Here is a 115,109-nt window from a genome sequence, read left to right as displayed (position 1 = left end):
GCCTGTACCCCAGCTCTTGTATGCATAAATAAATAAATCATTTTTAAAAAGTATAACAATTGTAGAGACTGATCTAACAGGACATAGAAGAGTGAGGTCATTAAACAGATCGATTATAGAATTCACTCCCTCTATTCTGTGTGCGTGTGTGCACAAAAACGATACATTTATTGAAAGATTTTTTTTTTTTTGTACAAAAGAACACTCTGGGGTAAGTAGAAATCATTGACATATACACCCCATATTCACACACACCACATACACACACCCCAGAGCCTCTGAGAAGTGAAACACTAAAGGTCACTCCACATACAAATGCCACCCTATCCCTGACGCACACATGTTCCCCAAGGCAACAGTCACACAATCCACATTATAAGCACTTGGCCTGGCTCACTCACAGTTTGAGAAGAGGGGGTTTCCTTCAGGGTCTCCTGCCCAGATGGGGGAGTAGGAGGGAGTGAGTAAAGGTAGAGGAAGCAAGAGCAGAGCCCAGGGGCTGGGCAGGTACAGACCTGTCACTCCCTCCTGTCTGTGTTTCCCAGGCAACCTTCTGATGATGGGGAGACAGGACAGCACGAGGGCCAGGTTGGTGCAGGTGTCCTGTCCACCCCTGGAAATTATTAAGCAGCTAGTTCTGCTTCTCCACCAGTGTCTGAGAGTCACAGGCTTTCCGCCTCCCTGATTCTCAGACTGGAGCTCGGGAAGGAGTTTTAGATCAATTTTCCAGCCTGCAAGGGAGGCAGCGCTGGGTGCCAGCTTGCAGTCTTGGGGGCTGGGGAGATAGTGAGGCACCGTGATTTAGAATGTGGGATGGCAAGCGAGACCACCCAGGGCCCCAGCCACTCCCTAGATGTGGACCTCAGGCAAGTCATGAACTTCTCAGCATTCGTGTGTCTTGTGGTTATTGCAGAATAATAGTGGTGTACATGTCGAGTTACTGAGTGGATTAAGTGTGTTCGTTTAAGGGCTTAGAACCACGTTGATCACAGGTGAGGGGGCTCAGAAATGCTCACGATCATTTTTATTCTTTGCATCCTGGCTCCTTCACACACTAAGTGCTGTGGCTTAGGCGCACTTGGCTTGAGGCCTGCCCACCCAGATGACCAATGCCACCTCCTTGGGTGTTGATAGGATAAAATAAGTTGTGTGTATACAGCACTGCGGAGCTGAAGTTCTGGCGGCCGGTGAGCACTGATTACAGGTAACTTCTTGTGCTGGTTTGGCCTCGCAAGGTCCAAGCCTTGAATCACTTGAAACACAACACCAAGATAAAGGTCACTTTATTGTGTTTCTTGGAAGCCACCCATGTGTCCTTCCCCAGTGAAACACAGATGTTGACACACACCTTGAAGTCAAATTTTAGGTGAGGTTCACAATGGTCCCCACTGATGGGGAAGGTACTAGAGGAATCAAAAAAATTATTCTCAGTCCTGCATCCCATCAGCTCGCCATGTACAGACCATGAGCCCGAGGGCAGAGCTGAAAGTGATCCTGGGCATCATCTCCCCACACCACCATTTTTAAAAGACAGGAAAAAGTACTCTTTGAACCACGAAATATATATATATATTATATTTAAAATAGTGCTTTAAAGTATCCACCTTATCCTTTAGCTTCTCCACTGTGTGTCTGATTTAAGCATAAACATTAACATATACACCCACGAAGATGCATGCCCAGATTTTACTCAAGAAAGTTTCCACACCACAGTTTTAATCCACTTTCTGTTCCGCTCCCCTGCCGACGCTGCGAGCCTCTGGGAGAGCTGGCAGCAGCCACGTCTCCCGAGTTCCTTCTCGGGGTGAATACCCCCCGGGAGCGCCTCCTGCCTGGCTTGCAGGTCAGTGAGAAGCCCCCCACCGTGCGGGCTAGGTACTGCTGGCTGTCAGAGTCCCTGGTGCTCTCCCCTCCCCTTCAGGAATTGCAGTCCGGACGGAGTCATCCTGCTCCCTGACCTCGGTGATTTGAAGGGTGCGCCCCTGAAGCCAGCCAGCCCCACCATAGCCCCGCGGCACCCCAGCCCCACTAGCAGGTGGGGCTCTCTAACAGGAGCTGAGGTTGAGTTCCTCTCTGGTCTTCCCTCACTATATTTTGGAATAAGTTGGTTTGAAAGAATGATACCTGGTGGCGTAAGGGGTTAAGACGCAGCCTGTGAAGCTGTGGGCAGCCGCTGCAGCACGAGTTCCATCCCTGGCCAGGGAGTTACCCACACCACACGGCACAGCAGACCTCTCCTGTCTCCCTGCTGCTCCCCTCAGCAGGGTATTTCAGTCAGTCTGCCTGTTCTGCTCCCCACTCTGTCTCTGGTGAGTCCTCACCAGAGGATTCACCACACCTCTGGCCTGTACCCCAGTTCTTGTACGCATACATAAATTAAAATCTTAAAAAAAACAAAAACAAAAAACGATCCTAATGCAGAGAAAGGCACAAAGATGAGAGACATTTTTATCTCTCCCCAGGATTGGTTGGTCCGCTGTTCTTTTGAACGATTCCAGGGTCCTTCCAGAAACTTCTTTCTCCAGGGCAGCCAGTTTCCTGAAGGTAAGGGAACTGGTTGGCAAGATTCTCTCCTCATCATCCTTTCACCCATTTTGAATTTTGAATGTATTCATGTAAAATCTACTAAAAAATTCATTGGTTAAAATTTCTGTGGGGAAAAGAAGAGTGTTTAGTTTCGCAAGGGTTTTACAGTCCACCTCAAATGTAGAAAAATAGCCCCGGGGCATGGTTTGGAAGGCAGAAGGGAGCAAAGGTAAAACTAATTGCTCTCCATAGTAGATTAGGATTTGCAGACTTCCCTGGGTATCCTGGGATGGAGGAGGAAAGGGGCCTCAGAAATTGGGGGGGTGAGTTACCCCCTAGAATAGGGAAGATACAAGACAGAGAAAGGAAGAGGGTGAATTCTGAGAAACCCCTAAAGGCGAGAAGGCTTCAAGGTCTTTTAAGATGAGTTGGTGACTATTTTAGGTCTAAGCTGGGTGAGTTGCTGCACCATGCTGAAATGAGACCCTCTCTGTACCCTCCCAAATACGAAAGTCCACTTCACATAAGCCTCTTATCTAGGAAGTCAAACAAAGAGGAGGCAGGGAGCGCTGCAGTCTGGGTTAGGGCTGCACAAAGGCAGCAATCAGCGCATGACCCAGAAAGCCTGAGTCAACTAGGAAAACGAGCCTGAACTCACCCCAAATCCTTGTGAGGTGGGGCAGGGGCCGCTGGCTTGGATCCTAGATACAGCCCCCATGGGAATGGAGGCATGGCAGTAATGAGGTAACCAGCATTTGCCTCCAAAACTGGACGCAGGATGTCCCCTGCTTCTCGAAGGTAAGCCTTTACAGCAGGAAAAAGGAAACCCGTAGCAATGACTGTGCTGAGGGATAATAAGGACTTAAAATGTCTAGAGAGGTTTGGGGCCTCCCTGGTGGCACAGGGGTTCTCAGCATTATCAAGCTATCACCACCCCTCTGGCCTGAGTTCGATCCCCTGCCAGGGAGCTGACCCACATGGCACAGCAGACCTCTCCTGTCTCCCCGCTGCTCCCTTAGCAGTGTATTTCAGTAGGTCTCCCCACTCTGTCTCTGGTGATTCTTCTCACCCCCGCACCTCTAGCCTACACCACATAAATAAAATCTTTAAAAAAAAATGTCAGAGGTTTGTCCAGGTTCTTAACCTTCAGGGCACAGTGTAGCATCTCAGACTCTGGAGGGGACCCATGGGAACCTGGAAGGGGTGGGAGACATACACGGGACTCTCTACTGGTTAGAGAACCTCCAGGACGACTCCCTCGGGAGCCAGTGGCAGGTGGCAAGTCCACCCTGGCCTCCCCAAACCACCCCAGCGCCCCGGCCCCGCTGCTCTGTTACGTGTTTTCCCAACAATAGCCATCGAATGGAAGACACCACAAGAGACACAGGCTGCTTCATCTTGGCGTGAAGTCTCCCTTTCCCCTCCTCCCAACACCTTATATTCTGGTCTCAGATCTGAGGCATTTATGGCGCCCAAATCCTCACCGGTAAAACTTCACCTGCGCTTCTACTTTCAGTGGCTCCAATGTGCTTTCTCAAGATGTCGTCTTTCTCCTCACTGCCCTCCGTCGGAGCTGTGCGCTCTCTGCTTCCGCGCGCTCTCTGCTCCCACAAGGCCCCGGGCACCCTGGGCTGGCTGACAGCCTGTCTCTGGAACAGTCATGGCCTCACAGCCGGCCTGGCTGGGATGCCCCTTGCCTCCGTGCCCTCTGCCTCTGGCCAGACCAGAGCCTCCCTGCCAGGTCTCATCCCCACCCTACAGGGTTCCTGCCCCCTCCTCTGACCCGGCCCACTCACTGACACTTGACACCGTGACCCCCACTCCTCTTAGGTCACCAGCACCTGGGACAGCAGGTCCCTCTTCCGGCAGGTCTGTCCCCCAGGCCTACCCCCTGCACCGCCATCCTAGACACGCATTGACCACAGAAAAGGCAATTTATTGACCAAAAAGACCTCTCTGGAATGTTCTGATATCCTTGTGACGAACCTTAGGGGAGAACAGGTGTGTACTTCCAAGTCTGCCAGCTCACTCGGCCCGGGGTCTCAGTGGTTTTGCCTCACACCTGCCCGTTCCATTTCAGGCTCGCAGAGGGCAGGCTCCAGGCCTTGCCATCCCCTAACGGGGAGTGCTCACTAACCACGGGGTGAGGTCTGGGCCCATCACCCTCAGCCTCGTGCCTGTCCCCCCAACCACCTGCCTCTCCTGTACAGACACACACGCTGGCAAAAGGAAGGGACCAGGCCTGAGCGGGCGCGGGTGGTGGAGCCCCAGGATCTCAGCTCTGCACAACAGCGGGCTCTGCAGAACCCTGCCTGCAGCTGACGGGACAGAAAGCCCCAGAAGCCCGCGCTCTGGGATTGGGATGAGGAAGAAACCAACCGCCAGGGAGGGGAGGGCACCCCAGGCTGGGAAGGAGGCTCTTCAGCGGTGGATGCTTCTCAACAGGGAGTCTGGACTTTTTTTTCCTATTTGTCTTTTTTTTTCACTATTTGAATTTTTACTGCATGCATTCATTTTAATTTAATGATTTCATTTTAATTAACACATTCTCAGAAGGGAAATAAAAATCTACCCCCAAACGCAGGACCCCGTTCGGCTCTGGTGAGGGGACCGCAGGCCCCACAGGGCCCAGGCTGCTGGGACGGGCCACCCTTGCCCAGCCCTGGAGTAGCCTTTACGCTCGGGCTCTCTGGGGTGCTGGAGGCTGGGCTGACTGGGTGTGGCTGAGGAGCACGTGGGGAGCAGAGCAGTCCAGGACGCAGGAGCCCGACTCACGGTCACTGACCCTCTTTGGGACTCAGCACACGGGGTGATGCACCTGGCCCGTGTCTCCACTCCAAGGCTCAGCGGTGATCTCTCCTCCTTCCCCATCCTCTTAACAGCCCCACATCCAACTGATTCCCCATGATTTAGATGATCAAACCAGCGCTCTCTGGACACTTTGGGAAGCACGATTCCCCCTCCCTGCCAACCAAGACACCGGAGTCGGTCCCTTTCTGCCTGAACAAGCCTCTACTGAGCTTGTCTACGCTTATCTCAGCGCGTCAAGATCCGCCTCCTTCCACACGCAGCCCGGGGAACTCCCGCCGGCGGGCCCCAGCTGGCCGAGGCCTTACTGCAGGAAGCCGTGCTGGAGTCCTCGGCCTTGTGAACATGCAGACTGCAATCTGGTCAGCTTTTATTTAATTTCAAGAATTCCCTTTGCATGGCAGAAAGGGGTCTGAGGAAAGCAGAGCGGCGCAGATGAGGGGAGGGCAAAGCAGGACGCTCACCGACGGGAGGCCGGGCGCTGGCTGCCCCGCGCTCCCCAGCTGGGAGAGAAGCAGATCGACGGGAGGAGCAGGAAAAGTCAATTCTTGACACCAACAAGGGTCCTGGGGCCTGCACCCCACCCGGGCCTGGCCATGCAAGACGCAGAAATGGAGAAGGCCCCTCAGGGCCACGGAGCAGATGCACCAACACAAGGGGTCCTCGGAGCGCCGCCCCGGAGGCCTGTGGGGTCCGGAGCACGTAGGGTCTGTGTCCATGCGTGAGCACAGTCACTGCGCAGATAGCACCAGTTGGGAGGCTCAGGGAGGAGGGGGCCTGAGCGCTCCGACTCTAGCACCCACTTGCCCTGCCCGGGAAGAGACTGGCTTCCTGGGTGGCTGTGCCTGCAGGACGGGCCTCACCCGCGCCCCTCCGGCCTGGGGAAAGGAGACATCCTGGGTGAGGCTTGACCTGGGCACCAGCTGCCTCGGGGGGCCGGCCACCACTGTGCAGTGAAAAGGCTGCTGCACCAGCTTGAGGGACTGGAGGTGGGGGGACAGGCCAGGGCCCTGGGGGGCCCTCCCGCCAGGGGTGCCACACAGGAAGGGCCTTGCAAAAGCACAAGCCCGACTCGTGGCCCATCTGCTCCTCCCCAGGAACCCGTTGCTTCTGATTGCATCTGGTGGGCCCTGGGGGGGAGGAGCTCGCCCAGGAGGCCGTCCTGAGGTCTCTCTGCAAAGGAGGTAGGCAGTGTGTGTGGTGGGGGACACTGCGCTGTGGGGGGGCTGGTCCCGGTCTGCCACTCTCTTCCGGCTGGTCTAGGGTTCACCATCGCACCTGCACCTCACTTTCCTCAGCTTACCAAGTCAGGGGAAAGCTACCCCACCTCCCTCAGAGGGACAGGCTAAGGGAGCAAATAGATAACGGATAGAAAACACGTTTAAAAAAGTATAAAGCGCTACTGAAACGCGAGGCCGTGTGGTGGCCACGGCGATGCCGCCCCTTGGCGCACCCCTCAGCTCCCGCACACCTGCGCCTCCGTCTTCAGCGTCTCTTAACCTTCGGACCTCATTTCCTCGTCTCGGCACGGTCCCGGGGCCCCCTGGGGGCTCCCCTGCCGCCACCTGTGACTTCAGCGGCCAGCGGCGCTGGGCACCCGGGGGGGCCACCACCTGGGGGCTCGCCTCGCGCTGCCCGCTCCGGCACCCCCTGCGGGAGGGAAGGCGCCCGGCCCGGGCCCTGGGTCCGCCCGAGGCGAGGCGAGGCGAGGGGCGGCGCCGGCCGGGCAGGTCTAGGGGTCCCCTGCCCCGCTTTCAGGGGGCCCGGGCGGGCGCGCCGGTCCGGGGCCCCGTCTCCAGCAGGTCGCGGCGGGCAGGCGCCGGGCGGGGGGAGCCCGGGGGCGGGGCGCGGGGTCCCCGAGCCGCCCGGCCCGCCCCGCCCCCGGCCCAGCCCTAGTCCCGCTCGGGGGGCGGCGGCAGCGGCCTTGGGGCGCCCGGGCCCAGGCCCCCGCCGTGCACGCGCAGGTGGTCCTTGAGCGACTCCTTGTAGCGGAAGCTCTTGCCGCACTCGCCGCAGGTGTAGGGGCGCTCGCCCGTGTGGATGCGCTGGTGCTTGAGCAGGTTCTGCTTGCGGATGAAGCTCTTGCCGCACAGCGCGCACTGGAAGGGCCGCTCGCCCGTGTGCAGGCGCTGGTGGTTCTGCAGGTGCTCCTTGCGGCTGTAGGTCTTCTCGCACTCCGAGCACTTGTAGGGGCGCTCGCCGCGGTGCGTCATCTGGTGGCGGATGAGCCCCGAGTGGCAGTTGAAGCTCTTCTCGCACTCGGCGCACTCGTAGGGCCGCTCCTTGGTGTGGCTGCGGTGGTGGATGATGAGGCTCTTGCGCACCCCGAAGCTCTTGCCGCACTCGGGGCACGCGTAGGGCTTGCTGCGCGCCCCGTGCAGGAGGAGGCTCCGCCGCAGGCCGCCCGGGCAGCAGCTCCCGCAGCCCCCGCCGCCGCCGCCCCCGGGGCCCGCGCCCCCCGCCGCGCCCCCGCCGCCTCCGCGCCCGGGGGAGCCCCGTCCGCGCCCGCGCCCCGCTCCCCGGCCAGCGCCGCCGCGAAGCCGTCGTCCAGCAGCGCGCCCGCGCCCCGGCCCGCGCCCTCGGGCTCCGCCGCCGCGGAGGGGGGCGCGGGCAGCCCCGGCGGGGCGGGGGGCGGCGGCGGCGGGGCGGGGGCCGGGTTCTTCACCAGCAGCAGGCCGTCACCTGGGGAGGAGGACTCGGGTGAGAGGCTGTCCGCGCCCCCGCGCCTCCCCGAGCTCGCCTCCCTGACCCCCGGCTTCTCCAGGCCCCCCTGCTTTATGCCAACGAGGTGGCTCGCGGCGGGCCCCAGTGCCTGCTGACCAGGAGGGGCACTGACCCTGCCAGAAGAACCGCCTCGCAGCCTTCCAGAAGGCCGGGCTCCAGGGCCAGCACGGGGTGGAGGCCGCCGACTCCCTGGCCCATGATCTGACCGTCATGCAATGACACCCCAATAAAGCTGGGTACAGAGGCTGGGGGTGTTCTCTAGCCACAGCACCCTCCTACCACCACACACCACCGTGCTGGGGGGCAGGTCCTGACTCCAGGGACAAGGGTAAGGGGAGCTGCAGGTTAGAACTCCCAGCGCGGGGCCCCAGGGGTCTGGAGGCCTGCCCTGAATTGACGTGGCTGCACTGGAACCCGAGACAGTAGATGTGGGTCCTGAACAGCAGGGGTTTGAACCCCGTGGGGCCACTTATTATTCGTGGATTGTCTTGTGAACAGGTGACCTAATTTAGAGTATCAATAAATACGGCCCAGCACCTAATGTGTCTTGTCTTCCTGATGGTTTTCTTAACATTTTCTTTTCTCTGGGTTATGCAGGGCACAGCACACCTATCACGTGAAGCATGTGCCCATATGTCTGCCGTCGGTGAGGCTGCGGGTGACAGCAGGCTATTAGCCCCCCTGTGCCGGGAGCCACAAGTCAGCCGTGGATTTCTGACTACGTGGGGCGGTTGGCACCTCCAACCCCGGGGCTGGTCAAGGATCAAGTGTGCTGTGAGTCATTTCAGCAAACCACCGAACCCGAGGGGTAAGAGGGACCCTAGATTTGTAGCCAGAAAGTCAAAAGTGACGGCAGTCTCACGCGAGCCTGTGCTTTTCACAGGGGAGACCTGGGCCGCCTCCGGTAGCTGGTGCCGGGTGTGACCGCAACCTCCACCTCCCGTGTCCGTCTGACGGGCTACCCCGCGGACACCCTCTACTCAGCCGTGGACTCGATGTTGCCACTTGGATGTCATCTCGCATTGAACAGAGTCCAGGAACTCCTGATTTCCACAGCTAACCTGGCTCTTTTCTGGACTTCCCGTTTCAGCAAACAGCACCACCAGTCACCCAGTTCTTCAGGACCCAAACCCAGGAGTCACTCCTGACTCCTCAGGCAGCGTGGTCAGCCCACCGGCGACACGTCCAGGCACACCCATCCACGCTGCCACGGCCACGTCATCTCTACTCCGAGTCCGAGCCAACCACACCAGTTTTGGAAATGGCTTTCCTGCCTCTGCTCCTGCTCCTATCCCGCTCCTATCCATTCCCCAACTCTTTAAAATGTAGTGACCCTGTCACCACCCTGCGTAAGCCCCCCACGAGCCTCCTTTCACAGCAGAACACTCCAGACCCTAACTTGGCCCACAGACCACAGGCGCTCAAGCGCTTGCTGTCGCTCCACCCCACCCCAGAAGCCGTGGCCGTGGCCCGCTCTTCCCGCTCTGCTCTTCTCTCCCCTGAGGCCAGCTCAGGTATCTCAAGTATCTCTTCCCCTACCTGAGCCTCCTGCCCCCAGCCCCACTCCCACCCTCTGTATCTTATCTTGTTTGCCTGCTGGTTCCCCACGAGGGAGCCCCTGGCCCTTCCTCACTGTTTACTCTGGACCCCGCAGCGCTGTGCAGCGCAGGCATCAGGCAAACACTTACTCAGTCAAAGAAACTTTAAAAGGCTGGCACTGCCCTTCTGCCCACATCAGTAAGTAATGCGGGAAATTCAGGCGGGTGCTTTCCAAGCACACCCTCGGGCCTCAGCACCTATGGGTGGCCCAGCTCCAGGCCGCCATTCACCCCAGAAGCCTCTCACTAAATCACAACTCCCAGTCAGGCTGAGTCAGACTCTCAAACAGGCCGCCAGGTCTTTCTTGCACAGCTGGGGAGGGGGCAGGAGGCTGGCAGGGACAAGGACCAGCAGCTCTGCGTCTGTACCCACCCCTGCCCATGCTCTCCAAAGACTCTGCCACCTGCTATCACACCTCACCAAAGGCCCCTGGGTTCTGCCTGGAACCACAATCTGGGTGGACTTGAAACTACAAAGAAATCACAGGGGAGGCGCTCCCTTCACATCCCGGCACTAACCAGTAGGGGGCAGGCTCGCTGCGGGAAACCAGCCAGAGGCAGGGGGAGGGCTTCCAAGCACCCATACCCCAAAATCCTGGGCTGTTTCCTCCCAATACTCAGGTTCAAAGGCCTCTGGAGGTCAAGGACAGGAGGCAGACTGTCCCAGGGCAGGGTCTACCCAAGCTGAGGCAGAGAGGGGGTGGGAGCCTGCAGGACCCTGCTGATTCTGCATTTTCCAGGACCCACTCCCACGGCCGCCGGGAAGGTTCGGCCAGGCCACATGCGCCTGGTGACTTGGAGAAGTTGGGAGGCAGCACCGAGGGACAAAGTTTTGGGTGGAACTTGCAAGCACCATGTTTCAGAAACTGGTACTATACCCCCAGGGCCCTATTTGGAAACAGGCTTTTTCCGGATATAAATGGCTAAGGTGAGGTGGCCCTGATCCGAGATGGCTGTCCTGACAGCAGGTGAGGGCAGTCACAAAGAGGCCAGCACGTGCAGGTGGAGACTGGGGGTCTTGTCAAGGCCAGCAAAGCCAGCAGACACCAGGAGCCCGGGTGCCCTAAAGCTTCGGAGGGCGCACAGCCCCGCCCACCTGTGCTTTCAGACTTGGGGCCTGCAGCCAAGAGACAGTCGGCTTCTGCTGCGGTGAGCCCCCACTTTGTGGCCACTTGTAAGACAGCCAGAGGACACTATCACACTCGCCACAGCCCGAAAGGAAAGGGGACAGTGCTTTGGGACAGCTGTGAGAGGCTGCCTGGACAGGAATTCACCCCGTTAGGAGGCAAATTCCAGGCCTCAGTCCTGGAGCTCCTGACGGAGCACCTAAGGTTCCCACTGGTGCGTGACTCACTGGGGCCAGAGTCCAAGCCGAGCTCTCCCTCCATCGAGTCCCGTGGGCCCCACGGATACGGCTGCTCCTCCTGCTTGATCCAGGATAAGATGTCGTGTGCCGAGATCAGAGACTCTGCAGCAGAGAGAAGGTTGCTCAGTCACTTGCACTTCTGCTGAGCGTCCCCCCAAGGTTCCCAGCCACCTCAAGCAAAGGCCACAGCTTGGTCGTGGCATTTGCATCTCACTACTGGGCCTTCTCCCCTCGTCTCTCAAGTGCCTCCTGGCACACACAGGGACACTGGCACCCCATTTCCAGTTGGCCTGTTTCAAAGTCTGTACCGTGGCCAGGCAGGTTGGAGCCCAGGCTGGTTGGAGCAGCTGGACAAAGTCCTCTCAGCCCTGCTGAGGTCCAGGTCAGGTGGGGGAGAGCCTGGGCTCTGATGCCCCGGGGACCCAGGGGCCACTGTCATGACGGCAGTAGAGACTGTGGCTTTGTCAGGAAGCACAGAAGCTTCTGGAGCCCTCAGCAACTCCAGACCCCACCTCAGACTGCCCTTTCCTGTATGGGGATGAGATGGGACTCTGGGGTGGTAACCACAAGGTGAGGTGATGTGGGACTTCTCCAGTCTTGCAAGCGTGTGTGAAAACACATGCACCACTCACATGAGTGAGTGCACACAGCCCCCCATTGTTCCTTTATGCTCCCCTTTATACCTGGACCCTCCCCAGAAGTTTTCTGAGCAACATCTAACTAGCATTCCCTCAAGAAAAACTCCAGAAGCTGCAAAGTTCTTTCTTTCTCACAGAAGAACGTACACCGTTTCAGAAGTCTTTTTTGGTTATAGTTATTGTTCAGATATCAGTGAAGTAATTTTCATCAGTCAGATGGACTCAATAAATGATCAATATAATAATTTCTCCACCTTATTAATGGTTTTATTCCAAAATCCAAAGAGGCCCGTGCTGTATTTTATTCCCCTTTCACTGGCCTTTGACCAAAAGCGACTCGGCTGACTGATTTCCCAGTAATACGAAGCCCGCTGCGTGCTCACCTGAATTGGGGTCCGTTGGAATATCCCTCTCCGCCAAGTCCTGCTGATCCCACACACACGGGGGCTCCTCCTGTTTGATCCGGGACAAGAGGTCCTGGGCCGAGGCTGGCGAGTCTGCTTGAGGGGACGGGGCAGCAAAGGCATCGCGTCAAGGACACAAAAGTGCCTGCCAGTCTGTGCTCCAAGTCAGTCTCTCCATGCAAATTATTTTTCTCTTAAAGTTCAGCTGGGTCCCAGATTTACTTTTTTTTTTTTTTGCATAGAAGAACTGGGCCTGGGCCTCCCTGGTGGCACAAGGGGTTAGGACACAACCTATGAGGCTGACCACAGCCACCACAGCATGAGTTCGATCCCCAGCCAGGGAGCTACCCACATGGCGCAGCAGACCTCTCCTGTCTGCCCGCTGCTCCCCTCAGCAGTGTACTTCAGCCAGTGTGCCTGTTCTGTTCCCCACTCTGTCTCTGGTGAACCCTCTCACCCTGCCCACCTCTGTCCTACATCCCACTTCCTGTATGTATATATAAATCTTTAAAAAAAAAAAAATCAGTCAACTAGTCACGTGTTCTCTCGAAACACACAAATAGGTACACACACGTGCACACTGTGTTCTCTGGAGAACGCTATGTGTGTGCGCTGAGTTCTCACAGAGTCCAGCCAGATGCCCCAGGGGACTGCAGGCGTGTGAGTGCCCAGCACAGGGGCAGCGGCCAGGAGACACGAGAGCGCTTCCCGGTCAGGGAGCAGACCCCACCCATGAGGCCCCACTGTCAGCCTAGTACAGTGCCTCTCCCTGGCACTTCTACCCCATGTAGCTCTTAAAGGAAGGGAGGAGGAGGTGACAGCTGACATCACAAGGGAGAGGAGGCAGGACAAGCCGAGCCCAGACGTGCAGGGCACAGGTCCACACAGCACTGGGTTTGTGTCCCATGGGGAATCCCGCCTCCAGCCCCGTCCTGGAGCCACGATTCGTCCAGTCCTAGCCTGACCACATGACAGATGGCACATGCTGAACCTGCGCCCCTCCAGGCACAGTCCGGGGCCCACTCACCGCTGATGGACTCGGTGGGGATGGCCCGTTCCTCCAGGCCCCGCTGACCCCGGGCACATAGGGCATCCTCGCGCTTCACCTGAGAGGGCGTCTCCTGCGCAGGCACCAGGGGCTCAGCTCCTGGGGACAGAGGGCACGTCACTTGTGTCTTTGTCCTGAGTGGGGTCCCGGGACACTCTTGGGGTCAGAAGCGTGAACAATAGCACTTGCCAGGGAGAAGCACGGGAGGCAGGGGTTGTGGTGGACAACTAGGGGGTCCCAGGGGCTGAGGGTGATCAATGTTCAGGACAAAGGGAGGTGGCATAAGTCCGGGAAACAGTTCTGGAAACAGTCCCACCTCGGGGTGGGTGCTAGTCAGGACAAGGGTTTAAGTTTGACCTCAGTGTAGGGGTCATTCACCCTTGCTTGTTACCCCAGTCAGAAAGACTGGCCAAGGGGTGGTCAGACAGACACACACACACAAGATGGGTGAGAAGCTGGACTGGGCGGAGATGCAGTGCAGGTGGAGAATGCACAGTGACCCAAGATGGGCAAACGGGGTGCTCTCCTGTGACACCCCCCAGGTCATGGCACCAGCCCTAGCAGGACACAGCCCAGGCGGTAGGAAAGGCACTGGGTGAGGGAGCGGAAGGCCTGGATCCCTGGATCAACTCTGCCCCCAACCCAGAGGGCATCAGGAATTCCCTGGCTCTCAGTCTGCCTGGTCACCCATAAAGTGGGCACGGCGATCCCTGTTCTCCCTCGCCCAGTGCTGGACAACGTGTGACGCTCGTGGTTTTGTGCCGTACACGGGCAAGGCTGCCTCAGATATAGGACCCGTGGCCACAGCTGCAGACCATGTGTGTCTGCAGTGCCTCAGGACCTAGACGGAGCCAAACAAGCTGCCTGGCGGTGGCTCGGGGCCCGCGGGGGAGGGCAGGGAGGAACTGCTCATGGGTAAGGGCGGCTCCGGATGGACATCGCTGGAATCAGACAGTGGTGACGGTGGCACAACTCTGTGAACCACTGAATTATACACTTTATAGGAGTGAATTCCGAGTCTATGGAGGATGTCTCAATCAGAAGAACAGGTCGGGAAGGGGGGCTGCCTTGAGAGCTTCTCTGTGGGGGACTCGAGTGGACTTTGAGTGCCCACTTAGAAAGAAGGACACATGCAGGGCGCAGAGTATGGCAGCTCTCACGGGAAGGCAGAGGACAGAGTCCGAGCACCAGGATTCACTCAGGGTTGCCGAGGCCTGGGAAACATCCATTGGGCGGGGGACTAGAACTCTGGAACCTTCTGGCCCCGCCCCCCCAGTGGGGGTGACGGTCTTGGGCCTGGACTGCCCAGGCCCAGATTCCTTCTGGGTGAGGAGAAAGTGCTGAAGCATGAGCTGCCTGGGCTGGGGTGTCAGTGAAGGTGGGTGACAATGACGGGGGCACAGCCAGGCAAGAAGCAACGGGCTATGAGCACTACATCAGGTCCCCTGGCACGCCCCCTCCGCCTCCCCACCCAGGGCAGCTCCCCAAACAGCACCCGCCTCTGCAGGTCACCCTCAGTCCCAGAGGCTGCTCTTCTCTCGGCCCAGCTCAGCGGCATCGAGAGCTGCATAGTGCTAACCCCAAAGGCAACACCCCCAGTGAGCTCTCAGGGCCTGAATCTCCTCCTGTCAGTGACCAACCACCTCATTGCCCCACGAGGGACCCCGCAGACCGGGACTTCTCGCCGGCCCACTGGCCCCATCCTGCTGCCATCACCTGCGTCTGGATCCATCAGGATCTCTCGCCCTTTTGGCTCACGCTGCTCCCACACACAGGGCTCTTCTCGGGGCTCCGCCTGGGCGGGAGCATCTGGCTTGGGCACGGGGCCGTCCCCATCTGGGAGGAGGAAGGAAGGTGAAGCTGAGTGAAACACCGAGGGGCCCAATACAGGGTGATGGCCGAGCCCCCCCAGCCCTCCCCTCCAGGTGGGAGCTGTCAGGTGAGCATGTCAGGCAACCTCAGTGAGGAACTTGCAGCACAGGTCAGAATGGCCAAGATAGCTGGTCCCACACGGGCTGCAGCAAGCGGCAGATGCCCGTGAGGACGCCGCCCGTGTCCCAGCATGGTGGCTGGTGGGTTCAGTTCCATTGCCAGAGGCCCTGTTTCTGTCTCTCTACTTCGCACCCCACCAGAAGTCATCCTCTCCTCCCAGCAGCGCAGGCCGAGGTCTCCGGGGTTTCCGTCAGGTGTGCGTGGGGGCACCTGCCCGCTGCCGGGCGCTTACCCAGGGACACGAGCGTCTTGTAGTTCTCCTTCACGAGGTTGTTGTACAGCTCCTTCTGCCACTCGTCCAGGTTCTTCCACTCGTCCTCCGAGAAGTAAACAGCTATGTCGACGAAAGTCACCGGGACCTGGGCCAGCGAGAGCTTCAGTCCACGTCGCCTGCCGGCTCCTCCCCACCAGCTCCCCACCTGCCAGCTGCCCGTCCCCGAGCCCCCTCTGCTCCCCTGGCTCCCTCCCCCAAATCCAGCAGCGTCCTCTTCCTTGGCACGTCCTCTCTGTTTCTGACCTTCTGCTCTAGCAATGGCGAGGGCACGCGCTGCCTGTGTGACCCCACCTCTGTCATTTCACTTTTAGTAAACTGGGCACCCGAAGTCACGTGTCACTCCTGGCACTCGGGGGGCCAGAGGCGCGGCAGGTTCTCAGTGTGGGGACTGGGAGCCAAGTCCAGCAAAACCCTGTTATCAAACCTGTCTTTCCGGTCAGGTCACTACTCGTGCACAGTTACATTTTTGTCACTAAAATATGTAAAACAGGAAAGTCCAGGGCCCAGGTCTGTCCCGCTCATGACAGTCCCGGGCATCCCGGAGCACAGAGCCCGAGACGTCTGCGGTCACCGCCCACCACGTGAGGGTCAAGGTCATCTGACTGGCTGCCCGGCTGTCAGTTTGACCAGGATCCTCGCCTGAGTCCAGCTGGGCCTTCCCTGGGGCTCCATGGTTGAGTGCGGCTCCACCTCCATGACTCGATGGTCCGGCCGCCTTCCCTGACCCAAGCCACCTCTGCGACGTCCACATCGCTCACCCCTCTTTCGCTCGCATCTGAACCCCAGCCCCTCTGCCCCCACCACGCCCTAATTCTAGTCCACACAGACTTCGTTCTTTCCTATACAACACCTTTGGGCCAGTCAGAAAGCCAGTCCTCCGGGGGTCAGGCCCGTGGGGCTCACCACCGTCAGCCCTGCAGCCAGGAGCGCAAGGCCCCGGGCGTCTGTCCTGCGCAGGTGTGGGGGGCACGCCGGGAGCCCCTCCTGACAGCTAGCTTCCCACCCATCTTCAGATAAGAACTAACCGCCTGGACCTTCCACCAGACTCGGGCAAGTTCCCAACCTGGGAAAACCGAGGCAGCTCAGTTTCTGCGTTTTAGTTCCCTGCTGCAGGTGAGCTAGGCCGGAGCGCACCCCTCTGCCTTGGCTGCCTCTCGCTGACTGCTGCCATGGCCCCGCTCCTTGCAGGAAGGCCCTTTCCACCTTCCCGCTGCCCATGCCTCCGTGGGGCGCCCCCTCCCCCCCATATCTTCTGATACAGATAGATCAGACAAGCTCCCCACCCTTCGTCTCTCCCCACCTCCTGGCCCTGAACATCCCTGAACCTTAGCAGCGCTTTCTCTTACAGCTTCCATCTCCTCCTTGCCGTCTGCTCCTTCCCTTCAGGGTCATCAGCCCAAAAGAACCTGTATTCAACTCTGCCTCAGGCAACCTCTTCATGTGAGACACCCCAGGGATACACAGTCACACCCTGTGACCCCTTAAATTCTGTCTGTGACCCTGAACCCTGACACCTCACCCCAGGTGTTAACTTTCACCATTTCAGACCCTCTTTCTGGAAGTTTCCCTGCTTTGTCTCCACAACCAGGCTGCCTTCTGTCCACATGACTCCCGTCTTTTTTTTTGCATAGAATTGGGGTGCAGGCCAGAGGTGCAGGGGGTGAGGATTCCCCAGAGACAGAGTGGGGAGCAGAACAGGCAGATCTACTGAAAAACACTGCTGAGGGGAGCAGCGGGGAGACAGGAGAGGTCTGCTGCGCCATGTGGGTAGCTCCCTGGCTGGGACTGAACTCAGGTGGCAGTGGCTGGCGACAGCTTGACAGCCTGAGACTAACCCCCTGTGCCCCCAGGGAGGCCCGGCTCCCGTCTTCCTTTCTGCTTTCTCTTCCTCCCTGGGCCCCCTCCCAATTTCTTCACTTTCCCTTGGAAATTTAGTTCTTTTCACTGCCCACCTGTTCCCTCTCTGCAGATGCGTCTTCAGCCTTCCCTGTTCCCCTTCAGGTTCACATTTCCACAGCCCCAAGAGGACTCTTTAATCACCTTTCAAGTACTCAAACCAAATGTATCCAAAACCGAGTTTATTATCTTTCCCAACACACCAACTCCTCTCCCTCACATCACCACTCTGTGAAGGCACAAAACTCCAGGACCATATCCTGGGGCTGGAAATAGACATCACCCATGGGATGTCGCTGCCCCAGGACACAGCGGAAGCCTGAGACCAGGTTGGAGACCACAGGGTGGCTGAAGGCTAGAAAAGACTATCTGAGAATGATCTGCAAGCCAATTAACAAACAACTGAATCCAAGTGGCACAGGATCTGAGAGACAAGCGGGATCTGAGAGACAACAGCCTTCCTTGAATCTGACAGAGAGAGAGCCCAAGCGTGACCAAGAGGACACCTGAGTTACAGCTGGGAATGTCAGGTAAGATTCTCACAGTGGGCCTCCCTGGTGGCCTAGGGGTTAAGAAGTCTCAGCCCTATCACTGCTGCAGCCTGACTTGGATCCCTGGACAAGAAGCTGACCCACAGGATGCAGCAGACCTCTCCTGTCTCCCCGCTGCTCCCTCCACAGTGTATTTCAGTAGATCCACCTGTTCTGTTCCCCCCTCTGTCTCTGGTGAATCCTCTCACCCTTGCACCTCTGGCCTATACCCTAGTTCTTGTATATATAAATAAATCTTTTTTAAAAATTAAAATAATAAACAAAAATGTGTCCACAAGTTCTCAGTTCTTTTTTTCAAAAGTGGAGCCTAATTCTCTTCCCCTTGAGTGTGGGCAGGATTGAGAGACTTGGGTGAACAAATAAATACGGAAGTGACTGCACAGCCTCTGAGACGGGGTCATAAGCGGCAGGAAGAGTCACCGCAGCTCGCTCCTGCTCTCTCGCCTGGACCGCTCCTGCCGGCGAAGCCAGCGCCATGCCATGAGGGTGCTCAGGCAGCCGCGGGGCGCCCACACCGCGAGGAGCAGGGCTTCCTGCCAGCAGCCCAGGGAGTGAGCCAGACCGGACCCTCCGCCCCGTCAGCAACTTCACCGTAACCTCATGAGACACTGAGCCAGAACCTCCAAGGAAAATGTTCGCAAATTCCTGACCCACCAAAACTGCCAGATGATAAATTATATTTTTAGACTGCTAAATTTTAGAGTAATTTATTACCCAGAAATAAATAATACAATGAGCTACACAGTGTCTCGTAAACAAAAGCAATTAATCCTCACAATTCCACAAAGGAAGCACGTTATCATCTTCATTTACAGATGAGAATACTGAAACTAGGAGGGAATGTGCTTACTAGACTGTTTATTTATTTATACTTCATTTCTCTCACAGGAGGAATAGAAGAGGATCAGGCCACAAAAGCCTCCTTGACCAGAGGCAGGACAGCCAGTGTGTGGCCAAGACTCAGACCCCACCCTGACTCCAGCCCCCACCACCGGGTCACCCGTGAGGGCAGGCGACACCTGCACACGCCAGAGGCACACGCCAGAGCCACACGAGGACGTGGCTCCTGTCACCACAGCAGCAACAGACGGGAGGGAGGGCCTGAAAGGAGGAGCAGACTGAACTGGACAGTGACAGCCAGACGGACGCCACCTGCCCGTGAGTGGGTGGGCTGCAGAGGCAGAGAATGTTCCAGAGGAACCTGCGCCACTGTCACAACACAGCCCTGTGCACCTGCGCAAGCTGCCAGGCACTGTCCAGCAGCCTGCCAGTCTGGAGACCCCATCCTGACGCCCCGCAGCTCCGAGCCCCAGGCACCCCGATGGTAAACCAGACGCCGTCATAGGCACGCCGCGGGGTGGTGAGCCCGGCAGAAGGGATGTTCCGGTCGCAGAAACCCAACCAGGATGGCAGGAAAGGAGCCAGCGCTCCAGATGCCTGACGGCCCGAGTGCTTTGGAGAAAGCGAGAGCAGGGACAGAAACCACAGTGGGGGCCGGGGATGTGTCTGCTCAGACCGGGACGCCTGGTCCAGTGAGTGCTCAGCCCGAGGGAAGGACAGGACAGGCCTGAGGGGAAGGGGCTTTCACAGGAGGAAAAGCCCCGAGGTGGCAGGACAGCAAGCGGGGCAGGAACGGGCAGGAGGAAGTGAGAGACGCGGGGGGAGGGCGTGCGAGGAGACCGCAGCTTTCCCCCAGAGGAAATGGGAAACGCTCTGGGGATTTAAGCAGAGGCCTGATGTGACCGGTTTATATTTTCCGAGGGTGACTCCAGGTGCTCCCCTAAGGATGAGTTGGATGGGGGGGCAAGGATGGAGACCAGAGAACAGGGGTGCTGGAGCAGGTGGGGTGGACAGACGGTGAGACTAAAGGAAGAAACCAGGCGGTATTTCCTAATATATTGGAAGTTGGATGTGAGAAAGGGGAGACAGGTGTGACCCCAAAGTTTCCACTTGAGCACTGGAAGGACGGTGTCTCCGGTGGGGATGAAGTGACCTGGGGCCGGCAGGCCTCTGGCCATGTGAAACTGGAGCTGTGACTGACACCAGATGGGGGCGCCGAAGGAACAGGCCAGAATGTGACTGTGTCCTGCAGAACGGGCCCGGGCAGGACAGAGAGGGAGGAAAAGATGGTGTGGACAGCCGGGAGGCTGGAGGCCATCAGAAGGGATGGGCACAACCAGCAAAAGGCCAAGGCCCAGCCCAGGCTGCTCCCAACTCAGGAAGTCAGGAGAGGAGGAAAAACCTGTGAGGACGATGGAACAGTCAGTGCGCTGGGAGCAGAGTCCAGAGGGCCCCAGGCCCACGTGGAACAGCATCTCAGGGACGTGGCCTCTGCAGGAAATGCCTGCCCAACAGGGGGGAAGGACGGCCGGCGACTGAGAACTGACCACGGCCTTCCAGGGGGCTTCAGCAAGGCCGATGGGATCGAGAGGAGGTGGCCAAAGCCTGACGGGAGAGGCTTCAGGGAGGGCCGCTGGCGTACCGAGACAGGGGAGCACGCGGAAGGGGGCCACAGAGACGAGCTTCGGCAGAATCTAGAATCACCGAGATGTGGCACCAGGACAGATGGCCTAGCCTCTCCCCCCAATAAGTTATAAGGAAAATGAATGAGGGGGAACCTATAGAATGGGGCCTCCCTGGGGGCACAAGGGGTTAAGATGCAACCTATGAAGCTGTCCGCAGCCACTGCAGCACGAGTTTGATCCCCAGCCAGGGAGATACCCACATGGCACAGCAGACCTCTCCTGTCTCCCCACTGCTCCCCTCAGCAATAGGTTTCAGTGGATCCACCCGTTCTGCTCCCCACTCTGTCTATGGTGAATCCTCTCACACACACACCCTCCTCTGGCCTGCACCCCAGCTCTTGTATGCATAAAAATTTAAAATAAATCTTAAAAAAAAAAAAAGTCGGGCCTCCCCAGTGGCGCAGCGGTTGAGCGCTGGGTTGCAAGGCTGCCCGCAGCCTCTGCAGCGCCGGTTCGATCCCCGGCCACCTGCGAGGGTCCCACACGGCACGCAGACCTCTCCTGCCGCCCGCTGCTCCCCTCAGCAGTGTTCTTTGGTCCTTCAGCCTGTTCTGCTCCCCACTCTGGCTCTGGTGAATTCTCTCACCCTCCCGAGCTTCTGACTGTACCCAGTGTAAGCATAAATAAATAAATCTTTAAAAAAAAAAAAAAAAAAGTCCTTCCATACTGAAATATTTACAAATGAAATGACTGATGTCTGGAACTTACTTCAAAATAAAATAGGAGGGGGTGTGGGTAGGGGTTAATATGAGACGAGACTGGCCAAGAGCTGATGGTTGTTGGTGTTGGATGTGGGTTCGTGAGGATCCTCATGCTATTCTAACAACTTTTATATATTGAATCTTCTAATAAAAGGCTAAAAAAGTGGCCTCTCCGCTGGTGCAAGGGGTTAAGTCTCAATACTTTGAAGCTATCAGCACCCACTGCAGTACGAGTTTGATCCCCAGCCAGGGAGCTGACCCACATGGCGCAGCAGACCTCTCCTGTCTCACCCGCTGCTCCCCTCAGCAGTGTATTTCAGTCAATCTGCCTATTCTGCTCCCCACTCTGTCTCTGGTGAGTCCTCTCACCCCACCCCACCCCAGCTCTTGTACGCATAAATAAATCTTTAAAAAAAAATTAAAAAAATAAAAGACTAAAAAAGGAAGCGAGATGAGAGGGAAGGAAGGTAAACCACTCCTTTAAGGGATTCTGGTCTGAAGAGGAGCAGGGGCACGGCCCTAACTGGGGGCTGGGGGGCCTGGGTCTGGAGGTTATCACAGAGACAGGCAACGCACGCTTCCAGGCTGACGATGTCCAGCAGGGAGGGGAGGGTTGATGTGGACATACTGGGAGTCGGAGTGGGGGAAAACCCAGATAACTTGAGGGGGAGGAAGGCTGGGGTGGCGAGGATGGAGACAGGTTTTGAGAAAACACTGGAAGTGGACGGCAGGGAGCCAGGGAGGTGTGTGAGGGCCTGACCACACGAGTGGTCTTGCTTATCAGTGCTGGTGCTCATCGCCATCCCCGCCCCAGGGACTGCCACGTACCTTTGGGACCTCCCCCTTGCTGCCGGGGGGCAGCCGCAGGACCCAGAAGTTCCTGTTCCTCAGCAGATTCTCCATGTTCTCCAGCCGGCGCTGCAGCAGCCCGTACTCCTGCAGCAGCGTCCCCAGCACGGCCCACTTGCTCTCCATGTGGTTCCCGAACTCCACGGCCGTCTTCTCGCAGTCGGCCAGCTTCTTCTCGGCCGTGCCCGTCCGCCCCTCCAGATTGAGCAGCTGGCTGGCCTGGGCATCCACCTTCCTCTCCACAGCCTGAATGGCGGCCACCACGGTCCAGAGGGAGATCTCGGCCGTGGGCAGCTGGGGCTCTCTCATCATGCGGTCCGGGAAGACGGGGGCCCTATCTGGGAAGGGCGGGAACTGGAAAGGCATCGGTCGCCGGGCGTCCATGTCCCACTCTTGAGCCTGCGTGCAGAGGGAGGAAGTGACTATCCTGTGTGGGGGGAGGGTGGCCCCAGAGCAGTGGGTGACACGTCAGGTGGCACCAGTTCTCACCGTCTGCCCAGTCCCTGCCCACAGACAGCGGGGTCCGCTCTTGTCCCCAGCAGTAGCTGAGCGGCCTGCACCCGCCCCGCCCACCGCCTGACTGCGGGGGTCAGGCAGCCCATGCATGTGCACCTTGGCCCTCTGCACTGGAAACCCTGGCCTAAGGTGTCACACCCCATGCTCCTTGACCAGAACTGCTGCTTTCAAGGGGGAGACAACAAGGAACGCTTTACAGCTTCTGCTGCTGCTGTGTTTCAGTCACAATTTTCACGTAACTCATCAGGCCCTAATCTTCCCGGCAATCTCGAGGCCAGTTAGGGCAAGATGATTATCTTGGAGGGGAAGATGTTGAAATCGGGGCTCAGAGAAGTGGGGGTCACTCTATAGCACCTGGCTCCCCTGCCAACCGGAGGGAACACACAGCTCAGGCCAGAGCCGTAGCAGCGGGAGAGCAGGCCACCGCCATCTCCCACCACGATGATTTATTCCTATTTTCCAAAATAGGTTTGCCCAAAAATGTCACTCGCTGTGGAGCGGCTATCCTAAGAGGACGAGGACATCTCGGGTCCCCTCGCCAGCCCCAGTGCCCCAAGACCCGGGGGTTTCCCCTGACCTCCCAGCACTGAGCCCTCACCCTGGAAGCCAGCTCCCATGGGTGCTCACTGGGAGCTGAGTTCTATGACCAAAGAGGGGGGTACAATCCAGCGGGGACCTGGGAACTGGCCCCATGCTGCACCGGCACGGAGGCTTATGGAGGACAGCCGGGCCATGTGGCAAGGGAGGAGGGTCATTTTCTGCTCTCCCCGTGGCCACCCTCAGGCTGGGCATCGGGGAGGCCTGCTGCTCAGAGGTGACCTGGGCAGCCAGGAAGAGACCTGCCAACTGCCCTAACTCGGAGCAGCTGTGACAGTCCCGGAGGAACACCCCACGCTCCCAGGGAATCATTTGGCGACACAGGCCAGGGAGGAGCAGGCCCTGGGCCCCGGGCCTGCTGAGGAAGAGGCCTGGGTGTTCCTACCAAATCCAGGCGCCTGGGCTCACTCAGGCTTCACTGGGCCTGGCCCAGGGAGGGGGACAGGGCTGCCGGGGGAAGTTTAGAAAGTCCCCGGGCCCGGTTCGTGCAGGTTTGGGGACCCAGCATGCACCTCCCGGCTGACAGGTCAGAGCCCCGCTGAGAACCAGGCCCCAGCAGGGAGGCCTCTGTGGGTGCGGCGGGTGGGCTCCCCAGGCCCTGCCGGGAAGGATCCCCAGGCCTCCAGGCGGGAGCTCCCCATTTTAGACACGACCCGGGCGCAGGGGTTCTCAGGCCGGCGGGCGCGCTGCGCCCCCGGGGCTTCCAGAGCCCCCGCGGCGGTGCCTCCTCGCGGCGGCGCTGCTCTCACCCGGGATGCTGACGGCGCCGGTCGGGGCCCGGCCGGGGCGCCGGCGCCTGCCTGGCCGCCCAGGTGGGGGAACGTGCGGCCAAGTTTGCCGGCGCCGGGCAGGAGGCAAAGTCACCTCTCGGGCGCGTCCCTCCGTCGCCCCGGGCCCGCGAGGCGCGCGCGCGGGGAGGGCCGGCCGGGCGGCGCGTCCACCTCCTCGTCCCCCCGGCGGCCGCGGGGGCCCCGGCCAGGCCCGCGCGCCCCGCGCCGCAGCCCCGCGCCCCGGGGCCCGCGGCCCGGCCGGGGGACGCGCTGGCGGCCGCGCCGGGTCCCGGCCCCGCGGGGCCTCCTCGGCCGCCGCCCGGCCCGGCCCGCACGCGGCTCGGCGGGGGCCTGCGGCGCGCGGCCGGGGCCGGGGCCGGGCCGGGCCGGGGCCTGCGCGGGGGTCGGGGCGCGGGGGCGGCCGGGCCCGCCGCGCCCCGCCCCGCCCCCACGGCCCGGCGGCGCGGCCATGGCGCCGGGCGGGGGCGGCACCCACCTGCATGGGCGGCATCCCCTCGGCCATCTCCCCGCGCAGCGCCGGCTCCTGGTGGCAGACCTCCTCGGGGGCAGCGCCTGCGCCCAGCTCCAGCCGCCGCCGTCCAGCCCCAGGCCCTGGATGCCCAGCTGCTGCGGCTGCGGCCGTGTGGACACAAACTGCATCCTGGGAGCGCTGGTGCCCGCGCGGGCCGGCCAGGCAGAGCAGGAACGTTCGCCAGGCGCGCTCCCCCTCGCCGGGGCCGGACAGCTCCATCTACAGCCCGTAGGAGCAAACAGGCCCCTTCGGCGCCGCGCCCGCCCCTCGCGGCCCGCGCGCAGCCAATGGCCGCCCGGCGCCTGCCCGCCGGGGCCCGCCCGGCCGCGCCGCCCCCGGCCCGCGCGCCCCGGCCCGGCCCGCCCGGCCCGGCCTCGCCGCGCGCCCCGGCCCGACCCCCGCGCCTCTCGGGGGCGTCTGCGAGCGGGGTTGGGGGGGCCGGGCGAGGGAAACCGAGGCCTGGCCCCGCTGGGAAATTTGCAGGAGTGATTCTGCCTCCGGCCACTTTCCTCCGGCCTCTCCCCCTCGCCCCGGGCCCGGCCCTGCGTCCACCCGCGGCCTTGGGCGGCGCGGAGTGAGCTGGGCCGCCGTGTCCAGTCCCCCTGCCCGGGTCAGCGCGCTGCGCTCCTGAGCTGCCTCGTCCCAGGCCTTGGCATGTGGGTCAGTGTCAGAGGAGAACCTCGAGAGGCCAGGACGGGTGATGGACAGGGCAGGAGGGGGGAATTTCATTCATTCATTACGCAGATATTTACTGAGCACCTACTAGAAGCCAGGGGCTGTTTTGGCTGATGTGGGCTTTGCTGTTGGATCGACCTGGGTTTAAATTGCGACCTCACCCGGGAGCTGTGACTGTGACCCATTCATTTAACTTCTCTGGGCTTCCTCCTGGCTCTCCCTATGTTAATGAAGATAACAGTGATTCTCCACAGTTACCAAGTCAAGTGAGACAAGAACAGTGCTTGGCACATGATAGACACGCAGCAAGGGTAGTTACTCCAAAAGGTAAGTCCTTGTAATTATCCTCTAAAGAGTGTCTGGTTTGTCTTTCTAAATGACTAGTCCCCATCTTGTGCCCGCTCTGTGGAGGCTGACCTGCTGCACTGTCCCCCTGCACTTCCTAAGCTAAAGGGCAGGGCCCCCCTAGTAGCCTAGGGGTTAAGTCTCAGCACTATCACCATGAGGCCTGGGTTCGATCTCCGGCCAGGGAGCTACCCACACGGCGCAGCAGACCTCTCCTGTCTCCCTGCTGCTCCCCTCAGCAGGGGATTTCAGTAGATCCACCTGTTCTGCTCCCCACTCTGTCTCTGCTGAATCCTCTCACCCCCTGCACCTCCTGTACCTTTGGCCTATACCCCAGTCCTTCTACACACACAAAAAGAAGCTGAAGGGCAGCTTGGAGGGCCATTTTCAGAAGATCCTCAGGAGTTTCCAGGCCAGTTGACATCACACTCCCAGAAGCGATGCTTTCCGGCCCTCTGTTCCCTGGCCATAGGCTGCCCCGGGTTGTAAATACCACGTCCACTGTCACCTGGGGGACCAGGCAGGTAGCGTCCAGGCAAGTTCATGTCCACCAGTGAGACACACTTCAGAGCACACATGGGCTTGAGCGTGACTTATCTTCCCTTTTTCTAGGGGAGGGAAGGAGAGGACCAGCTTCTCCCCAAGCATTAACACTGCATTTTCAGCATGAAGCAGCTGCAGTGCCTTCCCTCTTCAAGCACTGTGACACCACCGTAGTCACCCACCTTGTTTCTCCCTTGCAGACGAGGTGTTTAGACAGCCATCCACGGAGATGACTGCCCAGGGTTAGAAGTTCAGCTGGCTGTAAGGAGACAGGAACCAAGCTACTCAACTCAGAAATTAAGCACACAGGCTTTGTCGTACCAACCTTACTAAGCACTAAGACCAAGGGCCACAAAGACCAGCAGTGGATACAGCAGGTGGGTAGTGAATGGAGGACCTAGGCACTTCCCAGAGGAAAACAAAAAGGGCACAGGGAGGGAGCAGCTGCAGCAGCACAGGCTGGACCTTCCCGTGGGTCCTCCAGGGACCCCAGGGCTTCTGGGGCAGAGAAATGCCAGGTGGGAGAGATCCAGGAACAGGTGGGAGAGATCCAGGAACAAGAGCAGTTCTGTCTAGTGATGTGTCCATGCTTCATGGGTACCTGTGAGTTCTCTTGTGTACTGAGGGGCAGGGTGAGCAGTGGGGTGAGGTGCCTGAGAAATGTCAAGTATCACTGTTAACAAGCATTTCTTGTAGGGGCTGATCCCACAGCCCCCTTCTGTCTCCTCACTAGCAATTCTATAGCCACTGCTCTGGATGGGGTGTTTGAAGTGATAGATGCTGAACTAAAGGGTAGAGAAGAGGCCAGAGAAGAGGGAATCTGTAAATGCAGGAACATTTATTTAAGTGGCATGATGGTTAATTTCATGCATCAGCTTACCTGGGCCAAGGGATGCCCAGATAGCTGGTAAGACTATGCCTGGGTGTGTCCAAGTCAGTATTCGAATCAGTGACACAGGGATTCAAGTCTCAGTCAGTGCTACCAAGCTATCCTCAGCCACTGCAGCACGAGCTTGATCCCCCACAAGGTTGCTGACCCACATGGCGCAGCAGACCTGTCTCCTGTCTCCCTGCTGCTCCCCTCAGCAGGGGATTTCAGTAGATCTGCCTGTTCTGCTCCCCACTCTGTCTCTGGTGAATGCTCTCGCCCTACCCCACCCCCGCACCTCTGCCTACACCCCAGTTCTTGTATGCATAAATAAAAAAAAAAGAAAAAGTCTTTATTTACTCTTAGTGAAGAAGACCACCAGATTTGCATGTGTGCCTTGGAGTCTCCCCGTGCCAAAATTAACACGTAGACTTAGGGACTAAAATGGAATCACTGGACCAGGAAAAGGGGCAGCCTAAGACCTCACGCTGCCCCTCCTACTGCCTGTCTGTGGTCACAACCCCCTACCTTCACTTTAGAGCACTGTCCCTAGTTACGCCAACCTTGGAGAAGGGCAGCTCTGCAGGTTTCAAAGTCATTGACCTCCTAAGTGATTAAAAATCAGGGAGAACTTCCTGGAGGGGAGGTGTTCTGTGGATACAGCATTAAAGCTCCAACACTACTTAGAAGAGGCAAAAAGTGTTAATGTGAAAAAAAGTGTTAATGTGGGGATCAGATATTTCCTCCTACGTGAGTTTTATTTGGTTCAACTTGACCTCACTAATGAGTTTTTAACATCCTTGCCTCTTTTATTTATTTAAGGTTTATTTATTTATGCATATAAGAACTGGGGTGCAGGCCAGAGGTGCGGGGGTGGGGTTGAGAGGCTTCAGCAGAGACAGAGTGGGGAGCAGAACAGGCACATCTACTGAAATCCACTGAGGAGGGAGCGGCGGGGAGACAGGAGAGGTCTGCTGCGCCATGTGGGTAGCTCCCTGGCTGGGGATTGAACTCGTGCTGCAGTGGCTGGCGATAGATTGACAGCGCCGTGTCTTTAACCCCTGCGCCACCAGGGGTGGCCTCTTTTAGATCCACCTATTGCTAACATTTTTATTCAAACTTAAATGAACAGACACAGACACACACGTTCTCTCCCTCTTGTTCTCACTAACTTCTGACAGTTTCTGCTTTATACCTATCTAAAGTTGGAGAGAATGCTCCCTTTTCTCTCTGGAGTTTATTCTTAGTTTCCTTCAAACAGGCATCTCATCACCTCCTTTACAAGTTTTGACACAGCAGGTGAGTGAAGTTCTCTGGCTTCTCTCTGTTCTTAATGACTCCATAGCCTTTCCTCAGTCCAAACGCGTAATGAGTAGATGATGCAATTGGGTGGCCGCGTTAGCTGCTCCACGGGTCTAATGCAGCTCACACCAATGGCTTTGAAACTGTGCAGAAGATGGTGCATGTTGGTGATAATTACCGTGTTTTTCTTGAATCTTCCCAGTGGGCAACCTTTCAACTTTCAAGTGTGAATTTGATCACTAAAAACGACCAAAATTCATTCAAAAGAAAGTCTAGAATAACATGGAATTTTCTAGATGCAACAAGTTAGGTGTTGAGACCATGAGTTACTGTTAAACCCCAAGCCCACAAGATGTCACTGAGATTCTTTGTTGTTTCTCAGCAAACTGCCTCTGCCGGGGGCCAGCCCCACCACCACAGAGGCCAGGGGGGTCCTCGGCCAGGCGCAGGTGCTGTTCCCACCTGTGCCATCCAGCATCCTGACAGTGTGCACAGACAGGCCTCAGGCCGGAGCTGGCAGTGGGCACAGCAGAAGCTGCTGCCAGTTCCTGCAGTGCCTCTGGAACACCTGACCTCACTATTGAGATCAGGTAAAACTTTTCAAGCATTCCCATATCCTCATTCCTTCTGCGTCCTGCCTCTAGAATCAAATTATGGCTTCCCATGTGGATCCAAGGGCCCTTTATTAGTCTCCAGTCCACAGCGCCTTCCTCCAGTAAAGCAGGCTAACTGGTCATTTCCAGTCCAATAATTCACTTTCACTTTCTGTGATCTTCTAGACTTGCAGGCACATGAGAATCACTTGGGGGAACTTCAAAAAACAAAATGTCCAGGCGCCATCTCAGAAGAATTAAATCATGCCAGGTGTGCCCAACATAAATTTTTTTAAGCTCCCCAGGATATTCTGATTTTCGGTTAAGAACAAACCAGTCTAACAAAGTCTCCTTGCTATTCCTGATGTCTGTGTCCCAGCCCTGCAAGATCACCCTGGGGAAATTAAGATCCTGTTATTACTTATTAATACAATATAAGATTGATTTAATTATTCCTGTTCATTGTTCCTGCTAGTTACTCATTATTCACAGAATTTATTTTTCTTGATTTAAAAAAAAAAAAAAACTATACATTCAAAGGTCATGGACTTCCTGTATATAGCTTTAGGTCTAGCCTTAATTTTGAATTCTGCTGGTTTAACCCAATCTTTCCAGTGTGCGATGTGTCTGCCTTCATAAAATTGGGAGTGAAGAAATTGACCAGTACCCAGTCTTGGGTGACATACCGGCAACACCCAGGAAATGGGTTGAATGTCAACACGTAGCCCCCATGCTACGTAGGTTCACGTAGTCCGGAACCCACACTTTCTTCTTAGCCTTGAAATGTTTGGAAGTGCTTTTTAGGATGTTTCTTCATTTGAGCTTTACGACCTCCATTTAAACTTGGTAACAGGGGCCTCCCTGGTGGCGCAAGGGGTTAAGATGCAACCTATGAAGCTGTCCACAGCCTCTGCAGCACGAGTTCCATCCCCGACCAGCCAGGGAACAACCCACATGGCGCAGCAAACCTCTCCTGACTCGCCCACTGCTCCCCTCAGCAGTGTATTTCAGTCAATCTGCCTGTTCTGTTCCCCACTCTGTCTCTGGTGGATCTTCTCACTTTCCCACATCTTTGGCCTGTACCCCAGCTCTTGTATGCATAAATAAATAAAAATTAAAAATAATTAAAAATAAACTTGGTAACAGGTATCCTCATACTGTGAATGAGAAAACCAAAGAAGGAATAAAATTCTGGCCTCCTGATTTTCTGTCCAGGATTCTTTGTGAAAAAATCCTTATAAAAGCATCTAAAATGCTATACACAAAGTATGTGGCAGGTGGGGGTGTGGCTCAGTGCCCAAGTGCAACGTGCAGGAGGCCCTGGGTTCAGTCCCCAGTATCTCCATGTGTCTTCCTTGCAGACATGTTTTTAACCCCGTGAGCTTGATTCCTCCCAACCTGCCAGCTTCAGCACAAATGAACTCAACGTGCAACTTGAGCAAAAAAACAAATTCAGGGCCTCCCTGGTGGCACAAGGGGTTAAGTGTCAGCACTATGAAGCTATCAGCAGCCACTGCAGCATGAGTTGTAACCCTGGCCAGGAAGCTGACCCACATGGTGCAGCAGACCTTTCCTGACTCACCCGCTGCCCCCCTCAACAGTGGATTTCAGTGGATTCATCTGTTCTGCTCCCCACTCTGTCTCTGGTTAGTCCTCACCCCCTGCAACTCTGGCCTAAACCTCAGTTCTTATATGCATAAACAAATAAATCTTTAAAAAAATAAATAAAGGAGGCAAGCATGTTAAAAACTCATTAGTGAGATCAAGTTGACCCAAAGAAAAACTCACATAGGAGGAAATATCTGATCCCACATTAACACTTTTTGCCTCTTCTAAGTAGTCTTGGAGTCTTTTTTTTTTTTTTTTAAAAAAAAGATTTATTTATGCATACAAGAACTGAGGTACAGGCCAGAGGTGTGGGAGGTGAGAGCATTCACCAGAGACAGAGTGGGGAGCAGAACATTGAATTGACTGAAACACACTGCTGAGGGGAGCAGCGGGCGAGACAGGAGAGGTCTGCTGCACCATGTGGGTAGCTTCCTGGCCAGGGATCAAAGATCGTGCTGCAGAGGCTGCGGATAGCTAAGTAGTGCTGTGTCTTAACCCCTTGCGCCACGAGGGAGGCCCCAGTTTTGGGGCTTTAATGCTTTATCCACAGAGCCTCTCCCCTCTAGGAAGCTCTCCCTGATTTTTAATCACTTAGGAGGTAAGTGACTTTGAAACCTACAGAGCTGCCCTTCTCCAAGTTTGGCGTAACTAGGGACAGTGCTCTAAAGTGAAGGTAGGGGGTTGTGACCACAGACAGGCACTGGGAGGGGCAGCTTGAGGACTGAGGCTTTTCCTGGTCCAGTGATTCCATTTTAACCCCTAAGTCTACTTGTTAATTTCAGCACAGGGGAGACTCCAAGGCAGACATGCAAATCTGGAGACCTCTCCTGTCTCCCTGCTGCTGCCCTCAGCAATGCGTTTCAGTGGATCCATCCGTTCTGTTCCCCACTCTGTCTCTGGTGAGTCCTCTCACCCCCCACACCTCTGACCTACACCCCAGCTCTTGTATGCATAAATAAAAAAGATTTCACAATACATACTGGCTTTGCTGTCACACACACACACACACACACACACACACACACACACAGAGCCACATAGCCCAGTGAAGTTTTATCAAATTTTATTTGAAATGTGACCTGGGAACTTTTGAGAGCATCACAGCACAAGCTTTTGAGGTTTCTCTGAGTGGACTGTATCTATCTGCATCTTTAATACGTGGTTGGTCTTCGGGGGTAAAATGTTTTGAAGAGGCAATCTAACAGATCAAAGTCACTGTGGGTGTGTATGTGTGTGTGTGTGTGTATATATATATATTGTGGCCAGAGTTTCTGGAGCAGGACCAGAAAAGAAGCAATAACACCCTAGAAAGTGACAAATTAATCCTTTGCGAGAACATAAACAGCATGTTCCAAGTCCTTTATGCAAGGGACAGTAAGCTCTGGTCTCTGACAGTGTTGATGGAGAAGTCCTTTAAGGACCCTCGTCCGGGGTGAGATTCTCTCTGATCCTGTAAGAGCTGTGCCGTCCTGTGCTGCCACCTGCCCGCCCCAAGTGAGCCCGCGGCCCACAGCGCCTGAGCAGGGCGCGGAACCAAGATGCGCACTGACCCGAGGGGAGCTAGTCCAGGGGCTGACTGGAAACGCCTGTGGTCTGGTACAGAAAGAGTTGCTGGGCCAGACCCCACACCTTAGAATCTGAAACCAAGAGAACCAAGCCATGTGCCGCCGTGACACACAGCAGGTGAGGAAGAGAGCAGAGGAGCAGGCTCCATGCCAGCAGAGACCGCGAGCCAGATGCCAACATCACGCAACGCGGGCTTCCGCACGGCAGCCTGTTTGTCCACTTCAAGTCCAGCCCACTTTAGCACTGCCCTGTCTGGCCCTGTGAGCTCTCCTGACAGCTACCACGTGGGGCACCTTCTGTGCACCCCGCTAAGCACCTTCCACATTTCCCTCCTCATCTCCTTCCTTTGCAGATAAGGAAACTAGGTTGTGATGGTCACACAATACAGCAGATGTGACGTCTGCTGCAGGACGTGCATGGAGGTCTGGCTCTGTGCTTGCTCCAAACCACTAATCCACACGGTGTCTTTATGTGAAGGCCTGGAGTGCTCCCCCTTCCCCACGGGCTCCCCCACAACCTGACCCAATGGGAGTATCTTCTGCTTGTAGGAGCCTGACACTTCCCTAGTCAATGTCCTCCGCGTGCAAACCCTGTGGCGAGGGACTGCAGATAAGGCAGAGACAAGAGAACAGGGCCAAAGGTACCCACTGGGCACAGAGAAAACATAAACCTGACAAACTGAGCTCCTCATCAGCAAGAGCCTTGGAGGGGAAAGACCTGCTTCTACCCATTGCCACTGAGCGGCCCTCACAGCATTTTGTTGTCCAAGAAGTTCCTGAGGGGGGTGAACAGGGCGTCCTGCCCCCCTCCAGAGGAAATCTGAGCAGAAGCGTGGGTTCTCCGTCGCACTGGAATGGTACGGGAGCTCGGGTCCTTGGCTTTTGCTCAGACAGCGGACATCAGTGATCCCCCGCGAGCCGCAGGGCCCAGCCCGGTGGGCAGGCATGGACACACAAGCCGCCCAAGGATGCTCCAGGAGGCAGCCCAGCAGAGTCGCCCAGCAGGAGCTCCAGGGACTCTCCCAACGACAGCGGGTTTCCTAACACGCCGCTCCCGCCAGAGCCCCGCGAAGGCAGGCCCAGTACCCACAGGAAAGACTGGCCACTTTCACTTTCTCGACGAGCAATCAACTTCACTTTCTCCTCTGCGGCTGAGCCAGAGGTTCCTCTAACGGTGACAGCGGCCCTCGCAGCCCAGATGGCGGCCGACGGAGAGCCGGGGCTGCTGCTCCTGCCCTGTCCAGTGGTGCCGACCAGTCCTCGGGCACTGCAGCAGCAGGCATGTGTCTCAGGCGCCCTTGGGGGTCAAGTCTCCCCCCCCACACTGAAACCTCTGCTGGACTTTTTTTTCCACAAACCCACTTTACTCATCCACTCTTAGATTTCAAGCCCAGACTTCTTAGAGCTCTCCATGGCAGGGCTGGGGAGAGGACAGGAATGCACAGCAGCAGAGTTTCGCTGGCCCCCGCAGGGTGGGGGGCTGGACGACACCCACTCCCATTGTGGGCGAGGCCCTGTTCCTTCCCTGTCGGTGTTTCAAGGCTCTCGCCTCATTGGCTCTGAACTGGGTTCTCTTCTGGCCGAAGCCTGGGCCCCTGGCAGCTCTGGTTACCTGCACAAGGGACTGTGTCGCCTCTCCGCAGCGCTCTCATCCACGGGTCTCTCATTAATAAGCTCTGGTTCTCAATCTCTTTAGAATTTTCTGTGACGTCTAGTCCAACACACGCCTGGCGCAGGAACCCTTTTCCAGCGTGCCCCGGCCAGTGCTTAATGTCTACCCACAGAGGGGAGCTCACTACCTAAACACACTACTTGGGCCCTTCTCCTGTCTTGTTAGGGATCGGGGTGCCAACCACAGCTGGAGCGCACACTCAAGTTCCTAGTGGGTCACTGAAGATGTCGGAGCCCTGGCTTTGGAATTCCCAGAACCCTCGAATTTCCCCCTGGCATGGGTCCAAGTTCTAGCCAGCATGTTCCCAGTCCTCACAGGCCAGGATTTTTTGCTCATCATGTCTTGGTTATTCTGGACCCTTCGGTTTTCCTCATTGCCTTCGGAGCGCAGGCAGGACAGCAGGCTAGGCCTCACACACACATCTTCAGCCCCCCAAGATTCCCGGTATTGTGACTGCTGCAGACCAGGTACTTTATAGATGTGATTATCCTGAAGAGCAGCAAGTTCAGACAGAGCCTTCCCAGGAGCAAAGCTAGCCGGGGAAATACTTTTTCCTAGTGTGGGGCAGGAGGAAGGTTGGGCGAGGTGATAAGGGGGAAAATGAGTCTTTCCCTTGCCACTTCATCAACAGTGTCCTATCTCTACACCCGCAGACCTTGTTCCAGGCACCGACAGCTGCTCTGCCCGAGACGCAGGACTTCCGTATTCTCTATCTCCTACCTCGGGCTCCCAGCGAGAGTAAAATAACAAATCAAACTGATTTCAGTCAAGTTTCAGCAAGAATGTTTCTACTTTGATTTTTCCATTTTATTTGGCTTTGCCTGGATAGAAGCCAGAGAAAGATAGGATTTTGGCAAGAGAAGAAACGTATCACAAGATTTCTTTCAGTTTTTTTCTGGAGGCCCACTTTATGCCTTTCACCAGCCTCACTTCGGACATGGAGACATGAGGTGTGCAGAGAAAAGGGACTTATACCCAGCCGCAAGCCACTCGGTGGGACTGGGCTTGGATGTGGCCAGGTGACTGACTGGCCTCAACAAGATCTGGCGGCCACAGGCTGTCCTTGTCTGCGCTTGGCCTTAGCTCTCAGCCATGCCGGAAGCCCCTCCCTCTGCACGCTGCCTGCTCGTGGAGCCGGGTGGGTGGACACCCTCATCACACTCACTGCTGAGGAAATGAAAGCCTAGTGTCCACTCACACTTTTGGAAACTGAATTGCTCCTGGCAAGTGCTGGGATCTTTTCTGCCGACCGTGGTCAAGAATACCAGCCACCAGGCTGGTATCAGCTTACTGGCTGGCACAGATTAGGAAGAATGTGATGCAAATGACTAAGAATCAAGGCTCAGACTCAGATTTTAGGCCATCATCTGTCATCTGCAGCTTTTCAAGCCGGGGCTAACACTCCTAGCAAATTTCTTAACTGGGACCTCAGCAAAGGTTTGTAGCAATTTCAATGCCAGTAAGAGTCTGAATGTTTCCAATCAAACTAAGCCAAGAACTGTTCTCTTTGAGGAGCTTTTAAAGTCAGATTTCTCCTTCACCCAACATACAACAAAACGTGTGAGAACTGATCTGGGAGGCCTGGGCAGGCGGCCTGGAGTCAGGGCTTCCGGAGAGACAGCGACACCAGCAGGTGGCAGACGCAGCTGGACCGGGCGAAGGGAAGCAGGGTTTCGGCCTGGCCCTTTTGAACGGCCAGCTTAGCCGCAAGAATAAAGGACCCAGTTCAACTCTCTGCAGCCTGCAGATGGACAGGCAGCTCCAGGCTCTCCCCCTGCAACCCTGCACTAGAGCTGGGATCCTGACACACCTACTGCCCTGGGACAGGCTGCCAGAGGCCAGAGCTTGCTTTCCAGCCTCTGTACCATTCTCATAACTTCTGCTTAGGTGATATTTTTTAAAACATGGGGATACTGGACTCCTTTCCCAGGCCTTCCTGGGCCTCAAAATATGGTGTTTTGTAATATGAAGTCCCTAAACCGCACACCTCTAGCCACGTGCAGAAGACCCCAAGTCATCAAGCTGCGGAGTAACTGCTGGGGGGAGTGGGGTGGAGGGGCTGCCCGGCTTTCTCTTGCCGGGTGGCCAGTAAGTACCAGCAACCACAAAAAACAGGAGTTACAAAACTCCCCCCACACTTCCTTCCCCATACCACGGAGTGGCCTCTAGGCCGTCGGGGTTAACGCCTAGGCCAGAGGTTTCGAGCCCAGGGAGGAGGGGACCTGGTGGGTCTGGCGGTGGTGCCGGGGGGTCAGGGTCACCCCCACAGCCGCCGCCGTGACCCGAGCGCAGGTGGTCCTTGAGCGTCTGTTTGTAGCGGAAGCTCCGGCCGCAGAAGGAGCAGGGGTAGGGCCGCTCGCCCGTGTGGATGCGCTGGTGCTTCATGAGGTGGTGCTTGCGGATGAAGCTCTTGCCGCAGTGCGCGCAGCTGAAGGGCCGCTCGCCCGTGTGCAGGCGCCGGTGGTTCAGCAGGTGCTCCTTGCGGATGAAGCTCTTGCTGCAGTCCGTGCAGGGGTAGGGGCGCTCGCCGGTGTGGATCATCTGGTGGCGAATCAGGGCCGAGTGGCCGTTGAAGTCGATGCCACACTGCGGGCAGGAGAAGGGCCGCTCCTGCGCGTGGCCCCGCTGGTGGAGCAAGAGGCTGATTTTCAGGCTGAAGCTGCGGCCGCACTGCGCGCAGCGGAAGGGCCTCTCGCTGGCGTGCGCGCGCCGGTGGCTGGTGAGCCGCGCCTGGTCCGCAAAGCGCTTGGGGCAGTCGGGGCAGGGGAAAGGGCGCTCGGTGCTGCTGTGGACGCGCAGGTGGTAGGTGAGCCGGGACGGGTGCGTGAAAGTCCTGGCGCAGTGCGGGCAGGTGGGCGGCGTCTGGCCGGCGTGGGCCGTGCTGCCGAGCTCCGCCGGCTGGGGAACGTGCTTGGGGCACTGGGCGCAGGGCGCGGCGTGCTCGGCGGGGTGGCCGCACTGGTGGGTCAGCAGCATGTCTTGGCTGAGGCTCTTGCCGCAGTGGTGGCACGCGAACAGCTGCTCCCCGGCCGGGGGCGGGAGCGGGTAGCTGCCCAGCTGCGTGAAAGTCACTTGGCCCTCGGAGGCGTCGGCCAGGTCAGGGGCCGGGTGTCCAAACGGGGTCACCGAGGCAGCCTGCTGGCTTTTGAACGCCACGTCTGAAAAAGTATCCTTGGCGGCCGGTGCTGGTGGAGAAGAGAAGGTGACTGGAACCTCGGGGCACAAGGAGGCTCTGGCAAGGCCTTCAGCTTTGACGACAAGCTCTTCATCTGCAGAGAGCACCACCCCGTCAGCAGCGCTCACCAACCCTGATCTTCCCAGACCCCCAAACAGTGCTCCCAGCCCCCCTTAACAGAACTCCTGGCTCTGACAGCCAGAGGGAGAGGCTGTGTGGGGCTGAGACAGCAATCAAGTTCCCTGGGAAATCCTGAGGGATGCGCTGGTCCTCCAGGGCCCGGTGTGAAAGAGGAAGAACCTCCTTCCCTAGCTTGCATGAGGCTTCCCCGTTCCTGTTCACTCCTAGGGTGCTGTGGCCCCTGTGCCGGCCTGCTCACCTAACCCCGTCCCTCTGCCTGCCAAACCCCTCACTAGATTGCCGTCTTTCCTTTCCCTGAAAATAAAGAAAGGCATTTCTGCTTCTCCGCCCTTGCTCATTCTGTCCTTCCTTTTGCAAAAGTCACCCCTTCTGCCTGCCCACATTGCTTCACAGCAATGTTCTAAGGCCCCATTCTGACTTCTGATTTTTTAAAGTCATCCATCCTGCTCACCTTGGCACTTAGCTATTCTATTGATATGTGCCTCCCAGATATAAATTTTGTAGGAGCAGAAACTGTTACTTTTTATTTTTATTTCCTGGAGTCTGAAAGAACACAGGGCACAGAAGGTATTAAAACCAAACTTCAGGGCCTCCCTGGAATAGGGGTTAGTCTCAGTGCTATCAAGCCAGCCCCTGTGGCATGAGTTCTATCCCCAGCCAGGGACCTGAACCACAGGGCGCAGCAGACCTCTCCTGTCTCGCTGCTGCTCCCCTCAGCAGTGGATTTCAGTGGATCTGCCTGTTCTGCTCCCCACTCTGTCTCTGGTGAATCCTTTCATCCTCCCGCACCTCTGGCCTACACCCCAGTTCTTATATGCACAAGTAAATCTTTAAAACAAACAAATAAACTTCACTAAGGTTGGGATGCCCTAACCTTAACCCTCTACCCAGATGGCAGCAACAGAATATCTTTCTTCTCCCGTCATTGTCCTCCCTGAGGGAGAGCTCTTCATTCAACTCCGTTCACACCGCTAGTGACAGCTTGGTCCCCGGTGCATGTCACTCCCCCCCTCCCCGCGCTGCTCTGTCCTTCTTCCATGATCACACATGTTCTGTCCCTGCCCTCACAGTGGTCCACCTGCACACATTTATTCTTCTTCTGGCAACTGTAATTTGTCTTTACATGTAAGAGTTGTCTCACAATTTATCTTAGCTTCACTTCACACTCAGTTTTGACTTATTTGAGCATGTCTCTCCCGCAACCCATTCCCCACTGACACCCCACTTCCTTGTCCCTACGGCCCCATTCCATCAGCTGCTTCTCAGTGCTGGCCCAGGATGGATCGCCTCCGGGGCATCACTTACCAGCATAGGTGCCTTTGTATATGTCACTCTCCTTGGACTCCTGTGGGGCCCCAACCTGAGGCTCTTCCTCTTGTTTAATCCAAGACAGAATATCTGACGTTGAGATGCCAGGCTCTGTTGGAGGGTGGGAAGGAAGGTGCGGGAATAGAATGACCTTCAAGGACTTGCATCAGAAAGTGAAAAATCATCACGATGGTTTTCTGAACATTGTTTTGCCAAAATATTTTTTTTTGTTTCAGTATTTCTCTACTTGTAACAATAAAATGGGACAGGCTTTTTAAAAACACATGCAGGGCCTCCCCGGTGGCGCAGCGGTTGAGCGCTGGGTTGCGAAGCTGCCCGCGGCCTCTGCGGCGCCGGTTCGATCCCCGGCTGCTCCCCGGCCACCGGAGGAGGGTCCCACATGGCGCGCAGACCCCTCCTGCCGCCCGCTGCTCCCCTCAGCAGTGTACTTCGGTTCTTCTGCCTGCTCTGCTCCCCGCTCTGGCTCTGGTGAATTCTCTCGCCCTCCCGTGCTTCTGACTGTACCCAGTGCATGTATAAACAAAAACAAACAAAGAAACCAGCAAACAAATAAATAAAGCATGCCTCTATAAAAAAAAAAAAAAAAAATAAAAACACATGCACCTAGAGAACCAGTTCAAAATGAAACCAAATTTGGGGACTCCCTGGTGCCTCCAGGTCTCAGTGCTATTACAGCTAAGGCCTCAGTTCAGTCCTGGCCAGGGCCTAACCCACAAGGCATAGCAGACCACTCCTGTCTCCCCGCTGCTCCCCTCAGCAGTGGATTTCAGTAGATCTGCCTGTTCTGCTCCCCACTCTGTCTCTGGTGAATCCTCTCGCCACCCCCACATCGGCCTACACCCCAGTTCCTCTACTCAAAATAAAATGTTCAAAAAAAAAAAAGCCACCAAATTTTTGTATTTTTATATGAGAGATTAAACTTGACTCATTATTTTTAGGAAACCTATGTCAAATGACAAATATATTTTGGAGAGGATAGTCAGAAATTACCTATTTTCAATAGTATCTTTCATTTCATTAGCATTCTTACTTTCAAACTGTTTTCACTACTTTCTCCCACAGCTTTTTTATGAAATCATGAAGCAGAGGATATTTTCTCCAGTTAAGTAGAGGGTGTCCACAGAAGTTTCAGTGAGCCTCTGTCAACAAGGAAGTATTTACAGTGAAATGCCATATTACCAGTTTGCTTTAAAATATTCCATAAAAAAAGCAAAAGAAAACAAAGTGACCAAAAAAGTCTCTTTTAAATGTTCATTTAAAAAAAAATTTTCCAAAAAAAAAAAAAGATTTCTGGAATTACAAAGTTAGACCAGAATATAGAGCTGACTCCTGGGACATAGACTTTTCAGGCCCCCAATTCTGGGTTCCTTCCAAGAAATCATGTCACCTTTGCCTATTAAATGATACAGATCATTGTCTCCTCGGCGGTTGGAGCTAGTATTTGCAAGTCCCACAGGCTCTGCACATAGCACGCCTCATTTGGTCAGCCCAGCAACAGCTGTGCTTGCCAGTCAAGCCGAGTCTACATCGCCTTTTTTTGGCCTCAAAAACTGGCAAGCTGACAAAGTCCAGAGAGTAAATTCAAGCTCTGTTTTATTAATAAAAACAAAAACCCTGTGGGCAGGTTATGGTTTCATTCCAGACAAATGAGAAGAACTCATCTGTTTTGCCCAATGCCTTTTAAATCAATTAGAACACCTGAGATCTAAAGCCATGCCCAGAGCAGAAATGCAGGCCACAAGGACCAGGGCCTGCAGACCGGGGAACACAGGTTGCCTTTTAGCTCACATGCAGGTTGCCTTTCCAACTCCCCACTTAGCGATGAGGCTGACGTGGAGCAAACAGTCCAACTTGGCCTTGTTTTTCTTTCAGATTTTATATACACACATATGAAGGGAGCACGCAGAAGAGGAGAGACTGGGTAGAAGGAAAAGCCTCTTTCAGTAGCTCTCTAGAGGATGAACTTTCTGTTCACCAAAAATGTGAGATATTTATGATGTTTATTTTTTATTTATTTTTTATTTATTTATTTTTTTTATAGAGGCATGTTTTATTTATTTATTTGTTTGTTTGTTTGTTTATACAAGCACTGGGTACAGTCAGAAGCGCGGGAGGGTGAGAGAATTCACCAGAGCCAGAGCGGGGAGCAGAGCAGGCAGAAGGACCGAAGTACACTGCTGAGGGGAGCAGCGGGCGGCAGGAGAGGTCTGCGCGCCATGTGGGACCCTCCTCTGGTGGCCGGGGAGCAGCTGGGGATTGAACCGGCGTCCCAGAGGCTGCGGGCAGCTTCGCAACCCAGCGCTCAACCGCTGCGCCACCAGGGAGGCCCTATTTATGATGTTTAATTGCTTCTCCTCATCAATTTTCTGAATGATGAATTAGTGCTTCAGAAAACTAGTGAGTTAAGTGACATTTTTTAGATCATTCTGAACTCACATGTTACACATATTTTTAATCCATTTTAGTCACTATTCTTTTTTTTTTTAATTCTTTTTTTTTTTTTAATAGAGGCATGTTTATTTATTTATTTATTTATTTTATTTGTTTGTTTGTTTGTTTTGTCTATACATGCACTGGGTACAGTCAGAAGCGCGGGAGGGTGAGAGAATTCACCAGAGTCAGAGCGGGGAGCAGAGCAGGCAGAAGGACCGAAGGACACTGCTGAGGGGAGCAGCGGGCGGCAGGAGAGGTCTGCGCGCCATGTGGGACCCTCCTCTGGTGGCCGGGGAGCAGCCGGGGATCGAACCGGCACCGCAGAGGACGCGGGCAGCTTCGCAACCCAGCGCTCAACCGCTGCGCCACCGGGGAGGCCCTTAGTCACTATTCTTAATGCTCAAATCGTCCCTTCTTTGGCCAGCGGGCGCCCCTTTTGATCAGATCTCTCTCTTCATACCAAACATCTAGTTTCCTTCACTTCGAGAAAGACAAAATATCCTGCACATTCCCTGCTCCAGGCACACAGTGACCTCTGGGAACGGCGTTTTGGGCCCCCAATCTGGCTGGCAAAGCTGGGAGTTACTAACAGGCTGTCACAGGTTCTAGGGCTGCCAATGACAGAGCCACAAAATACACACCTTTTGGGAAAAAGTAGTGTCATGAGTTCATATTAACAGTTGTGAATCCTATTTCAGAGCACATGGTTTTAATTAAATCCTTTGAATTTATTCTTATATCTTTTTTCTTACTCTGAAAATCTTGGTTCCTAGTGATATTAATATAAACTCTGCTTTATCAAATATGCTTGAAAATCATTATTAAAAATACAAATTTGGGAGCCTCCCTGGTGGCGCAAGGGGTTAAGCACCACACTATAAAGCAATTCGCAGCCTCTGCAGTACAAGTGCAATCCCTGGCCGGCCAGGGAGCAACCCTCATGGCGAAGCAGACCTCTCCTGTCTCCCCGCTGCTCCCCTCAGCAGTGTATTTCAGTCAGTCTGCCCGTTCTGCTCCCCACTCTGTCTCTGGTGACCCCCAATATGTCTGGCCTGTACCCCTGCTCTTGTATGCATAAATAAATAAATCTTAAAAAAAATACAAATTTGGTTTGTTGTTTTAATCTTTAGGAGATATCCTGCTAGAGATATAGTTCAAATGGTGTGTACACGAGCTCTCTTGTCCCTGTGACTTTGCAGGTGCCTCTTTTTGCCTTTTCCTAACAAGCCTGTCCTTTTAAAATGTGAAAAAAAAAATGTACATGGACAAGTACTATATGACAAGGGAGCCAAGAAAATACAATGGAGAAAGGACAGTCTCTTCAATAAATGGTGTTGGGAAGACAGGATAGCCACATTATGAAAGAATGAAATTAGACCACTAACAGCATACACAAAAATTAATTCAAAATATATTAAAGACTTGAATGTCAAGACTGAAACCATAAAATACCTTGAACATTTGTTTTAATTTTGCTTTTTGAAATTATGTAAGATATTTATAAGACCCCAAAATCAAAAATTTAAACAAGGTACATTTGGAAAAGTCCATCCTCTCTAATTTCTTTCACCCTGTATAGGTGGCTATTCTTTCTTTTTTTTTTTTTAAAGATTTATTTATACAAGCACTGGGTACAGTCAGAAGCAAGGGAGGGTGAGAGAACTGACGAAACACACTGCTGAAGGGAGCAGCGGGCGCGGCAGGAGAGGTCTGTAGCACCATGTGGGACCCTCATCGGGGATGGAACTGGCGCTGCAGAGGCTGCGGGCAGCTTTGCAGCCCAGTGCTCAACCGCTGCACCACCAGGGGAGGCCCTAGGTGGCTATCTTTATTGGTTCTTGGTTTTTTTTTTTTTAGATTTATTTATTTATTTATACAAGCACTGGGTACAGTCAGAAGCACAGGAGGGTGAGAGAATTCACCTGAGCCAGAGCGGGGAACAGAACAGGCAGACTGACAAAGCACACTGCTGAGGGGAGCAGCGGGCGGCAGGAGAGGTCTGCATGCCATGTGGGACCCTCGCCCAGCGGCCGGGAAATGAACTGGTGCTGCAGAGGCCGTGGGTAGCTTCACAATCCAGCGCTAAACCGCTGAGCCACCAGGGAGGCCCTGGTTCTTGTTTTTATTGGCCATTGTTTCTTTGTGAAAATAAGCAAGTATGTATACATTTTTGCATTTTCCCTCTTTATGTGGCATACTACACGAACTGTTCTATACCTTGATGTTTCCATGACCACATATTCTGAACAGTCTGCAGCAGTGTGCAGAGGTCTTGCACGTTGCTTTTTATAGCTGTCCCATCGTTTATTCAGGAGTCCAACACTGGCGGGAATTAGGACTTTCCAATCTTCTGTTCCAGCAATAGTCGGCAGCCAGCCATAAACACCATGGAGGCCACCAGCCAAGCAAACCTACCAGTTCTCCCAAGATGTGACTGGCAGCTGCTGTTAGCGCCGAGAGCTGAGTGTGTCTCCACTAAGCTTGGCAAACCCCAGGGAGCTGACCCTTCTTACTGAATGACTATGGTAAATGCTCCTCCGGTGGTTAAACTAGTTAGGTCAGCACAACAGAGGGAATGTGTCATTGGTTCTTGGTGCTGCAGTCACAGAACACTGCAGTGTCTAATACCAACTGGCAGAAGCCTGGGAGTGGAGGAGCGGAGGGCCTTTAGGAAGTGCCATGAAAGGAGTCAAGAACGGGACACCACGGCGACCTAACACAGACAACTGTGTGGTTACCGTGGGCACGTGCTAGTCAGGTCACCACATTGGCACTCCAAGCACATTCCTCATAGGTCTGAGGAATCTACAGTGCAGACATAAGGAGGCACAGAATGAAAATAGGATCATTGCTTCACACAAGCAACAGGCTTTGCAGGAAACCAGAGAACAGCGTAAAGCTGAACACTGATTAGATAAGAGGAAATCAATGAACATTGAGGTTGTTACAGGTGGTTAAAAACAGGCTGGTGACAAGAAAATAGAAGATTTTAATGTCTATACTAGCTGAGTGTTACCTGAACTATGAGGAGGTCTGACTGTGTGTTCTGACAGACAAGGGCCTGTGCTGTCCACAAGGGACTGGGACGTGCATGCAGGCGTCAATGAGGGGAACAGGCTGAACTACAACTACTCAAACAGGCAACAAAAATCACTCAACACACAAAACTACCATTAGGAGAAACAAACACTTATCTTTTGAGACTTTTTGTGAAACAGGTGTGAGGTTGTAACAAAGCCAAGAGAATGTGGTATTTGCGTAATAAGCTGAAATTTTATCATCTGGAATGAAGGTTCATAAGAAGGTTGAACTGAAAGGGTCTCATGTTGGGATTAGCTTTAGTCACTGACTGTTTCAGAAAAGAGGGACTCCCCAGGCCAGAGAGAACAGGGATAAACATCGATACACCTGAAACTACAATGATCAAAATCTCCCCAAGTCTACAAGTCATAGGAATGAATTATTTTACTTTTGGGTCATTTGAGAGTCTTGGAGTACAAAGTTTGGGACCTAGGAGAAGGGCTAGCCAGTGCACCTCTCGTGACTATTCCATCTGAACTTCTTGGGTAAAGTTTTTTCCCAAAGAATTCTAAAAAAGGGCCTCTCCTGGAGGCGCAGGCGGTTAAGGGCCTCTCCTGGAGGCGCAGGCGGTTGAACGGCGTGCTGTGAAGCTGCCCTCAGCCTCTACAGCGCCAGTTTAATCCCAGCCGGCGAGGGTCCCACATGGCGCGGCAGACCTCTCCTCACGCGCCCACTACTCCCCTCAGCAGTGTATTTTGTCAGTCTGCCTTTTCTGTTCCCTGCTCTGTCTCTGGTGAATCCTCTCACCCTCCCGCACATATGGTCTGTACCAGTTTCTTGTGTAAGTGAATAAATAAATCTTTAAAAAAAAAATTCAAAAAAACTGGGGTAAAACTTTAAAACCACTAAGGACCAAATAATGGCCATTTGGCTGTAGATCAGCCCTAGTAATGGAGTTAAAGAAGAATTTCAGAAAGCCTCAAGTCTGTTTTTCTGTAGTTTCTACTAATTTCTACATATGAAATTGTATGCAATTTTATCTAAGAGACTAGGCATCAATAGATAATGTTTAGGAGGATATAAAGAGTTTTATCTTTCTTTTCATTGGATTCAGATGATGGTGACTGATTATAAAATTAATTGCAAGGTATTTGGACATAAGAAGAAAAGTCAGAGAAAAAAGGGAGCCAGATGATACTATCACCTGCCCCAAGTCACTTCTAGCTATGAATTTTCATCTCATTATAATGTACTTTCATCCTAAAGTTCTAAAATGGAATGCAATAAATTACAGGCTTTATTATCTAAGATATAGGGATGAAACTCAGGTGTATTTTAGAAAATTAAGATTTCTAAAAGTATGTCAATATTCGAATATAAACACAGTGGTCTAGCAACAGATTTCATGGTCTATTAATTTTTTTAATTAAAAATTTTTTAAATACTAAAATTGATTTTAAAAAGATGATGTTAGAGAAAAAACTATTTGCTCAAAAATTAAAGCAGTTTTTTTTTTTTTCCTATTAGAACAAGACGAAAAAATTATTTTATCATGTAGAGCTAGGTGAGAAGAATTTACCAAAGGGCTATTTTATTACTGTCGTCACCAAAGCGGCCTCGTCGGAGTGTCCTGTGCCTGGCCTTGGTGTGGACAATCTGTGAAGCACCTTCATGACCAGGCAATTTAATAGTATTAAAAGGAACCAGGATTTTTTTGACATGTAAGAGGAAGAAATTCTAAAATAGGTCTGTGCTAATACACCTCGCCTGAGGCTGCGATCCTTAGAAAGACCTGCTGGCAGAGTTGGCCCTGAGCTGGCAAACCTCTCTACTCCAATTAAAAAACCCCTCCCTTAAGGGTGCCTCCTAAGCCTGTTTGTACAGTGCAGTATGGTTTCCATTCAACATTCGCTTTCTTCTGGGAGCCTGCAATTTTGTTATGAGCCAGGACAGGGGAACAGCTGGGTACTGAGTTTCTAATGAGCATCTCTGAAACTCCCCACACATGGTCACAACTCCCTGCTGGGGGAGTCACATGTGTCCCACGACTCTGCTGAAAGGGCCAGGGGAAGTCAGTCCCTACGTTCCCCCACTGACTGAGTCCTGTGTATGTTTTATTTTGGCTGCTTTTGCTTTGCATCCTTTTGCCTTAGTAAGTCTTATCCCTGGGCTTGACTCTGTGCAGAGTCCTGTGTGCTCTCCTAGAAAGTCTTCGAACATGGGGCTAGTCTTGGGGACCCCCAAAATAGCCTGGAAAATATTTTTTAAAAAACCAAGTACTGAGGCAGTACTGAAAGGACACTTTAGACAGGTGAAAAGCCTTTTCAGGCTGCCAATTTCAGCAACCAAATTAATCAAATTAAGTGAGTAAAAGGTCTCATGACTTTTATAGGTAAAACTATAATGAAAAAATAAAAAGGGTTCTAAACAGACACATGAGGGTTTTTTTTAAATGATATATATTGATCAGTCCAAGTCATATGCATCCTGTCTTTAAGTACTGCTAAATTTCTAGGTTCCAGGTTGATAATCATCAACACAAGCCAAAACTGTAAAGAATAAAGTGAGAGTACTATGCCAATGCAATGTTTACAATGTCTGTTAATTATAATTAAAAATATATGAAAGTCTATAAGTTGATTACCTACAAGGGGAACTTTGAAAACAAAGGTAAAAATAAACTGACAAGATAGCAACTAAATTAAACTTTCATCTATCACTGCAAAACTAATTTGCTTATATCCTTTCCATTTGTCACCAAATACAAAATGACACACTAATGTAGACTCACTGAGAGCTGTGTGAAGTAACTAATAAGTTATTTTTAATAATGAATCTTTCTGTAATCAATCAAGTCTCCCAACTGTATTTGTTATGATTTGAGATTCATTACTTGTATCTACAATATACAGACTTGTCCAAATTCAACCTATTACATTGCCTAAGTATGATCACTCACATCCTCTTAAAAACAGTGTGTGGCAAACATATACATTACTTAAAACTCTACAGAATATTCACTAATGATTTGAGCTTCTCATTGTATATACATTTTACGTCAAGGGGCCTCCTTGGTGGTACAGGGATTAAAGTCTCAGCGCTATCAGGCTACAGCCAGCCACTGTGGCCTGAGTTCAATCCCCAGTTAGGGAGATGACCCACATGGCACAGCAGACCTCTGCTGTCTCGCAGGCTGTTCCCCTCAGCAGTATATTTCAGTGGATCTACCTGTTCTGCTCCCCACTCTGGTGAGTCCTTTCACCCCAGCCCTGTACCTCTGGCCTGTACATCAGTTCTTGTATGCATAAATAAACAAAGCTATAAAATAAAATAAAATTTTACCTAAAAAGAAAAAGTGAAGATTAAATTCCAGGTTAGTGATAGTCACACAGAATTATTTAGGGGGAAATGTATTGATATCTGCTTTAATTTTATAGTCCATTGAAAGTCAGGTGGACAGGTGGAAGGACAGAGGGATGCAGAAATGATTAGATATGTGATAAACTAGTGGAGTAAAATGTTAGTGGCAGAATCTAGGTGACAGGTATCCAGGTATTCACTATAAAATTACTTCAATTTTTTGGTTTGAAAATTTTCATAATAAAGTGTTAGACAAAAGGAACTGGATGGGACAGGTTATAAGAGAAGCTCATCTATAGAGATGTCTGGAGGATGAACCTCCCGTGAGCTTGCAATCCAGCAAAGAACAAAACTCATATGACTTTTGTCATGACTTTCCTGACAGCAGAGGTGGGACTTGGGAGAAGCAACGCCCCTGGACTTCGGCTAGCAGTCTTGCCACACAACATCAAGCAGTTGCCAACCAACAATTAGGGCGTCAGTGACAACTGGCTCCCAAGCCAGGTAAGATCCACTTTGCCCAGGTAGATGTCATTGGCTCGCTAGATAAGTGCCTCTGTGAGGGACCATGCAGATTCCCCGGCACTCCCACACTTGTGAGCTGAACAGCGGCCTCCACTCCCTGAAGCCACGTCCCTCCCTGGGAATAGGACTGCTTCCTCCGCTCTCAGGACAGGCTTACCTTACTAAGTATTTAGGGTTCAGAACCTCTGTCACGGAATGCAATTAAGGGTCCCCAGATGTTTGGTGCTGATGTGTTGAATAAGTTGAACCCATGTCTTTTTTAAATGTCCGGCAATCCATTCAGGCCACCCGCTTTAGCACTGAGAGGTATAGAAGCCCCAAGCCCTGCTCACTCACTCCCGAGCCAGCTCTGACCTGAAAGGAAGACGAGGACCAGGCCACCTCTTTCCCCACTCACCGTCACTGGGGTCTGCAGGAATCTCACTTTCCTCAGGCGCTGCCTGCTCCTCTGCGTTATGTTCTCCTTCAGGCTGAATCTGGGATAAGACATCAGGTTGATTCATGGCATAATCTAGGAGAAAAAGGGGGTAAGACAAAGATAAATGAGAGTAATAACAGCCCTCACGGTTGACCTGAGGGCCCGAAGGCCCAAAGTTCTGGAGAGCTTCTTAAATTCTAGGTGCCTTCTCCCATCCATTCACCGACAACCATGGGTGTTACCCACTAGGAAAGCAGGCCAGAGGAGAGGAAAGGCACACACGCTCCTCCAGCACTGCCGGCCTGCTGCTTTCACTGAGGAGAGCGACAGCGTGCCCCAAGGGGGAGGCATCAAGCCCCTTTCAAGGTGAAAACCCACAGAAAACACTGCAGTTGGCACACATGTAACCAAAATTTAGTTCTCTATCCCACGATTTGACAAAGGAGGTTATGATTTTCTATTTTTCTAAGGTGAATCATAAATCTTTGGTTCGAACCAGAATCTGAAGTGTGAAAGGACAGAATGAAAACGAGAACAGGGTCTCCTTGGTGGTGCAAGGGGTTAAGCACCGCACTATGAAGTGATCCAAAGCCTCTGCTGCACAAGTTCAATCCCCAGCCGGCCAGGGAGAAACCACATAGCGCAGCAGATCTCTCCTGTCTTGCCCACTGCTCCCCTCAGCAGTGTATTTCAGTAGATCTGCCTGTTTTGCTCCCCACTCTGTCTCTGGTGAATCCTCTCAGCCCCTCCCTTCCCCCAGCATCTCTGGCCTGTATGTACCCCAGCTCTTGCATGCACAGATGAATAAATCTTAAAAAAAAAAAAAAAAGAAAGAAAGAAATGAGGACACTGAGGAAGAGGGGTATTCTGAGCATTCCTGGAACTACTGTCACCTCATCCAAAATGTGCCAATTCAGCCTCACCCATGGAGATGAGAGACTCGTAGTTGCCCTTCATGATATTCTTGTAAAGCTCCTTTTGCCATTCTTCTAATTTTTCCCACTCTGGTGTGGAAAAGTAGATGGAAATATCATCAAATGTCACAGGCACCTGAAATGGCAATCACAAGGGGGTTAGTTAGTCCCTCCCACTGAAGCCACTCAATCAGTGCTCACTAGATTAAAAAAAAAACAAAAAAACAAGAGCAGGGTTTAAGCCTCAGAGCTATCAAGGTATTGCCAGCCACTGCGGCACAAGTTCGATCCCCAGAGAGGGCACAGCAGACCTCTCCTGTCTCCCTGCTGCTCCACTCACCAGTGTATTTCAGTCAATCTGCCTGTTGTTTCCTACTCTGTCTCTGGCGAATTCTCTTATACCCCACACCTCTGGCCTACACCCCAGTTCTTGTATGCATAAATAAATAAATCTTAAAAAAAATTTTAAAAAATAGTACACTCATAAAATAAAAACAGGATGCTATGAAAGAAAGAGTATACAAAAATCCTGGTAACTAGTATACATATACTTTTGCTCTCAAAATTAAAAAATGCAATGAAAACATACATATTCATCTATTAGATTCAAAGATCTACATGATACCATAAGGGAGTTGGGTTTATTTTCTAATTGTTTCATTTGTGTCATCTTTTCCTCCTCAACTAGAAATGTTGTCCCTTAGGGGCTGGAAACATAAATCATTCAACTTTACCTTCTGCTCTGCACCTAAAATCAAGCCGAGGGCCAGTGCAGACACTCAACAGCTCAGCTTCTTCTCACCCAACGTCACCACACAAAGGACTGTGACAGCTCACAGCAAACACCCGTGACAAAATGACGCGGACAGGAAAGGATCAGGACGTGCTTCCGTTCAGGACTGAACTGATACCCAGGTGCTTCCCGACCCTCTGGGCAGCGCTGAAATGCTGGGAAAGCAGGGGTGCTGGCCGGCACCGGCCACTAGTGGGAAGGAGAGGCCAGCAGAGGCCGGGTTTTGGCTGGGCTGCCCAAGAACTCAGGGGGTGGAGGCGGGGGGCAGGCGTGGTGCTGGGGTCACAGGTGCGTGAGGAACTCTCTGCCTGTGCAGAGGAATGTAGAGAATTCCAAGCTCAAAGCAGGCAGATACTTGAGTGGGAGTAAAAGTGGTTATAAACGGTAGTTTCTAGATCTATCTTTAGAATAGCGGGGGCCCTTTGACGTCGCCATGAGCTGGAGGCAGCCGCATTTACCCCAAGGCTGATGCCACAGACCTCATCTCTAAATACATTTTATACCTGGGTGGTGACGACTGAGGGCCCACCTTACTCCTCCTGGGTGGTCCCTGCTGTGTTTATTTGTTCCTTGCCCCAGCACCTTAAAGTCGGGCCCAGTCACCTCCATCACCTGTGGAGACAGCCTCTCCTGCCAGGGGAAGATCTTTTTGTTAACCAGACTTCACGCAGGCAGAGAAAACACGCCAGCCTCCTATCACTGCCCTCTTAATCAACTGAATCCTTCACTTGTAAATCTAAATCAACCCCTCAGGATTACATTATGTATATGGAAAACAAAAAATTAAAAACAACAACAACAAATCAGCTCCAGGATGAATGATTCTAAAGCAGGAAAAACAAACTAGAAAGTAAATAAATTTCTAGTACAGGGCCTCCCTGGTGGCACAAGGAGTTAAGCATAGCACCATGAAGCTATCTGCAGCCACTGCAGCACAAGTTTGATCTCTGGCCAGGGAGATACCCACATGGCGCAACAAACCTCTTCTGACTCCCCTACTGCTGCCTTCAGGAGTGTATCTCAGGAGATCTACCTGTATAGCTCCCCGGCTCTGTCTCTGGTGAATCCTCTCATCCCCCCACACCTCTGGCCTGTACCCCAATTCTTGTTTGCATAAATAAATCTTTTAAAAATATATAATAAAATAAACAAAATCACCAGGTAGCATATTTAATTCTAAAACATTTGAGTGTATTTTTGTTTGCATTATCTTCCTTTCCCATTAAAATTTAAGCTCCAGGGCCTCCTCGGTGGCACAACAGGTTGAGTGCAGTGCTGTGAAACTTTCTGCAGCCTCTGCAGTGCGGGTTCGATTTCAGGCCGGTGAGGGAGATTTCCACACGGTGCAGAAGACCTCTACTGCCTCGCCGGCTGCTCCCCTCAGCAGTGCTTTTGGTCTGCCTGCCTGTTCTGCTCCCTGCTCTGTCTCTGGTGAATCCTCTCACCCTCCTGTGCCTCTGACCTATACCCCAGCTCTTGTATAAAAATAAAATAAATCTTAAATAAATAATTTAAAAAATTTAAGCTCCAGAGGCCCTTACATAGATTGCTCACTGCTATGCCCTCAGCAAAAAGTGCTGAAGAAACATTTGTTGAAAGAATGGATGGATAAACAGGTACATTTGGAAGCTGGCTGCCTCTGGGTGATCGTCCACATACTTAAGAGCAATGTTTATTCCCTTCCACTTGACAGACTCCTTGCTCCAGAAAGGTGGGCCCCAGCACTGGGGCAAGGTTCTTCTGAAAAGGATGCCAGAGGACAGGCTCTGTCTGTAGTCCCAGAAATGCAGAGAGCCCCACACCCTTCCAGAAGCTGCGGGCACTGCATCCCACCCCTCACCATCCCTCTAACACTTGCTCCAGAATAGCCAACAAATGCATGTTGACTGATTTAGTTAGTGTGGAACCAAGCTTAGCTGAGGTTTCGCCATTTTGTATATCCTCCACCTTGATGTTAGTCCTTGTCCAGCCGCATTCCGGAGATAGTTTCAGCAGTCACAACCCTCACTCCACTTGGTGACGAAAAAGCAGACCACCCCAGCCGCCAATGAGGGCAGTCCTATCCATAAATGGGACAGCATCTCTAACCGCCCAATCAGTTTGAAACTGTAACCGCGCGCGCCAAAATGCCTTTGTAGTAGCCAATGAGTAATTGCCAGCTTCTTTCAAAATTTGCGCCACTTGCGACCCTATAAGATATCCCAGCTTCCTCTGTTCGGGGCTCTCGACCTCTGCCGTTGCATTGGTGCGTGTCGAGGGCCCGGTCTCGAGCCCGTAATAAACTCCTTTGTGCCCTTGCATCGGTTGTCTGTGTCCTTGGGGGCTGCACTGGTCGACGTGGGCACAACAGTTAGTTTCATTTCCACACCAAGATTCACACAGAAAGGGAAAGGAAAAAGCACCTCAGGAGTAGTGGGTAGGAGAAAGCATAAGAGAAAATTTAAAAATCTTTGCAAAGTTTTCTATTCTGTACTTTGATTTTTCAAATGAGCATTAAGTAGAACACGGTAATGGTTGCTGAGAAGCACAACTTCAGGGGTCCTCCAGGCTGAGCAACTGATTTAAGACTATCTCTTACCAGTCTAAGTGATGGAGGCTGAGAGGAGAAAATTTAGGATGGAACCATCACAAGAGTAGAACTGGAGGTGGGGGTAGGAAGGATTAACATAGTCATCAGAGCAGCTATAGAAATGAAAATCCTTAGGCACCAAGTACTGTAGAGAAAAGGGAGGCGCAGACCACAGGTGGGGAATGGAGATGGAGACTATTCTAGAGAATCACCAGTCTTTACAAATCTACCCAGTCACCCCTAGAAGCAATTAACTTAACAACAGGTAACAATTCCGCAGAGGAATGACCCCTCCCAGAGACAAGAACCCGGAATCTGCACAGCTCTCCCGCAGGCCTCTTAACAAGCCTGTCCCTTTCAAGGGGCCGCTCTTTCTGCCCGCTAGTGTCTGCACAAGCATCCCTTCCTTTCCCTTTTTAAAAAATAATAAAGCTACTTTTTAGGACATAACTTGATGATTCTCTGCCTCGTGGGGAAACTCGCCATGTGCTGCTGAAAGGGGAGATCTGGTGAGATTTTCTCAGGTCACCCAAGGACCCAGTTCTCTGAACCCAACACCTGTCCAAACCAACATCCCTGGGACTGGGGGTCCCACTTTTCATCTGGTGGGGACATTACCTTCGGGATATCGCCTTTAATCCCGGGGGGCAGCCGCAGGATCCAGAAGTTCCTGTTCCTCAGCAGGTTCTCCATGTTCTCCAGCCGGCGCTGCAGCAGCCCGTACTCCTGCAGGAGCGTCCCCAGCACGGCCCACTTGCCCTCCAGCTGGTTCCCGAGATCGGCCACTGTCTTTTCGCAGCTGGCCAGCTTCTTCTCGGCAGTGCCCGTCCGTCCTTCCAGGTGTAGCAGCCGCCGGCTGTGGACCTCCACCTTCCTCTCTATAGCCTGCACGGCGGCCACCACAGTCCACAAGGAGATGGCCGCTGTCTGCAGATGTGCCTCATTTGCCGCCGGGGGTGTAGGAAGAGGAAGGGGCGGCAGGGATGTAAGGCACTCGGCGTCCCATTCAGAAGTCTGCATGCAGTAAAGAAATGGGACAAAGCACTGAATATTAGGAGACTTAATCCAGAGTAAAACAGATAAGGACCGCCTCAGAGGCCATCTGAGATTAATCTAAATGCAGTTTTAGTATCACCTGCATAAGCCTCATCTTTGGGGCACTCCTGGGCATCAAAACCCAAAAGAACTGCTTTGGTGGTTAAAGACAGTGAAGGAGCAGAAGAGGCAGCTGGTCTTTACAAACCTACCCAGCACCCTGGCACTAAGACCCTAGAGCACACCGTCTGGGGCTTGGTGGCTGCCACCTCCTCTACAAAAAAAGGCCTAAGTGCACCAGACCCTTCCCAGTGCCCTCTGACAAGGACTTCCAGCCTTATGCTCTGGCTAGTCCACCCGCTGCTTACATCACAACCATGCCATAGGGGAGTGCGCAGAGAATGTTGAATTTGGAGAAAATATGATGGCTATTGTCAAGTATGTGAGGGTTAAAAAACAGAAGGGAGAGGGCCTCCCCTGGTAGCACAGCGGTTGAGCGCTGGGCTGCAAAGCTGCCCACAGCCTCTGCAGCGTCAGTTGATCGCCGGGCGAGGGTCCCACATGGTGCGCAGACCTCTCCTTCCCCACCCGCTGCTCCCCTCAGCAGTGTACTTCGTCAGTCTGCCTGCTCTGTTCCCCGCTCTGGCTCTGGTGAATTCTCTCACCCTCCCATGCTTCTGACTGTACCCAGTGCTTTTAAAAATAAATAAATAAATCTTTAAAAAAAAAAAGACGGGAGAACAGACACATTTAACTTTAGACCTGTGTTACTCCAGAGGGAAGAACAAGAACCAGCATGGGATTTCCAGGCAGGCAAACTATGGCCTACATACTTTTTGAACTGGATCTTTCCAAGAAAATAAAAGGTCGTCCCATCAACATACATTCTGAAACAAAGAGTGGTATAAATGGAAGACAGTCCCACAGCAAGTAGGAGGTTGGAGAATGGCCTCTACCAAGCCTCCTATGAAACTGATAATCCCCTCTGTCTCAATCTCCCATTGCTTCAGCTCAACCCTTTCACCTGCTCACGGTCCCCCAGGTCATTTGTCCTGGGCTCATCAGCCTCCAGGCTTTGCCTTCTTCTGTGGTTGATCATTTCAGCCACTTTCAGCCCCTTCACTCACCTGTCTTTCCCTCTCACCTGTTCACCTAAACTCCAGCTTCGAATCAGTTCTCTGATCCCATAAGCAGGTGAGGGAGCACTGCTGGAGGAAGTCACATGACCTGTGATTACTGCACCAATGGTCTCCTCGCTTGGGGAGACCTCAACACTGCCAGGTGCCCGTGGACACATGGGCTGGCCCTCCAAGCCTCTAGTCCGGCACTTCTTAACTCACAGGCATCGTTTAAGTGCAGAATTTGATTCAATGAGGCTAGAAGGAAATTGGAGGTTCTGCATTTCTTTAACAAGCCCCCAGGAGATGCTGACACTGCTGGTTCAGGGAGGAGCTCCTGCTGAGCAGTCCAGACTGTCCACCACTGCCCTCCATCTCAGAGATGACAGAGCCTCCCACTTTGAAAGAAATCGGTCAGTAAACTGAAATGCCTTCCACTATCGCTTCTTTTTCTGCACATGTCTTCCTATTTCCAACTCATCAGGAAGTTACTACATACTTTCTTCTCTCCTTCCCACAGGAAAAGTCACCCTATTTAAAACATCTCTCCAGTGATGCTCTCAATACCAATTCCTTCTACCTTTTTCAGGCATATTGTTCTTTTCTCACAGGGTTGATATTGCAAATCTCTCCTGTTTCTTCTCCATAAGACAGTCCTGGACTGTTCGCTCTGGCAGCCACCTGCAACTGGTAGCCACTAGCACGGAAAATGTGGTTATTCCCAGGGAGCTGGGCTGAACACAAAATACATACAAACACGGAAGACTTTGTAGGGGGTAAAAACGTAAAACATTAATAAGCTCTTGATACTGATTATATGCTGAAATGTTTTGTACGCACTGGATTAAATAACACTAAAATTAACTTCACTTTTTTTTTCCACTTTTTAAATGTGACAAAGAGACAACTTCAAGTTATACAAAGGGCTTCCATTATATTTCTATTGGACCGGTCTGTATAGACACATGATCATCTCTAACAGATTAAAATTTAAAAAAGCGCTGGAAGAGTCAAAATAGGTCCCAGGGTAGGCGGGCTGTTGCCCTGCTCCCAATTTCCCTGGCTCAGCTGCTACTGCTCCCCCGTGGTCCTCTTCCCCCTCCAGTGAACATCACTGACTGAATATGATGGAAGCTTGAGTAGAAAATGTAAGCTGGGGGCCTCCCAGGTGGCGCAGCGGTTGAGCGCTGGGTTGCGAAGCTGCCCGCGGCTGCAGCGCCGGTTCGATCCCCGGCTGCTCCCCGGCCACCGGAGGAGGGTCCCACATGGCGCGCAGACCTCTCCTGCCGCCCGCTGCTCCCCTCAGCAGTGTCCTTCGGTCCTTCTGCCTGCTCTGCTCCCCGCTCTGGCTCTGGTGAATTCTCTCACCCTCCCGCGCTTCTGACTGTACCCAGTGCATGTATAAACAAAACAAACAAACAAAATAAATAAATAAATGAAAAACATGCCTCTATAAAAAAAAAAAAAAAAGAAAATGTAAGCTGGAATAATCGGAAGGCCAGGAACAGGAGGTGGGGGCTGAGAGGATGAAGGGCTAGTTCAACCAACCCTGGCAGCTTCCTAGTCCAGGAACAGGAGTTAGGGGGTTTGGGGTGACGAGCCAGTCCTCACAGAAAAGCAGCCCATCCTCAAAGTGAGAAACTGCGCCAAGAACATTACCCAAAGGCCAGTCCCCGCGCTGGATCAAACGCAGCTCTCGCCCTAAAGGCTCCCCGTGGACGCCCAGGGAACCGCCTTTTCCTTAACTTGCCACTTGCCGCTGAAGGGGGGCCCTGCCGGAGCTCGGAGGGCTCCCCAAGGGCCAGGGGCTCCCTACCCTGGCCCCTAACTCACACACGCACACACGCACTCGGTCCCCCCGGACCCGCACAGCGGCTCCGCAGGCCCCCACGGTGCGGGCCCCCCGCGTCCGCCTGTCACGCCCCGGCCCGGGGACCCCCCGGCTGCTGTCGTGAGATGGGCTCCCGGGGCGGCCGACGAACACCCCGACCCACCGCCCCCCGGGGGGCACCAGCGAGGGAGCCCGCCCCTGGCCTCTCCCCTCGCCCCGCATTCGGGGCCGGAGAAACCCCGCACCCCGACGGGGACCCCGGGCCTCACGCCGGCGGCGGGGGGTCCACCCGCAAGGGGCCCCTCCCAGGCCCGCCGCGCCCCTCAGCCCGGCCCGGGCAGGCGGGCCCCGGGGCGCCGCGCTCGCCGCCTGACAGGCCGAGCCCCGCCCGCCCGGCCGCCCCGCCCGCCCGGCCCCGGCGCGTCGCCCCGGGCGCGGCCGCCTCACCGGAGCCGGGGCCGCCTCGGCCATGGTCCCGCTGGGTCGGGCCCGCCCGGGAGTCGCCGCCGCCGCCGCGCGGCCCACGCAGGCTGGCCGGCCTCTCCGCCGCGGCGCCGCCTCCCGGCCTGCCCGCTGGGCTCTCGCGGCTGCTCGCGGCGCGGGGACGCTTGGGGGCGCGGGCGGCCGGCCGGTGAGCTCGAGGGGCACGGGCAGCTCGGCGGCGCGCGGCCCGCAGCGGCCCCTCAGCTGGCGCTTTGTGGGCACCGAGCGCACCCGGGAGCCGCGCGGCCTAGACGCGCCGCGGCCCGCGCCGCCCCCCGCCGCGCAGCGCGCCCCCTGCCGGCGCCAGCGCGCACTGCGCCCCCGGGCTCGGCCGAGGCGCGCGCGGGCTCCGCCGCCCGGGCGGGGCTCCTCCCGCACCCCGAGCGCAACCCGCGGCGGCTGGGGGCGCAGCCACAAACTGGGGTTCCTTCCCGGAGCACAGCCGGGGGAAAGCTCGGGGTGGAAAAGTGGAAACGCGAGCACAGGGCCCGGGGCCAGGCGCCCAGTGTCCTGCAGGCACCGACCTGCAGCGCTGCAGAAATTGCAACAGCAGCTGCCATGGGGCGACGTTCACACCCCAGGGCGGCTGTGGCACCCCGACTCTCTCCACCCCGGCGGCCGAGGCTCTGCTTGGCCGGGTGCGCGCTCACTTGCAGGGCCCGGCTCCCGGGAGGGTGTGTGTTTCAGGTGGCACCGGTGTGTGATGGAGACCAACGCCAACCCCTGACTCGGCAGCACGGATTTGAAGTCCTCCCAAACCTGTATTTCAACAAGTGCATCAAGTGTCTTAACAGAGTACCTCTAAATCACCCAGGCATGAGAGCTGCCCTGCTGGGCACCTGCTTTTGAGCTTGTTATGAAGTTATTTTTAGGCCTCAGCTACGCCATCAGAGTGTAATTTGATTTCTATCTGCATGTATATGTTCGTTAAATGGTGACTGTTTGATAGTTAAAAATGGCTATTTTCTAAATCAGAATATCACCGTTAACAGAAGGAACTTTTAAAAAAATTCTGAATTTTCTTGGCAATTCGTTTTTGTGAATCTATTACTTAATAGGTAGAAAGTTGAACTGTTAAACAAGAACTGATTTCTCAGCCCTGTTAACTGCTAGATGCCCCTCCGGTCATCACGGGGGTATTTACATCATTAAATAAGATCAAGAGACCCTGTACAGCACTCCTGCCCCCAGGACCTTGCAGGGGCCTCTCTTTTCCCTGTCCTAATAAACCTGGCCTTTTAATATATTTTAAAAAAACAAAACACCAAACTGATCCTTTCAACTGGCTCCATGAAGCAGCAATTCTAACTCACCCAGTATAATGTGGTAAGATTGCTGCCAATTTATTTAATGTTCCTTCCCCCCAAGAACTTACTAAAGATTGTCCTCCTTTTTAATTCTTGGCCTTGAAAGTTTTTTGGATGGTATGTCACTGAAGCCAAAAGGTCAACAGGAACTGCCCTGTTTAAGAAGATGCACAATATTTTCAGAAGCAGATTTAAGATTGTTGCCCTCACATTTTTTATTTCAATTTTTTCCCTCTGTTCTTGCCTGTCCACAGGATCAATAGGGAAAAAATTGTTGTTTGAGTTTGGATGTAGAAATGTGGCCATGGAGTAATTTAATTTGTTTTCAGGTTAAGAAAATCATCAACATTTCCATCCACATCTTACCTTTTCTTGCATCCATACCAGTTTCAGCATCTCCCCTACAGTCAAGTCAATGGAAGAACTTTTTACCTGGAATCCTGAAATACTTGTACTCTGAAGGTATGTCAAGTTAACCAGCAAGTTCCAAACAAATGTTTGTCTTTCTGTGTTTTTTTTTTTTTTTTTTTTTCAATTCAAACACAGGCCTCATATAATGAAGAGTCTGTCTCCCCAAAAGGGTGCAATAGACATTTCTCAATGTGCCCAGGGCAGGTCTCTGGCCACCTTGATATCAGAACTAGAGGGCCTCAGGGTCTGTGAAGCTCCTGAAATCTATTTCTGTTACTTAAGAATGCAGATTGTTTTGCTTTGAGAGCAGTTGAGGGCCCTGGAGGCTGGGGAGAAGCTCTATCCTTGCCTGAATGAATCCTTTGTCCCTTTGCTAACCCTTTGCTCCTCCCCCCACTTTTTAAAAAGATTTTTATTTATTTATACATACAAGAACTGGGGTGTAAGCCAGAGGTGTGGGTGGTGAGACAATTCACCAGAGACAGAGTGGGGAGCAGAACAGGCAAATGTACTGCTGAGGGGAGCAGCGGGGAGACAGGAGAGGTCGTGCCTCCTCCCCCCCTCTTTTTGTGTGTAGAAGAACTAGGGTGCAGGACAGAAGTGGGGTAGGGGGATTGTGTGAGAGGATTCACCAGAGACAGAGTGGGGAACAGAACAGGCAGATCTACTCCACTGCTGAGGGGAGCAGCAGGGAGACAGGAGAGGTCTGTTAAACCCTGTGGTCAGCTCCCTGGCTGGGGATGGAACTACAGCAGTGGTGGGCCATAGTGTTGATAATGTTGAGACTCAAACCCTAAGCCAACAGGGAGGCCCCTTCACCCTAGTTTTGATGCATTTTGTTATCATCTCTGGGATAATTTTGTTCATTGACATTTTTGCAGTGCAGAGCACTTACTAAACACTTGGTGAGGCATCCTTGTCAGTCAGGTAAGCATGGCTAAGGTGGCTAAGCAGTATGACAGGGACTTGTTAATATGGAACCAGGTATCATACTACCACTTTCTCCCCTAATTCCTAGATTCAACACAGACTCCCCTTTTCATTGCTGTTTGGAAAACAAAATTTTCCCTCCTGCTTATTAATGAGAAAATATCAGTGTTTGCCTATAAATATAATTTAAATCTGAGTTCAAACTCAATAAATGGAACATTATAATCTTAATGATAGTTAGAATGTGTTTTGCTTTAGGATTGATACACCTACTACCTCACTTCTACCCTAACTGAAATAAGAGTAGTGAACAGTGAATACTAGTAACTAAAATGGGTCCTGGTTTAGTAAGCCCCTGGGAAGAAAAAGTAAAAAAACATAATAAAAAGTAATAAAACATTACTTATATTATGAAAAATATCATAGAATATATAGAATACAGAATATTACAGGTAAAGTTCTTCCTTCTCGTGTCTGTGCATGCATGTGTGTGAGAGATATTTGAGAATCTTGGGTTTCTCCTAACCAGATTTTTAAAAAGACTAGTCATGTTTTCATTGAAGTGTACATGATGCTTCTTAGTGAAAAATGAAAAGTATTTTTCCATCTGGGATTTTAGATCCTTTATCACTAACTTTCAAGAAGATAAAACAGGGGCCTCCCTGGTGGCGCAAGGGGTTAAGTGTCAGCGCTGTGAAGCAATCTGCAACTACTGCAGTATGAGTTCAATGCCCAGCCAGGGAGCTGACCCACATGGCACAGCAGACCTCTCCTGTCTCCCCACTGCTCCCCTCAGCAGTGTATTTCCGTAGATCTGCCTGTTCTGCTTCCCACTCTGTCTCTGGTGAATCCTCTCATCCCACCCCAACCTCTGGCCTGCACCCCAGCTCTTATATGCATAAATAAATAAATCTTTAAAAAAAGCAAAAACAAAATAAAACAAGAAAAAAATAAAAAGACAATAGAAAAGCAGGAAAAAAGACAGTGCTCCCTCTGCCAAGCACTGCCTGATTAAGCCCATTCTAGTTCTTCCAGCGCCCCCATGTGGTAGCCTCTCAATTTACATCCTTCTTGCTCTAGTGAGGGGCCTAATCGTCTCAACCAGCCTCCTTGAAAGTTGTAAAGGCAGGGTCTCCCAAGTGGCACAGCGGTTGAACGCTGGATTGCAAAGCTTCCCGTAACTTCTGCAGCGCCGATTCGACCCCCCCATTGCTCCCCGGCCACCAGAGGAGGGTCCCACATGGCGCGCAGACCTCTCCTGCCGCCCGCTGCTCCCCTCAGCAGTGTACTTCGGTCCTTCAGCCTGCTCTGCTCCCAGCTCTGGCTCTGGTGAATTTTCTCACCCTCCCACGCTTCTGACTGTACCCAGTGCTTGTATAAATAAATAAATAAATCTTTAAAAAAAAAAGTTGTAAAGGCAAAAAATAAAATAAAATAAAAATAAAGTTGTAAAAGCTTCAGCTGATGTGCAATTGGGTAGCCTAGTAGGCAAGCGCCCTTTTAATTTCTGCATCATTGCTTCACTACCTCCAGAGAGTCAGTGATCATGTTAGAGGCAGAATGGCTTGGAAGTGCAAACATTTATAAGTGAACTTCTATTTTCTTCTCTTGGTCTGAAGTTGGTGGTTTCCAAATGGTCTGTGCAGTGGAACCTTGAACAGCAGGAGTTTGGATACACAGGTCAACCTACAAACAGATTTTTTTCAACCCTTCCTCTCTCTCCTCCTCCTCAGCCTACTCAACGTGAAGACGATGAGGATGACATAATGAAATGATCCAGTGGTGATTTTCATAGTGCGATTTTCTCCTGTGTAGCATTTTCGGAATACAATATACTATATGTAGCATACAAAATGTGTGCTAATGAGCCATCTATGCTATTGGTGAGGTTTCCTGTCAATAACAGACTAGTCATAGTCTCAGGCATAAAATAAATCACCCCACTCGGGGATTCTTCTCAATCTGGGTGATTAAGTAAAACAACATCAGATGGGTTAGCAAAGGTAAAGCAATGAATTTAGTAACACAGATATGGAGAAATCACACAGTTGTAAATTCTAAAATATAAGGGAGATCAGGAATATTAATCCTGAGTTTGAGGGCCTGAGTATCAAGGTCAGAGAAAGGACGAATTCATGACAGACAAGGAGGGGGTCACTTCATCCTTACTCTCAAAGACGAGATTTTTAAAAAAGATTTATGTATTTATGCACACAAGAACTGGGGTACAGGCCAGAGGTGGGTGGGGTGAGAGGATTCACCAGAGACAGAGTGGGGAACAGAGCAGAGGAATTCACTGAAATCCACTGCTAAGGGGAGCAACAGGGAGACAGGAGAGGTCTGCTGTGCTAAGTGGGTCAGCTCCCTGGCTGGGGATGGAACTCAGGGGATGGACCTCAGGCTGCAGTGGCTGGCAATAGCTCCATAACCCCTGCGCCACCATGGAGGCCCCAAAGATGAGATTCTTAAATAGACATGATAAACCTCAGGAGCAGATGAGACCCCTTCCCACCCCTATAATCTTTTGGGTCATAAAAGGGGGAATAGCGATTGTTTCCTTCACTTCCCGTTGTGTAATCCCAGCACCTGCCCACAGCCTTGGGGACCATCTCTAGCATACTCCTCTATGAAAAGATATTCTCATTGGAGGCTGAGAGTAGAAACTTTCAGGTAGAAGCATCACAAAACCAGAAACTGGGGCCTCCCTGGTGGTGCAAGGGGTTGAGTCCTAGCCATAGGAAGCTGTCTGCAGCCACTGCAACACGAGTTTGATCCCCGGCCAACCAGGGAGCAACCCGCATGGCACAGCAGAACCTCTCCTGTCTGGCCCGCTGCTCCCCTCAGCAGTGTATTTCAGTAGATCTGCCTGTTCTGTTCCCCACTGTCTCTGGTGAATTCTCTCACCCGAAGCACCTCTGGGCTGTACCCCTATTCTTGTGTGCATAACTAAATCTTTAAAAAAACAAAAACAAGACCAGAAACAGAGGTGGGGGTGAAACGATGAACATAGCTGTTAAAACCAGCTTTAGAAATGAAAATTCTTAGGCGCTGACTACTATGGAGAATATCTGAGGTGGGACCACAGGTCGGATATGGAGATGAGGCCATTAGGGAGAATCACCCGTCTTTGCAAATCTACCCAGACACACTTAGAAGCAATTAACTTAACAATAGGTAACAATTCTACAGAGGAATAACCCCTCCCAAGGAAAAGACCCTAAATCAGTGCAACCTCTGCCCTAAGGATGCAGCTCTCCTGCAGCCTGTGACTAGGCAGGCATCTCTCTCTCTCTCTCTCTCTCTATCTATCCATCCATCCATTCAAGAACTGGGGTACAGGCCAGAGGTGCCGGGGTTGAGAGGATTCACCAGAGACAGAGTGGGGAGCAGAACAGGTAGATCTACTGAAATACACTGCTGAGGGGAGCAGCAGAGAGACAGGAGATCTGCTGCTCCATGATCCAGTCCACCTGGTCACACAGGACTTGGGGCAATGCCTTTTACCAGCTTGCAATTTCTTTTACCCAAGCTGTCTCCTCTGGGCTGAAGAAAAGACACAGCCAACATGACTACCCAAAGGACAAGAAATTTGTTTCTTTGGGACAAGAAAAAAAGCAAAACTAGCATTTCCAAGAAAGTGCCTCCCAGAGGAGACAGTGAGGAGGTGAAACAGTGCTGTTTAGTGTGGAGGGGCCTTTAGGAATGTCTTCGGCCCTGGTGTTAGCATCTTCAGGACCTTGTCATCCTGGACAGTCTGTGAGAAATGTATCTTCAGGAAAACATGAGGGTTAGTCATATATATGATTCTTATCTCATCTGGGTTTTATTTATGGTCCAGAAACATGGGTACAAGGTGACCTGTGCCTGGTGCCCTGGGCCAGCTAGGAAGGTTTCTTAAGTCTTACAACCACGTGTTCATAATGTCATTCTGTTACATAAGGGCAGGGAGAGGTGCACCCCAGATCCCCCAAAACCTGCCTGCTCTAAATGGGTTCTGCCATCCACCGCATCAACACAAAACATAGGAGACTTTAATGGGAAGGAACTTTAATACAATTAGGAAACAAGACAGGAAAGGCAAAGAATCTAGTTTCTAAATCAAGCACCCAAAGTGACCCGTCCCCTCGTGGGTAAAACTCCATCCAAATGGGATTGGCCCAGAGCAAGGCCCCAAGGCCTGCCACAAGTCCAAAGCATCTTCCAGTGGGGACCCACAGATAAGGGTCAGAAACAACCAGACAAGCCCAGAAGGAAAAGAGCAAAATCAAAATTAAGATAAAAGCTGCCATTGTCACCTCCCCACGGGTCTCACCCACATCTGTGTCACCCAGTCCATGACCAAAAGACAAGCACAGTTTCTTCACGTGTCTCTAGGTTGCATGTGCCTCCTCCACGTCTCCTTCTGGCTCCATCCTGCTTCCTTCCTTCCTCAGTCTCCTCTGCAGCTTCTTCTCTCCCTGCTCAGCTCCGCCCTCCCTTGGGCGGGGCAGGAAACCTGGAACCTCCCCCTTTCCTGGGGACCACCCTGTTACAATCCCCCCTTTTAATTTTTATTCCACCATATCTATGGTGGCACAGATCTCAGGGTGTAGTGAGCAAGGGAAGCATTGTCACTTTGGAAAACGGGTAACACCTTGACCTGATATGAATGTAAATTGTCAATGGTGATTGTCACCTTGTAATATTGTATACTTCAATTGTTTAATATCTACAGAAATTGTTTCTGGAAATATAGGGAGAAAAGGTCTCAACAGATGCCTATTGATGGAACTGTTGAGAGTAAAACTTTCCTACTAAGGACTGAATAGATCTGAAAATACACCTGATATTTACTAAGTTTTCTTTGACATAATACTGATAATTTTTTTGCATTTTGTTCTGAATCCACAAAGTTTTCTTGTTTTGGTGACCAGGATCTGCAGCAAGGTTGCAATTTTTTTTAAAGATTTATTTATATAAGCACTGGGTACAGTCAGAAGCACGGGAGGGTAAGAGAATTCACCAGAGCCAGAGCGGGGAGTAGAGCAGGCAGAAGGACCGAAGTACACTGCTGAGGGGAGCAGCGGGCGGCAGGAGAGGTCTGCGCACCATGTGGGACCCTCCTCCAGTGGCCTGGGAGCAGCCGGGGATCGAACTGGCGCTGCAGAGGCTGTGGGCAGCCTCGCAACCCAGTGCTCAACCGCTGCACCACCGGGGAGGCCCAAGGTTGCAATTTTTTTTTCAGCAAAGCTAACTTGTGTTTGCATTTTCTCTCCCCTTGATACCAACACAGCATAAAAATATTGGTAATAATCTTTTACTACTTATCTCAGAGTCTGTTTTTGCATAACATCCACAGGGATTTTGTTTGCTTAAACTAAAAAAATTGGACATAAGTTCATTGTGTGGCTTTGAGTGGAGTTCTTCCAGAAAGTTGAAACAGAGCTGAACCAAGAAGAGGAGACTGAGGAAGGAAGGAAGCAGGATGGAGAGCAAGAGGGAGACCTGGAGGAGGCACATGGAGCCTAGAGACACGTGAAGAAATTGTGCTTGTCTTTTGGTCGTACACTGGGTGACACAGATGTGGGTGAGACCCATGGGGAGGTGACCATGGAAGCTTTTATCTTGATTTTGATTTTGCTCTTTTCCTTCCGGGCTTGTCTGGTTGTTTCTGACCATTTTCTGTGGGTCCCCACTGGAAGATGCTTTGGACTTGTGGCAGGCCTTGGGGCCTTGCTCTGGGCCAATCCCATTTGGATGGAGTTTTACCCACTAGGGGACGGGTCACTTTGGGTGCTTGATTTAGAAACTAGATTCTTTGCCTTTCCTGTCTTGTTTCCTAATTTATTTATTTATTTATTTATTTATTTATTTATACAAGCACTGGGTACAGTCAGAAGCGCGGGAGGGTGAGAGAATTCACCAGAGCCAGAGCGGGGAGCAGAGCAGGCAGAAGGACCGAAGTGCACTGCTGAGGGGAGCAGCGGGCGGCAGGAGAGGTCTGCGCGCCATGCGGGACCCTCCTCCGGTGGCCGGGGAGCAGCTGGGGATTGAACCGGCACCGCAGAGGCTGCGGGCAGCTTCGCAACCCAGCGCTCAACTGCTGCGCCACCGGGGAGGCCCTTGTTTCCTAATTGTATTAAAGTTCCTTCCCATTAAAGTCTCCTATGTTTTGTGTTGATGCGGTGGATGGGAGAACCCATTTAGAATAGGCAGGTTTGCAGGGTTTGGGCTGCCCCTCTCCCTGCCCTGTAACAATTCCAGTGAGGGGGAGAAGGGAGGGATGGTTGAACAACAAAGCTTGTGCTCCCTATGACCCATGACCATGTGTTTTTAACACGATCATCAAACAAAACCACAGCAGCTAATTTATTAGCTTGCAAGATGGGTAAAATTTTCAGATGTCACCCGGTCCTGTGAAGTCTATGGCAGGATGCAAGGTGGGTCAATAACCCAATAACCCAGAAATCAACCCATCTTATCTGCCATATTAATTATTTCTCTGTTGGATTGAGTATCTGCATACAGGCAGATACATTGAGTGTACACACACACACACACACACACACACACACACACACACACACACACACACACACACACACACACACACACACACTTTTGTTCAGCTAGCAGGCCCCTTGCGGGTCGTCCCTCCCAGCTGACTGCATTTCCGATCTCCGTCTAGTCTCTCTCCAGATACCGTCCCTTTCATCTCCTCTCCCTGCCTGGGAAACCCCTGGGCAGTGCGAGGAACCGTGCCCCAGCGGCAGGTGTGGCAAACCGGGTTCGGGGATTTGGGGGGCTCCGGGACCCCCTCCCAACCCACCCAACGCCCAGGACAGACTGGTCTGGGTCGCAGGCGCGCTCGCCCTCCCAGCCGCAGGGGGCGCTGTGGGCGGAAGGCGCCGCGCTCCGCCGGCGACTCCCAGCGTGCACCGCGCCCGGCCGGCCGCGTCCCGGCATGCCCCGCGCGTGCCGGACCTGCGGGCGGGTGAGCGGAGCCCGCCGGGCCGGGACGCGGCCCGATGGCGCCGGACCCCTCTGTGGCGCCGGGCCGGGCGAGTCCGCGAAGGGCCGCGGCCCGGCGGGCTCCGGTGAGACGGCGGGGGCGGGGCCCTGTGGTGTCCGAGGCGCGGGGCCCTGTGGTGTCCGAGGCGCGGGGCGGCGCTCTGCGCCGGGGGGAGGCCCTCGGGGACGGCCGGGCGCCCGGGCGCTGGGGACCCCTGTTCCTCCGGACTCGGTTCTGAGGCTGCGAGCTCTGCTGTGGGGGGAACCACGGACGCCCCCCTCAGTTTCTAAGAGATGAGGAGGGGAAGGGGGCTAGAAGCGGCAGCGGCCCAGGACGTGGGAGCCCTGGGTCACTGTTCCCGAACACGCCCCCGCGCTCGCGGGTGACCTGGGCGTTGGGTTTCGCCGAGAACAACAGGCCAGGAAACCCTTGCTTCAGTTCAGTGTGGCCTGCTTAGCTGTGCCGGGTCTCCGAGTACTCCCCCTGGGATTTAATGCTTTATTAGTCTTATTAATAGAATGCACGTCCTTCCCCCTCCACAGGAGAGGTTGGGAACCCTCTGGAATATTCCTCTCCGTTCTGTGAAAGTTCGTGGATTCTGGTAATTTTATAAGTTTGAGTCCCTGAAATAACTTCAGTGATGCCAGTTCACTGACTGTAGTGTTACTTGGGAAACGCAGGAGAAATTAGTGTTTTCAGGTTCATTTTCCTTTTCACAGGAGCAGCTCCGTGCTAATTGTGAACAGGGTCACATGTCTTGTAGCTGGAAAGCACGGAGTAAGGCTCAAGAAATGGTAGACGGAATGTCTTTGAGCATCTCACCTTATAAAAACATCACTTTTAAGCTTGTTACAGTAACTGGTCAGTTTTGGGCCTATGATAGATTTGGTGATGGAATTACACCTCTGCAACATTTCCTCCCCAAATCCTGGGAAATATGAGAAACAGATCTCTCATCCACAGTTGTAGGAATTTAGAGGGTTGTGCCACTCTGGAAAATGGTTTCTTAAAAAATCCCACTTGTAAGGCCTCCCTGGTGGTGCAAGGGGTTAAGACTAACCTAGAAATGAAGCTTTCTGCAGCCATTGCAGCAAGAGTTGGATCCGAGGCCAGGGAGCTGACCCACATGGTGCAGCAGACCTGTCTCCCCCCTGCACCCCTCCGCAGTGTGTTTCAGTCAGTCTGCCTGTTCTGTCCCCCACTCTGTGGTGAATCCTCTCCCCCACCCACCTCTGGCCTGTACCCCAGTTCTTGTATGCATAAATAATTAACTTTAAAAAACATCCCACTTGTAGATCTGGACATGTCCAGAAAACTGCATATGTGTGCCTACCCAAATCTGTACGTGATTGTTCAGAGAAGCTTTTTGGTAATAGCCTCAAAGCAAGAAGCTACCAAAATGTTCCTCAGTAGATGAATGATTAACCAGCGGTCCATCTGTACCACTGGGTACTACACAGCAATAATAGAAATTTAAAAAATATAAAAAATAATGTGACTGGATCTTGAACATATTGTGTAGAGGAGAAAGGGTCAATCTCTAAAAGGTATATGAATTTTAACATTCTTGAAATGACAAAATTAGCTATGGATTTTAGCTCAGTGGTGTGATTATAAAGGGGAGCACATGGGTGCCCTGGTGGAACTGCTTTTTGACTGTACTGGGGTTACACGAATCAACACAGTTGAAAATCAGAGTTACTCATTGTAGCAAGGTCAGTTCCATAGCTTTGATAGTGTATTGATGAAGCATGTGACCTTCAGGGAATTAGATCAAGAGGTGCAGGTAACCTTTCTTACTCTTTGCAACTTCTGTAACTCTGAATAGTTAAACATTAAAGGATTTTTAATAAGTTGGTATACCCAACAACTTTGACCCACTCTATATTAGCAATAATGGTCAATGCCAAGAATCCCCACTCTGGATGCTGCGTATTCTCAAAGATCTGCTACTCACTCGTTCACCCTACTTGGTTGTGGTGACATGTGCCACCCTTTTCTTAGGTTCATGACACCAGAGGTTAGTAGTGTAGATAGTTTCTCTCTCTGTCTTAAAAAATGTGGATATTGACAGCAGCCTGAAAGTGAAAACATACATGTGTCCTATACTTTTTGTGATTCCAGGTAACCATGACGTTTGATGATGTAGCCTTGTACTTTTCGAAGCAAGAGTGGGAGATCCTGGAGAAGTGGCAGAAGGAAATGTACCAACAAATGATGATGGCCAATTATGAGACTCTTGCTTCTCTAGGTGAGGTAGACTTTATTATTATTTTTTTATTAACTTATTTTTTAAAAAGATTTATTTATGCATACAAGAACTGGAGTACAGGCCAGAGGTACGGGGTGTGAGAAGATTCACCAGAGACAGAATGGGGAGCAGAACAGGCAGATCTGCTGAAATACACTGTTGAAGGGAGCCGCGGGCGAGGCAGGAGAGGTCTGCTGCGCCATGTGGGTCAGCTCCTTGGGCAGGGATCAAACTCGTATCTCAATGGCTGCCGATAGCTTGACACGGCTGTGACTTTAAGTCAGGGCACCTGTGCCACCAGGGAGGCCCATAGGTGAGATGGACTTTTAAGGAGCCACTTTTCAGAACCAACCAGTGTTTATAGGCTTCCTTATCCCAGCTATTGGCTGGTGAATAGGGTGTGAGGCCCAGTTTTTCTGTTTTGTTTTGTTTTGTTTTGTTTTGTTTTTGTGTGTGTGTAAAATAACTGGGGTTTAGACCAGAGGTGCAGGAAGTGAGAGGATTCAGAGTGAGGAGCAGAGCAGGCAGATTTTCTGAAATACACTGCTAAGGGGATCAGCGGGTGAGACAGGAGAGTTTTGCTGTGCTGCATGTGGGTCAGCTCTCTGGCTGGGGATCGAACTCAAACTATAGCAGTGATAGCGCAGAGACTTAACCCCTAGGCCACCGAGGAGGCCCCTATAGTGCCCAGTTTGCATTCAGAATGCCCTCTTCACCTTTTGTGATGTCCTGGAATCTCTCGTTATGCCTGGCATCTGTTTCCCTCAGTTGTATTTATTCTCTGAATTCTTTATCTCCCACAGTTAGAAGTAATACATAACCCTTTTATTGAACCGTGGTTCTCAAAAAAGGAACATAGTAACTTAGAATAAGCTCAGGAAACAGCACAGTGCAGAAACAGCAGGGAAGAAGACCCTCTTTACAGGAGGAGATAGGATGCTTAGGTATCTCTAGGGATATACTCAAGAGTACATTTAAAGAGAAATTTGTGGAGATCAGATCTTGCTGTTTATCCAACTTTTTTTGACTTTTTTTAAAAATAGACTTTATTTATGCATACAAGAACCGGGGTGTAGGCCAGGGGTGTTGGGGGAAAGGTGAGAGGATTCACCAGAGACAGAGTGGGGAGCAGAACAGATAGATTTTACTGAAATTCAGTGCTGAGAGGAGCAGTGGGCAAGATAGGAGAGGTATGCTGTGCCATGTGGGTCAGCTCCCTGGCTGGGGATTTAATTCTTGCTGCAGTGACTGCCAGTAACTTCATAGCGCTAAGACTTAACCTCTTGTGCCGCCAGGGAGGCCCTGACTTATTCTTGTATCATTAAAACTTTTTACTGTGATGAATTTTATGGGTGGTCTCAGTATAGCCTGAAGGATTCTCTCTCTTTTTGAGGTTATTCTTATTCTCGTGTAACTTATTCTATTCTTACTCTTTTTCTTTATATTCTATTCACGTTGTTCTCATTGGGTTACTTTAGTATATGTTCTCAGTCTGCTTTTTCAAAGCCTGCACCTTTTTCCTCTTCTCTTTATTCATCATCCTTAGCTTCCCTCTTTCCTCTTATTTAGTAAAATATTTCAGAGAACATTTTGGTAGACCATCTTGGTTAGACTGTATTTGATTGTCATTCCTGTCATTTCAAAGGATTCCTTTTTTTTTTTTTTTTTTTAGCCTAACTGGTATCATGTCTCCTAGATCAAAGTGAACTGTGAACATTTCTTTTTATTGTTGAGGTAACGCTGGGTTACTTTGTTGTTTGAATTTGGAATATAGCCCCCCTGTTTCAGGTGTAGTGAGTGTCACACCCATGGTCCTCCACCTCGTCCACTGTGCTCCTTGCCCTCTTTGTTCTCCTGCCTCCCAGTTTGGGTGCCTCAGTTCTGTAGTCAGCTTTCAAGGGTTATTTACCCCCTTATCAGCCTCCCCTCCTCCTGCCGCAGGCTCCCCATTTTTATTTTATTTTTATTTTTATTTTTTAAAGATTTATTTATTTATTTATACAAGCACTGGGTACAGCCAGAAGCGCGGGAGGGTGAGAGAATTCACCAGAGCCAGAGCGGGGAGCAGAGCAGGCAGAAGGACCGAAGTACACTGCTGAGGGGAGCAGCGGGCGGCAGGAGAGGTCTGTGCGCCATGTGGGACCCTCCTCCGGTGGCCGGGGAGCAGCCGGGGATCGAACCGGTGCTGCAGAGGCTGTGGGCAGCTTCACAACCCAGCGCTCAACCGCTGTGCCACCGAGGCTCCCCATTTTTAAAAAGGGCCTTTATCTGACCCTTTGTTTGTTGCTCTATAGCCCACATGCAAGTGACACCTTGGGTATTTGTGTTTCTCCAAGTAGTTGGGAAACCCAGACTGACTCCGTGTGGGCTCAACTTGCAGGCTGCGTGTTTTCCAAGCCAGATTTGATCACTTGCATGGAAGAAGGAAAAATTCTGTTCATCAGGCACCAGGGACATTCAAAGGAAACAGGAAGGACACTCGGCCCCACTATGTATGAGCAGTTGGACTTGAGGAACACGCGAAAGTCACCTTGTTCAGGTGAGTGTCACCTTGTCCTGGTGGGTTGAGGTCCATAACTCATTTATGGGCGGTGAGGTGTGGGCGGTGAGAGGATTCACCACAGTGGGGAACAGAACAGGCAGATTGACCGAAATACACTGCTGAGGGGAGCAGCGGGCAAGTCAGGAGAGGTCTGCTGCGCCATGTGGGTTAGCTCCCTGGCCAGAGATTGAACTCGTGCTGCAGTGGCTGCGGTTAGCTTCATAGGCTGCGTCTCAACCCCTTGCGCCACCAGGGAGGCCCTTTCCTGGAAGTACTGAAACCTTTGGTAGGAGGGAACAAGACTATGACATGCAGCCTTCCTAAAAATTGTGCCCTTTATTCCCAGATTGGGAATAAAGCAACATTCCTTAAGGAATATTATAATGATGGTAGCTTATTTTTATTTCCTTCCAACTTCTACCTGCCCTCTGAGGAGCACCATAGTTTCAAGAGATGTATTTCCTGCATGTTTACTCTTGCTGAGCTGTCTCTGAATGTGATGAAGGACTTTGCATATCGAAGATAACTTTGTCATCTGTGGGAGGCAGATCACATTCAGGGTGACTGCGGGAGCCCCTTCCCCGCTGCATGTGTCTCGGCGACTCTAGTTGAAACTGCCCCCAGCAGTGAAGCTTCACTGAAGAGGTGTTCTTGTTTTTCTCTCCAGGTGGCCTGGGAACTCTCAGGACAAAGGAAGAGGAACACCATCTAAATGGCCTCCAAGAGCAGGGCTCGTGTGCGACCTTATCAGAGGAGGAGGGAAAGACTTTGTCCGACCAAATAGCCGCGGGACCACAGGAGGACCTCGAGGCGGAGCAGGCACCCCTCTGCCAGAAGCAGCGGTACCAGTGCGGCATGTGCGAGAAGAGCTTCTCCCGGAGGTCCACCATGATCGAGCACCAGGTGGTCCACACAGGGCAGCGGCCCTTCCGGTGCCCTGAGTGCGAGAGGACGTTCCGGTATAAAGGCACGTGGAGGAGGCATGTGCGTTTGCACAACAGAGAGACACCGTTTTCCTGCCAGGAGTGTGGCAAGGCCTTCCTCCATGAGCACAGGCTCACTGAGCACCTCAGGGTGCACACAGGGGAGAGGCCTTTCCAGTGTCTAGAGTGTGGGCGGTGCTTTACCAGGATGTCTTTCTTGAAGCTCCATCAGAGGACGACACGGCACAAAAAGCCATTGCCCTCTGGGGAGTGTGGCAAGGCCTCAACCTCGCCCTCTAAGGTGACTTGCCGTGGTCGGCAGAAGGAGCTGTCCTGTGAGCAGTGCAAGAAGACCTTCACAAAGAGATCCTCCCTGGTGCAGCACCACAGGGTCCACACCAAGGAGAAGCCCTTCTCCTGCCCTGTGTGCGGCAGGAACTTCAGCCGGCGCACGCACGTCAACGTACACATGAAGGTCCACAGCGGGGAGCAGCCCTTCCAGTGTCCTGAGTGTGACCGGCGCTTCCTGTGGGAGTCCTGCCTGAAGCTCCACCTGCGCATGCACCGGGGCGAGCGGCCCTTTGCCTGCAGCGTGTGTGGCAAGACTTACACTCAGCGATCTCAGGTCGCCGTGCACGCGCGAGTCCACAGTGCGGAGAAGCCCTTCCAGTGCCCCAAGTGTGATAAAAGTTTCCGTTTCAGGAAAAATCTGAGCATCCACCTGCACCAGCACGAAAAGCCCTTCTCGTGCGTCAAGTGTGGCAAAGGCTTCAATCAGCAGCACCGGCTCACAAAGCACATCTGTTCTCACACTGGTGCGAAGCCATTCCCGTGTCCTGAGTGTAACATGGGCTTTTGCTCACGGGAAAGTTTGAAGGTCCACTTGTACACACACAGCGGAGAGAAGCCCCTCAGCAGCGCTAAGTACAGCAAAGTCTTGCCCCAGAAAAGAAGTTTGAAGACCCATCTGTACCGCCCCAGCGTGGAGAGGCCTTTTTCCTGTGATGAGTGTGGCAGGAGCTTCACATACATGGGCGCGCTCACCATTCACACTGCAGCAGTGCACGCCCCAGGACGCAGCCCTCAGGCTATAGCTCAGGCCACTCAGAGAGGAGGTGGGGACGGCTTTTAGGGGCTGCTGCACTCTGTTGGTTCCGGCTGAGGTGGGGGAGGGATTCACACAACACTGACTGCAAGCACGGTGGCCAGAGGGCTAGCTGGCGGGGCCTGGTGGCTCCTTGACAGGTTCCAGAAATGGCAAAAAGTAGCCAAGGAGGCATCTCTCCCCTGCAAGCCTCATGGGCAAGGCCTGCCAGTCATGCTGTTCTGCTATTTCATCAGTTTTTTCAGTCACCCAAGAGTGTGGGCATTGCTATTAAGTCGTGACATCGCCGAAGAGACACCCTATATGAAGTGCTTCTTCCCACAGTGCACCTCGTCAGCTTTCCATTCCTAGCCCTCTTTGTGGGAAATATATCTTGATTTTCAGTTTTCTCTAAGTGAATTTTCATTTTTTCTCAATGATGAGAGTTCCTACAGTCTTCCAGGACTTTATATTGCTAAAAATAAATGTCTAATGCCTCTTTTGTTAAAAAGATGGCCCACATAATTGTCATTGCCTTCTAAATTAAATTACCTAAAAATCCAGAATTGTAACAACTGATGTTATTTATCTCAGTCTGCATTTTCTCTAAGAAACATACTCGCCCTAATATAAGGTCTCTATGGTAAGTACCAAAGGAAAAGATACCGTGAGTCTGTGGCATTCTTCCACTTACTACTCTATGGCCTTGTCCTTAACTTTAAGGCAATTTTTCAGGCTGTTCTAACAGACCTTTGAGATCAAGCCTAAATGATTAAATTGATCTCAGACCCTGAAGTACAAGAATGAAAAAATATTTAGGGCCTCCCCGGGGGCGCAGTGGGTTGAGCTCCGTGCTGTGAAGTTGTCTGCAGCATGGGTTCGATTCCTGGCTGGCCAGGGGGATTCCCACATGGCCCGGCAGACCTCTCCTGTCTCGTCCGCTGCTCCCCTCATTAGTGTCTTTGGTTCTTCTCCCTATTCTGCTCCCTACTGTGTCTCTGGCGAATTCTCACCCACGCCTCTGGCCTGTACCTCAGTTCTTGTATAAATAAATAAATCTTTAATAAAAGAAGTAAACTTTTTCCTGAGATTTTCTTTTTTTTTTTTTTTTAAAGATTTATTTATTTATACAAGCACTGGGTACAGTCAGAAGCGCGGGAGGGTGAGAGAATTCACCAGAGCCAGAGCAGGGAGCAGAACAGGCAGAAGGACCGAAGTACACTGCTGAGGGGAGCAGTGGGCAGCAGGAGAGGTCTGCGTGCCATGTGGGACCCTCGCCTGGTGGCCAGGGATCTGACCGGCGCTGCAGAGGCTGCGGGCAGCCTCGCAACCCAGTGCTCAACTGCTGCGCCACCAGGGAGGCCCTTTTTTTTTTTTTGATAGCAGTGCTGAGACTTAATCCCTTGTGCCACCAGGGAGTTCCTGGAAATAGGGTCTTTTTTTACAGAGTAATTAAGGTAAAATGAGGTCAAGCTTGTGGGCTCTAATCCATTAGGACTGGTGTCCTTATCAGAAGAGGCAGGCGATTAGGAAATGGTGCCCAGAACGCACGATAACCGCGGGAAGATGCAGAGAGAAAGGTGTCCATCACCTGCAAGTCTAGAAGAGGGACCTCATGGGAAACCACACTGCTGCCACCTTCACCTGGGACTTGCATCCTCCAGAACTGCGAGGAAATCAGTTTATTAAGTCACTGCCTGTGGCTTTTTGTTATGGCAGCACTAGCAGATGAATCGCTACCTTAACAGCCATTTGGGAGTATGTAGGGTAAATAAAAAGTATCAGGGTTTTCTGCCCTCCCGCCATTAGGATTGATCCCTGCGGTCCTGAATGCATGCCTGATAGTGGGCACCTGGAATAGGGTGTGGGCATGTAAGTGGACACACCTGGGCTTATAAGGGCTGTGTCACAGGGACACCAGCATAAGCAGAGAAGCATAACCACAAGAGCAGAGAACAAGGCCTCCAGAGAGCCCAGAGTGAAGACTTGCTGGGGGCTGGGAGGCCTGTCAGCCTCCCGGCCCCCCAGCACCCTTGCCGGCCGTGTACCTGGTAAACAAAAAAAGCCTGAAAAGCCACTGAGGGCTCCAGGACTCCTCCTCTACCCCGTCTGCTGGAATCATAGAAAACCTGCTCCGTGTCCTTCCTGCCCCTACAGAGTACAACTATGAGATTGGGAGGTCCATGATAACCTTGATATAGCCAAAGAAAGCAAAAGAATAAACACAAAATGACATGTTCTTGGAGCAATAGAAAAAGACATCTGTGAGCAGAGGTATGGGAAAATAATAGGTACAGAATAATATATATGAAATAAAATATATGGGAAAACAGCAATTACAGTACCAGACTTACGGACCACCTTTTAAAATTTGCTTAGTGTTACGTGTTTTATATAAACATTGATTTAGGAAAGTGTTACAGATAGGGACAGCAATTGCATATCTAAGCAGTTCAACCAGTTCAACCACAGACTGCTTAGGAGTTACAAACTAAAATCCATTTATTTTATAAAACCATTAATTGGATGTTATAGACTGAGTCATGTTCCTAATTGAAGTCCATGGAGGGCCTCCCTGCTGGCGCAAGGGGTTAAGACGCAGCCTATGAAGCTGTCTGCAGCCACTGCTGCACGAGTTCGATCCCCAGCCAGAGAGATACCCACATGGCACAGCAGACCTCTCCTGTCTGCTGCTGCTCCCCTCAGCAGTGTATTTCAGTCAGTCCGCCTGCTCTCTTCCCCACTCTGGTGAATCCTCTCACCCCTCACACCTCTAGTCTGTACCCCAGTTCTTGTATGCATAAGTACATAAATATTTTTTAAAAATTCTATGGAATCAGCGATGCCATGTGTCTACCTGACTTTCAGGATTGGACCTTCCAGGCTGATGTGGGAACTCGCTCCGGAACACCTGCAGACCCTCAGCGGGCAGGGAGCTCGGGCGGCGCTCGCCCTCCCGGCAGCAGGGGGCGCTGTGGGCTGTCGGTCCCGCCGCCGAGCCCCGGCGTGCACCGCGCCCGGCGAGCCGAGTCCCGGCGTGCACCGCGCCCGGCGAGCCGAGTCCCGGCGTGCACCGCGCCCGGCGGGCTCGCGGGCTGACAGGGCGGTGGCCGCGGGCGGGGCCGGCGCTGGGGGCCGGGCGGCCGCTGGGAGTCGCCGGCCGGGCGGGTCCGCGGAGGGCCATGGCCGAGGCCCCCTCGGTAAGCGGGTCCCCCGCGCGGACGCCTGGACGCGCTCGGCCGGGCGGGTCGGGATCCCGAGGCCGGGCGCGGCGGCGGGCGGCGTCTGGGGCGGCGGCGCCGGGCCTGCCCCTGGGGACCGCCGTCTGGGCCGGGTCAGGCCGGGCCGGGCCGAGGCTGGGCGGGGCGGACTAGGGTGAAAGGATCGGGGTCCGGGCGGGCGAGGGGTGCGTGGACTTGAGCCGGGGCCGCGGCGGGTCGCTGAGCTCAGAGCCGGGGTCCCTGCAGGTGTCAGTGACGTTTCAGCCCGAGACATGGCAGGTTCCACCGCTGATGTGTTCAACTCTGTCGAGTGTAAGGAAAGAAGAGACCGTGGGAGGCGTGGGAGAGGATGTAAAAACCGGAGGGCGCCGCGGGGAGCAGGGGAAGGCACCTCCAGGCCCGGGGCGGCGAGGACTGGCCGCCGCCAGGGGCCGGGACACTCAAGAGGAAAGCAGATCGGCCATCTCTGTGCCCCCACGGCAGATCTCAGGACTCTGAAATCAAGTGGCAGTATAATGAAGCATTTGTGTCACCGACAAAGCAGAACTGTGTGTTGATGGTTGCACGTGTGTTAATAAAATAAAAACATGAACTGACAAGTTACCACATTCGTTACAATATTTACCTTGTTGAAAGGGAAGAGACTAGGACTGAAGAGAAGAACAAGATTAAAGAGGACCAGGAGAACTTAAGTTTCATTCATTAAAAGGAAATCTGAAGGGAAAAATATATACTAAGACAGTGGCGGATCCTGGCATGTTTGTTATAATCTGTTATTTTCTGGATCTTTTAAACTTCTGGAAGTAAGCTGGAAACTTGGAGCATTTTTGGAAAACATTTTAAAAGGACGCAATTTCATCTAGAAAAGAGACTACTTATCACCAACACATTTAGTTCTATTCTATTACAACATGCATTTCTGAAAATCACAGTGCATGGTGCAAAATCATTCTATAAAAACTGGAGTTTATGCAAGAACTGTTAGTCACACACACACTCAAAAAGTTCATCATGTGATGTGGAAAATAAACAAGAGGAACCTACTAAGAACAACAGTTTTAGACATGTTAAATGATCAAAACATAGTTACCTGAATAATTACCTGACATTTACGTGAAGTGGCTGTAAGAAGGGTTGGGATTTGTGAATTTTTAGGGAGTGGTAGAAGGAAGATGATCTGAAAACAGATGGAAAATTCTAACAGCAGATGGGAGGAGTACTACCCTAACACAGGGTAATCAGAAATAGGTGGCAGGTGCTGGAAGGGTGTCTATTCCTACCCAGCTCAGTTATCTTAGCTCACCCAATGCAGTGTCTCTCACCCTTGCCACCACTGACATTTGGTACAGTATAATTGTGTTTTGTGGAGGGCTATGGAAATATAAATCATGCAGGAGAAAATGTTTGCCAGTCAAAGGACTATTAACCCTAATGTAAGAAAGTTCATTCAAATTTTAAAAGCCCACTAGAGTGCTGAGTAAAGGATATGACAGGCATGGACAGAGATACATGGAAGCCCCCAAAAGTATGCAAAGGCTACTAAGCCTCACGAAGTTAGTAAGCCTCACAAGCAAATTCAATATTTTTGCCTATCACATTAGTATAATAATAATTAGGTTTAAGAACATTGACTGCCTAGGCTGGCAAAGGTGTGTAGAAATAAGGGATCTCGTTAATGTAAGAGTGCAGCATTTGGGGGGGACAACAGTCTTGTGTCCTTTAGACCCAGGATGTTTATATCCTTTGACAGCAGCTTTTCTTTTGAGACTGTCGTAGAGAAATGAAGACACTAATACATATGGAAACATCAGTGCCTTGTAATTTGTAAAGGAAATGGAAACTCGCATCCTTGGGGCGTATTTGCCTGTGGAGTATAATGCGACTTAGAAAAAACATTTCACATAAACTACATGAGCAAAATCGTTTGAACAGGTATAAAGAAACGCGGGAGGAGTGGTCGTGGCTAAGGAAACCGCAACAGAAACAGGGTCCTCACCACAAATCTTTCTTGTCCATGAGGAGTTGAGTTACTTAGAGCACTCATGACTGAGTATGTATCTCTCTCTAATTTCAGTCACCTCTGACCTTCGAGGACGTTGCCATTTATTTCTCGGAGCAAGAATGGCAGACTCTGCAGGCATGGCAGAAGGAGCTTTACAAGCACGTGATGAGAACAAATTACGAAATTCTCATTTCTCTAGGTAAGAAGTGCTCAACTTTGTGGGTGAGTCATGGAACTGGGTTCTGTGAGAGGTCTCAGTCACTGGGCACTCACCTTGGTCAGGTTACCCTATTTCTCAACTTGGAAAAGCAGTTCCCCCCACTTTTGTGATCAGTACTTTTTTGTTGTTGTTTATTTATGCATACAAGAACTGGGGTACAGGCCAGAGGTGTGAGGGTGGTGGTGAGAGCATTCATGCATTTGCATGACAGAGTGGGGAGCAGAGCAGGCAGATGTACTGAAATCCACTGCTGAGGGGAGCAGCGGGGGAGACAGGAGAGGTCTGCTGTGCCATGTGAGTCACCTCCTGGCCAGGGATCAGAAATCGTGCTGCAGTGGCTGCAGATAGCTTCATAGTGCTGCGTCTTAACCCCTTGCGCCACCAGGGAGGCCCTTGATCAGTCCTTGCTGATCTGTAGTTAAGGGTATATACTGTTACGTGTCCCATTACTGGGACAGTGTGTAATGTATGGTGGCAGAGGAGCCGACCTCAGAGCTTTGGTCACAGCATCCTTGCAGGTTCCATGGTTTTCCACTTTGGAGTACCTCTTGCTCATGTCCATCGATTACCCTGTGTGCCTTTCGCCCGGGGTGCCCCTGCCTATCAGCTTTTAAGTGGAGTCGGAATGCCTCAGAAAAACTGATACAGTTTTCCCCTGCAGTGAGATTTTGGATGGCTCTAGCCTGTGGTGTTTGCTAGCAGCTCTCTCAGCAGTTATGGTAATGGGTGTTCTTTTTAGTCTTTTTACTTATTGGGCTTTATATTTCTTTTTATTTATAAAATACGAATGATAAAAATCTCAATTCATCCTCACTTCACTCAGTGAATTCCCCAAAGCCACCATTTTAAACCATTTTAGTTTTCACTGTGGTTTCCTCCAATCTAATCATGCTTACATCTCCGTTTCTTGATTGATCAAATTTAGGCAGCATTAACTCATTACTATGAAAAATGAGACATTAGTGCACTTATGCTGTCTTCTCTCTCCCACTTCTCTTCAAAACGTAATGGTTTTTGCAAGTCTGTCAGTTATCTTTATAATGCAAATAAGTTCCTAGATCATATTTTACCAATTTATATCTCTTTCCTCCAGTATATAAAGAAGGTAATTAGTTCTGTATTCCCTCCACCTCTCTGGCTAGGTCCTGCAGCTATTTTTTTTTTTTAAGGATTATTATTATTTGTTTTGTTTTGTTTCTGTTTTTTATTTTTTATAGAGGCATGTTTTATTTATTTATTTATTTGTTTGTTTGTTGTTTATACATGCACTGGGTACAGTCAGAAGCGCGGGAGGGCGAGAGAATTCACCAGAGCCAGAGCGGGGAGCAGAGCAGGCAGAAGGACCGAAGTACACTGCTGAGGGGAGCAGCGGGCGGCAGGAGAGGTCCGCGCCATGCGGGACCCTCCTCTGTTGGCCGGGGAGCAGCCGGGGACCGAACTGGCGCTGCAGAGGCCGTGGGCAGCCTCGCAACCCAGCGCTCAACCGCTGCGCCACCTAGGAGGCCCCAGGATTATTATTTTTTTAATTTTTTATTTTTAAGATTTATTTTTATTTATTTATTTATACAAGCACTGGGCACAGTCAGAAGCGCGGGAGGGTGAGAATTCACCAGAGCCAGAGCGGGGAGCAGAGCAGGCAGAAGGACCTAAGTACACTGCTGAGGGGAGCAGCGGGCGGCAGGAGAGGTCTGCACACCATGTGGGACCCTCCTCCGGTGGCCTGGGAGCAGCCGGGGAACGAACTGGCGCTGCAGAGGCTGCGGGCAGCTTCGCAACCCAGCGCTCAACCACTGCGCCACCGGGGAGGCCCCTGACAGCTATGTTTGTATCGCAAGGTTTCCAGTTACCTGCATTCTGTCCCCTTACCATAGTTAAGTTTTCCAGTTTCTATCTATAGATTGTTTCTAAGCCAGAGACTCCAAGACATCACATTCTTTTCATTGCATCTGAATAACTAAAGTAGTTGAATTTTTCTAAAAAAAATGTAATCCTATGTCATTACCCCTGTGACACCCAGAAAGAATGTTCCAGTTATCGAGATCAAATGGATGTAAGTGGTGTATCATTATAGTTAAGACTTGCATTTTCTTAATGGTTATTCATCTTGAGTATCTTTTCATTTGTATCTCTTATTTGGAGAAATGTCTATTCAAGTATTTTGCCCGTTAAAAAAATTTTTTTATTGAAGTGACATTGGTTTACAACAATATGTAGATTTCAAGGTATACAGTATTATAGGTCATTATCTATATTTACTACATGATGTTCACCAAGGAAAGTCTAGTTTCTGTCCTTCACCATATAGTTGACTCCTTTTACTCACCCCTCTTCCCAACTCCCTTCTGATTACCACTATTTTGCTCATATAGTGTAAGAGTTTGGTTTTTGTCTTGTGTGTTCATTATTGTTTATTTCCACATGTGAATGAAATCGTACAGTGTGTGTCTATGTCCTGATGCATTTCACTTAGTGTAAGACCCTCTGGGTCCATCCACGTTGTTGCAAATGGCAGGATTTCATGCTTTTTAACAGCTAAATATCATTCCATTGTGTATGTACCTCATCCTCTTTGCCCAGTCATCTGTCAGCTGGCACTTAGTTTCCAGCTCTTAGCTACTGTGAGTAATAGTGTAATGAACATGGGAGTGCATATGCCCTGTAAATTCTTATTTTTGTATTCTTTGGGTAAATACTCAGAAGTGGAATAAATGGAATTGATGGAATTTCTATTTTTAATTTTTTGAGGACTCTCCATACTGCTTTCATAATTTACATTCCCATCGACAGTATCTAAGGATTCCCTTCTTTCCACACCCTCTCTAATTATAATTTCCAACGATTTTTTTTTTTAAAGATTTATTTATGTACACAAGAACCAGGGTACAGGCCACATGTGCGAGAGGTGAGAGGATTCACCAGAGACAGAGCAGGGAACAGAACAGGCAGACTGAAACACACTGCTGAGGGGACCAGCAGGTGAGGCAGGAGAGGTCTGCCATGGCATGTAGGTTTCTCCCCGGCAGACTGGGATCAAACTCGCTCTGCAGAGGCTGCAGACAGCTTCACAGTGCGGCGCTCAACTGCCTGCGCCACTAGGGAGGCCCTGCAAAGATATTTTATTCAGTTGAATATCCTTTTTTTTTTTTCTCTGCTTGGAGTCTTTTGTAGTTCTAAATAAATTCTATTTTTGTTCTATTTCTGTGAAGAGTAGATTTTCATAGAGGTTGGGATTTTCATAGGAATTGCATTGAATCTGTATATTGCTTTAATATGACTATTTTACTGATGTTAAATCTTCAAATGCATGAGCAGGGACTATTTTCCATTTCTTTGTGTCTTCTGTTTCTTTCAACAATATCTTACAGTTTCCAGTGTGCAAGTCTTTTAGCCTTCTTGGTTAAATTTATTCTTAGGTATTTAATTTTTTTTATGTGATTGTAAGTGAGTGAGACTGTTCCAGACTTCTTTTTGCTAGGTCATTATTTGTGTATAATATGGCAACAGAATTTTGCCTAGTAATTTTGTAGCCTGCCGCTTTACTGCATATATTTTTTATATTTAATATTTTTTTTTACTGGAGTCTTTGGGATTTTTTAATGTATGTCCTCTGCAAATAGTAATCATTTTACTTCTTCCTCTCCAATGTGAATACGTTTTATTTCCTCCTTGTGTAATTGCTCTGACCAGGACTTCTGTTGTGCTCTGTTGTGTAACAGTGGTGTGAGTATACACCTTTATCTTGTTCCTGATCTGAGAGGAAAAGATAAGTTTTTAATTTGAGCTCTTTGTCTTATTTATTTATTTATACATACATACATACATACATACATACATGCATACATACATGCATACATACATACAAGCACTATGTACAGTCAGAAGTGCAGGAGGGTGAGAGAATTCACCAGAGTCAGGGTGGAGAGCAGAACAGGCAGACTGATGAAGTACACTGCAAGGGGAGCAGCGGGCTGCAGGAGAGATCTGCACGCCATGTGGGACCCTCACCCGGTGGGTGGAGATCAAGTACACTGCTGAGGGGAGAAGCCGGTGGCAGGAGAGGTCTGCGCGCCATGTGGGACCCTCCTTGGCAGCTGGGGATCGAACCAGCGCTGCAGAGGCTGCAGGCAGCTTCGCAGCCCAGCGCTCAACCGCTGAGCCACGGGGGAGGCCCCTGGCTTTTTGTCTTCTTATTGCTTAGGTGAAAGAGCTCTCTCTTTCTTCTGGGTACTGGACCCTTGCAGATACATCGTTTGCAATATTTTCTCCCATTCTATGGGTTGTCTGTTCACTTTATTTATTTTTTTAAAGAGGCATGTATTGTTATTTATTTATTTGTTTGTTTATACATGCGCTGGGTACAGTCAGAAGCGCGGGAGGGTGAGAGAATTCACCAGAGCCAGAGTGGGGAGCAGAGCAGGCAGAAGGACAGAAGTACACTGCTGAGGGGAGCAGCGGGCGGCAGGAGAGGTCTGCGCACCATGCGGGACCCTCCTCCAGTGGCCGGGGACCAGCCGGGGATCGAACCGGCGCCGCAGAGGCTGCGGGCAGGTTCGCAACCCAGCGCTCAACCACTGCGCCACCGGGGAGGGCCTGTTCACTTTATTGATGGTGTCATTTGAAGTACAAAAGTTTTTAATTTGGATGAATTCCAGTTTATCCATTTTTCCTCTTGTCCCCAGAGTTCTTGGTGTCATAGCTAAGAAACCATTGCCTATTACAGAGTTGCAACAGTTCACTCATATTTTAACCCTTACATTTAGTTCTTTGATCCATTGAGAGTTATTTTTGTGTATGGTGTCAGGTAGGGATCTGACTTCTTTTGTATATGGGTATCCATTTGCCCCAGCACCGTTTGTTGTAAAGACTATTCTTTCCCCTTTGGCACCCTTTTGGAAAATCAGTTGCGTATAAATGAAAAGTTAATTTCTGGATTCTCAGTTCTATCTCATTGATTTTCTGTGCAGATGGGGGACTTCCCAAACCAGAACTAATATCTTGGATTGAACAGGGAAGAGAACCCTTCAGGAAGTGGAGTGAATCACGGAAATCAGGAAAGATAATTTGCTCCTCTGCTGATAAACATTTTGATCGAGTTATTGAGAGACAGCTATTTTGGGGTGAGTATCAAGAAATCAAGGTCCTGTACTTAACATGTCACATTCAAGTTGTGTCCCCCCCCCATATTTATTTATTTATTTAAAGATTTCTTTATTTATGCATACAAGATCTGGGATATAGGCCAGAGGTGAGGGGGGTGGTAAGAGGATTCAGGAGAAACAAAGTAGGAAGCAGAACAGGCAGGCTGACTGAAACACACTGCTAAGGGGGACAGTGGGTAAGACAGGAAAGGTCTGCTATGCCATGTGGGTACCTCCCTGCCCGGCCAGGGATCGTACTCGTGCTGCAGAGGCTGCAGATAGCTTCATAGTGCTGTGCTTAACTCCTTGCGCCACCAGGGAGACCCTATTTATTTATTTTTGCATAGAAGAACTGGATGTAGGCCAGAGGTGTAGGGGATAAGAGGATTCATCAGAGACAGGGTGGGGTGCTGAACAGGCAGATAGACTGAAATACACTGCTGAGGGGAGCAGTAGGGAGACAGGAGAGGTCTGCTATGCCATGTGGGTCAGCTCCCTGGCTGGAGATCAAACTCAGGCAGTAGAGTTGATAGAGCTGAGACTTAATCCCCAGGTCACCAGGGAGGCCGCACATTTGGGTTTCTTAGTTCCAGTTCACTAACTTGTCTTCCTGTTTAACTGGTTTGGACATCTGTATATTCTGGAGTAAGACAATAAAGCATAGTGGTTAGGAGTGTGGGTTCTGGAGGCTGAGCCTGGACCCTGCCTGTTCTGGGTGACCTAGGGCAAGTCATTCAACCTCAGGCTTCAATGCCTTGATCTAAAAAATGAAGATAATACAAATGGGCTCATGTATGCAAAGTGTTAAAGAGACATCTGGCACATAGTAAGAGCTTAGTAAATGTGACTTTTCTTAGTAGTAGGCAGGGGAAATCAGAAACTGCTTAACCAAATGCTTGTGACCAAAAGCGCTTCCTTTCTGTCTGGAGACCGTGTCTCTACTTGAAGGCCTAAAACTTAGCTCTTTTTTTTTTTGCCATGATGTATGGGAGGTCTGAGATTTTCAGATTCTTTTTTTGTTTTTCTTTTTGAAGATTTATTTATTTATTTTAATATGATAGTTTAATTTCATTCATTCATTCATTCATTCATTCATTTATCTATTTATACAAGCACTGGGTACAGTCAGAAGCGCAGGAGGGTGAGAGAATTCACCAGAGCCAGAGTGGGGAACAGAACAGGCAGAGTGACGAAATACACTGCTGAGGGGAGCAGCGGGCGTGGCAGGAGAGGTCTGTCACACTATGTGGGACCCTCGCTGGGGATCGAACTGGCGCTGCAGAGGCTGCAGGCAGCTTCACAGCCCAATGCTCAACCTCTGCGCCACCAGGGGAGGCCCTGAAGATTTATTTATTTATGCACACAAGAACTGGGGTACAGGCCAGAGGTGTAGGGGGTGAGAGGACTCACTAGAGACAGAGTGGGAAATAGAACAGGCAGATTGACTGAAATACACTGCTGAGGGGAGCAGCGGGGAGACAGGAGAGGTCTGCTGCTCCATGTAGGTAGCTCCTTGGCTGGGGATTGAACTCGTGCTGCAGTGGCTGTGGATAGTTTCATAGGTTGCGTTTTAACCCCTTGTGCCACCAGGGAGGCCCAGAGATTTTCAGATTCTTGGCAATCAGCATTATATAAATATGAGAAAGTCTAATGGGAACATCATTCCAAGAAATCTCATCAGAAGTTTGTTCAGGGGCCTCCCTGATGGCGCAGCAGTTGAGCGCTGGGTTGCGAAGCTGCCTGCGGCCTCTGCAGTGCCGGTTCAATCCCCGGCTGCTCCCTGGCCACCAGAGGAGGGTCCCACATGGCGCACAGACCTCTCCTGCCTCCCGCTGCTCCCCTCAGCAGTGTACTTCGGTCCTTCTGCCTGCTCTGCTCCCCACTCTGGCTCTGGTGAATTCTCTCACCCTCCCGCGCTTCTGACTGTACCCAGTGCATGTATAAACAAACAAACAAACAAATAAATAAATAAAACATGCCTCTATATATAAAAAAAAAAAAGTAGTTTGTTCAGTGACTTCTTTCTGGAGTGTTAGATTTTCTCTACAAGTTACTTCATTTTTTACCATCTGTCATTAATTCTTCCAAGTGACCTTTTTTAAATGTCAGTGGGAGTAGGGTAAGGAGGGAGGCAGAGTCCAAGCCTTGCAGCCAGCTCCTAGGGCCTGCTCAGGAATCCGCAGGACTGGGTGTTAATCAGGGCCTGCTCCTTGCACGTCTCTCTTGGCTCCAGTAACGTGGGCAGTGACCGTAGGAGAGCATGGTGCTCCTGAGGTCAGGATGGTGTAAGCACTATGCCAGGCTCGTGCTAAACACTGTAGACACCTGAACACCTGTTTCTGCAGAAAAAGGCACTGAAGCAAGAAAGGTTGGCGTGACAGAGTAGGCATAGTGGACAGACGAGATTGGTCCCCTGACCACTGACCCCAGAGCTTAGGCCCTCCCTGTGTCAACTGCTGTCCTCCTTTCCAGTGTTATTCTGAGAGGTCTTTTCAGCTGAGTGTCAGCAGACGCTCTCCGAGCTCCCGGTCACAAAGTCCAGCCATACTGCAATGTGCCTGGCTGTGCTCAGCAGAAGGGGGTTCCCAGGCCACCACAGGTCACTGTCACGGGTCACGTTACTGGTGACAGAAACCTTTAGTCATCCCACGCACAGGAATACTGATTGAATTTTGTCTCGACTTCAGGAAGCCAGCAAGCTGTGACTTCAGGAGAAACTAAATGCCATTTCCAAGTAGATCCCCTTCAGTGCTGCCTTTCCTCTGACCCCTTAGGAGGAAGAAGTGAAGATGTTTCCTTCAGCCCTGACCAAGGTGGCATCCTCACCAGCGCCTGCAGACCTGATACAGGGGCTTTCTTTCCAGTAGTCCACAGCTGCAGGGGATCCACCCAAAGAGAAAGAACCCTAAGTCCCAGAACTCTGGGCCTCACTGGCTTTCAGGAAACCCCCTGTTGGGAGGGCACCCCGCTGGCTTGCCCTGTGTGTGGGGAAAGCTTTTGGAAGCAAACCCACTTAGAAAAGCACCAGAGGAGCCACTCCCTGGACCAGCCACGCAGGGCCTGGAAGCCATTCAGCTCACGAGCTGAACCCCAGCAACCACGGAGCCCCCCTCAGGGACAGGGACACCTCCGGTGCCAGGAATGTGGGAGGAGCTTCCGCCTGAAGCACTGTTTGCTGAGACACCTGGCCGCCCACGCAGGGAAGGACCCCTCGCAGTGCCCCCAATGTAAACAGACCCTTCTCAGCCACCCCCTCCTGCATAAGGGGCAGCGACCACCCCAGTGCCCCGGATGTGACAAGAGCTTTCTCCCCAAGAACGGCGGGCCAGCTCCCCAGGACCGGTACAGTGGGGAGAGGCCAGACTCGTGTAGAGAAGGCCCCGGGCCCTGTTCTGAGCAGGGCGAAGTCAGCGGTGTGCTTGCAGGAGAGCAGCCCTGCGGGAGCCGGGAGGAGGAGTCCGGCCCCACGCAGAGGCCGATCTCTGGCAGCGACCTCAGCCAGCGCTTCCCTCCGCGGCCGCCGCTGCTGGGCCTCGGGCGGGTGCTTGCGGGAGAAAGGCCCTCGCAGGGCCGGGAGAGCAGCTCTCCGCGGGCGCACCGCGGGGACAGGCCCTTCTCCTGCAGGACCTGCGGCCACAGCTTCGCGGGGCAGCGCCAGCTCGCGGAGCACCTGCGCGTGCACAGCGGCGAGAAGCGCTTCTGGTGCGGCGAGTGCGGCAAGCCCTTCCGCCAGCGGGGCCAGCTGCTGCGGCACCAGCGCCTGCACTCGGGCGAGCAGCCCCTGCAGTGCCCCGAGTGCCAGCTGCGCTTCCGCCTGCCCCGCACGCTGCGCGCCCACCGGCTCCGCCACCTCGGGGAGCGGCCCTTCTCCTGCGGCGAGTGCGGCCGCGGCTTCAGCCACCCGTGCCGGCTCCGGGAGCACCTGCGGGTGCACAGCGGCGAGCGGCCCTTCCGCTGCCCCGAGTGCGACAAGAGCTTCCGCCTCAAGGCCATCCTGAAGGCGCACCAGCGCACGCACAGCCAGGAGCGGCCCTTCCCCTGCGCCCAGTGCGGCAAGGGCTTCCAGCGGCCGTCCAAGCTGGCCGAGCACCTGCGCGTGCACAGCGGGGAGAAGCCCTTCCAGTGCCCCGACTGCCTGCGCGGCTTCCGCCTCAAGGGCCAGCTGCTCAGCCACCGGCGCCTGCACACCGGCGAGCGGCCCTTCCAGTGCCCCGACTGCGACAAGCGCTACCGCGTCAAGGCCGACATGAAGGCGCACCAGCTGCTGCACCGCGGCCAGATGCCCTTCTCCTGCCAGTGCGGCAAGGGCTTCGCCAAGCAGTCCAAGCTCGTGGAGCACGTCCGCACGCACACGGGGGAGAAGCCCTTCCGCTGCCCCGAGTGCGACAAGAGCTTCCGCCTGAAGGCGCAGCTGCTCAGCCACCGGGGCCTGCACACCGGCGAGCGGCCTTTCCGCTGCCCCGAGTGCGGCAAAAGCTTCCGGGAGAAGGGCCACATGCTGCGGCACCAGCGCATCCACAGGGCCGAGAGGCCGTTCGCCTGCGGCGACTGCGGGAAGGGCTTCATTTATAAGTCTAAGCTGGCCGAGCACGTCAGGGTGCACGCGAAGACCTGCAGGCCGCCGAACGAGCCCGAGGTCAAGAGGCTGAGGCTTAGCCAGCTGTTTGCCATGATCGAGGCCGACTGGAGTTGAGGCCCAGGCGGACATCAAAGCCTGCAGCGGACTCGCTGCCCCTCGGGCCCACTGGGAGATTTAGGAACAGGGGCCTGCCTCTGAGCAGGAATGTGGTGCAGGCTAGGCATGTGGGAAACCACACAGGGCGTTCTCTTTTAGAAATCACCGGCTGTATTCCCATCAGCTGATTAAAGGCTTCTTGTTTCTCCTGCCACTTAAGCCCTAATTTCCCGCTGTTGCAGGCTCTGAATGCCCGGCTTGGGTTAAGACAGAAGGAACCTTCCTGTGCGGTCCCCAAGGCTCCAGGATGGGGCGATTCTTAAATATTTCTTTAAACCTTTGGGTTTAATTCCAGTGAATTTTGTTAAAGGCCTGCAAGGCTGTTGTATGTGCTTTTGATTCACCTCCTTTGAGACGGATGGCAATAAATGAGTCTCCACACCGTCTTGTCTTTTTTTTTTTTTTAATTTTTTTTTAGATTTATTTATTTATTTATACAAGCGCTGGGTACAGTCAGAAGCGCGGGAGGGTGAGAGAATTCACCAGAGCCAGAGCGGGCAGCAGAGCAGGCAGAAGGACCGAAGGACACTGCTGAGGGGAGCAGCAGGCGGCAGGAGAGGTCTGCGCGCCATGTGGGTCCCTCCTCCGGTGGCCGGGGAGCAGCCGGGGATGGAACCGGTGCTGCAGAGGCTGCGGGCAGCTTCACAACCCAGCGCTCAACCGCTGCACCACCGGGGAGGCCCCGTCTTGTCTGTTTTGGTGGATGCTGCAGTGTCGCAGCAGGTCCCACTGGAATTATGTTCCCAAGGAACAGTTGATGGTTCAGCAACACTGGAGTAATCTGATGTGGGAAACTTAAAACTACAGGTGCAAAGATGTGCGGGACTAGAATTTAGCTAAGCGGTTGGGAGCTGAAGTGTAGACGTGGGTGTTCTAGAACAGAGATGCTGTTTGAAGCTGAGAGCGTGAATGAGATGCCCAAGAGTGGCATCTCAGCAGGCGACACAACTCTGAGAAAAGGCAAAATAACAAAGTGAAACAGCTTCCTCAGGAGCATCGCAGGCACTATAGTGTGAGGCTTTTTCAAGCAAAAGTTAAAAGTGAACACGTACAAGTAGAAGACCACTACGGTTACATCAGAAGGCCGCGTGGGCACAGAGTGTCTGTTCTCCGTGAGAGGCGTTCTCCACACAGAGAACACTTGCCTGTGGCAAGATTCATGTTTCATGTGTTAGCGTGGATGACTGGGGTCCTGAGGGATGACAGAATGAGACTGTAAATGGTAATGGGGATTACTCTGAAACAATACTTCACAAATTTTTCTGGAACACTAATTCCAAAGATATTCTACCAAAAAAAAAAAAAAAAGAAGAAGAAGAAGAAGAAGAATTACATGACCAGCTAGTTTATTTTTTTTCACATTTTTTTTTTAAAACAGTTTTTTTAAGTTTTATTTATTTATTTATACAAGCACTGGGTACAGTCAGAAGCGCGGAAGGATGAGAGAATTCACCAGAGCCAGAACGGGGAGCAGAGCAGGCAGAAGGACCGAAGTACATTGCTGAGGGGAGCAGCGGGCGGCAGGAGAGGTCTGCGCGCCATGTGGGACCCTCCTCCGGTGGCCGGGGAGCAGCCGGGGATCGAACCGGTGCTGCAGAGGCTGCGGCTTCGCAACCCAGTGCTCAACCACTGCGCCACCGGGGAGGCCCTTTTTTCACATTTTTTGAAAGATTTTATTTTATGCATACAGGAGCTGGAGCACAGGCAGAGGTGTGTGTGTGGCGGGGATGAGGATTCACCAGAGACAGAGTGGGGAGCAGAACAGGTGGATCTAAAGTGGATGCTGATAGCTTGATAGTGCTGAGACTTAACCCCTTGTGACACCAAGGAGGCCCCTTTTTTTCTTTCTCCCCCTGCCCCAATACTCATCTTGTGGACACAAGAGTTCTGCAGAGCTCATTTTGGAAAACTTAGCTGAAGAACCATGTCTTTGGCAAGGCAACCCTGTCTAGTAAGAAGAGTAAGAGTCCTAGGGGAGAATGGCAAAGAAAAACTTTTGTCAGTAAACCTGGCATTGGTGTGTGAGCACCCTCTCCTCAAGTGATGCGATACTCAGAGGGTAATTAAGAGACCCTGGTGGCACAAGGGGTTAAGTCTCAGCATTATGAAGCTCTCCACAGCCACTGCAGCATGAAATGATCCCCAGTCAGGGAGGTGACCCACATGGCACAGCAGACCTCACCTGTCTCACCCGCTGTTCCGCTCAGCAGTGTATGTCAGTGAATCTTCCTGTTCTGCCCCGACTCTGTCTCTGGTGAATCCTCTCAGCCTCCACACCTCTGGTCTACACCTCCACTCTTGTATGCATGAATTAAAAAAAAAAATCCATAATAATAATATGAAAAAAGAAGCATCTGGATCCAAAAACAAGTTGAAGGAGTTAAAGTGATTGCTAAAATAAGAAAAGACTCGGAGAAGGATTTAAAAATCTCCCAGAAAAAAAGATCCAAAGATCAGATAACAGGAAGACAATATGGAAGAGAATGAATAGTGCAAAAACTAGCCTTTTGCCCATTGTGTTTCGGTCCTTTTATTCCCTACATTGCAAAAAGCCTATCAATACATACATTTATCTGATACATGCATCTATGATGTAAATGCAGGGGGGCAGACCGTGGGAGAAGAACCCTGCAGTGTTCCCATAAGCAGCCTTAGGTGACCTCTGAAAGTGGTTTGCTTCACCCAGAAAACTACACAATCGTGCAAATCAAGGGGTTCAAATACTGGTGTTCATTGTAGGAACACCCATAACTGTGCGGGCCCTCACGGGTCTGCAGGACCCGTGTGTAATGGGGCCATTTTGTCCTGACGGTGGTGGAGGTGTCAGGTGGAGCAGCAAAAACCGAGGCCGGAAAAGGCGACGTCACGTACGCGTGCTCCTACTGCCTAACGTAGATGCCATCAGTTACAGCGCCAACCTGTTGAACCCCAAGAGGAGGGGAGTCTGCAGAACCTAGTCCTCCCAGCCCCGAGGTCGGGGGATCCGGCCCGGGGCGGGGACTCGCTGCGGGGCGGTGCGGGGAGGCGCCGGCCCCTCCCGCCTGCAGGCGGCGCTCGCGAGCTGCGGCGGCTCCGCGTGTTCCCATGGCAACGGCCGCCCGAGCAGGGCCGACTGCCGCCGCGACCACGCGGGCCTCGGGGGGCCGGGCCTCCCCGCTGGGCTGGCGCCGGGACGCCAGTCTCCACCCTCGGACCGTCCGGGGCTCGGGCTCGGCGGCCCCGCTCGGAGGGCGGCCTCGCCCGGGAGTCGCGGGAGGCTCGGGAGATGCGGGGCCCCGGTGTGCGCGGCGGGACGGAGGCGGCGGCCTGGCCCGCGCGGGCTGTGAGCCCGGCCTCCGCTCGACGGCGGGCACGGCCTGGCGCGCGGCCCCGGGCCCGCTGAGTTCTTTGAAGCAGAGGCCTTGATTTTTCATCTTGGCTCCCTTCCCACACAGTACACGCCCCACGGGCCGTTCACCCAGTCACAACGCCCCACTTCATCGCCCTCACACTGCGGGCGGCCGTTTCCTCTCCCCCAACCCACGTCCGCACCTGCCTTCTCGGTCACTCCACCTGCACGCCTCAGGGTGCCCCAGACTGAAATCGGTCCTGACCCCGCTCGGCCCCTCGTCCCTCCCTGCGGGTAACTCTTCCCTCCTGTCTGGTCCCGCTCATCTGACCCTCCCTCGCCCTCTCCCCTACGTCTTTGTCAGCGGTTGATTTTAGTTCTTGTATCACTTGAGTCTTTCCATCCCGCTGCCACCACACCCGTCATCTGCACGGGCACCAGAACACCTTCTACCTGGTGTTCCTGACTGCAGTGCCGCCTGCCCACCGGGGCGATCTTTGTGAAATGCAAATATTTTCATGCCACCCTCTGCCTAGAATTCTTCACTGATTCCTACTGCTCTCAGACTAAAACCATTTGTTATCTGTCCCCTCTTTATCCCCAGCTTTATCCTTTGCTGTATCTCTGCCTGCCCTTTCTCCACTACACTAAATAACCCACCTTTCTCCAAATTCTCCACGTGCCAGTTCCGTGCAGTGAGTTGTCCTTTCATCTCTTGCTGTGTCTCCAGGCTTTACGTCTTCTAAGTCATTGCATGGACTCGGCTATATCCACCATCGCAAGGTTCGAAGCCATCCTCAGGGGCAGGTTTATAGCACAGTGTCTACTGTGGGAGAGAAAAGAGCACAAATCAAAGACATCAGCTTCTACTTTAAGAAAATGGGGGGTGGGGTGGGAAAGAGTAAATGAAATCTAAAGAAAGTTGAAGACAGGAAATATAGATCAGACCTGAAATCTCTGGAATATAAAGTAGGAAAACAATAAGGAAAAAAAGTCAATGAAACTAAAATTTGGTCCTTTGAGAAGACCAGTGAAATTTACAAATGTCTAGCCAGTCTAATTAAACACACACAGAGACAAAAATTATCAAAGTCAGTAAGAGAGGTCACCACACTAAAGATTTTACAGTTATTAAAAATATAAGAAGAGGATATTATAAACAACTTTATACCAGTAAATTTTTTAAATGCATTTTTTTTAATAGAGGCATGCTTTATTTATTTGTTTGTTTGTTTGTTTATACAAGCCCTGGCTACAGTCAGAGGCGTGGGAGGGTGAGAGAATTCACCAGAGCCAGAGCGGGGAGCAGAGCAGGCAGAAGGACCGAAGTACACTGCTGAGGGGAGCAGCGGGCGGCAGGAGAGGTCTGCGCGCCATGTGGGACCCTCCTCTGGTGGCTGGGGAGCAGCCAGGGATCGAGCCGGTGCCGCAGAGGCTGCGGGCAGCTTCGCAACCCAGCGCTCAACCGCTGCGCCACCAGGGAGGCCCTATACTAGTAAATTTTTTAAAAGATTTATTTTTATCTATTTATTTATACAAGAGCTGGGGTACAGGCCAGAGGTGCAAGGGGTGAGAAGATTCACCAGAGACAGAGTGGGGAGCAGAACAGGTGGATCTACTGAAATACACTGCTGAGGGGAGCAGCAGGGAGGCAGGAGAGGTCTGCTGTGCCATGTGGGTCAGCTCCCTGGCTGGGGATCTAACTCAAGCCACAGTGGCTGGCAATAACTTGACAGGGTCGAGACTTAACCCATGCACTACCAGGGAAGCCCAGTGGTGGTCTTTTTAATAACAGCTAACAAGTGCCTGCAATCTTTTTACGTTTGGTGACAATGAAACTTGAATGCTGAGCGAATCATCTTAGTTTGAATCTTAAAACATTAAGATTACTTTAGAACAATGAGAAATGGTGACCAACGCCAGTGGCTTAACAAAGAAATGACCGTGTCCGTGACCTACTTCCACACACTTGCAAAGAACATCTTGTCACAGAAAACCCTCTGCAGAAATGTCAGCTTGGCCTGACTCACGATGGGTGGCCCCATCTGTATGTGTGAACATTTCGTCTTTAGAATCAAGACAAAGGCAGTCAGTACTCACTTATTGGAAGATGCAATAAAAGTTGCAGCAATTGCAAAATCAATAAATCCCAAAACATAAAGGTAGAATCTGAGTACAATGTATTAATTGTGAACAGAATAGTTTAGCTGCTACCTGAGCAGCTCAAGGAGTCCTGAGTGTGGGTATGGGAACTCATTTCAATCTGGAGTCTTCAGGAATCAAGGTGGACCCTTCAAGGGAGAACTAACTTCCATAAGGAGACCATGTAACAGCATGGGAAAATGGCTACCATGTGTTGTCAAGGTTAAACGTAGTGTTACCAGATGGAGAGATCCTCAGTTCTTGACTATGGCTAGGAGAGAATACAAAGCCACCTCCAAGCAAAGCATAGCTGCAGCTCTCTTTTTTTTTTTTTAGAATTTTTTTTTTATAGAGGCATTTTTATTTATTTATTTATTTGTTTGTTTCTGTTTTTGTTTATACACGCACTGGGTACAGTCAGAAGCGCGGGAGGGTGGGAGGATTCACCAGAGCCAGAGCGGGGAGCAGAGCAGGCAGAAGGACCCAAGCACACTGCTGAGGGGAGCAGCGGGCGGCAGGAGAGGTCTGCGCGCCATGTGGGACCCTCCTCTGGTGAACCGGCGCTGCAGAGGCCGCGGGCAGCTACACAACCCAGCGCTCAACCGCTGCGCCACCGGGGAGGCCCTCTTTTTTTTTTTTAAAAAAAAGATTTATTGGGCCTCCCCGGTGGCGCAGCGGTTGAGCGCTGGGTTGCGAAGCTGCCCGCGGCGTCTGCGGCGCCGGTTCGATCCCCGGCTGCTCCCCGGCCACCAGAGGAGGGTCCCACATGGCGCGCAGACCTCTCCTGCCGCCCGCTGCTCCCCTCAGCAGTGTCCTTCGGTCCTTCTGCCTGCTCTGCTCCCTGCTCTGGCTCTGGTGAATTCACTCACCCTCCCGCGCTTCTGACTGTACCCAGTGCTTGTATAAACAAAAACAAACAAACAAATAAATAAATAAATAAGCATGCCTCTATTAAAAAAAAAATAAATAAAAAAAAAAAAAAAAAAAAAAAAAAGATTTATTTATTGGGCCTCCCCGGTGGCCCAGCGGTTGAGCGCTGGGTTGCGAAGCTGCCAGCAGCCTCGGCTGCACCTGTTCAATCCCCGGCCTCTGGGCGAGCATCCCACATGGCATGCAGACCTCTCCTGCCGCCCGCTGCTCCCCTCAGCAGTGTACCTCGTCAGTCTGCTGGCTCTGCTCCCGGCTCTGGCTCTGGTGAATTCTCTCACCCTCCCGCGCTTCTGACTGTACCCAGTGCTTGTATAAATAAATAAATCTTAAAAAAAAAATTTATTTATTTATGCAGGGCCTTCTGGGTGGCACAAGGGGCTAAGACACAACCTGTGAAGCTGTTTGCAGCCACTGCAGCATGAGTTCAATCCCTGGCCAGGGAGCTACCCACAGGGTGCAGCAGACCTCTCCCATCTGCCTGCTGCTCCCCTAAGCAGTGTATTTCAGTTGACCTGCCGGTTCTGCTCCCCACTCTGTCACTGGTGAATCCTCTCATTCCCCGCACCTCTGGCCTACACCCTAGCTCTTCTGTCCATAAATGAATAAATCTTTTTATATTCATGTAAATAAATGCATATAAGAACTGGGATACAGGCCAGAGGTGCGGGGGGTGAGAGGATTCACCAGAGACAGAGTGGGGAACAGAACAAGCAGGTCTACTGAAATACACTGCTTAGGGGAGCAGCAGGGAGACGGGAGAGGTCTACTGCGCCCTGTGGGTAGCTCCCTGGCCGGGGATCAAACTTGTGCTGCAGTGGCTGCGGATAGCTTCGAAGTGCTGAGATTTAACAACTTGCGCCACCACGGAGGCCCCTGCAGCTCATTTAAAGCCAGTACACTCTGGAGAAGTCCAAGCTGGTAGCATCCAGGAAGAGCAACTGCACTGAGTGGCAAGGGATCTTCAATGGGATGCAAGGACCTGCTCACTCCATCCTATTCTGAAAAAAATGTTACCAGGTTCATGTTCTGCCCTCTGTCTGGACCTGGGAGTCTTGGTCCTTCCTGCCCCTGCCTTCCCAGCAAGCACATCCCAGATGTTGCCCTATCAGCCCCAGCAGATTTTTCCTGGATACTGTTGATTCTTTAGTATCTGTTGTCTTAGGCACCCTCCTTAACTACCTAACAGTAGGATAGAAAATCACAGCAGGTTGTATTTCTTTCTGGTTACCATAGTGTTTGCCTGTAAAGGCAAAGATGTCTGCACATCTTCCTTCTTTAAGGCTTCAGTATTTTTTTTTTTTTCATTTAAAAGGGCTTATTACGGTTGAGCGCTGGGCTGCGAAGTTGCCCGCAGTGTCTGCAGTGCCGGTTCGATCCCCTGCTGCCGGCGAGGGTCCCACATGGTGTGCAGACCTCTCCTGCCGCCCGCTGCTCCCCTTAGCAGTGTACTTCGTCAGTCTGACTGCTCTGCTCTCCCCTCTGGCTCTGGTGAGTTCTCTTACCCTCCTGCGCTTCTGACTGTACCCAGTGCTTGTATAAATAAATAAATAAATCTTTAAACGGGCTTATTAGGAAAAGGAGAAAGAAAAAGGGAAGCACCTGCGTAGTCACAGGTGGGCAGGAGTGCTGCCAAACCTTCAGTCTTTCTACCAAAAAAAGAACTATGAGAGGGCCATGGGGAGGCCATCAGGACCATTCCAGAACATATAAGAAGTTTCAGGCCATGCCGTTTAACTCCCCAAATAAGAGTGGGCGGCAGCATCATGTGTGCAGGACCCACAGCACATGCAGATGTGCAGCTGCTGTTTTCAGTTTCCTTTTCTGGCCAGATAATCTTGGCTTTGCTGGCTGACACCAGTGCCAAGATTAGTAATCACAGATTACTAATTGGTAGTCACAGATCCACCTGGAGGCTCTAGGTGGGAGAGGGTGGTTACTTCCCCATAGGCACTGGGTGGGAGAAGAGAGAAGCACAACCCCAAATAGACCTACAAACAAGGTCTAATCCTGTTAAATGGCTGCCCAGAGGCAACGCAGCCTCTGGTTCCGTGACTCAAGTCATTCTCTCTGAGCTTGAGCTTACAACTAATTACAGAGATCTCGGAGATAGTGGCAAATATTTCACCACTCTCTGTGCTGACTCTCCACGCAGTGGTCTCACAGAATTGCTCCCATAACCAAACTGGTTGAAATTTAGGGATAAAGAGGGAACAATTGTTATAGGACAGGGAGAGGGGTAGCCCAAGCCCCACAAACCTGCCTATTCTAAATGGGTTCTGCCATCCGCCGCATCAACACAAAACATAGGAGACTTTAATGGGAAGGAACTTTAATAAAACTAGGAAACAATACAGGTAAGGCAAAGAGTCTAGTTTCTAAATGAAGCACCCAAAGTTACCCGTCCCCTCGTGGGTAAAAGTCCATCCATATGGGATTGGCCCAGAACAAGGCCCCAAAGCCTGCCACAAGTCTAAAGCATCTTCCAGTGGGGACCCACAGAAAAGGGTCAGAAACAACCAGACAAGCCTGGAAGGAAAAGAGCAAAATCAACATCAAGATAAAAGCTGCCATTGTCACCTCCCCACGGGTCTCACCCACATCTGTGTCACCTAGTCCACGACCAAAAGACAAGCGCAGTTTCTTCACGTGTCTCTAGGCTCCATGCGCCTCCTCCAGGGCTCCTTGCTCCATCCTGCTTCCTTCCTCAGTCTCTTCTGCAGCTTCTCCTCTTCCTGCTCAGCTCCACCCTTCCTTGGGTGGGGCAGGGAACCTGGAACTTCCCCCTTTCCTGGGGACCACCCTGTTACACAATGACCTTTTAAACTTGATAAAGTAATATTTTGCTGTTGAATGAACTTCTGTTGCTATACCCCAAATGCTTCTAAAAAAAGCGTGATAATTAAATTTCACACGTAATATAATACTGTTTTTACCCACACACAGTTCATTTTGAAAGGCTTCTCCCATATCTTGTATTAGCAAAGGGTCTTAGTGAAATTGGTTGTATTTGTCCTACATCTGTGGTGGGGGGGGGTGCTCATTTCTCTCAGTTTAATTAGAACTTATAGGAAACTATAAAACATTAGGAAAGACAGATATTCTGGCCAGGCTTTTATCTTTTTGAAGAGCTCTTTAAAATGATATTGAATGCTTTGCTATTCTCTTTTCAGAGCATATTAACAAATCACGCAGTGTAAGGGGTCGTGTGAATGTTGGTTGTATATATTTTTTTGCCCTACAAAACTGAGAGGGGAATGATCTGATTCACAGGAGTGCAATAAAAAATGCATTAAGTTAAAATTCACTAATTGCTAACGTCTGTGAGTAGTTAGTTTTCTTTCTTCTTTACTTACAATCTGTATACACAGAGAAACACTCATTTGTTGTGATTTTGCCCTATTTGTCTTCCATAACTCCGCAAGCACACAAATCGCCAGGTGTCAAAGAAATCGGCTCTAATGCAAACCACAGACTCGACAAACAAGTCAGTATCTTAATATTTTTTCTAAATTTGGTTCAAAGAGGGGAATTTGAAGACCATGGCTAGACCTTTGTAATCTACTAGACTGTGTAGCTGGTCTGTCACTTTTGCAGAATATCAGAGAGGAATAAACAGACTGATGACCTGTTCATAGATGAAACCGTTAAGAAAAGCCTCCCCAGATCCTAGCTCTGGATTCACTTTTTACCGAATGCGCATCCCTGCCCCCAACCCTGTTTTAACCCGGGCATGGAATGTGAACTTTTATTTGTTCAAGCAAAAAAAGGAAACCAACATGAGCATGCAGCAGACACGGCAGCCCCATCACTCCCCAACGGACTGGGCGGGACCCCCGGGTGCTGCGGCCCGGACCTCCCCGGGCAGGGGGCGCGGCCAGGCTCTCGGCCGCTCCGCCGGGCACACGTGTTCCTGCCAAGTTCGGCGGCCGGCGCCGCAGCCCCGCCCCCCCGCCTGCCCAGGCTCCGCCCCGTGTACCGCCTCCCGCGCCCCCGACCAATCGCGCTCCGTGGCGTGTCCTGGCCCCGCCCCTCAGGCCCCGGTCCCCCGGCTTTGTTCTCCCCCCCTCCCTCCTTCAGCCTGTGCGCTCCCGGCAAACCGAGTGGCAGCCGCTGATTGGTGGCTGCGGCGCAGCCAATCAGGAGCGGGCACCTCACGTTAGCGCCTGGAGCTTTAAACGCGGGCGCGGCGCGGCGTGCGGAGGAGGACGGGTGGGCGGCGCCGCGCCGGGATTGGTCGCCCCGCGGCTCGCCCCGCCCCCAGCCGTCCCGCCAGCGCGTCCCGGGGCGTCTTTCTTCGCGCGAGGCGCCCCCGAGGCCGGAGCGCGAGCCGCAGCGCCGGAGGCCGCGCTCTGCCCGCCGCCATGAGGCCCCGGAAGGCCTGCCTGCTCGCGCTGCTGCTGGCGCTGGCGCAGCTGCTGGCCGCGGCGGGCGCCCGCGGGCCGGACGACGGTGAGCGGCGGGGGCGGGGGCGCCGGGGGCCGCGGCCCGCGTGCGCGGGGCCCCCCGGGGGCGCCGCCCTCTCGCTGGAGTTTCGGGGCGGGGGCCGGGTCCGGCCGCGAGGGGCCCCGGCAGGAGGCGGGGAGGCCGGGGCAGCCCCCGCGAGGGGCGCTCGGGCGGCGGGACTCCGGGCGGGGGGCGCTGCTTCCCGGGGGGCGGGGGCCGCGGGCGCGTCCGGCCGCCGGGGCTCCGCTCCTGGGGAAGCCTCGGTGGGCCTGGACGGGAGGCCGCGGCGCGGCGGGGCGGGCTCGGCTGGGCCGCGTCTCGGCGGAGCCGGGGAGCCTGCGTCGCTGCCCGGGGCGAGGTCCGCGCCCGGCACTGTGCTGCGCACCAGCTCCCGGGGAGCGACCCGAGGGGCGCCGGTGAGGGGGCGCAGGCCCGGCCCGAAGGCTGCGCCCCGAGAACACGGCGCCCCGGCGCTCGCCGGCCTTTTTTTGGGGAGGAGCAATGACTGTTTTTCCCCAGTGAGTTGGTTCTCACGTAGATGACCGCCCTTCTCTAGTGTTGGCGGGAGGGGGGGGGATGCGACCTTTACACCTTCAAACAGGTTGAGTAACGCACCTGCGCGGGTCGAGTCCCCGATAGGAAACCAGCGCGCACCTGCGGGGGGAGCCGAGCCGGGCGCCTGCCGCCTCGGGCCTCTGTCCAAGTCGAGTCCCCCAAGTACACCCCAGCAGAATGCGGGGCGAGCCGCAGAGTCTGAATGTTAGAACAAGTTTTTCACGGCTCCTTAGGCAGAAGAGATTTGGGGCGGGGGTGGGGGAGGGCGCATGCGAGTTTGAGGCCCAGAAGGATGGAGGGTACCTTTGGACGCTGCTGAAAAGCAAAATAGTTTTGTCTTGGTTTTCACCCAGTGATTTGATTTTGGGGGTGATTCTTAAGAGGCCTGTGAGAGTGGTCATTTGGGTCACAGGTCACTCAGGCGGCAGAAGCCCTGGGAAGCTCTGGAGTGACCCTGGAATCGAGTTGTCATGGCCACAGGGCCCTCTGGGGTGGCTGCGGCTTCTAGTCCTCCAGTTACACTCGGATCACTGTCCTGTGGATTTTGGGGGGTCTCCACTTTGTAGCTTCTTCACCCTGGATGTTCCAAGTCTTTTAGGTTTTGGTTTTGTCTTCCTTTTTGGCCTCTCACATTCTAAATTCAAACAGTAGAGTGACGTGCTGAGGTTTCCCCATCCACCCCAAGAGCCTGGTTCCTCGGTGGCATTTAAGCTCGGATGGCATCAACCACGGACGGCAGGGCTGGCCATGTCTCAGGGCAGAAATCACTGGGCCGTTCACTTCTTCGCGGGGAGAGCAGTGAAGGGAAATATTTTGAAAACTCTTTGTTGCTGCCTGTTGGGGATTGGCTTAGTTGTAAAAAACAAAGGGAAATTCACTTGCGAGTAGTGCTAAGAAGGGGCTTGGGTGTCTTTCTATGTGAGTGGTAGCCACCAGGCTTTCCTGCCTCCAGTGCGCACTGGGAAGAAAACCTAATGGACACTCTAGTAGAGCAGATAAGTCAGTGATCTGGATGGACCCTGCCCTGGTAGCTGGGTGGTCCACGGGTAGGAGACATAAAGCGCTCTGTATCTTCTGGAAAGTGGGTGTAATGTGTTTCCCACAAGGGGAGAGGCGCCTGGCACATAGTGATGTCATAGCTGATCACACATTTCTGTCACTGTCCAGTACAGGCCGTTAGGTGCTGACCAGTGGTGGAGTTTGACCATGGCAAGCTCTTCTGTGGTGGTGGGGATACCCTGAAGGCGTGGCCAGCGTCCAGGCCGGGTGGTGGTGTGGACAAGGGATCGCTTCTTATGTCCCCCAGATGACACGGGGCCCCACATTTCAGCAGTGGCGTTCCCCTGTAGGCCAAGCCATGTGGAGATGGTGTGAGAGGCCACACTGGTGAGGAGGAGGATACTTTCCGGAAGGTGCGGGGAGACTGGATTTAACTGGATTTCAAAGTGAAGCCTAGTGAGGTGTGGTCTCCCCCGCATTGAGTGGGGTGTTTTCCTTGCAGGGGGTGGGAACACAAAGCAGCGCCTTCTCACCAGACTGATTCAGTCCGGGCTGTCCGCGTTCTGGGGGAATGGACGGGGAGGCGTCCTGCCTAGACAGCTAGAGACCGTGATTAGGTCCTGGCTTTTTGCTTGCCGTCCTTAAACAATAAAAACGGAAATTACCTTGTTTAAGGTTTCAAGAAATGAGTTTCCCATACCCTTTCACAGATGGCAGCTTCCGGCTGAGAGGCAGCTTTGCTTCTCTGTTTTGTAAATTCACCTCCTCCCTGTGGAGTAGATGCTGAATCCCCCTTGGCCGCGTTCTGCCCTAGTGCTTTCTCTCCAGCTTGCCCCCTACCCCTGCGCTACTGTGAGGCACCTGTGAGGCAGCGTGGGTAGGCATGGCTGGAGAACCCCGCCTCACTGGGTAGCTCACAGCCAGGCAGGCCTCTGCAGCCTCCGGGCTCCTCCTCGCTCCCCTCACTGGAGCAGAGAACCTGTAGGATCCTCCTCCCCACCAGGTTTGCAGCCTCGTGCCCCCCTCGGTAGGACTTTGAAGAGAGGTGAGGGAGACCAGCCCTCTTGAAAGCACCTGTCACTGAGGTCCATAGGCTGGCCTAGGGGAGCACAGAACTGGCCCTGCAGGCTCAGGGGCAGACACTATTTCTGGACATGTCCGAACCCCCAGCCAGCCAACGTTAAGTTCAGAGGTTCCCCAAGAACATTAGGCCCTCCATGCACGAGGACGGGGCAGAGAGTGTGCATGGCCCACCCCCAGTGGAGGGGCTTCAGGGCATTCGAGTGTCATTACCCTTCCGAGTTGTGAAGGTGGAGACGGGCATGAGGCCAGTTTGTCTTCTCTGGGGTCTGGCCCCCAGCGCATCCAGGGAGCCGGTTCCTCCCCGCCCCATAGAAGAGCTGGGGTGCAGGCCAGAGGTGCAGGGGGTGAGAGGCTTCACCAGAACAGAACAGGAGGATCTACTGAAATCCACTGCTGAGGGGAGCAGCGGGGAGACAGGAGAGGTCTGCTGCGCCCTGTGGGTCAACTCCCTGGCCAGGATCACACTCAGGCTGCAGCGGTGAAGCAGAGAGCCTGGTTCTTAATGCTCTCTCCCCAAAATGTGCAAAATAGGGGAGTGGGATGGGAGAGCTGCGGCCCAGCCCAGGGGGTGGGTGGACAGGGGAAGGAACTTGTCCCAGGAAACAAGGGCCTCAAGTTTGTTTTGGGGGTGGGGCAGGGGTGAGGCTGTGCCTGCTTCCCTGACTTACTGCCAGGACTTGACTCCTGGGCTCGGGGGAGCACTGTGTCTTCAAAGCAGTAGCTCACGGTACTGGACTATCTCTGGGGCAGCTTGTCCGAAAGACCCGCCGGCCCCTTGGAGCGGTCAGGCTTCGGAGGTGACGCGTGTTCGTGACCATTTGCCGGGCGGGAGAGCCTCGTTCCCGAGGCCTGTGCTTGTGTGCCTTAGCACTCTAGTTTGGCCAAAAGAAAACAGCAAACCTGCCGAGCCTCGATGAGACGCGCTCGGCCCCTCGTTCTTGACCTCCGGCGGGCTCCCTGCTGAGGCGGTGTCTGTAGCATGTTTTGGTGCGTGTTGACCTGAAATCCCTAAACTTCTTCAAGGGGTGACACCCCCTCTGGAGATGACTCAGAACTGGCTTTGTAAGTCAGACCTAATTCCTTACCCTCTTCCTCATCACGCTTCAGTCTTTCCCAAGGACAGGCTGGAAGTCTGGTGTGGAAGTCACCTTGCCTTTGAGCACAGAGGTGGGGCACCGCGAAATGAGGTGCCCGACGGCAGAGCTGGGGTATGGGTCAAAGAACCTTGAATTAAAACGTGGCCTGACAAGCCTTCAGGCCTGAGGGCTGGCTCAGATGGGGAGGCGGCTGCAGCCGGGGGTCTGTCTGGGCAGGAAGCATGCAGAAAGCAAGGGGGGGGGGGCACTATAGCTGGCATGGGCCCTGTCCTATCCTCCAAGTGCTGCTGTGGAGTTTTGACTTTAAATTCTAGACCTGGGGTTATCAACCACCTCTTAACCACGAGCTCTGAGTGGTGACCACACCCAGTCTGCAAACTTAGAGCCTGATCTCTGGGCGGGCCCAGGTGAGCACTGCTGCCTGCAGGGCCTCGCAGATTCATGACACGTTTTGAGGGTTTGGGGTTCTGGGAGAGTCTTAGGGAGGCGAGTTGATGGTTTCCTGACCAGCCTGGGGACTCTCCGTTCAGATGCTAACAAAGAAGATGCCATGGAGGACGAGGACGAGGAGGAAGACGAGGACGAAGACGAGGACTTGGAAGTTAAGGAAGAAAACGGTGTCTTTGTGCTGAAAGATGCGAACTTTGACGACTTCGTGGCTGACAAGGACACGGTGCTGCTGGAGTTCTACGCTCCCTGGTAAGGCCCACATGCCTGACCCCCCTCACCTCATCCAGCATCCATTAGCGTCCTGGAGGAGCTGGGTGCCCGCTGGTCCCGCATCCAGGATTCAAGTCAAGAATATGTGGTTCCGGTGGGGGAGGGGCTTGCCCAGCTGTGCTGGGGGGCCAGGTGCAGCTCCTTACAGAGTCTGTGCCCCTCCTGCCTGCGATGTCCAGTAAGTGGGGCATGTCTGGCTCCCTGGAGAGGCAGAGCCAGGTACCCACTTCCCTGTCTTTTGCCCTCATGGTGCAGGGCGCCGCGGCTCCTGTGTTCCTCCCCACCCTGCTGTGTTTGCTCTCATAATCCCTTCCCTGCTTCTCGGAGTCAGACACACTATGTCGTTGGCCAGTGCCTGTGTTCAAGTATGGTATGAGGGTTTTTCTGTAAAAATACCTAAACAGGGCCTCCCTGGTGGCGCAGGGTGTAAGTCTCAGCACTATCAAGCTATTTCCAGCCACTGTGGCCTGAGTTCAATCCGTGGCCACGAGGCTGACCCACAGGGCGCAGTAGACCTCTCCTGTCTCCCTGCTGCTCCCGTCACAGTGGATTTCAGTGAACCTGCTTGTTCTGTTCCCTGCTCTGTCTCTGGTGAATTCTCTCACCCTCCTTGCACCTCTGGCATGCACCCCAGCTCTTGTATGCAGAAATAAATCTTTAAAAAGTAAATTACTTTATTTTATTAATAGTACATTAAAATATTTTAATAAAAGATATTCATAAATATTCTTTACTACATTCATTGTAAAGCAGCCAACGCTGGCACGCTTAGCATCAGAATACGGCATTGTCGCCAGCCAGGGTGACTGGCCAGTTCCCGCTGGCTCTGAGGGATTGCGTGAAATAGTGTTTTTCATACAGAATTTTTTTTTAAAATTAATTTATTTATATAAGCACTGGGTACAGTCAGAAGCGCAGGAGGGTAAGAGAACTCACCAGAGCCAGAGGGGAGAGCAGAGCAGGCAGACTGACGAAGTACACTGCTGAGGGGAGCAGCGGGCGGCAGGAGAGGTCTGCACACCATGTGGGACCTCCCCGGGCGGCCGGGGATTGAACCGGTGCTACAGAGGCTGCGGGCAGCTTCACAACCCAGTGCTAAACCGCTGTGCCACCAGGGAGGCCCTTCATACAGAATTTTGACCTCGCAGACCCCCTGAAGAGTTTCTCTGGCCAAACTTGGAAAGAAAATCCTGTGGTTTCATGATATTGAACACCAGAGCTGGGAGGTGAACCTGGGTCTGTGGCTTCCGGCGCCCTGGGCCTCCCTGTCATGTTGCCTCGTTTCTTGTGCCTCTTTTTTTTTTTAGATTTATTATTTATTTAAAAGATTTTTATTTATTTTTATACAAGAGCGGGGGTATAGGCCAGAGGTGCGGGAGGGTAAGAGGATTCACCAGAGACAGAGTGCGGAGCAGAACAGGCAGATAACCGAAATACACTGCTGAGGGGAGCAGCAGGAGCAGCAGGAGAGGTCTGCTGCACCATGTGGGAATCTCCCTGCCAGCCAGGAATCGAATGGTGCTGCAGAGGCTGCGGACAGGTTCACAGCGCTGCGCTCAACCCGCTGCGCCACCGGGGAGGACCTAAGATTTATTTTTATGCATACAAGAACTGGGGTGTAAGCCAGAAGTGCCGGGGAATGAGAGAATTCATCAGAGACAGAGTGGGGCACAGAACAGGCAGATCCACTGAAACACACTGCTGAGGAGAGCAGCAGGCGGGACAGGAGAGGTCTGCTGTGCCATGTGGGTAGCTCCCTGGCCAGGGATAGAACTCAAGCTGCAGTAGCCGGTGATAGCTTGATATAGCTGAGTCTTCACCCACCTGTGCCGCCAGGGAGGCCCTGTCTTGCTCCTCTTAATGGTGCACGTTTCTGGCCCTGATGCGATTCTTGCGTGCACCGCTTGACGTAAGTTAACCTGCTTCTCCTTGATTGAATTCTCAGGTGTGGACATTGCAAGCAGTTTGCTCCAGAATATGAGAAAATCGCCAGTACCTTGAAGGAGAATGACCCCCCCATTCCTGTCGCCAAGATCGACGCAACTGCTGAGTCGGGCCTGGCCAGCAGGTTTGATGTGAGCGGTTACCCCACCATCAAGATCCTTAAGAAGGGGCAGGCTGTCGACTACGAGGGCTCCAGGACCCAGGACGGTGAGTGGCGCTTGTGCTGTGGGCTGAAGTCGGGTCCAGCCTCTCCCTGAGGGCGAGAGTGAGGGCAGTGAGGATCGGGTAGTGGAGAGAAAGGAGGACAAGCCAGTGATGTGGGAGCACCGTGCACCAGACTAGGGAGCACTCTCTGTGGCATGTTCAAGGTAACAGGTGAGCGTGTCCTTGAACCAGCGTCCCACTTCAGACCCCGACACACAGGGTCTGGTGCAGATGTGTTGAGAAGGACCCGAGGCCGAGGGGCTTGCTGGAACCCTAGAGCAGCAGCTCTTCAGTCCGGCGGCAGCAGACCCACCTCGGGGCCTGGTGGGCTCCCAGCTCTCTAAGCTTCAGGTCAAGCTCCATAACCTGCATTTCTTTGGAGGGCGCAGGACTTGCTGAGGGTGCCGTCCACGGGGTCCACAGCAAGTGGAGACCCACCAGGGGCCTGACGGTCCCTCCGTGACTTGTGTTAGGCACCGAGTACATGGTGTTAAGCGGACAATGCCCTGCGGGCATACTTTAGCACAGTCATTTCTCTTTTAATCACTAAAATGTTACCATGGGGCCGTGGAAGTGCCAGGGCCCAGGGCCCAGGTTGTGGGCCACAAGCTGCCCTTGTCTGGGATGAGCGCCCTCCTGGGCCAGACCTTGGGCTGTGTCCCAGAATGCAGGGGCTCTTGTACTTGCCTCAGGGTTCTCTTCCACCTGGTGTGAGTCTGTTCTGTGATCCTCTGAGCACTGGGGTGGGGGGCGGGGGGCACGAAGATAGTCATGCCCACGGAGCCTTATTTTCACACTGTATCTGTCTGTGGGCCGGGTGATGTGTTACCCTGGGCTGTCCTCGGGTTAACCGGCCAGGTGGGGTGCGGCATTTGCCCCTGGCTGCTGCCGAGCTGCCGCCCGTGCACCTCGGTGAACTCCAGGGCACTGCAGGGGTGCACGCCTGGCCTGGGGCCAGCTCCGCCGCAAGAAAGCATCTCAGAGTTTGCTGCTCTGCTCCTAAGACCCTTTGGAAAGTGCTTCGAGAGAATATGCTCTGTGTTCTCCGCTGTTGGATCCTCTCTGAGGAATGAGGGAGGTGACACTTCCTAGTGACGGCGCCCGAGCACCAAAGCTGCGGCTCCTCTGTCTGTTTTTCTCATGTTCTGCGTGCATTGTGTGACGTGACAGCTAGTGAGTGGGCACACATGTGCCTGCATGATAAGGGCATGTCCTCTTGGAGGTCGCTGGTGGGTGACATCACAGGTGGTGAAAGGGCAGGTCTTGTTTTCTGGCTGGTCACAGCAGCGGGCACAATGGGCCTCAGGCCTGCATGGCGCTGACTGTCCGCGAAGCCCTTGGGAGGTGCGGCTGGCTTTCAGGAGGTCTCACGTAGGCCCTCCACCTTCCCTGTTCTGCACCTGTCCCTGGAGCTGGTGAAGCACCGTGGCATGGGGCCTGCGGGCACTCAGTCTCTTGGTTTCTTTTAGAAATTGTCGCCAAGGTCAAAGAAGTCTCCCAGCCCAACTGGACGCCTCCCCCAGAAGTCACGCTTGTGTTGACCAAAGACAACTTCGACGAAGTGGTCAGCAACGCAGACATCATTCTGGTGGAGTTCTATGCCCCCTGGTGAGTCGTGGGTCATGTGACTCGGGTGTTGCTGGGGCCTGTGCAGAGCCCATCTGTGTGGAGAGGGCTGCTGCTTCTAAGTCTTTGGGGATAGGTGAGCCAGACACAGGCCTGGAGTGGGCAGGGCAGCAGTGCTTGTCCGGGTGAGTTCCTTGTGGCTCAGCTGGTTCTCATTCTGGAGTGTTTTCAGGCTCTGGCCTAAATGAGAGTGAGCCCGGGTGGGGGGGTGTTCCCACCTGGCTGGGAGGGTGCATCCACCCTGGAGGAACCCTGACACACTGGCTTCCTCCTGCAGGTGTGGGCACTGCAAGAAGCTCGCCCCTGAGTATGAGAAGGCGGCCAAGGAGCTGAGCAAGCGCTCGCCCCCGATCCCTCTGGCGAAGGTGGACGCCACCACAGAAACTGACCTGGCCAAGAAGTTCGATGTCTCTGGCTACCCCACCCTGAAGATCTTCCGCAAGGGCAAGCCTTTTGATTACAACGGCCCACGGGAAAAATACGGTAGGCTGCTCCCTTCCTCTGCCGGCGGACGGGTGGGCAGGGGCTCCTGGCGACTGGGGTGGGTGCCCCAGCGCCCAGCCCCTGCTCAGGCCCATCTCTGCCCACAGGTATCGTGGACTACATGATTGAGCAGTCCGGGCCGCCTTCCAAGGAGATTCCAACCCTGAAGCAGGTGCAGGAGCTCCTGAAGGACGGAGATGACGTGCTCATCATCGGGGTCTTCCAGGGGGAGAGCGACCTGGCCTACCAGCTGTACCAGGAGGCCGGTGAGTGCTCCAGCCTGGTGCGTGCACAGGCCGGCACAGGCCGGGCTGTCTGCGGCTGCTGGGGAGTCTTCTGCTTCCACGTCAGTTGGAGGTGGCTTGATAGAAGATCGAGACAGCCTCTATGGGAGTGAGCTTTCCTTCAGGGCGCGGGGTCACAGTGATGCGACCTCGTCCTCACTAAGTAGAGGGTTCTGGTTATTCTATCTCTCTCCCTCCTCGCTTCTCAGGAACCAGCTTCATCCGGGTTCTTCATCCACCTCTGTGCCCTTCCCAGAGCACCTCTGCAGGGGAGCCTTGAACAGAAGGGAGGGCTCCTGAGTGAGAACCAGGTTTGAGTCTTGGCCCCGCTGGTTATGTGTGTCATATAACCTGCTAGGGCTGGTCCACAGGTGGTGACGTCTCGGCCAGTGTGTTCTGTCCCCCGCCGTGATCTTTGCTACTTTAGGGGTTCATGGAGTTGCTGCAGATGAGGCAGTTGGTAAAGAGCCTGGAAGTACCAAGTGCCCAATAAACACCAGTCTTTTTCAGGTGCGAAACCCTGATGAACAGCTGCCGACTGTGTTCTCTGCCCCTTCCCATGTCCATTGTCTGCCTGGGTCTACTCTTCCAGGGGCAGGTGTCCTGGCCCATGGCTTCTGAGAGGAGCTGCACCATCTCTGCATTCCCTGGGCCTTTCCAGGACAAGCCTGCCGCCCCGCTCTTCAGTAGCCTCAGCATGGGGTTTCATCTTGGGAGTTTCACAAGATTTAAATGAAAGCACTGCACTTAGCCCAGGAGCCGGCAGTTGGCTGTCATGTCTGAGAAATTTGCTCTAGGTTTTTCTTTTTTAAAGATTTATTTTATTTTATTTATTTATTTATACAAGCACTGGGTACAGTCAGAAGCGCGGGAGGGTGAGAGAATTCACTAGAGCCAGAGCAGGGAGCAGAGCAGGTAGAAGGACCGAAGGACACTTCTGAGGGGAGCAGCGGGCGGCAGGAGAGGTCTGTGCGCCATGTGGGACCCTCCTCCAGTGGCCGGGGAGCAGCCAGGTATCGAACCGGCTCTGCAGAGGCTGCAGGCAACTTCGCAGCCCAGCGCTCAACTGCTGCACTACCAGGGAGGCCCTTTTTTTTTTTTTTTAAAGATTTATTTATGTATACAAGAGCTGGGGTACAGGCCAGAGATGCGCGGGGCGGGGGGGGGCGCGGTGAGAGGACTCACCAGAGACAGAGTGGGGAGCAGAACAGGTGGCTCTACTGAAATCCACTGCTGAGGGGAGCAGCGGGTGAGACAGGAGAGGTCTGCTGCACCCTGTGGGTTTCTCCCTGTCCGGCCTGGGATTGAACTCATGCTGCAGAGGCTGCGGATTGCTTCATAGTGCGATGCTTAACCCCTTGCACCACAGGGGAGGCCCCAGCTGTAGGGTTTTTCTTGAGGTTTTTTTTTCCCTCGCAAATTCCAAGGTACGGTTTTTTAGGCTGTAATTTACACCTGTCCCGGGTTTTTAAGAGTAAACCCCCTTCAAGTGTCCAAGCTCCCGGTGTCTCTGTGTCATGCCCGGTGGTCGTCACTTTGTCAGGGCCTTTGCTTTGGTCACTGTGGGCGATGAACAAACCTCGGCCACTGAGCACATTTAATCGTTGACCTTTTCTCTTTCTGTTTATTTCCCAGCTAACAACCTGCGAGAAGATTACAGATTCCAGCACACTTTCAGCACGGACATAGCCAAATTCTTGAAAGTCTCTACCAGCAAGTTGGTCATGATGCAGCCTGAGAAGTTCCGGTCCAAGTACGAGCCCAAGAGCCGGGTGATGGACATCCAGGTGAGTGAGAGATTTGCCTGCTGCCTCTGGGGTATTGTAATGTGGAGGTTTGCTCCACATGGAGGGTCTGGGTGCCAGCCTAGCCTGGAGGGCATTTGTGTTTGGGTTAGGGGAGGGGCTGTCTTGTCCCTGCAGGACTGGGGCCAAGGGCCCTGGCAGAGCTCTGCCTGCTTTTGCCTAAGGATTTACTCCCTCTCTTCATGCCTCCCGCTGAGCCAGCACTGGCCCCTAGACACCCACCACAAGGGCCTGCTGTGCACCTGGCCTTGCTCTTGACAGGCATGTGCTCTGGCAGGCGGCTCCAGCCAAGGCCAGCAGGGTGATAACAGGTCTGTGGTCACAGGGGGAGCCGCTGAGTATGCCTCGGAGACTTGGGCTCCATGCCTCTGGCAAGCCCTGCCCAGCCTTCAGTGCCACACGGGCACTTGCCTGACTGTCCCAACCAGCTGGGACTCGAGCGTGGAGCTCACCCCCACTTCTAGCTCTGTGACCTTGGGGTAGAAACTTGGCCTCGCCGGGCCTCAGTTTTCTTGTATGTTGTGGGACTGCTATCCGAGGGGCCCGGCTCCTTGGTGACTGGGACCCCGCAGAAGCCTCCAGAACACTGCACATCCCTCTGCTGACATCCCTGAGCGCCGTGTTCTCTCGGGACTGTGCACCCAGCCAGTCACAGGTGCCATCTCCCCTGGAAAGCCACCTCGTGAACCAGGCTTAGGAGCCCCCACCCCATCCCCTGGCCTGACAACCTGCCTCCCCATGGGGGGCAGGGGGCAGTTTGAGGTGGAGCAGCCTCACCCCACCCCGCACTTGTCTGGCCCAGGCTCCCACCTGAAACCACACGGCTTGGCGCAGCGTGCGGACAGGGTTGGTTTCTCAAGGCCGAGCTCCAAGCCTTATATGCCTGCTTGCTTGACTGTGTGTGGGCAGGTGAGGGGCTCCCTCCCTTTCCCTCTCCTCCCCTCACCCTCCTGTGCTCTGGGCGTCCCTAAGTGTCCCTGGAAGGGCCGTTCGGGGGACCTTAACTGCTGGGACTATGCCATTGGGTCTACGCCTTCCTCTTCCACTTCCTAATTGACACCGACTTTGAGCTCAGACCAGAGAAGAGGGCACAAGGTGTCTGCGGTCGCCTGCCAAGCTCACATAAAATTTACTGGAGGGAAAGGAACCCCCAAAAATAACAGGGAGATCCTGGGGTGTGCTGGTTGGGGGAACCCCAAAACAGTTCATCCTCAAAGATGTCATTAACAACAATAAAAGGTGGGACACCGTTTTGGGGCCTGCTCCTCACCTGTCCCCACTTTGAAGCAGGGCTCCACGGAAGGGTCGGCCATCAAGGACTACGTGTTGAAGCACGCGCTGCCCCTGGTGGGTCACCGCAGGACATCCAACGACGCCAAGCGGTACTCCAAGCGCCCCCTGGTGGTCGTATACTACAGCGTGGATTTCAGCTTTGATTACCGAGCAGGTGAGGGTCCCCAGGGGCCAGCTCTGAGGGTGTGGGCGCTCTGCTCATGCACTTAGGAATCCTGCCCCAGGCCTGCAGCCTGGTAGCCGGTATTGGCTCTGGCACTAGGGTCCTTTTCTTCCTGTGCTGCATGTATAGCTACCCACTTGCCTTCCGTTTTTCTGTAGGAGGGCTGCTCAGAGTCCAGTCCAGCTCAGAGCTGAGACTTGGCTCGGACACAGCAGAGCAAGTACTAGCCCAGCCCCTGCTTCCCAGACGGCTGAGGCTTGTGTCCCTGGACACAGGCCTCACGGACACCTTGGCCTTCTCACCATGGCCCACCTGCTCGCAGAGGCTTTTTCAGAAATGCTTGTCTGCTTGAGGCACCTTGGGGCTGGGACTAGGTCAGGGAATATGAGCAACAGAATCTTGAGTTTATCTCAGACTCAGCTCACAGCCTTGGGTCTTCATTGCAGCTACTCAATTTTGGCGGAACAAAGTCCTGGAGGTGGCTAAGGACTTCCCTGAGTACACCTTTGCTGTGGCTGATGAGGATGACTTTGCCACGGAGGTCAAGGACCTGGGGCTCAGCGAGAGTGGCGAGGACGTCAACGCCGCCATCCTGGACGAGGGCGGCCGCAAGTTTGCCATGGAGCCCGATGAGTTTGACTCTGACGCCCTCCGCGAGTTTGTCACAGCTTTCAAGAAAGGTGAGTCTCCTGGGTGGACCACGGGGACCCCTGGCACCCCGCCTGCTACTTGACCGCAATAGCGGTGCCCCTTCACTCCTCTGGAGGGTTCGTCTGGCCCTGGCCTTGATGTCGGGTTTTCTCTCCTGTGCTGAAGGACGGGGCATGGAAACAGGGAATCTTTCTTTTTGCCTCCTTTTTTTTTTTTAAAGATTTATTTTATGCATATAAGATCTGGGGTGCAGGCCAGAGGTACAGGGAATGAGAGGGCTCACCAGAGACAGAGTGGGGAGCAGAACAGGCAGACTGACTGAAATACACTGCTGAGGGGAGCAGCGGGGAGACAGGAGAGGTCTGCTGTGCCCTGTGGGTAGCTCCCTGGTCGGGGATCGAACTTGTGCTGCAGTGGCTGCGGACAGCTTCGTGGTGAAGAGACTTAACCCCTTGCGTCACCAAGGAGGCCCTCTCTTTTGCCTTATTTTTAAATATGAAAAAAATGTGTATGTCTTGAATATTTCAAGATAACTTATTTTAAAAACATTTAAGGTAAAACAGGTGTTTGGACTTGGGAATAATGTGTGTGTAGTAAATGTGGCCTGGGGTTGTAATGAGAATGTATTTATTGCTCTTGGCTGAGTATGTCACCCAGTTTTTTCACACTGGCTGGGTTGGGACAGGCTTGGAGGCTGTCTCCTGCCCTACATGCTCTTCCCACCATGGTCTCCAGTGCCCACTCTGCCCCAGGCAGCTGCTCTTGTGACTGCCTCACTGGACAGGATCCAGAGGCCCAACAGGCCTGGGGCAGGGTCCCCACTACGCTGCAGTCTCACTGCTAGTGTGCACAGAAGCCAGTGCTATGACACTGACTCTTGGGAGGAGAGCAAGCCTGCAAGGTCCTCCAGCAAGGAGAGGGAGGAGAACCGCAATCCTGCCTCCCCACCCTGAAGAGCGCAGGGGCTTTCACAGGAGTGGCGGTAGAGGAGCAAGCTGGGATGGGGGAGCTGTGAGGCTGGGTCAGGTTTGATTGGATGGTTGGCTGTGAAGTGGTCTGTGTAAGGACAAGCTTTCTCAGGTAACTGCACCTTCAGGATTCCTGTTGCTGGACCCCTTGTCTCTAAATGTGGTCTGAGGGGCGCAGCCTTTTAATTTTGGCTCCTTGTTGGTAGGCTCTTAGCTCAACCCACTTGGGTTCAGTTTAAGGTCAGTCGCCTCTGCATGAGCTCGGGTTGTGTCATCTGCTCTGCTGTGTCTGAAAACCTCAGAGGAGAGTTGATGTCCTATGTGGCCTCGGCCTGACCTCGGTTTCGGGATGCGCTGCACCCTCTCTGGCCTTCAGGGGCTGGGAGAGTAGGAGAAATGAGGAAGCCCAAGCACTGCGTTGCCTGTTTGTGGGTAGGCTTTGGAGACAAGGCCCCACCTAGACCAGTCAACTCCCGGGGTCCGGGGCATTTTCTGTGCTCACGCTCCCTCCCCTCCCCACTTGCAGGAAAACTGAAGCCCGTCATCAAATCCCAGCCTGTGCCCAAGAACAACAAGGGCCCAGTCAAGGTCGTGGTGGGGAAGACCTTCGACTCCATCGTCATGGACCCCAAGAAGGACGTGCTCATCGAGTTCTACGCGCCCTGGTGCGGGCACTGCAAGCAGCTAGAGCCCGTCTACGCCGCCCTGGGCAAGAAGTACAAGGGCCACAAGAATCTGGTCATCGCCAAGATGGACGCCACCGCCAATGACATCACCCACGACCGCTACAAAGTCGAGGGGTTCCCCACCATCTACTTTGCCCCTAGCGGGGACAAAAAGAACCCAATTAAATTTGAGGATGGAAATAGAGATCTGGAGCAATTGAGCAAGTTTGTCGAAGAACATGCCACACAGCTGAGCAGGACCCGGGAAGAACTTTGAAGGCGCGCGGTCCGCGGAGAGGGTCAGACACTGTGGCTTCCGCGGGAGGCGCCTGCGTCGGAGCGCCCGAGCTGCCAGTCAGCGCGGCCCGGGGTGTCCTTGTTTGTTTTTACTGTTTTATACTCTGGCATTTCACCTCATGCTCTGAATACTGAATAGCTACGAATGACTTGATAGTTTAGGCCTGATTTTTACAGAGGAAACGTCTATTTTTATCATTATTTGGGGTTTGATTTTTTTTTAACCTTTCACTTCTTTAATATATTTCCTCAGAGCAGATAAGTTCAGTCTCTTCTTGTGTGAATGTTTTTTTTCTTTTTTTAATTTAAAGTTTAAAAAAACCTTTGCCAAATCATGTTGATTTTTGCCTTTTATTTCATCATAGTCTGAGGAACTCTCAGTAGGAGCAGACCTGGCTGGAAGGGCTCTGTGTTTGCCTCCTGTGCTGCTAGGCGGGGGACAGTCACCGAGCACCCACCTGGGGCATAGGGGCCCAATCCAGCCGGCCCCAGTGGGGTCCAGCATCAAGGGCCAGGAGCCTTTCCCTGCCCCCCACCCTCTGAGCTGTGTCTGAGGCTCTGCCCGGGCCGCAGCCACCGCCTGTGGTGGTCCCACCTCAGACGCAACCAGGTGGAGGATGCAGGTATTCACGCTGGAGCTCGGGAGCTGGAATGATACGGTCACTCCCTTGCTGAGAGACTGCATCTGCCCAGGGCCTTGGTTGAGTTGAGGGTAGTGAGCCCCTGCGAGCCCTCCCAGCAAAAAAGGCTCCCATCCTGTATCTGCAGGTGGCCTCCACAGATAGGTGAAGGGCAGGGGTGGTCACCCTGACCTGCGTGAGGCCATCAGAAGTCTCCCTGCTTGCTTGGGTCCGGTGAGCAGAGGCCTTCACCACCATGGAGCAGGGACCGTGAACGAGGAAGCCGCTCTGAACGCTGCAGCGCTGGGAGGGACTCTCGGGGCTCCGTGTGTGGTGGGAGCCCCGGGCTAGGCGTCCTCCTGGTGTGCGCTTCCACCATTCACTCATCTGCTCAAGTGGACAGACGGAAGTGGGGACACTCAG

The 115,109-nt window shown here is 52.8% G+C and overlaps 5 protein-coding genes across 6 annotated transcripts; 3 read left to right on the top strand and 2 right to left on the bottom strand.

The window, feature by feature from the left end:
• Positions 1–7,226: 7,226 nt before the first annotated feature.
• On the bottom strand, positions 7,227–24,508 carry ZNF282 (zinc finger protein 282). Its single transcript, XM_037515481.2, is given in 10 exon segments — positions 7,227–7,816; positions 7,819–8,016; positions 11,011–11,124; positions 12,044–12,157; positions 13,092–13,211; positions 14,829–14,948; positions 15,337–15,463; positions 21,880–22,299; positions 24,280–24,344; positions 24,347–24,508. Coding segments are annotated over 10 exon segments (1,965 nt in total). The 5' UTR covers positions 24,444–24,508.
• A 6,777-nt stretch (positions 24,509–31,285) lies between these two features.
• Positions 31,286–56,645, bottom strand: ZNF398 (zinc finger protein 398). Its single transcript, XM_037515406.2, has 6 exons — positions 56,596–56,645; positions 52,783–53,178; positions 48,812–48,938; positions 47,868–47,981; positions 38,108–38,221; positions 31,286–36,755 (listed from the first exon to the last, which is right to left on the bottom strand). Exons 1-6 carry the CDS (start codon positions 56,617–56,619, stop codon positions 35,605–35,607), a joined length of 1,926 nt encoding a protein of 641 aa, XP_037371303.1. The 5' UTR covers positions 56,620–56,645; the 3' UTR covers positions 31,286–35,604.
• A 9,659-nt stretch (positions 56,646–66,304) lies between these two features.
• Positions 66,305–74,128, top strand: LOC119248556 (zinc finger protein 425-like). The gene is made up of 5 exons (XM_037515463.2): positions 66,305–66,355; positions 66,813–66,871; positions 68,395–68,521; positions 70,902–71,060; positions 71,731–74,128. The coding sequence occupies exons 3-5, from the start codon at positions 68,401–68,403 to the stop codon at positions 73,116–73,118; spliced, it is 1,668 nt and encodes a 555-aa protein (XP_037371360.1). The 5' UTR covers positions 66,305–66,355; positions 66,813–66,871; positions 68,395–68,400; the 3' UTR covers positions 73,119–74,128.
• Positions 74,129–76,216: 2,088 nt separating this feature from the next.
• On the top strand, positions 76,217–88,789 carry ZNF786 (zinc finger protein 786). Its single transcript, XM_037515321.2, has 4 exons — positions 76,217–76,270; positions 78,366–78,492; positions 83,478–83,630; positions 86,339–88,789. Exons 1-4 carry the CDS (start codon positions 76,253–76,255, stop codon positions 88,342–88,344), a joined length of 2,304 nt encoding a protein of 767 aa, XP_037371218.1. The 5' UTR covers positions 76,217–76,252; the 3' UTR covers positions 88,345–88,789.
• A 10,319-nt stretch (positions 88,790–99,108) lies between these two features.
• Positions 99,109–114,381, top strand: PDIA4 (protein disulfide isomerase family A member 4). 2 transcript variants are annotated; one of them, XM_037515395.2, is made up of 10 exons: positions 99,109–99,235; positions 103,494–103,662; positions 105,629–105,834; positions 107,301–107,439; positions 107,735–107,940; positions 108,048–108,206; positions 109,860–110,011; positions 111,320–111,476; positions 111,932–112,165; positions 113,631–114,381. In XM_037515395.2, exons 1-10 carry the CDS (start codon positions 99,148–99,150, stop codon positions 114,044–114,046), a joined length of 1,926 nt encoding a protein of 641 aa, XP_037371292.1. In that variant the 5' UTR covers positions 99,109–99,147; the 3' UTR covers positions 114,047–114,381. The 2 variants fall into 2 exon arrangements, with proteins under 2 accessions (XP_037371292.1, XP_037371285.1); XM_037515388.2 differs by having other exon boundaries at positions 111,317–111,476.
• The last annotated feature ends 728 nt before the right edge of the window (positions 114,382–115,109 follow it).

This window comes from Talpa occidentalis, unplaced genomic scaffold, assembly GCF_014898055.3.
Source record: "Talpa occidentalis isolate TD23 unplaced genomic scaffold, MPIMG_talOcc4v2.1, whole genome shotgun sequence".
NCBI classification, from domain to species: domain Eukaryota; kingdom Metazoa; phylum Chordata; class Mammalia; order Eulipotyphla; family Talpidae; genus Talpa; species Talpa occidentalis.
This window is presented reverse-complemented; position numbering and strand designations above follow the sequence as displayed.

Excerpts from the sequence above, each read along its gene's own strand:
- PDIA4 (XM_037515388.2), top strand. The coding sequence starts at position 99,148 with ATGAGGCCCCGGAAGGCCTGCCTGCTCGCGCTGCTGCTGGCGCTGGCG. Across the intron at positions 99,236-103,493 it reads CGCCCGCGGGCCGGACGACG|ATGCTAACAAAGAAGATGCC; the intron begins GTGAGCGGCGGG and ends CTCTCCGTTCAG. Across the intron at positions 107,941-108,047 it reads CGGCCCACGGGAAAAATACG|GTATCGTGGACTACATGATT; the intron begins GTAGGCTGCTCC and ends CTCTGCCCACAG.
- ZNF398 (XM_037515406.2), bottom strand. The coding sequence starts at position 56,619 with ATGGCCGAGGCGGCCCCGGCTCCG. Across the intron at positions 53,179-56,595 it reads CCGAGGCGGCCCCGGCTCCG|ACTTCTGAATGGGACGCCGA; the intron begins GTGAGGCGGCCG and ends TACTGCATGCAG. Across the intron at positions 38,222-47,867 it reads TCCTGCAGACCCCAGTGACG|AGCCTGGCATCTCAACGTCA; the intron begins GTGAGTGGGGAA and ends ACCCTCCAACAG.
- LOC119248556 (XM_037515463.2), top strand. The coding sequence starts at position 68,401 with ATGACGTTTGATGATGTAGCCTTGTACTTTTCGAAGCAAGAGTGGGAG. Across the intron at positions 68,522-70,901 it reads TGAGACTCTTGCTTCTCTAG|GCTGCGTGTTTTCCAAGCCA; the intron begins GTGAGGTAGACT and ends CTCAACTTGCAG. Across the intron at positions 71,061-71,730 it reads GCGAAAGTCACCTTGTTCAG|GTGGCCTGGGAACTCTCAGG; the intron begins GTGAGTGTCACC and ends TTTTCTCTCCAG.
- ZNF786 (XM_037515321.2), top strand. Across the intron at positions 78,493-83,477 it reads CGAAATTCTCATTTCTCTAG|ATGGGGGACTTCCCAAACCA; the intron begins GTAAGAAGTGCT and ends TTTTCTGTGCAG. Across the intron at positions 83,631-86,338 it reads TGAGAGACAGCTATTTTGGG|GAAGCCAGCAAGCTGTGACT; the intron begins GTGAGTATCAAG and ends TCTCGACTTCAG.